The following is a 105,781-nucleotide window of genomic DNA, read 5'->3' as shown; positions in this document are numbered from 1 at the left end:
CAGCTGGGATCAGAGTATTGGTGACCACCGAAGAATCGTCGCTGTTTGCCGGAAACACCTAAAAATCAAGGGTTAGAAACGTGTGAGAAAGGGGTTAGAAACGTGTGAGAAAGAATCCATTTACAATAGCTGATTTTGACTCTAAAAAAGTGTGGTAAGGTGTAAAATTTACCCGAAGTGTTACCGTTAGGGTCTCCTTGAACATCTACTACTTACTAGCCACGAGGGTGTCTTCCAGCCCGACCCAAACACTACAAGCCCTGTTATTGTATCAAACTTCCTGTCAAACCTTACCCTGGTCCCAGAGCCTCGTGCGTCTCTCTATTCAGTGGCCAGCGAGGTTGGGCTGGCCACTAAATAGAGAGACGCACGAGGCTCTGGAACCAGGGTAGTCAAACCTCAAAGATGTCCGGTTTAACCAAGTTATAGGTCTCGTGATTGTACCGAACTTCCTGTCAAACCTCAAAGATGTCCGGTTTAATCAAGTGATAGGTCTTTCGTGATTGTCCTAATTTAGTAATCAGACACGTCAATCAAAATTATCATTCGTTTTGTTTTAGCTTCCATCCCTTAGGGATCAATGACCCTTTTGCTATTTCTTAGAGTTATTAATTTCTTTCGACTACACATATTTGGGGGGAGTCACCCCCCATGCCCTCCCCCACCAGTGAAAAACATTTTGTTTTAGATGGTTCTTTTAAGATTTCATTTCATACTATTATAACCCACGAACATACAACAATGGAACAGACGCACGGACAGTTAGACGACGGGCAAACCTTTGCAACCACGCCGCTTCTATAATCTGACCAGCTTGCTTCATCCATGGTGTAATCGATGGTATAGCTCTTGACAAACCAACTGTTTCTTCCCAATCCTTGAGATGCCACCTTTCGGACAATCATGCACTCTTGGAAATCAACACTAATGATTGTGATGTATTGGTGTATTTCGCAATCCAGGCACCCCAATCTACATTGACTTTACCCACGTAGCCTTCCAGACTTTGCCTTTGCCATCTTGTCAATTTCAGAAGATGACTTTAGCTGTTAGTCAGTGATTCGGCGATCTTGCATGCCGAGGGCGGCACTGCATTCTGGGAAATAATGAAATATACGAGCGGGCCGGTAAGGTAACGATGCGCTATACACTCTTTTTGTGTCATAAAGGCCACAAGTATTTTGGGGATTTATCATCTGTGTAAGTCTGATTTTAAGACTTTATTGTCATCATATTACTATACATTAGCTGGTGCTCTTTTTATGCAAAAAAAAAAACCGGGGAAATATTTGGAAACTAGTCGATCGATGACCATCTAATATGTGTTATTCGGTTGCAAGAACCTTATATCTCTTACGTACCACACGCGTATCCTTTGCCATTCGCCGTCACCACACACGTGGTATTCGTGCTGCAGTCTGCATCACTACATGTGGTCAGCGGCTAGACGACAGCGTAGTAAGAGCCTGAGTAAGGCGTCAAGTCATGTGGATGGGACAAGTGGGAGTCGGAGTTCAGCTCGCAGCTCGATCTATTAAGAACAGTTATGTAAAAATAAGTTCAATAATTGCTCAGTGGAAATTCGCGTGGGGCCTTCTGCTATGTGTAGACCCCAGAAGAAGAAGAAGAAGAAGATAAAGGAGAAGAAGAAGAAGAAGAAGAAGAAGAAGAAGAAGAAGAAGAAGAAGAAGAAGAAGAAGAAGAAGAAGAAGAAGAAGAAGAAGAAGAAGAAGAAGGAGGAGGAGGAGAAGAAGAAGAAGAAGAAGAAGAAGAAGAAGAAGAAGAAGATGAAGAAGAAGAGGAAGAAGATGAAGAAGAAGAAGATGAAGAAGAAAAAGAAGAAGAAGAAAAAGAAGAAGAAGAAGAAGAGGAAGAAGATGAAGAAGAAGAAGATGAAGATGAAGATGAAGAAGAAGAAGAAGAAGAAGAAGAAGAAGAAGAAGAAGAAGAAGAAGAAGAAGAAGAAGAAGAAGAAGAAGAAGAAGAAATAGAAGAAGAAGAAGAAGAAGAAGAAGAAGAAGAAGAAGAAGAAGAAGAAGAAGAAGAAGAGGAAGAAGATGAAGAAGAAGAAGAAGAAGAAGAAGAAGAAGAAGAAGAAGAAGAAGAGGAAGAAGAAGAAGAAGAGGAGGAAGAAGAAGAGGAAGAAGAAGAAGAAGATGAAGCTAAAGAAGAAGAAGAAGAAGAAGAAGAAGAAGAAGAAGAAGAAGAAGAAGAAGAAGAGGAAGAAGATGAAGAAGAAGAAGAGGAAGGAGATGAAGAAGAAGAAGAAGAAGAGGAAGTAGAAGAAGAAGAGGAGGAAGAAGAAGAAGAAGAAGGGGAAGAAGAAAAAGAAGAAGAAAAAGAAAAAGAAGAAGATGAAAAAGAAGAAGAAGGGGAAGAATCCCTATTTTTAAAGACAAAGATTTGCAAACTTACAATTTGAAATTGATGGTCCAACAGGCGCTGTCTTTCGTACAGGCTTCGAAACAAGATAGTATCGCTGCCATGTTAACAGTTTTGATCACGTGACCTTGTAAAATGTAGTTTTTTACATCATACAGAGCAGGCGAATTGCAATCATTCTGAGCATTGAGAAGTTGCCATACCAACATAGTGACAGATAAGATGTATAGAAGAGTCCTCATCATAGCCGCCCTGTGGAACAGAATCATAAGGGATTCTTCACATCTTTTATTTATGAATTTACATCAATCTTAAAGGCGTTAGCAATCCCTACGTTAACTCAAGCTAACTACGTTCAAGGCTCTGAACAGGGTAATGAACGTGCAGGCAGAAATTTCCTGAGAAGTACAAAAAGGCTAGAGTATGGGAAAAAGGAAGATTTGAAAAAAACTTTCTTTCTAATGTGGGCATTAATTTTAAGGAGTGTCTGGGACTGTGTTAATAAATAGTTACAACGTAACTATATTTACTTAATTGAACTTTTTAGTTCATCATTTGCACAACGATATGAAGTCTTTAAATAGGATAAAAAAAAACGAAAAGAAAACACAATTTTACAGCAATACACTTTACAAGCTTGAATACCGTTAGAAGGATATGTAACCGGCTAAGTTCTTGAAACCAATTAAAAGTAGGTTCCACCTACTAAAAAAAAGGAATATATGAAACAAATTTGGTATAGACGTTTAAAAGGTAGACTCACCTCACATCGCATATATATGACCTTTTCACCTCACCTCGCATATATATAACCTTTTCAGCCCACCTCGCATATATATAACCTTTTCACCTCGCCTCGCATATATATAACATTTTCACCTAACCTCGCATATATATAACCCTTTCACCTCACATCGCATATATATATAACCTTTTCACCCCAACTCGCATATATATAACCTTTTCACCTCACCTCGCATATATATAACCTTTTCACCTCACCTCGCATATATATATAACCTTTTCAGCCCACCTCGCATATATATATATAACCTTTTCACCTCACCTCGCATATATATATAACATTTTCACCTAACCTCGTATATATATAACCCTTTCACCTCACCTCGCATATATATATAACCTTTTCACCTCACCTCGCATATATATAACCTTTTCACCTAACCTCACCTATATATAACCTTTTCACCTCACCTCGCATATATATAACCTTTTCACCTCACCTCGCATATATATAACCTTTTCACCTCACCTCGCATATATATATAACCTTTTCAGCCCACCTCGCATATATATATAACCTTTTAACCTCACCTCGCATATATATAACCTTTTCACCTCACCTCGCATATATATATAAAACCTTTCACCTCACCTCGCATATATATATAACCTTTTCACTTTACCTCGCATATATATAACCTTTTCACCTCACCTCGCATATATATAACCTTTTCAGCCCACCTCGCATATATATAACCTTTTCACCTCGCCTCGCATATATATAACATTTTCACCTAACCTCGCATATATATAACCCTTTCACCTCACATCGCATATATATATAACCTTTTCACCCCAACTCGCATATATATAACCTTTTCACCTCACCTCGCATATATATAACCTTTTCACCTCGCCTCGCATATATATAACATTTTCAGCCCACCTCGCATATATATATATAACCTTTTCACCTCACCTCGCATATATATATAACATTTTCACCTAACCTCGTATATATATAACCCTTTCACCTCACCTCGCATATATATATAACCTTTTCACCTCACCTCGCATATATATAACCTTTTCACCTAACCTCACCTATATATAACCTTTTCACCTCACCTCGCATATATATAACCTTTTCACCTCACCTCGCATATATATAACCTTTTCACCTCACCTCGCATATATATATATAACCTTTTCAGCCCACCTCGCATATATATATAACCTTTTAACCTCACCTCGCATATATATAACCTTTTCACCTCACCTCGCATATATATATAAAACCTTTCACCTCACCTCGCATATATATATAACCTTTTCACTTTACCTCGCATATATATAACCTTTTCACCTCACCTCGCATATATATAACCTTTTCAGCCCACCTCGCATATATATAACCTTTTCACCTCGCCTCGCATATATATAACATTTTCACCTAACCTCGCATATATATAACCCTTTCACCTCACATCGCATATATATATAACCTTTTCACCCCAACTCGCATATATATAACCTTTTCACCTCACCTCGCATATATATAACCTTTTCACCTCACCTCGCATATATATATAACCTTTTCAGCCCACCTCGCATATATATATATAACCTTTTCACCTCACCTCGCATATATATATAACATTTTCACCTAACCTCGTATATATATAACCCTTTCACCTCACCTCGCATATATATATAACCTTTTCACCTCACCTCGCATATATATAACCTTTTCACCTAACCTCACCTATATATAACCTTTTCACCTCACCTCGCATATATATAACCTTTTCACCTCACCTCGCATATATATAACCTTTTCACCTCACCTCGCATATATATATATAACCTTTTCAGCCCACCTCGCATATATATATAACCTTTTAACCTCACCTCGCATATATATAACCTTTTCACCTCACCTCGCATATATATATAAAACCTTTCACCTCACCTCGCATATATATATAACCTTTTCACTTTACCTCGCATATATATAACCTTTTCACCTCACCTCGCATATATATATATATAACCTTTTCAGCCCACCTCGCATATATATATATATATATATAACCTTTTCACCTCACCTCGCATATATGTATATATAACCTTTTCAGCCTTGCCGCACAGGGGCCGTGGTGGGACAGAAAACCACAAAAGTAGGCCGAAAGGAATCTTGGATTATCCGGATCCCATTATCGTGGATTATCCGGATCCTACACTGTTAGTTTCAGAGAGTAGTTTTAACTCCAAAAAGGGAGTAAAAAACCTAGGTACAAAATGACTCCCTTTTTGGAGTAATTTTTTCTCCCTTTTTTCTACTCTCTCAAGGGAGTAAATTTTACCCCTGTAGGGGAGTAACTAAAGGGAGTGATTTGCTAGGTTGCTTGCTATTACTCCATTAAAGGAGTACAATTTACCCTCAAAATGGAGTAATTTTTTACTCCTTTTTTTCCTACTCTCTCAGGGGAGTAGATTTTACCCACTTTAGGGAATAGCTAAGTGGAGTAATTTACTAGGTTGCTTGTAGTTACTCCATTAAAAGAGTACAATTCACCCTCAAAATGGGAGTCAATTTTTACTCCCTATTTTGTTATTTCCCCCTACTAATTGGGTAACTAAAGGGATGATTTCAACCCCCTCCCCCCTGTTTTTATAAAATGGCCGTTTAAACTCCACCTACTTCAGGGGTTTAAGACTGGAGAAATTAGAGTAATTTAGAAACACCAAGACGTTATTGTGAATTTGACAAATCATTTAATTAAACAATTCAGTTTAAAAAATAACAAAAATATAAGTTGAAAAAATGTTTGAAAAATAATAGTCATTTGACATAAGGTATCCAGGACAAAATTACTAACAAGTGTCCGAACATAACAAAGCTGAAACAAACATACACAATATTATTTTTCTATAACAACTTTAACAGCTTTTGAACATTACCCTTTTTGGCGTCATTATGGTTTTCCAAAAGAACTGCTTCCTCCTCCATCTTTGTATATTCAGATAAGAAGCTAGAAGCTTAATGCCTCTATATGCACCATTTAAATTTGAACCTGGTAGGCTAACCAACTACAGTAACATTAGATATTCAAAATAAATATCTGGACAAATTTTAGGTGCAAGACTGATTACTAGGTTTTTACTAAGCTAAGTTATTCAATTTTGTGCTTCAAGTAACAGTTTATAAAGCATAGGCGCTTTAGATGTAAGTACAGTGATTAGTGAATAACTTAAGTTTACAAAGTTTTTATTCGTTTCTTGCGATTTACGCATTGATACATTCCTTATACCTCAAACTTCTTTCTTTTCTGGCTTGCAACTCGAGCACATTTTACTATCTCTATCATAATGTCCTGCGAAGATAATAAGAGAAACACATAAGAAGGGAGTATTGCTTTGGAAGATAACAAAGAATCACAAAACATATCAGTCTAGTTCGAGAAATCCGCTCACGAACGTTGATTTGATGCTAAAGTTGGTCGCAAAAATCACATTTACTATTGAACCTATCACATTATAAAGCCCATTACACACTAACCTTTAAGCAGATAACTGCATTCATTGTTAGTTTACAAGGGAAATCCAAGGATTAAATTTCCCCACAAATCAAGGGATGGCTTGTTAAAAGTCCCTATGCCGCAGGTGGAGGGACTAACTCTTGATCCCAAGGTTTGTAGGAAATTTAATAATTAATTTCCTAAGATGCCATGGTATAAGTAAAACAATAACAGTCTGTGGTGGTCGTGGTATAGCCATTAGCATTTTCTATCTAATCAAACTTTGCATTTTGTACACAGTTCTATATATATATACCTTTTCTCTATATACACCTATTTCCATAATCATTGTCAGCACACAAGGCAAATGGTAATTGGCAAATGACAGTTCTACCACCAAAAGGAACCATGGATCTCACTAAAGTCTGTAGATCTGACTTGCGTGACACTATTGTTTTGTTTTTGTTTTGAATTTATAAAACTGCCATCAAAAATACAACTTACGGTACCCTGCATTATTTGATACATTAGAAATATAATTGAGTTATTTTAATTTTAGGATGGATTGAATTTCACTGTGGTTCAAACAGATTCAGTTTGCTACTGAAAATGAACATTATAGGGTGGTTTATAGCCTATGCAACCGCACATCAGATTGGCGGGCTTTAAAATTTCTACCAAATGGTGAGGAATAAATCAAACTATTATTATTATAATCCCCGGGAACCCAGGGCGTCATGGTCAGTGTACCGAGGTGCGGAGGGGGTGGGAAAGGAAGAGAAGACGCCCAAAAGCCAGTTCCAAGAGGGGTTAGAAATAACAGGCCCTGGTTGGGCTAACCATTTCCCTTTTTCTTCTTTCCCCAAAACTCACCTCCTCCCTCCTCCATTTTGCACCTCGCTATGCTGAGCATGATGCCCTGGCTTCCCGAGGATGTAATATTAATAGTACACGCAAGCACCTTCAGTCTTAAGATTAGTCATTTACCATTTACACTAACAACATTAAAAGAATATATACCAAATCTCCCATTTTCTATCTTAACCAACTTCACCCAAAATATACTCCTATTTCAATTTAAACAATAATTATATCTTACTTTCTGTGAAAGAAAAGCAGAACAAGCCACTTTTGTTAAAGAAATTTATAAAAAAAAAAAGCAGAGCAGCATATATCCAATTTTATACTGGATATGGAGGTCATTGACTTGTTAATTAATGAACTTGAATTAATCCAAACCTAGCTCCCTCATCCATTGCTGTGTTTAGTGCCTCCTCTAATGCCTCATAATCTTGGTAGTGGACCGGCAACAATATGCTTGGATCACAGGTTGATGCCTCATAATCTTGGTAGTGGACCGGCAACAATATGCTTGGATCACAGGTTGATGCCTCATAATCTTGGTAGTGGACCGGCAACAATATGCTTGGATCACAGGTTGATCCCGTTGGCCTGCACCTGAACCCTGTCCACACCCATACTTGAACTTGACAGCGATTGTCTTCTCCAAGCCAAGGGGTGTGAAGCGGTCACTTCCAGTGATAAACTTATACAGTTTTTGTACGCCTCCTGTGTGGAATAAATCAAGGAATACCAATACGAATGCCAGATTAAAACCAAAACTTTTGGCTTTGAGCCAAAGAACTTTGCCCTCTATTTGTTCTTTTCTTGTGAAAAGGCACTATAAAACTTTACAGACTTAACCTCTTTCTCTTTGCTTGATTTGTTGCCACATTGAGGACAAAACAGAAAAGTATCTTGGAGCTTTAGGCCGCACGAGTGGCCTAAGTTTGAGGTTTTGCGAATGTGTTTTGAGGTTTTGCGAATGTGTTTTGAGGTTTTGCGAATGTGTTTTGAGGTTTTTGCGAATGTGTTTTGAGGTTCTTCGAATGTGTTTTGAGTTTTTTGCGAATGTGTTTTGAGTTTTTTCGAATGTGTTTTGAGGTTTTGCGAATGTGTTTTGAAGTATTGTGAATGTGTTTTGAGGTTTTGCAAATGCGTCTTGAGGTTTTGCGAATGTGTTTTAGGTTTTGTGAATGTGTTTTTGCCATTAGCGAATGTGTTTTGCTATTTGCGATTGTGTTTTTAGTTTTGTGAATACGTTGTGTTCTAATTTTCGCATGACATATACGGGCCACCGTACTCCTGGCCTGTCATTTGCTGATAGATTTTTTAGTTCATAAAATTTACGTGTTCTTTTTTTTCTTTGACAAGGACCTTTCATTTTTTTTTTTATTATAGACTTCGATGTGAGGCGTTTAAACCACAATATTGTATTTATCCTAATGATTAAAGGTCATTTGATAAACCTAGTTATTCAAATTATTGCGAATGATTTTGACTGTTTTTCAGAGTGTTGAAATAACAAGTAAGTAAAAACTTTAATTCTGCCGACACTAAGAAACTGTTTCCGGTTCCTCAAATTGTGCGTTCTGATTGGCTGAGAGGTGACATTGAGTCCTAGTAAAAGTGAGACGTCACGTCGAGAGCACGCCTCCTTCACTGCTCATTTCAAGCTTCTGTGGTCAAGAAATGTCTTCCTGTTCGAAGCTGCACGGAAGTCCTTTTCTTTATTTTGTTTATGGCTTCTTATAGCTATTTTCGCATACCCAGATTACTTACTACGGCACTTTGGTCTTAAAATTACCGATCGATTGAGATTTTATCGGATTACATGTTAATACCCGTAGGTTGGATTGAAAAATTGTGTTCTCTATAAAATTCCCAAAGCCCCGAGGGACCTCGCGTTTCTTCGAGTGTGATTAGCGAATCTGTCGCCCGAGATTATACAAGACCCGTTGTATAAGGTACACAATTACAATGTTTTTTATGTACTAGAGATCGAGTGTGGACCGAGGACTGAATATTTTGCGATCAGGGACTTCTAATGCTTCAATCAAGAGTTTCACCATTAATGGCGGACATGAATTCAGACGAGAATTATTCTGACGCTAGTATTGGCAACGGGTCCACGTCGAATGGTACGGATTGGGAGAAGCAAATGCTTCAGGCTTTACAGGACACAGCACCACCAGAACCTATAAGACTTGCTTGCATGAAACCCGTGCCGAACAGACCTGGTCATTTCGGAGAAGAATTCCATGGCAAGATTTCACGTGAGCAAGTTGTCGAGCTGCTCACAGGCGCGGGAGGTACAGTCAATGGACGATTCTTAGTTCGAGAAAGCTTATCAGCTCCCGGAGATTATAGTTTGTCTTTAACATTTGGTGGTGAAGTTGAACATTACCGGCTATTTTACATAGATGGGATGTATTCAACAAGTAAGACAGATGAAAAGAGGTTTCCAAACATTGTTGACTTAGTTGTTGACATATTAGAATTGCAAAGGCGTTTAGTTCATGCAGAGAAACCGCCTTCCATTGATAATAAAGACATCCGAAAGAAATCTAATCCTAAAGTATCAGTGCATGATTTCAAAACGCATGACTACAAACAGCCAAAATGGTGCGATATCTGTGGCAAGTTTATGTGGGGATTGAAAGGTCAGGGATTAAAATGTGCTACCTGTGGTATGAATATACATCAGAAATGTCATAAGGACGACTCTAGACCATGTGTCCCTCCTCCACCCAAGGATAAAAACAAACCAAGAAAAAAGAGCAGTGTTGGATCACCAAGAGACTCCACAATTTCAGTTGAAACATTTAGAACTCAGTGTTACTATCAGGAGAGCTGCGTGCACTTCCTTCAGCATCTAGAACTGCCTGTTAGTTTATTTGATGTTACAGCACTAAGTCCATGCTATTGTGATCACTGCTGTCAAGAGGTAGAAACGCCGCTTTACAAAAGTGGTGATCCTGCTCGCGAGTACTCTATACCAATGGGTTGGTGCAGGTTCCAGCTTGCGGCATCTGACAAACCCCCTGTTAACACATGCTCCTGGAATATGGCATTTATGTCGCTAAAACCAAGTGATGTTATAGATGTTCTTCAGACAAAGTTTCAATCAGAGCCTGAAAATTCCGGCCCTGAGATGGGTAATTCACTCACTAAATTAACACCTTCAATTATCTGTGCTGATCTGGACTCTGAGAAGCTGAGATACACGGATCCAGAGAATGACAGCAAGAGGGCAGGTCAGATTGTGCTACAGGTTTACATCCAACCATTCTCATATAGACTTATGGGCAGAGTTGGTTCTGTGGAAGAAATAGACCCTTTCTTCAAGAAGGATTCTATTTACTGGGTCACCAGTCAAATGTGTTATGTTGTACCATTTGCTTTGCTTGTGAAAATTATGGATGCTACCTATCTGCAAATATAAAGGTATGACATGTCTTCCAGAACACCGTTAACCAGTATAACCCACACAAGTAGAGCAAGTTGACACTTAGCAACATGCTTTTCATGTATAAAATCCCTTTATATGTGAGGTAGGTTATGAAAAATTATAAGAATAGAATTGCAAAATAGTGACATACATACAAGTTTTCCTTAAATGTGATTCCCATTTACAGGCACAAAGCTGCTGTTGATTGGGAAAGCAGTCAATGATTGGTTTAAAAAGGATTGACATAGCTTAATGTTAAAGCTATGTCACACTAATGTCTTAAGCAAACATTTTGCTTTCACAGTCTTAACAACTCTGTCCCTGTTTATGTAAATTCTTTCCTGTATAATATCCACCACCAAGATGTAGTCACTGGCGAAGATGCTTAAAGTGTTGGCTATTACCAGGTTGAAGCTGTTTTATTATTTTAAATTTTTGTAAAAGAGATTAGTGTTGCACTACTTAATCAGAAATTACATGGGACTTGTTGATTCCAAGATCCCATTAATGAATTCGTCTTTACAAAGTAATAAATCTTTGAAAGCCTAATTAAACATATTTTACTGTATTTTAGTAAAGCATTTTCTTTAGTGCTTGTGTTGGTTTTTATCTCCATCCACATTACACTAGAAAAGTAGAACGGGGCTGTATTAACTTTGAAGGAAGATAATCAGAGTAAAGTTGGCCAAATAATACTGCATAATACTGTATGTTATTTATCTGTAGCTTCAATTCTGTATATTTTTTCAGACTGTCAGTAGAAATGTAAGGATCCTATCAATATAAGAGACCACAATATTGAGATTGGCTTTAAAAAAAAACATTTTTTATTTTTATTTTTTCAAATGACTTGTGACTTATACAGTTACAAAATGCAAATGGCAAACCCATATATAGAGTAAAATCCAGGAAGTTCAGGGCTGGTATATTAATAATGCAAGGTGATGAAATATTCTGTTTTATGATACACTATAAAGCATCCATTTTACAATAATTTTTACTTCTTCTTATTTTTGCTAAAGTGGTATTTAAAACTATTGGGTTTCCATTTCATGTTGTTTTTTTGTTATTATGTCTTTTTCTTTGCAAATCTCTTTGGATACACTAAATTCACATGGAAAATGACCCACATGAGTCAAAATCCAAAATGAAAATACTTTTCTTACTATATGGTTATAATCATGTATAAAGGATTTACAGTTTGGACTCTCATGAATCTCCTCTAAGTTGTGATAAAAACATGTTTCATTGCCAGTTGATATTTTTTTTTATCATGAGATTGAGCATATATTGCTCAGCATGTGTGTCACATTGCAAATTAAAATAATGCTTAAGCTTAAACTATTGTTTATGTTGCAGCTGGAAAAGGGATAACGCTTGATTTGAATAATATGGATAGGTGCTTTTTTCTTCTATAATTTGAATTTAAATCACCTCGACAACGTTTTATTTCATATAGTATTTCACCCTCTTTTTTCCATTCATTACTAGCCAGGGTGCAGCAGTCTTGAAATTCTGCTTGTTGACTTGTAGTCTCTACAGTAACTTAATTCTTTTTACTAATATGTTTTCTTACTTTTAGCTTTATTTTAAAAAAACAAGCCTCCAGGACCTAAAGATGGAGTGGATATGGTGTAGCAAGAAAATGTTAACTACATAGTTAGTTTAAAAGGAAGTTGCATAGTGTTTCATGTTAAGGAAATTTGCTTATAGTAAGCTTGTCAGGTTTCCTGTTTATGTGTAATTTTAAAACCGTGGCAGTGATTTCAGTTTTTATTTCAGCTCTTTCAGTCTGTCATTGAAATTTTGATCAGGTATGACAGGAAATATTGTTTTGTAAGCTTAAGGTTTTGTCCTTTGAAAGTGTATATTTCTATCCATCTACATTTCAATTGGTGCCACTCTTCTTATCATACCAGATTTTAATACTCTTGTCATGTATGGCATCACCCATTCAAAATATGGAGGAAATAGAGGCTCAGACGTTTTATGGAATTGATGTGAAAAAGATCAATAACACTTCCGGAAAACAATGGTAGTTTGATGGTCCGGTGCAGCGATGGGTAGATGCTAAGAATATATAAATATTTAGACTCAGTGATAGGAAATATATATTTATTAATTCTGGAAAAAAACAAGGTGTGAAACTACTGTGAATGGTTGTTGAAAGAAAAAAAAAAAAGGACAATATTTTCTTCTTTGTCCAGCATAAAGGAGAGTGAAATGCCAATTACTAATAATGGTAATGTTTTAGATGGTCAAATTACTACTCTAAAAGTTTTCTAGAAAAGGTAGTGCTTGAAAAAATTGAGTGATGAACTTATAAAAATTTAAAATGCTTGAAGGCAAGACAGGAAGGGCCTGAAGAATTCAATTAACAGTCTGATAACAACTGGATTTTATTCTAAATTATTTCCTAATTATTTCTCTATAAAAATTATAAAACATTTTTTATATAAAAAAGTCTTATTCTATTATTGTCAATACTATAGGAGCTCTCTGAATAAGAAAATCATTACTAGATTTTATATTATCACAAAACCATTGATATTTATAGGAATTAAGATGAAACAATCGACTTGATGTACCCTGGGTACCATAGGCTCCAAGCTTTGCGGTGAAAACATTTTGAGCTCGGGGAACGAGCTCGTTCGCTTTGCTCAAATCGTTTTCGCCGCGAAGCTTGGGGCCTCTGGTACCCAGGGTAGGATATAGTCCGCTTGACCGTAGCCTTGGTGTAATAAGTGAAGATATTTTAATACACCCACATTTAAAACCTCAAAATGGATCGAGCCCATTCAGCTTTCTTTCTTGCTCTTAGTGGCTGTTTCATCTGATCTCTGCTCTCCACCTTTACAACGCCTCTTGTCTATTACCGGGGATTCTTCGTAGACAAATTCCCTGTATTGGAACCTATCGGGCAGCAGGTAGAGGGCGGCTGTGTCCACTATGGTGGCGGTGAGGGTGAGCAGGCCCACTCCAGACACCAGCTTCAAGAGTAATGCAGGCAAAGAAAAACGACCTGTAAAAGATAGAAATATATATTCCAAGTCAGAATATTGCAGCCCTTACCCAGGTTTTTTTTGGGTGGAGGGTGGGGGGTACAATATTCGAAAAAGTGGACCTAAATTTTCAAGGAAGTGGAGGGGGGACGTTTTCTGATCTGGCAATCTCCGCAAGAACTAAAAAGTGTTTTTTATGTCGTTGCAGTATCTCAGACACAGGATGTGAATTATCGGATTTGGCAACAAAAACGTTTGACTTTTTTTCTTTTTTCTAGAATGACTTTTTTTTTTTTCTTATACGCTATAATTCGCTTTTTAGTCTTCAAACTGGACGTCTATTGAGAACAGAAAGTGGACTTTCGGCCGTTGTGGGTGGGTGGGTGGGGGGGGGTTGGGAACGCACCCCTGCACCTCCCTTAGGTACGGGCCTGTCGATAAATTTGTTCACTTCACTGGTTGCAAATTAAAATTTACTCGGATGTACAGCTGTTGAAATTGAGAGCCTGTGAACCCTGTTAACCTATCTATCTATCTACCTATCTACCTATCTACCTAGCTACCTACCTACCTACCTACCTACCTACCTACCTACCTACCTACCTACCTACCTACCTACCTAGCTACCTAGCTACCTAGCTACCTACCTACCTACCTACCTACCTACCTACCTACCTACCTACCTACCTACCTACCTACCTACCTACCTACCTACCTACCTACCTACCTACCTACCTACCTAGCTACCTAGCTACCTAGCTACCTACCTACCTACCTACCTACCTACCTACCTACCTACCTACCTACCTACCTACCTACCTACCTACCTACCTACCTACCTACCTACCTACCTACCTACCTACCTACCTACCTACCTACCTACCTACCTACCTACCTACCTACCTACCTACCTACCTACCTACCTACCTACCTATCTATCTATCTACCTACCTATTTTTAAGTCACGTTGTTTATCTATCTATCTATCTATCTACATTGTTAATCCACAAAGGGGTTACTACCACTGTGGATATAAATTAATTGTATAAGTAAATAAATAAATAAATACATTAATTAATTAATTAACTAAAAAAAATAATAATAATAGAAATAATAATAATAATAATAAAAATAATAATAATAAAAATAATAAGGCAGAATAAAAAAAGGTGAAATAAAGTAAAAAGATAAAAATCGTTTAAACAGCATTATTGGTATTAATATAATTTTATTAATTTAATTTTATTTTATTCGTTCTCTAAAAATATCTGCACTAGTGGAATCCAGGGTAAGGCGGGGCAGCTTGTTCCATTCTTTTATTGTCCTACAGAAAAACGAGTTCTTATAAGCTTCTGTTCTTGGACATAACTCGATAAATTTATCTGGATGAGAGCTGCATAATTGGCGGGTGCGTCTATCAATATTGTCTGGTATCTCAAGTGCTGATTTTTTGTTAACAGCCTTGTAAAATAATGTAAGCCTGGCATCCTGGCGCCTTTTAGAGAGAGGGGGCCACTCCAAATCGTTTAGGATGTTTGTGACTGTGCCAGGAGTCCTATCCCAGCAATTTTTAACAAAACGACCCGCCCTCCTTTGAACCTTCTCAATCTGTTTGACGTGTTTCTTTAACCATGGATCCCAGGCAGAGCTGGCATACTCTAAGTGTGGAAGAACGAGCGATTTATAAGCAGCTTCCCTGAAATGTTACCTTCCTGATTCAGTGTTTACTCCCTAAATATGGATATTTATTTTTGCAACATTTATTTCATTAATTAGCTAGGGGCTGGGGTCTAGATCCCGCTTAAAGCTTTATGAAAATATGAAGCGAGGTTATCGTAAATACATGTATCAAATGAATACACACTCAGAAATTTCTCTCAGACTCACCTAGTTTGCCACTTTGATGAAATTCTATCTTGATTCCGTAGCGCTTTCTAAACAACCTTTTTTCTGGCCTTGTCAATGTTTTATCGTCAGTGAAAGAAAAATCATCCGCGCCGATGATAGGAATCACTTGGTTGATGCGGTAATCTGCGTATGGTATGCGACGCACGTGATATGAGTACTCGATATTCCTGCGGAGATAAATCAAACCATGACAACGATAAGCTAGGATCCAGACCTGGTCACCAGGGGAACTCACACAAGTCGTGTGTGTCTTTAGTCTGAAATGGCTTTAATCTTGCAAGGTTTTTCGGTTTTTCGTATTTAATTCCGAGGCATTGAGGTTTCTCTAGACTTCTCTAGAGAAACTAGGTATGCAGTGACATGAAAGCCATTTCGCAGTTGAATAAGCATTCGGTCGCTAGCCAATAAGAGAGCGCCCACAACGCAAGGGTATGAAAAACAGAGTTCTGATAACCACGAAATGTCCAGTAGTGTGTCTTGTTTTGAAACACGCTAGCCTCCGTTCCAGTCTGTCCTTTTGCATCCATAGTCCCTAATAAAAACACACGCGTAGCCGCGAAACCTTTGTGGAGTCAGGTTAGCTCTAGATCGGATGAGCACTTCTCCAGGTGCACTAAAATTTTGGGACTTTCCGCCAAAGAAACGACAGCTAGGAGTCTAGTGACGCACTCTTTGTGTTTACTCACAAAACACGGCCAAGTTACTCTGCATAATCGCTAGTCTCCGGCGCGCTAGCCCTGTACAGGACCCGAAATGATCCCAGAACCCGAAACGATCCCCAAAGTTCAAGTTCCCCAACTGATCCCGGGACCCGAAACGATCCCAAGAGTCCGCGAAATGAACCCCAAGGAATTGCAGTAATGGACAACAAAAGGAATGTGTAAGGATTGGCTTTCAGTTTTAAAAACATATGAAACATTTAGCTTTATTTGTTTTATTAAAAGGAAATTTACATTAACTAAAACTATAGTATTAAGATATTAATATACGACTGCGGGGGAAATACAGTGGTTGAGTCAGAAATTTGGGTCAACTAACAATTCCTGTGATAGTAATTTGAAGAACACGGTGTGGATAAATCATTTTTACATAACAAGCCAAAAAGAAAGGATAGGACATGCTGCTTTTCATAGGAAGCGAAATGTGTTGGGTTGGGGTGGAAGGGTTGTTCGAGTGTATTACTCAGTGTGCTTTTGTCATTCCATCTTCTCGGCCAAACCGGCTGCCTAAATATAATGCGTCGGTAAATATTCGCTCGTGTAAACAAGAATTTCGTGGTGAAATACATGTTTGGTTGTCAAATGAATATTAATTTTTAGGAGTGATGTTTACCGGAAATGAGAGTCATGTGTCGGAACCACAAAATGTTTGGAGTGTGATGGAAGGTCGCGAGTTTGGTTGGTCTGAGCAAAGCTGTGCTATGTTTATGCTGTATTCCTTTCAGTAGCAATTGAGAGTTGTGTATTTGTTTTGGACTCTGTTTATGTGTTTAACGCCGGGCAATGTAATAAATAGAAGTATTGTATTGGAATTTAATATTTTTAAGTCACGTTGTTTAGAAATTGAGTCGCTGTTAACCCTTAATTATGCTTCAAGAATTGCAAGTATTTCTTCTGCTTTCCCTTTGTCCATTACCGCAATTCCTTGGGGTTGATTTCGGGTCCCAGGATCATTTGTGGTACTTTTGGGGATCATTTCGGGTCCTGGGATCGTTTCGGGTCCTGGTATCATTTCGGGTCCTGTACAGCCCTCTTAATATAATACTCACCCAGTTCCTATCAACGTTGTCTCTGTGTTATGATAACAAATCCCAACATGCAGTACCATCCCGTGGCGCCTGAATGACTTTCCCTTAGCATTCAAGGCATCTGAAGGCTGCTCTAGACTGTCAATCCCTGCCGCATTGAGAAGTTCTTGTACCGTAAGCTTGTCTGCCTGGCCAAGACCAGGCTTTTTGAAATTGGTAGCCGGTATGCTGCCAAAAAAAAAAAAATGAATTTCAAGTGCTCAAAACGTTCTAGATTCTTGGAGATATATGAGCATTTCAGTGTGTGTGTTTTTTAATCTTTATTGATGAATCCTTGATTTATTAAATGAAATATGTTAACTTTCCCTGTTGGAAGCCAGAACAGACACTTAAGGTAAGTTCCAATGAACAAGTTACATAAAAACAACATTAATACCTTATTATTAATATTTATTAATAATAATAATAATAATGCCTTATTATTAATACCTTTGGATTATTTTGCCCTGTGCATCATAAAGATACCCCTTCATGCTCCGTTGACTTGCTGCCACTTGTTCTTTTCCACTTTTCCTTGTGAACCTTGTGGCCACAATGGAGTGCTCAACTTTTATCATTACCTCCTCAGGGTTAACCGTGAAGTACTTCTTTTCTCTATTTAAATGAAACTCGAAAAAAATGAAATCCCATGCAGCAAGCATGCCAGATTGTAAATGAGATAACTAACCTACCTATAATATATAATATATAACCTCGATCCCAGGTGGGGGGACTCCCATTAAAACAGCAGTTGGTAGAATTTTAAACCATAAAAAATAGGACGATAATCCCTGTCTAGTTTTATGGAGTCCCCCCCCCCCCCCCAATGCTTCATCCTCCAGGTTTGATTGACTATTCCCAAATGTGTAAAAAAAACTTTGAATTCTGGGTGATTGCAAAACTTAGAATTTAGCTTTGATTCAGGGGCTCTTTTTTAGAGGGTGAATTTTCTGAGTTTAAAACATTCTTGTCCCCAGCCTTGACATTCCCACTGACTAGTATGCAAAGATTCTGGAATAATCCAACCCCCTAGAGCCCTTAGAAAAAAATGCCAAGAACGAGTTCTCTACCTTATATTAACAAACTCCTGTTTAAGAAATGAGTCATTTCTTTGCTTGACTTGCCATCTGTCCTTGCCAAATGTCATCAAGTTGATAGTGTGAGATTCTATTGGCCATGAGAGCTCTTGGGCATCAATGTACTCACACAAACTGCAAGTTCTATTGGCATTACCTACAAAAGCAAAGACTCATTTGTGATATCATTTTGGTAAAAAAGATTCAGCAGGGGCGTAGCCAGGGGGTGGCTTAGGGGGTCTGCCCCCCCCCCCCCTCTAGCAGCCAAAAATACAGTAAATGTATGAGACATTATTTAAAATAAAGGAGAAAATGCCTTGAAAGTCCCTTTTGGGCCTCCTTCTATTAAAAATCCTGGCTACACCGCTGTTTAGGAGGATGTAACTCCTCAGATTTGGGGAGGGGGGAAGGGTATTTTAAGGGTCAAAATTGGGCCTCAGAAATTTCTAGGGAGTATATGGGGAGAAATGGTATTTTTAGGGTAGCAAATTTTGGAATTTCGAATATCCAAACAAGCTTCCCTATCACTTAAACCATAAAGCCCTCCCCCCCCACGATGTAACTACAAATTTCAATGTTTTGAGAATACTCCCTGTTTTTTTGTATGAAAGTTTTAAGAGGCTCTGGAACACTGAAACCTTTTTTTAAGTTATATCCCCCTTCTAATGCCTTTAGCCAATGAGGCCCATTATCTCCAGAATTTCTTCTAAAATTAAAAGAAAATGACCAGTGGCTGTGCCCCCCCCAGTTTTCTCTCCATTACAAAGAGAATTTCTGTCCATTACGGCCCAGTCACCATCACTGACATGTATAACCTGTATAAAAAAATATGTTGGCTTTTGGCCAATATGTTACTACTTCTAGGAACAGTAGTTACTGTAGAGTGTATTTGTAAAATATAGATAGCCCATTTGTGCTATTACTTGGCATGCGCAGACTTAAGGAATGAAAGCAAAGTTCAAAATGGTGGGAAGGAATATAGTTGCTTTGGCTTGTTCTGTAGAGTACAAAGCTGAGTATGAAAAATCTAACAAACAATCTGAAGGAACCATATTCCAGCCTTGTAGAGCCTTATTTCGGCACCAATCTGTGTTTGCCTAGCAATAGCGGAAATGGGCTATTCCATACCTGTCAACCTCCGAAAATCTCAAGGCTTGAGAATTTTTTGGGGGGAGGGGTGGGGTATATTCATTTTTTGTTAGGGAGGGGTGGGTTTAACCTTGCAGGCGTTTGCCATATAGAAAGCTCTCACGAACAAATCCACTTATAGATCTCACGAGGGTGTTAAATCAATTGCGCTACACAAGGGAATTGATGTTTCAAATATTTTAATAGAAAATAGGCAAAATGACGATTTTCTAAAGAATAATTTTTCAGAAGCGAAAAAATTGCTAAAAAGCAGGAGATTTGGTGCTCAACACAGGAGAGCGGGAAAAGGGGTGCAAAATCTTGAGACTCCCACCTAATGCGGGAGAGTTGACAGGTATGCTATTCTGAAAGTAAAAAATATATATATATATATATAGACTTTTGTTTTTCATTTTAAGCATTTCCTGTGTGCTTACCTTTGCAGCAATATGACGGTACATGAGTTTTAATTACTGGATGGTTGTCATTATCATCCTTGGGGTCAGAGACAAGAATGCGCATAGTCCCTTCTGGCGAGGTGTCATACTACAAAGAAAGATGATTGACATCAGCTGACCAGCAATAAACCAGGAGTTGTATGTCCCTCTTTGCATGAATGGTCACCTTTTGTTTTTACCATACCTCTAAATATCCCTTGAATACGAATATTTCAACAAGTGTGAAGAGGATAATAGCCGCTACAAAGGTGTAATAAATCGTTCCCAGCCGTTTATCTCTTATAACTACAAGTTTGTAGGTTATATAGTGTAGCAATGACATTGTTTTCACAAGAAGGAAGCGACCCTGAGTTCAGCGGACAAGCGCAAGGCCCGATTTCCGGTTAATCAGTGCAATAAGAAGAAATAAGAACGGGGAAACTCTTTAAAAAATCAGGGGAACTGCTGTTACTTCATTCGCTGTAAGGATTTATTCTACTCCTCCGCAAAGCCGCAGGCATCGTCGCTTTTGCACAGGAAACACCAGAAAAGAAACAAGGTAGCTCGGGGGTCCTGTGGAGATGCGCCGAGCGCCCAGTCCGAGGAGCTGAGAACGACTTGGTATTTACCACAGGAAGCCCGCGAAGCCATTCCGATCAAATTTTACAGACCTCAGGTCCTTGTCTTTTCTTTTGTAAAAACATTATTCGCCGACATCAAAACAAAGACGAAGTTTTTTTGTATAACAATCGGAGTTGTTAAGCAGATCGAAAACCGAAAACAAGCGAAAAATAACAATTTTTCTTATTTCCATCTTCCTTACTTTAGTCCTCCTCCGTTTCCGTAATGTCATTTTTGTATATCAAAAATATCGAAAGCGAACTAGTTCTTCGCTTCAAATGTTCAAATCGATTTTCTCCGCTCTCTCGCTCCCACATTCGCACTATTAGGTTTTCGTCCACCGTGACCACAAGTCCGCGCCACGGAAGCTTTAATTTATCGCATGAAAGAGACCGGTTTTCCAAGACTCTGGAGCTCCGCGGGGTGGGGAGAAAGGGTTGTACTACTAGTGAGTTTGCTAAAACTTTGAGAGCTTGGTTGTGCTAGGTTCAAACCTCTTATCATCATTAGCCAGACAATGATAAAGAGACAATGAATCGAAACACATTTAGAAATATATTTTTCGCTTTCCGAATATAAGGAGATCGCAAAAAGATTCTGTACTGTCGCGAAAAACCTAGGCTCCATTTATAGCTTGTTTCTTTAAGCCCGCAATACATGCCCCCGGCATTAGTGACCTTAATTGGACGGGTTTTTAGGCAGGCGTCGCTCAGGCCTCCGGCCTAAAAACGCACGGCCAGAACGAGATCGAAAAAGATGTGTTGGCGCTTGGCGATCAATTATAATTTAATTGCAATGGAATAGGCAAAACATTTTAGTAAGAGACGGATAAAAATAAACTAAGGACATTATTTCTTTAGAGCGAACCTGGTTGGAGGAGTTTACAGTGCAAACGTCCGAATCCTCAATTGACCGTATGAAAGTTAGAGTTTTCACGTCGTGGTTTGATGGCAAACGGCTGAAATGTATTAGACAGAACGCATTTTTATGTGCTGCTTTTGAATTCTGAATCAAATTCCATTGTTTTCTGCCGTCATCGTCTACAATCGTCCACGTTGCCGTCGTGGCTGCTTAAGGTCCCTAATGAGGCCCAGCGACGGCTGAGAATAGAGCTATTGTTGAAATTGAATTGAAAGGCAATATCTGGTGAACTATTCGTCTTACGTCGTCCTTGTAAGCCCATTTGCTGTAATTGTTATGTTCTATACATAATAACTTTTCCCATGGGTATGACTAGCAGAGTTATTTCAAACACCGTATTGGCAATACTAATAACATTCCTAATTCTTATATACAATAGCTGTTGTGTATTTTTTATACTGATGTTAAAAAATATGCGCAAGAACCTTTTAAAGCCTTAAAATAAGTAAAAAAATAAAAACGACTCAGTCAACAGAAAATTAGCCGTTCTTATAAAGAAAGAGTGTAGTAGTTCGTACACAAACAAATAAAAAAGGTTCGTTTTCATGTCTGCTTATGTCTATACCACCGATGTCAGTGGCATTGCTTGATTATGACATGCGCGTTCCATGCACACACTATATTCTGTATCCATCTCTGTCACAGAATTATTACTTACTTGGACGGGTCACCTGCTCCGTTGCATTCTCATTGAACTCTCGATCTTAGCAAGAGGCTTCGATTCGATATTACAAGATTGAACTAAGACTTCAAAGTGAGAGAATATTATTCTGTTCTGATGTGCGAGAAATTTGTTCGGATATAAGCTCATGGGGCAGGGGTGTTATCTACTAATGTAATCATTAACAAAATATATAATATAATAGTGCAATTCTACTTCTTCATTTTTATTTCAAACAATTGTTTTTTGAAGGGATAGTGCCTCTTTAGAGCGTGTCTAGAATGGAACGTCTTCGAAGAAAAATGCTGTTAACGCTATACGTAACCCCGGAGACCAACACAGTCTCTTATGCAATGCAATGAAATAAAAAATATTAATGCGAACAATAAATTAATTTTAATAACCTTCTCTTGGTTTATAATTGAATATTTCGTTCTGTTTAGCTCTTAAATGCACTTTGCTTTATTTCATTTCATGAGATATCAAAATTCGTTTCAGCTCCTTTGCGGCGCATCAGCCAGGGAATCACTAAATACGACAATTTGGAGTACAGCCAACTGTACAATATTTACATATATCTATAGCCCTGCCTCTTCTTTCTACATAACTAGAATAATAGTTTAAGTTAATATAACAGTATGCTTTCACGAGAAATCATTTAAAATAAAACACCGAGCCAAGACCGTATAAGACAAACCAAGACCGTCGAGTGTGCCATAGAGCACGTACTAGCTGTTTCACATAATCCTGCTACCGCCTTTTCCGTTATCGTTTGTACACTAGCCTAAACATTACACATTAAAAAAGCAATAATGCTTGCAATGTGAGCAAACACAATTACTTAAGACCATTTATGTACACAAATTCACATTATTTACATAGCTTTTCCTCTGATTTCTATTTCAATTCGGCTTTTTAAATCAAACGACAGTTTCCTGTTTTGTAATAAAATCGTCTTGAATAAATAACGTTTCATTGGAAGTGTTTGGGAGGATGTCCAGATACTCCTGAAATAGAAAAAAAAACACAACATCAGTATACCATGCTTGCTACCTCAATTAAATAATTAAACCTTTAAATCTGATTGTTGTGAACTAAATTCTGACTAAACACGACAACTTTAATCGTTTTCCAATGTTTCTATGGCCCCACCCGGAACGACCGACTGTGCTTTTCTCTTCACACTAGTAGCGGATGTGGGGAGGGGGGATGCTAAGGAGGAGCAAAAATCCGCAAATTGATCTCACGCCATATGTTTCATAATATTGTCCCCCCCCCCCCCCCCCTACAGTCAATACTGGATTTACTCTTGCAAGCACCAGAAATGTTCTTTGGAATTTTCAGATATTTAAAGGTGATTGTTGTGTAACCTATGGCCAATCTTAATAAAAAGTCTTTGTTGTTTTATTAAACTTATTTTTTTAAACATTTTCTTCATGTTTTGGTGCTTTAAACGCTGAATTAAGGATGGTCAGGGTACGAGACGTTGTAGTTAAAGTTATGGTAAAAATCTCTGTAAAAGAGTATGGTTTTATTGACGTTCTGATTGTTTAAGAACTTCGCTGGAGCAAATGTTTCAAAACACATAGATTTGTATAAATTATAACTTACCAAACTGGACGAGGTAGCGAGCATCCGGTCCAACTCCTTGGCGACCAGCTCCATAGTCGGCCTGTCCGCAGGATTCTCGCTCCAGCATTGCAACATCAACGTATAACTGCATTGCAACCACATCGTCATGTACGAAAGCCATTGTTTGGCTATCCAATACAGTTTAGACAGTAATAATAGGGGTTTGTACTATCTGATGGTTGACATGAACTTCACTAGCCTATTAGCGTGGCAAATAAAGAATTAAGCGCTTATCAGAACATTAAAAAAAAAACGACGAATCAGAACATTAAAAAAAGCGACGAATCTCGCATCCTGATTTGTTGACTGTTTTGTGGCCACGCGTTGCGCACGTCAAACAGTCGAACTGGGCTGCACCAACGAGTTCCCAGTTTCGCATATTGCACACATCGCGAAACTGGTTTATTGTAGTGGCATTTGGAGATTTGGATAGGGGCTGGGTGGGTTTGGCAGTAGCATACTGTGAACATTTAATAATGTGGTTGCTAGGCTTACATCTCTGGGGGGCACTCAGTTGGTGCCGACATTCTGTAGCCAGTCTTTAAAAGTTCAAAAAGCCTCTCCACAGGAATACCAGGGTATGGCATGCAACCTGCAAAGACCAACGCATTAATACTAATCCTCGGTCGAAGGGTTTCTTTATTTTGTCTTTATTACCAAAACCTAGTTAAAGTATCCACCCAAAGGAGCATTCGCAACATAGTGGACATTTTAGGTTCTGTCCCCGACGAAAGGCTTATTTGCCCGAAACGTGAGCGATCAAAGACCGCATTCAGAGAGGCGTTCCCATATATCCGGTACATAATCAGAAATAGCTGCTGTCAGACACTGAAGACTGAAGACTTACCTAATGTGTAGATCTCCCAGAGTAAAACCCCAAAAGACCACCTATATAACAATAGACAAGTTAGACGTGGCCACCTGTGGGGGGCGTGAATGGTAGCTTGGTTTGGTGGACGTCTTTCACTGCCTACTCTGAATGGGGATTTTACAGATAGTGATGGTTAGCTTGGTCGCCGAGAAAAGCGAATTTCCTTCATACCAAGTGTATTAACTCCAGGCCTTGAGAACTCCCCTTACAGAAGAGTGAGTTTTCACAACATTTGAAAAGTTGCACAAGTTTTTTAAAACTGTAATCTGCGAGTGTTTGTGGTACTTACACATCGCTCATCAGAGTGTACTTTTGGTCAAACAAGGCCTCAATAGATAGCCACATCACAGGCAGTCGACCCTAAAAAACGAGGATATAATTCTTGGATTGAACTGTGCAATATGCCGTGTGCTGATGTTGTATCCTGCTATATACACGGACAGGAAGGTTTACTGGGAAAGACAAGGGGGATGCGCAGACGGGCCCTAAGCCTAGGCTGAAAGAAGTGCCTTCTCCCCCTTGGCCTACCCGAAGCTTCTTGACAAAACTCTATCCTTTTTTAACATTCATATTCTTCAGCCTGGCCTCCTGTTCTCTTGCAATGGCGGATTTTGAGTAAACAGAAGCCCACTAGAAACCCATTTAATTAAATCGTCTGACAAGTAACTCACATGCGTTGTTTTTCTGTAGTAATCCGTTTCCCTGAGGTTCCTCGACAAGCCGAAATCAGCGATTTTCAGAACGTAATCATCTGCCAGTAAGACGTTACGTGCAGCCAGGTCTCTGTGAATACACTGAATAAAATATACAGGTAATAGAAAATTTGCAGAGATTTCATATCCACTCATGATCTGTCACCAGTCAATTGAGTGTTGTGTTTGTCGTTGGTGATTTATAATTCTCTATTGAACTATTATTTATAATAGTTCAATAAAGGCGATGGTATCATAGGACTTCAAGGTGCGTTACCTTCACCGCATTCCAGGGCGCCGGTCGAGGTCAGCGTAACGGTGCGCGGAAATGAGGTTGCAAGGCCGGTGGAGGGGGAGGGAGCGGCGGAGACGTCTCCTCCCTCCTTTCTCTTCTCTGCTGCCCTCTCCACCGCCTTGTTCTCTTGCCTCGTCACGCCGACCTCGACGCCCTGAGTTCCCGAGGTTGCCATAACCGTTGATTCTAGAAGCACAATTGTCATTGTAACGAACTTCAAACCTTGGTGCCCTGCTAGCAGTATAGCAGAGCTTTCCTCCAGGGTGTTTGTTTCTAACTGTTTTATCCCTGTCGCGTCTATGTTCGTTTACGTTATCGCTTGTGTCCTAATAACACTAGACGCGACAGGATAAGAGAACCGAAACAAACAAATAGGAAGAAAGCTTTGCTAGCAGGGTAAACCTGCCGTATCTTATCGGCTGACCTCCTTCAACTGTCAAAGTAGCCTTGGCAAGGTCACGCGGTCCCACTACTTTCCATGCTTCTACTGTCCATCTAAAATGAGACCCTTCTTCCCTTTCCCAGAATTACCTTCTTTGATGCAAGGTACTGCATGCCTTTGGCAGCCTGGTACGCCATCGGCAATAAGTTTTTGATGATCAGAGAGTTTCCGGGGGTCATGTAAAGGTTGTTGTTTTGCGAAGCGTCTTTGTGCGTTCCACGGTGTTTGCGAAGGAAATCTCGCAGATTCCCGTGCATTGCATGCTCAACAATTAAAAGAAGAGGGCCTGGATAAGAAAATGTGTCCACCTTTTAGATAAGAGAACCAAATGGAAGAATTAAAAATGGAAATATGACCAAAGTTTAGATAAGAGAACCAATCAGAAGAATGAAAAAATGGAAATATGTCCAACGTTTTGATAAGAGAACCAAACGGAAGAATGGGCCATGGAGAAGTAAGTGTGTCCACAGCCGAGCTTAGAGAATGTCGCTTAGCCATAGAAATCCAATCAGCTTCTTTGTCTGCCAAGCTAAGGGTTTACTTGAAGATTCTGTCCAAAAATTATATCAACTTGCTGGCCAAGGAAGGTTTCCTATAGTAGATTTTTATAATGGTATTTTGTCTAGTTTAGACAGGTTTCTCATTATTTCCCTCCCTTTTAAAAGTCCTTAAACAGCCCTTGAGTGACCACTTACCATCCACTGAGCACACTCCCACCATGTTGATAATATTGGTGTGGTTACCGATGGATTTCATGGTTTCGATCTCTGACACGAAGTCATTGAACTCCTCAATCGAGGCGTCTTCTGAAATTGTTAAACAAAGCGAAGTGGGTGTTTCAATATCTTTGTTTATTGTAATTGGGTGATGGTGAATGGTGGAGGTAGTTGTGACGATGGTCATGTTGTCGTTGTGGTGATGGTGAAAGGTGAAGGTAGTTGTGGCGGTGGTGATGTTGTCGTTGTTGTGATGGTGGATGATGAAAATAGTTGTGGCAGTAACTATTTTGTTGGTGGTGGCCATGATGATAGTGAATGTAGTTGTGGTGGTGGTGATGTTGTTGTTGTGGTGCATGGTGGATAATGAAGATAGTTGTGGCAGTAATGAGTTTGTTTATGGGGCCATGGTGATAGTAAATGTAGTTGTGGCGGTGGTTAGGTTGATGTTGTGGTGATGTCGGATGATGAAGATAGTTTTGGCAGTAATGATTTTGTTTATGGGGCCATGGTGATGGTGGGTGGTAGTCGTGACGGTAGTTGATGTTGATGGAGGTGGCGGTAATTTTTGGTTGCTATATTCGCTTGTACCTTTGATAGTCTTGACGGCGACTGTACAACTTGATGGCTTGTCAGGAAGCCCATAAACGATCCCTTTTACGACGAGTCCAAATGCACCTTCGCCTATTTTCTCCCTTAGTACGATGTTCTCCCTGGCAATTTCCCATTCCTCGTCAAATGGCGGCTCAAACACTTCTGCTGGCGCAAAGGAAATTATCAATATTACTGGCAAAATCGCGTTCGCGTTTGCTGCTGGGTAAATTTAGCCGATATGTACGGCTACGACAAGAAAAAGAATAGAGTATAGGTGTCTTCTAGAAGGATTTATTCTTCAAAGAGGCTCCACCGTATTTTCAGTTTCGTTTATTTGTACTTAGTCAATGTGTTGTTTACAACAACACTAGAAAAACGGCTGTGCACTGAATGGTTATTGCAGGGCAGATGTATTGACGTTGTGTGAAACAGCAATGTTGTATAAAACCAAGAATGTAGTTATTTTGTTTGCGTCTTCAAAAAGAAGCAAAAATTGTTGAAAAATCATTTAAGAAAAATCACCCCAATAGCATGGATGCTGCAGCCTTTTATTACAGAATAAAATGAATCTTATAGTGTTTCAAGAGGATTAAATGTGCTGCTTAATATCTTCAGTGAGTTCACCTTCGGGGCCGTCTGAAATCTCCGATATATACGTCATCCCGGAATTGGCAGGCGAGCGGCTGCTGTTACGGCGCAACTTGAAGGGAGTTGTGGCCGAACTGGTCGAGCTGCGTAGACTTGACGTGAACGTGGAAGAACTACATTGTCTCTGCGAACGTCTTTCGCTAGAATCATGTTTAGTCAGGACTGGAGAGTATACTGGAGACTCTTGGAAAAGAGGCTGAGGGCTGGTGGGTTCCTCTGGTGGTGTCCCCTTGAAAAACTTGTACTTTATGAGAAGTGCCACTGCCATGATGATGGCAAGGACGAGGAGGGATCCCACCACGAAGAACACGATTGCAGACACTCGGTTGGTGCGAGGGTCTGGACTCAAAGCCCGTCTGCTGGTCACGTGATTTGGGTGGGACGGTGGTTGATTGGTCGGTCTCATGTTGGGGACCACTGGTTTAGTAGTAGCTGTTAGGATATTTGATACACAAGGTTAATAATCCAGTATGTCTGCCTTGTCTGCCTGTAGGTCTATATTTGCCCCAGAAATGGCATTAAGTACCGTGTCTACATACCATATACTGGTGGTTCTAGACGTATACTGTGATGACTCCTCCCATAATGTGTACAGATAACACAAGTGTAGAGCTGATAGTCCGACTCGTTCAGGTCGTTGATAGTCAATATCTGCGCATGTATGTCCTGCTTGTGTACAATGGACTCGATTGAGTACTTCTTCCCGTCATTGTCAACGTGACGGAAGCTACCGTTGTCCAGATCGAGACGCTCTAGTTCCAGATCTCCTGGACGTGACCATCTGATCCAGCTGAAGAGGGGTGTGATGATCACGTTGTGGTAGTTGTAATCCACACATCGTATTTTTGCCTTGTTTTGAGTTACAGACAATATTGTCACGTTTGCTTCAGGCGTTAATACCGTTTTCTTGCCTGAAAGGTAATAATAAAAGCTAAAAAAAGAAGCTAAAAGGCCAGCATATTGTAACCTTTGCCTGTAAGGAGAACTCAAGTAGGATAGTTGTGATCGAATCAAATAACCCTTATTATTTCAAAGGAGCGGTCATTACGTATTACGGTGGGTTGTGTGCAGGTGATTTTCCCAGATTCGAGGATACGCAGGGTAACCACGCCTTAGCCCGTCAACTGTACAAAACCCCTGACCTTCTCAGAAATAGTCTATTACAGTGTATAAATCAATCGTCTCGTTCGGTTAATTATCATCAACAATGTCCTCGGGCTCCCGTAATTGGCTTACGCAAACTCAAGATCTATTTCTCTAAAGAGCTGTCTATTAGACACCAAATATTTAGATACCGCCTTCCGTATTTTTTATCAAAAAGAGGAAACACAGATCCAGATACGGATAAATTTAAGATTAGTGTGTGTTTTTGCGATGCGACTCAGCTGCCGGCCCAAATCTGATAGTAAGCAAGAGGTGTGTTGTCGACGTTTGCACGCGATGGAGGTAATATGTGCTCCGCTTCCCATGTTCATTATTTCTCATCATTAGAACATTCAGTGTTACTTTCAGTATTTAACGGCGGGGGAAGACGGTCTTTAGTTTGCTAGTGAATTATAAAAAGGGAAACACATTTGAAAAGTTATGTTTTGAACGTAAATGGCTAGAGGTAGAAATAAAAATGAATATCGGGTATCGATTAGTCGAACTACCAAGGGAAGAAATGAGGGAAAGATGGAAGGACAAAACAAATAAAAGACTGTAACCTAAGGCTGTGTACACGGGGTTGCTAGATGGACCGGTCTCTCCTTTTAGAAACACTTACAAACTACTTTAGCCTGAAAAGTTCAGAGGAAATAGATTCAAATTAATTTGAAGAGACTGAAAGGGTTGATCGTTTAATTTGCCGCAAATTGTCGGAGGTTGATACTTACAAAGTAGAGATTACCCTGCGAGCCTTTTACAGAAAAAATGTTTTAATCGAGCACTAATTGATTTTCCTTGAAGCCATGATGTTCGTTATCTAATGGCTACGAGAAAACAAAGGTTCCTCTTCTTTCAGAAATGTTTGTAGTCACGTGATCATAGACAGTTTGCTACATAGCCCGCAGCTAAGCTAATGATTGTTATGCGAAACTTTTTATAAAGGACATGATTCAAGAAATATCCAAGTTGTTAGTGGCTAAACCTGTATATAACTGACATGTCCCGCAGCTAGTCAAGTGTTTGTTATATGATAAAACCTGTGCATAACGGACATATCCCACAGTTACCAAGTGTTTGTTATATGATTAAACCTGTATATAACGGACATATCCCACAGCTAGCCAAGTGTTTGTTATATGATAAAACCTGTATATAACGGACATATCCCACAGCTAGCCAAGGGTTTGTTATACGATAAAACCTGTATATAATAGACATATCCCACAGCTAGCCAAGTTTTTGTTATATGATAAGACCTGTATTTAACGGACATATCCCACAGCTAGCTAAGTGTTTGTTATATGATAAAACCTGTATATAACGGACATATCCCACAGCTAGCTAAGTGTTTGTTAAATGATAAAACCTGCATATAATAGACATATCCCACAGCTAGCCAAGTTTTTCTTAAATGATACAACCTGTATATAACGGATATATCCCACAGCTAGCCAAGTATAAGTTGTGGAAGTTAGTACATACGTAAAGTTGAGCAAGAGTTCTATTACAAATGTAACCTGGGTACCAGAGGCTCCGAGCTTCGCTAGAGCCGCGAAGCGGCGTCCTCTAGCGAAGCTCGGAGCCTCTGGTACCCAGGATATTACAAATGGTACAACAAGCAACTTTATTTCACAACTGAGTGTTAAAAGATAGCGCACACTGATTGGTCAAGAATTGGCTTTACTCGTTAAAGCCCTTTGCAAACATCGACAGCCTCAGCCAGCAAAGCTGGCACTGAGTCGAGGGCGACCATAAGACACAAGAACTGTTGGCTAAGTTCTTCTGTACCTCACAATATGGTGTGTTTATAACATTAAAAATACCTCACTATATTTTGATGTTGATGATTCCAATTTTTTTTCTTCATAAAAGCGCTACATCCACACTATTTGGGTTCGCATTTAAAATGGTCTTTAATAACTTTCCAACAAAAATGAATAATTATCTTCTTACGTCATCTTTTTGTTATTCAAAGCACGTTTTTATAGTTATCAACTAAAATGCCTCAATAACAGTAAAGTACACTTTTTTTCTGTTTTACAGAACTAAAAGTTTTCGGTCAAGTGACATATGATGTACTTTTATCGGCATTCTTTCTTTAGTTTCGTCAATTCTTTTCTACACTCATAAATATTCAAGCTACCAAGTTGACTAAAAACTATACATCTTCTTTGGAATATTTAATTTCGACATTTCCCTGATATTGCAATTATATGTATCGGACTTGACTCTACTTTGGTTGGTTAAGGTCTGTCATGGTTTCAAGGCAGTTTAATATATATTATGTGTGTCTTATTGTGCTACGTGTGTTAGTACACAGCGCACAATTCTATTTCTAGTCAAATGCAGTATACTTCACACAAAACTGTAAAATAGTAAAATGGGTATAATATCATAGCATATATTTTAATGTGTTTTTGGTACAACAGCGTTGCTCTCACCGTTAAGAAAAGTATAACAACTTGTGTACTTACATAACTGGAATTGGCTTTGTCGTACACAGTCCGTGTACTTATCCAAACATTGCTTTGGAACTCCTTTTGATCCTGTCAAGAATAGTGGGTTTCCGTGAGTATGACATAGATGGTTAACGATATGAAAGAACTTCCCTCTAACATCTTCAGTGTTAGAACAGGTAGGGAGAAGATGGATTAATATCCACCCGGAAAGGCTCTGTTCTTGGATTACGGATGCAAGCTAGATTTCCATTTCTTACATCTAACATCGGCTATTCTTTTTTCATTCGCAGACTGCACAAAGTATACATGGTTAGAAGGATAATATCTATCCAAAAAGCGTTCCTTCTACAAAATTATTAATGAAAAACGATCTACATATGCTCCACTGACATGACCTCTTAACATATGTCATAAGCCCAATTGAATTCAATACTTCAAACAAAGAAGCCAGTACTTTTGACTCTTTCTTCTCGACAGCACTCTAGGTTTGTCATACGAACATCGAATTTATCAAGCGCGATGTTTTCTATCTCAACACCACATTCGTGTTAATTGCTGACTCTCAGAGACGATACCTTCACAGAGATACCATATTTCTTACTGGAAATGCTAATACGATAAGAACCATTCAACCAGTGCATCGCCAAGTCAAGGCGCTCACCTTGTATGGCGATAGGTTGAGAGAAGATCACTAAAACCACCAACAAACGAGGTGTCCACGGCCATGCCACCATCATTTTCAAGGGCTACGTTTTCTTCTCCAAATCACGGCGACAGTGTAGATAGTTTAACCGGTCCATTGGGCTCATATAAACAGCTGGGTTTTGCGCGTAGTTCCGCTAAGAAAGGGCGAAACAATACATGTCGTGTCCTACCAGTCAATCGCCAGGCCGCTTACACCTTCAGCACACGCAAATAAAATATCGTAAAATAGGCACCCAAATAATTTTGAGAATGGTACATCTACTAAATCTTCTTGATCGCAATGAACTATCGACGATTCTGTGATCTGTTCGAGTGGATTCGTCTGTGATGTTTCGCTTGTCTCTGAGACCCCCAGCAAAGTGAATAATTCTCTCTGTCAGTTCAGATCTGTGGTAAATTTTACCGCGCGCCCGAGTGCGGATGTCATTAATACTCACTCACGACAACGCGCCCCTAACAGCAGCGCGTATTGCTTCTTCAATGGATGTCGAAAATTATTAATTGCTGATTTGAATTATACGCAACGCCAAGTTAACGGGTCTAATGGGTTGCTGGTAGGCACAACCGCGTTGGCATGGCGACGACTAAAAAAGCCCTGGTGTCGACAGTGCAAATGTTGACGCAGTATAAGAGACTTGATCAGCAACGAAATCAGCAATATCTGCACACGCGCCTTTGAGTGGGTTACTCGTGGAAATACGTCCATTCGGCTCGGTATGTTATCTTAGCATCGAAGGCTTCAGTCGATCAGTTGCACTGGATAAACATAAGGAATCAAGTGTGAGATACAGCTGCTCGAGAGCTCTCACGAGACACCCCTGCGCTGTTTTCGGAAGAACACTCTCTACTATTTTGTATGTATTCCTGTTTTGACATAACCGTCGCAGGGAGAATTAATAAAGCCTACTGTTCGTTTTGTATTTATATAGCTTATTTGTGCATGCTGAATAAAATGTAATTTATTTGTGAGGAAGTTTGCAATATCAAAGCGAGACAAGGCTTTATTAAATTCATGTTTCAATTTCAAGACTAGAGTGCATTTTAGGCAGATTTGCCACAAGGCGGGGGATTTAAAAACCTTTGTTTCCATAATTGTTCAACGAAATACGAGATTGCAAATGTTTTGGGGGCGTATTCTGCCTAATGACAAAAAAGACTTCATGTTTTTAAGATCCAGATAGCCTATCTACAAATACTATTTAGCAAACTATCCACAGGGATATACTTCTTGTTTATTCAGTAATCTATAATCGGCGCGAGTCACGCTCTCGAGGTAAAACTATTTTCCTACTGGAAAACAAAACAAACAGTAAAACATGTGAAAGCCCCTTGAGCCCGGAGCGCGGCTGTTAATAACACGACTTACCCTTCAAAATACTGTGTCTTGTTTGCAGAGAGATGTGGTAGATCTTTGCTTTTTTAATACAGAGAGGAGGACTGTTTTTTTTTCGGTAATCATTTTGGAGATCCTTTAACGATAGCATTGAATATCCCTGTAAATAAAATTGAAATGATTTTTCCACATTTGGCTGATGATTCGTCGCGGCATACCTTAAACCTGTCACTCAGATCTTATCTTATGAATTATGAAATTATGACAAGAGGCTTGTAAATTCGTTGTGAACGATATGTCGCACTTTGACAACAACACCCCGTTTATCTTTGAATAGAAGGGGGGGAGGGGGTGGTGTTCGTGCCCTCAGGGGATATAATATACATTACCTTTGAAACTGCTTATAGCGGCAATTCAACGTTTGTAGCTTAAGCGCATAGATGTTATCATGCTTAGTTTATCTTCTTTTAACCACTCTTATAAAGCGACCAGTTCTAGATACGGTCATGTAGTTGATCTCCTTTCGACTCTCGCGACCAGTTCTTAGTTGCGGCAAGACCTTGAGCGTTGCGAGCTGGCTTTCCTTTTAATCGACCTAGTACAATGTATACACCTATTTCAATTAGAAGTACATAAACAAGAATGCTAATGCTGTCTAAATTTGTGTTTGTTTTAATTTACGCTTATTTTACTATTTCTTTGATACCCAGGGAGCACTGAGGGTTATGACGCATTAGCCTGCGTAGCAAGCGTTTCTGTGGGTTTCAAGCGCAAAATGCCACAAAACCAGCCTAGTCCCAGGCCTTCTTACCGGGTTTCCTGTGCTCAGAGATAAACCGTGAGGTAGCCTGGGGGCTGGGACGAGCTGGGAGATGGTTTCCTCTCACCATCCACAGGAAACCCGATAAGAACGCCTGGGACTAGGCTGCCACAAAAGTTCTTTCGCTAGCTACGCAGGCTAATGACGCATAGATTCTCCAAGTGCAACCTTATTTAAAATAGTCTAGCGTGCGCTCGCTTTTTCTTCTCTTGCCCCTTCTCTCCCCGTCCCTCTCCCTTGAGTCGCTACGCAGTCTACAAATAGTCGTATGCAGGATGTAGTTCCTCTACCTGCGATAAGGCTTGGAGCGTAGCTAGGGTAATGTTCGGGGGTGGGGGGGGGGGGGGGGGGGTGGGGAGGTGAGCTATCCTTTTGGTCTCCTCTTAGGGTAATCATCACCTACTATTTTATCATATGTATTGGTGAATCCATGTATCAAGCGCGAGCGAAGTCATACGATTTTATTTTTCAAAATATTTTATTTTGTTTTCTGTAATAAACACTATATTTACAAACTCTCTTATTCAACGTAAGGGCCATTCCATGTACTCTTGTTTCAGATCCCTAACCACTTGTCTTAATCTAGAGTTTACCGCCACTGCGGTGCCAAAAGTAAGAGTTGAAGGGTCTGAAACAAAAGTTAGCTTTTTGGGAGCTTTCTTGCTCCTCGCTTAAGGCACTGGCATTGAATATTTATCTATTTTAAAAATCTACATAACCACTGCAATTCTGTATATTTTTGGTAATACTTTATACAAGAAAAATGTTACTTTTTGCTGCTGTCGTTTAATTTTTGCCATTTTTTTCGATCAACGTTTGGGTTCAACCGTTTGCATATAAGTTGGGGCATTTTTATCGGGTCGACGTTTTTAATATCGATAATCACGTTTTGTTAAATGCCAAAAAAGAATATTTTCTAGGGTCCTTTGGGCCCATGCGAATGGGACCTGTATATAGTGACCAGATGCGAGAGAAAACCGTCAGTTTCCGTGTAACTGTTTGTGTTACCGACCACACTATATCGACCGTCCGTGCAAATGGGAGAGCCGTGTAAGAACCAGCCTAAAGAACTAGCTAATTATATTTCAATTAATTATACAAGATTTTTACATATTATTGACTGTGTTTTCTCATCTCAATTATCTGTCGATCTCCTCTATGAATGGAAGTTTCAACTTTTGATATATGTTTGCTTGCTAATTCAAATCTTATTTATTCTTTGCAAAGAAAAAAAATAAGAATCGTTCATAATTTTGTAGGCGGTGAGAGACCTTTCCCCTCGGTTTGTACATGATTTGGTTGAGATTACTGTTTTAGTTTCTGATTTTAAATACTTTTTTTTTTCAAAGGCGGAGCCACGCGGCACGGAGTGCTCCGCTCAGTGCTCAGGATTCATACTCCGATAGTTCTACACACTGGCTTTCACTTTGTCGTATGTCATCGTCTGGTGTCTATCCGTTGATCTAAGTCGCTTAGTAACGATCTATTATTGACCCGTCTGGCGGTTAGGAGGCTTAGAGATCATATTTGCACATCTTTCTGATGATTCGTATTCCATTTTCCGCGTTTCTGGTAACTCTCTGCTAGCAAGTTAAACATGACAACAATGCGCATATTTGTACGTGTTCCGGGAGCTTGAATTGTCACATCCGTGTACTTTCATTGTGGATAAAGCGGGTTCATTTCAACTTGTGCTTGCAAAAGTGTCCACATTGCAACATCGTCCAAATGTTCCGTTTGCTTCCACTCGTCGTCCCATAATTGTGGATATCCAGGCACTAATATCGCTTGATGTTGATACCCCTTATGTCTTTATGTCTTTTGTCGTTAGTGCAATTTCACCAAGGACTGCAGATTCATGTCTCCAACCAGGGTTTTCGTATGTTTTTGTTGGGATCACTTAGCTTGATAGGAAGTGCTGACCAGGAAAGGTGTCCAGGAAGATATCTGGTTGTAAAAAGACCATCGACTAGCACGACGACTCTGTGAATGTGTCTGTGTTTGTGTCCGACTCGTCTGTTATCGGGGCCTCCATTTCGCCAGCTACGTGGTCCACCGACTTAGCCAGAATTTCCAAGTACTCCTGAAAATTGCAACCATGTTGTTTTAATAGTAATTAAAATAAGTAAATGTTATTCACTTGCACAGAAAATAGACCTTAAATTACTGAATGACACCTTTTAAGGTTTTCTTGTATTTCTATAATTTGGTGGTGCATGTTTTTTTGACTTTGAAGTGGAAAATATTAATGAAATCTGAACACGTCTATATAGTAGAAGAGTTACGCCTCTTCGTTTACCTTATCTGTCATGGAGGTGAGCATCTTATCGAACTCCGCTCGCAACTCAGTAAACGAGGGGCGGGCGTTTGGGTTCTCATTCCAGCAGCTCAACATGATATCATACCTGTAAAAGACAATGGTATTACCATTAATATGATGATCGTTACCAATACCGGCATCATCATTATTATTCAAAGGAATGTCGTTAGCCTGAAGGGAAATTTACCACATAAATACATACACACACCAAAAATAACAAGTACAAAGTTCACTCAATGCAAATACTAATTGTCTTTGCCATTCATGTTAGGACGGGCCTTCTTCGGGGTCTAAGGGAAATATCTAGTTTACTAACGACCCTTTACATTGAGGAGATAATGATGGTAATAATGATGGTGAAGGTCACCTCTCGCACAGCAAAACAACAACACACACCAGGCGACCATTAGTAATACAAGGACTTACATTTTGTCTGGACACTTTTGAGGCATCTGCATTCTGTAACCTGACTTCAGCAGCTCAAACAGCTTCTCAACAGGAATCCCAGGATACGGTGATCCGCCTGTGAGATATGAAGACTTATATCAACCGACATACAAGGGCAAAGGGGGACAAGGATGATAATTAGGATTTATAGATGGTGATAATATTGATGATGATAATACTAAAAGTGGTGAATTCGGAACTCAAAGATTACATACCCAGAGTAAATATCTCCCACAGCAGGATTCCAAATGTCCACACATCGCTTTGTGTCGTGTAAACGCGGTCAAACAAGGCCTCAATAGCTAACCACTTAATAGGAAGTCGACCCTAACACAATAAAGAAATGATAATAAGACTTTGCCTTTTTTAACAGGGCATCAACATGGTACACAATGATCCCTTTTGTCATCAGAGAGATAACGGAACATTTTGATGTACTTTACGAGCACCATCCATAAATATGCAGTATGGTGAATCAAATGGGAAGGCAATAAGGAAATAAGAGGGAAGTAGTAAAATAAAAGAAAAGGAAAAGAACTTAGGGAAAGTAATTTTGCAAAGTGTATGTGACTCACATCAGTGGCTTTCCTGTAGTAATCCATGTCTCTGACATTTCTTGCCAGACCAAAATCAGCTATTTTCATGACATAGTCTTCTCCTACTAAAATGTTCCTGGCAGCAAGATCACGATGAATGCACTAAAGGAAAAAATCAATGGTAAGATTAGATTTATTAAGGAGCGAATGCATTGTCAAGTTAAGTAGAACTTCCCTGGTAAAACACAGTTGAAAACTTAGATTAGATTTGCGTAGATTTTATACCATCATATCAAAACTAATGACCCTAGAAAAATAAAGCTAAAGTTGCAGCTAAGTATATATAATTTATGTAAGGAAGGTCCAGCTAGCATTCTATTCATATGAACAACGTGCACCAAATAAGTTTTTTGTAGTCACCTTTTTGAACGATAAGTATTCCATGCCTCGAGCGATCTGGAAAGCGAACGAGATAAAATCCCTGACGATGAGGGACGGTTGCGAGTGCGTTGATGAGTCAGAGCGAGAGCGGTGGTAGTCAGAGGGCCGCCTTTCCCTTAGAAACTGACGCAAGTTGCCATGAGGAGCGAACTCCACCACAACATACAAAGGACCTGCCACAAGACGAACAATAGGTCAGTAACATGGAAATAGTTTTGTTGCTTTCAAGAAATCACTTGATCAAGGTTCACTCGATTTGAGACTTTCAAAATTGCAGCATAGTTCTAGATTCTTTGTATGAATATCTGGGCTAAGAAGGTCCGTACCGTTTTGAGTGCAGGCTCCAATAAGGTTGATAATGTTCTTGTGAGAGCCTATATTCTTCATGGTGTCCATCTCAGACAGTAAGTCAGCTAGCTCGTTCTCAGTGGCATCAGCTGTGACATAAGATGCATTACAAGATGAGACGGTTGCAAGACACTAACGGATATAGTAGAACCATAACAATAACCCAACACAAAACTTGAAGCCTTGACGTTATTCTTCTCCCCGGTCTATTATTTACACGGTTCATCTTTGTGTATTGCTCCCGGCCTCGAAAGTCGTTTAGTCTAAACTATAGTAACTAGACCTCGGAAAATCACTTAAAAAGTCACAAACAAGATCGCCCTCGATGATAACTTGCCCCCTCCCTCACCAATTTCACAAGATGTCCGATACAGCTCACAGTTACAAAGACATTCAAGGAATTAGACAAAGCGACAGCCCTTCAAGTTCATCACCTAACACACCAACCTGCTTCCTTCTCAGTCTAACTGGTTTATACTCAACAGTCCCCAGTTACTGTAAAAATCACAGACGTTCGGCAGGAGATCCCTCTTACCCTTTAACATCTTGACAGCAACAGTGTGCCTATAAGGCATGTCTGTGAGCCCCAGGGCCTCTGCCTTCATGACCAATCCGAACGCGCCCTCGCCCAGCTGTTCCTTGATGGTAATCTGACTTCTGTCAATCTCCCAGTCCTCGTCTATTGGGAGCTCATAGAAATCTAGGAAAGATTCTTCAATTGAAGAGGTTGTAACTTATGATTAGCGTATGGGTTTACGAAGGTTTATATGAATGACAAAGCAAATGAATGAGCTAATGTTGTTTGATAGTACGTATCGAACGCTGTGGCATGTATATGATTAGCGTATGGATTTACGGAGAATTTAAATGCATGACAAATGAATGGGCTAATGAAACAAATGGATATTACCTTCTGTGATGACGCTTGATGAGTCCAGGCGAGACGAGACCCCTGACGAAAATCTCGACCTGTAACTACCATTTCTATATCTTATCAAAGGTGTGCTTGAATTGGCAGAACCTGTAGAGCCTATTCTAGTTCTGGAATTCGCGTATGGGAACGTTCTAATCGGGGCGTCAATAGAAGTTGGTGTATCCGGCTCATTGATAAGAGTCTCGGGTAATAAACCTTCAGGAAGCTTCAGCTCAATTGTTTTTTCTCCCTTTGATCGGTGTCCTCGTAATTTTCGTCGATAAAAGTAATAAACAGCGAGCCCACCGATGATTGCGATAACCAGAACTACACCCATCATTGCGAGAACCACTCTGCTGCTCGGGTTAAAGCTCGAGGAACTGAGTTCTGCCACTGTCGGGGATACCTCTGAAGAGCTCGTGTTCACATTGAGCTTGGATTTTTTAGTTGGCACTGAAGAGGGTGAAAAAAATCACAAAATCAAACATTAGGACGAGACAAAAAGAAACATATACCAAATTAAACTCAACAATTGTGAAACAAGGGAGTTTCATTTAAGGCTGGTTTTCATATGATCGCACACGATGACAGGTCAAGTTTCCTATAATCGCACACGATCACCTGCGATCGACTGCGATCATATGGAATCAGGCCTTTAAAGTGTTATGAGACTTGAAGATAAATATAAAGGAATTGAAGATAAATTGAACCACCCTTCAAATAATCCTGAACCTGCCAAGTGGATAAGTGGGTATTGTTTGGGTTAGCGAGAAGGTGGTTTACCCCATATTTTGGTTTTACTCTGAACATAATTATCTTCATACCTAGTATAACAGGCCGAGTGGTTGTTGGTATAATCTTTTCGCTCAGGAATGCGCTGACGTAGTCCTTGCCTATGTGGTTACTGACGTAACATGTGTACAACCCTAAATCCTTCTTCGTCACATTAACAACCGTTAGCTGGACTCCGTATGTCTCCCCTGCTTCAATTGTTCTGTAGTACACAGGGTCTATCAATGTATATGAACCGTTGTTGAGATCCAGTTCGGGGTAAGTGCTGGGTACTTTGTCCCATTTCAGCCATCTAAAGTCAGGTAATGTCCCACTGACGACAACGATGCAATCAAGCGTTGCGTTGCCACCGAGTTCAATTGATGTATTCCGGGGAAGGTTTCTTTGCAAGATTGGTCTTGATCGAGGTTTGGCTGTGAATAAAGATTCGCAATTTTTTGTTGATGAATTCTTGACAACTAACAGCCATAGTATTATAACAGGTGCTAAGCATAGGACATTTCTGATATCATATCTCCTCGAGCGAGCGTGTATCGCGGGCTCGTACCTAACTCTTACTTACCTATAACTCTTAGTGTGTACGTGTGATTAATCGATCCGTACGCGTTAGACACAATACATGTGTACTTTCCCGTGTCTGTTGGAACCAGATCCTTCAATCTAAAAAACCACAACGTCGTGTTCATGTACGGATCCAGGCGGCGTCCTTTGATCTCTTTTCCATCTTTCAACCAGTGGTACCGTAAGGGAGGTGTTCCTGTTGCTTGGCAACGTAGTCTCATGGAATGTGAGGCGGGCCAGGCGATAAATGCCCGTTTCATCTTGTTCCAGTCTAGAAATCGTGGTGGTTCTAGGAAAAAGGGTGAATCCCTTTAGTTACCCAGCATAAAACGTAAAATTATTGCATTTTTAAGCCGTTTTGCCATTTTCTCTCTCGTTGTTGTTCTTTGGCGATTAAACATAGCAAGAGGAAGCAGCAACTGATATATAGCATGCCAACATTGCTTGTCTTTGAGTGCAAGAAACAGGTTCATGGCAGGACAGTACTAAAAGCAACTTGACCACTAAGAAATCCTCGACCTTAATATTTTTAAAGACACGAATTCTATTATGAACTGTGCCACACAAACACCGAAAAAAACCCCGATGCAATGAGATGTACATTTCAGTAGCGTCCACTTCAAAATCATCATTCTATTACTAAAACATAAAAAAACTCTATGGATCAAAATACTTTCCAAAATGATAAGATATTACAAAATTTAATAGAAAATATTTTCACAAAAGGTGTATCCTGAGCAGGGTCGCCACGGTGTCTGGGTATTCGCAGCATGCTACTCCCTTATGCAAAGCCTGGGGCAAAACATTAACGCACTTCTGCGGGGTGCAGAACTGATTGCGTTTTTGGCAGACAAAGTTACAATCAAATAAATAGAAAATTGAAGCAATTCATCTTTAATGGGCAAACATAGTGGATTCCAATCATCATATCCTTGTTGTATAATATTTCAAAATTTGGTTTACTCGTGGAGTCAGTTGTTACAGCGGTCAGTGTTTTATGTAGATGGTCAGGATTAGCACATGTTAGGCATAACCCTGGAACCTAAAAACGTAAATTTATGGCGAAGAGTTGAAAGACATGCTGGCGGATATATCATTGATGTGGCCGATCATATGGCAAACGATCTACTGAAACGAGGCGAACATAAACAATCACACAATCAAACGCCGTATATCCGCGCGTCCAGAGCTAAGACAACACATGAGGGTCAAATAAATATTACAAAGGGGAGCATATTTGACTACTCATTCGAGGCATTAAACCGGTCCTGCATTTCGATAACGGGTCGGACGCATTTAAAGACTCAATAATAATGTCACATGGACGTGCTCCAGACATCGCTTCCCTCCGAGCTTATCACGGGCAACGTTTGTTATTATTATCGCATGTCACGTCTGTCAAAGCCCTACTTTTCGGGCGATTTGTTTCACAAAATAAATAGACAAAATCAAAACAGTTGCTATCAGGTCATGTTCGAGCGCTGAAGGAGAATTCCATCATGAAGAAAACAAAGCTTCCTCGCTGTGTTTAAACGAGAGGAAGCGACCCGAAATACCAAACATTTCACCACGCTGAATTTGTAAACTATGCTTAAAGGATATTTTCGTTTTCGTGCTTAAAAAAAGATATATAACCTCATATATACATGGTTAGCACAAACATCTATGAGAGACATAAATCTGACATACAAAGCTAACAAGATTAAGGATTAGTCAACTTTCGTACCTCCATTTTTAGTCGGCGAGCCTGAAATGACTGTACTCCGATTACCGGCTCCTGATACAGTAAAACATACGTCATTAGCACAGCTAAGAACTTGGATCTTCAAAACAAACACAATACTAATAAGTTCCCAAGCTTAAAGCGCGTCTGATCAGCCTTGAAAGAGTTTAGTTTATCCATCCGCGAGGTCCTTTAGTCGTGTTTTGTCCGCTTACCGAAGGTAATGTGGGCCACGAAGCAAACAAGTAGAGTTTGTCTACAAAAACTCCGCATTGTACTCCACAGCATTGCTGCTTTTACTCTGATCGTTCACCCAGGTGCCTTCATATTTGCGTCCCACGGACAGACAACAAGAATTGCTCGCTTGCACACTACTTGCTTGTCTTTTTCGTAATTAAGTGGTGTGCAGATGACAAATGACGAGAATACGCAGAAAATACTCTTCGTGCCGAAGGTGAATGATTTGGCAGAAAAATCGACGTTCTCACGGGGGGTGCCGGGTAATTGATACACAGCTATTTTGTTGAAATGTAGAAAGCATGAGTTTTATTATTTATTAATTTTTGACGACGTCTAGTGATGAGAAACGTATTGCAACATGTTGATTCAAGAATCCTACTGTCGTCCACGCACGCGTATCGCCAAAATGATACGGAATGATAAAATAGGTCACATCTCACCAGTGTGAAAGTATTCCCGAATGGTTTTCATAAACGGAAGTCTTGATGCATATTTAGGGCCCTGAGATTGATCCGTGCGAAACGCCTTTAGGACAGTTCGAGAACATTTAGTTATATCGATTTCCAAAGCGAGTAAGGGTTAATAACTCTTTATATATTTCTTTTTATATAAATTTTTCTCTTATTATCTATCTCGATTGTTTTAAACATTAATGAATTATCAATAAAACCTGATTTTTGTGTTCAAATGGAAAAGTTATTCAAGTTTGCGAGCCTAATTTTAATTTCAGCATTCCTGTACAACCCGATGCCGACCCCAAACGGGCTTGGTAAACATCAGGCGAGGATAAGAGAGGGCTAACCGCAGAATTACCACGGTCTCGTACCATGTTATAAGGGGGCTTTCTCACCTCTTAATATGCTGGAGGAAACTGTAGGTCTCGGAGGAAAGTGCCCGTTAGATGTGGAAATCTCTTCTGGGGTTGCTGTGGGAGAATATATGATTTCTTATTTTAATAAATAAAAGTTTCTTGGTTATGGAAAGGGTAAAATACGATCAACTAACAACTTGCAAAACACTAGTGCTTTTAAAACTGGCAACAAACACATTTAATTCTAAGTCAGGTACACTCTTTTTTGATAAGAACGTCCAGCCTGAGATTTCACCAAATTTTAAGAACATGCAAAAAATATTGTTTTCAAGATGCTTTCTAAAATGCAGAATCAAATTGTGTTGACAATAACAACCTTAAATATATTGCTATTTATCATTTGTGTAATTCTCTTCCTAATAATTCATTTTGTACTATATTTTTATACCCTCAAATTTAAGAAAATCGTTAAAAACATTTCCAGCCTTAAAACTTAAAATGCTCCAAAATAAGAACGCTCCAGCCTCAACTAAAAATAAGACGTTCTTAAAAAAAAGAGTGTAGTTCAGCTCATTGCTGCAAAGCTGGAACGTCTGCCCTCACCGTTACCGGGTTAGGCGATAACAAGTGATCTTTATATAGAAAGACTACTAAAATTATACGCTAGCACGTACTCGATTCAGTGTTGAAATGTTCAAGCGCATGGGCAATTGTGTATGACCTCTGAGCAATCTCATCTTCTATTCTGGCACTAATCACTAAGGTGGTCTGTTACACTGGTCCATATTCGCCTATCAAGAAACATCGAGATGACGTCTAACGTGGGAATACGCCAAAACGCGTTGCAAACTGAACGTGTATGACCTTTCAAAAGAGCACTCGTTATCTTTGTGCACCGTAATTAGTGAATTAACCTAGTAGCACAACGATAAAGATTGTTTGCAGTCTTAAAATTTACTAACGGTTTAGCACAGGAGGTTTTCCTCACGTACAATTTCCTCGATATAATCCAAAGGTCCATCCAGATAATCCCACTCGATGAAAATGTCTTATTTGACACAATCCCGCGTCCGAATTAATGAAAGTTTTCAAGTGGCTTCCATCGTTAAACTGTCAGATACATATTTATCTCTGATTGATCGAGAGAATTATACTTCGAAATGCAGTGTTGCACATTTTGCAAATATCTACTCCCATTTTGACCATCCACAGATTAAAATAATATCTTTTGTTTAATAACCAAATGATATTCACCCGTAAAAGCCAGCTTCGTTTTATCAAATGATTAGGAAATCGCATTTTTTCGTGATGGAATATAAGACTTCCGGCTGATTATAACTCTTACAAAACTCTTCTGCAAGGAGCAATATTCCAATGAATAAAACATGTGTTCATCGGTCAATATTGTTTTCACTGGATAGGCGAATTAGGGGTAATATTATTGTAAGCGGCGATGTTGGGTGGTCATCATATAATACATCAATCAGGTCACGTGCCACTGTGCCCTAATAAGGACATTTTTGCGGTGAGACCAGGAAATAGACAGAATAGTTTATGCCAGTCGTGGTACTCGATAACAAAATCTTTAATCAGCGCCCTTTTAAGTAACGGAAGCATCTAACATTTCATAAATACGGGGTTATATAATATAAGCACTTGTCATTTGGGTCCGAGAATTTTGAATTGTCCTATGGTCTATTGAACAGGAGGTGCTACCCCCCGACCACACCCTTCGCCTTACTTAAAAAAAATAGGAAAGGGGCTATTCCAAGAATATAAACCTCAGGTGACAGTGGCCATTCCACTCAACTGCGATGTGTGTTTAAAACCCAAGTTCAGATTTTTCTGGCCTCTGGTATCACGAAAGTACTATCAGGTCTAAAATATTTGACCCAGAATCCCCCTAAGCACGCTTAATGGCATGAACTATGACAGATTTCGCTATGACTACTACGAAAACGTACCTTTTACGTCAAGATGAATGGAGGCATTGATCTCCCCATAGGTGTTGTTGAATACGCAAATATACTCTCCAGCGTCTCCTAGCACCGTGGATTTGATCTTTAAATAACGATTCTTCACTATCCTTATCCGATGAGACGGCACCACAGGCAACCCGTTTTTAAGCCAGTATGAGTAGGGTGGTGGTACACCGCTGGCCCGGCATTTAAGGCGCGCGGATTCGCCAAGCTTGACTTGGTAGCTGGATTTGACGGCTTTGGTAAACTTTGGCTGCGAAAGACCTGCAGATAATACAACTCTATGTCAGTAAAGTCTAATACTGCCATTAAATCCGACCAGCTAGTAACTGGGACCTCCCGTACAATGAGACCCTAACCGCTATATACTCATGGGTCGCCGAGATATGAATACTAAAAGTTTGTTCTCACTTGGACGCAAGCGCAAAAGGAAGCACACACAAGTGAGAATCGGGTCAAACACAAGCGCAAGAAAATCAAGCAGTTTTGTTCTCTTGCGCTCGGGAAATCGAAAAATTGTGTGTGCTGCGCTTGTGCTTACGTCCAAGTGAGAACCAACCTTAAGAGAGAGAGGGAGCGAGAGAGACTTCCACGTGTGAGAAAGTGAAACAAGTGACGACCGCGAAGGATAGTTCGATATTGCTGGCACTGTTTTGACGAGGTTTTAGTGCGATAATTATTTTTTTTGGTTCATTTACGCACATCCATTAAAAGGCTCTTGTTATGTTTCGCCCATGTCTCACAAAGCTTTTAGTCATCAAAGACAACGAGTCTTACATAACATTAATCAGCATTAGCCATAAGCGTTTTCGTTTTTTAAGTTGTCACCATGGGGCGCAGTTTAAAGGGCAGAATTGGTGTTATTTTGGCGAAGAAGCTAAACAATATCTATACAAGACTTGTGGTGGTATAAAAGGAGAAAAAATGTGTTTACAGTCACTTGTAAAGGGCAAACAGTGTAGAAGATGATCAAACAATGTAGAAGACGCTCAAACAGTGTAGAAGACGCTTCGGTTAATTGACCTCGGGTAACTCGAGCTCCCCGATAATTCGAAATCGCCATAACTCGAAGTCTTCGGTGGCTCGAACTCCCCGATAACTCGAAATCGCCATAACTCGAAATCCCCGATAACCCGAAATCGTCATAACTTGAAGTCTTCGACGACTCGAATTTCCCGATAACTCGAACTCGCCATAACTTGAAGTCTTCGACGACTCGAACTCTCCGATAACCAGACATCGCCATTACTTGAAGTCTTCGACGACTCGAACTCCCCGATAATCGACATCGCCATAACTCGAAGTCTCCGATGACTCGAACTCCCCGATAACTCGACATCGCCATTACTCGAAGTCTTCGACGACTCGAACTCCCCGATAACTCGACATCGCCATAACTCGAAGTCTTCGATAACTCGAACTCTCCGATAACTCGACATCGCCATAACTCGAGCTCTTAAGGTCATGCTACTCGAGAAAATTTTCTTAAAAACACAACGCAATTAAAACTGCGTTGCACGTTACAAGGAGAATTGTCTTATATGGTCTTTAGTCCTGAGTTTTTCTTTGTTAGACATTTCGAAGAAGGATTTGCGTTGACCAGAAAGTGTTGTTTAAAACTAAAGATTTTAGCTACTTTTCATAAAACAGTATTCATAATAGAATTGAATGTTGCGCTCTGACAACCCCATATAATGAGCTGCGAATCAATTACGTTGAACAGAGAAAATCCGTTATCAACTGAACACCGTGCTCCACCTCCCGGATAAAACAATAATCAATTGTAAAGTTGTTTGGTTATCAAAATTCCGGATTGCCTCACGTCTTCTCTTTATATTTACAATCAAGTGACAGATGGACAAAGGACAAAGCACGAAGCTATTGTTTATGCGGAGAGGGAATCGTTTTCACTTCACAGGGAACATTTAAGACAAATTATGAACGTGTAGAGTTCGGTTTGTTATTATCAATGCAAATTGGTCATTAGCTTTTCAGCTTTTTAGTTTAAAGTGAATACCAAAACAGGTAGATAAAATCTACCTAACGTCCATCTTATGTCTACCAGCAAAGCTTTAGATACGATTCCAAATACTCTTGTTATCTAGAGAGGATATCATACTCAGTCAGGCACTTGTTATCAAGCCGTATTGGAAATCATTGTCAAACCCAAAGAAAATACCATTTAACTAGAAGTCTTTACTTGTGTTTAGGACACAAGTATCTAAAACAACAATTAGTGTTCTTATGTGTGTTACATGCAGATAAAAACACGATATTAATTTATACGCAATTTGATTCCCAAGAGACCGGGGGAACGCAAACAATATTTCAAACAAAAGACTTCGCACACAATAAATCACTGCCACTAATTAGGTGCAAATTTACAAAACAAATAACTAATTCGTTTACTTTGGCAAACTACAAGGAGAACTATATTTTCCATTAAAGCATGCGAGTAGCATTGCGTTTTTAGAGGTATCATTAAAATTCATCTACGTTTCAAATTAAAGTGTAGATCGCTTGTGAAGAGAATGCTAAATGGAGCGAGAATTATGACATATTGTTCTAATGTAAATACACTCACGTTCCCTAAGTTGTAACTAAGTTAAAAACATTTTATATTTCCTATAAAACATGTAAAGGATTTGTATTCTTCTTGCTTAATGGTATAAGCAACAATTTTTGAATTTCTTTTGGTCAGGTTTTAAATAACAAAATTAAAGGCACGTGGACTCCGTTTTTCTTGTATGTAAAGCTTATAGTACCACGGTAATCTTGCCTATAGCTGATCAAGTTTAGTATTAAAAAAATTAACTGTGTCACGCCATACCTAACAGAAATACATTTCAGAAATTTTACAAAAACAGCGAAAGAAAGCGTAGAAACAGTCCAAATCATCCAATTGTAGGTATACAAAGTCAGAATCAAGCAAAAAACACACAAAAAACCCAGTAAAGAAGACTAATGACATGTGCACCGGAAAAATATATATAAGTATGTAATTTATATCATAGTTCTTTCCTGCTAAGTTAAAAGGGTCGTTTTTTTTTACTAGACCTAGAACTTTCGAAGTCTTTTTTCCAGAAGAGTGCGGTAAAATTTTGACGCTCGTGTGAAGTGCTTTAAGTGTCGCAACGTGCCAACCTACGCAACACGAGCACACAAACTACTGAGAACATCCACGACGATAACACCATTTAGTATTCTAAGGTTCTGGTTCGTGCGATTAGATCTAAACAAGCAAAAGTGGCTAATAAGTGAACGCAATGCTAGGGGAAGAATGACCGCTTCGATTTATGGCTTTGATTATCTATGCCGGTAATATTTAGAGTGATCATATCGCTCCCTCTCTAGCGTCGTTCAAAGGATTGCTTACTTCTTTATTGATGAGGAAACGTCTGTGACTTTATATCTAAGTAGGAACAACCCAGGGTTTCGTTTATTCCTAATGACCTTGATTGGGATATTAATGCTATTTCGAAGCAGACACCATTAGAACTCTCAGCGTGCATACGACAGTCAGCCCACGACAGTACTAAACATCTTCGAACCCCTTATCTTATAAAAACACGGGACAAGCCTGTGACGTGAACTGTTTGATCTTTTCGTTCACGAAGCTGAATAAAATTTTGCCCGCATGATTTAGAGTTGGATGTTGACCGGTCTTAGGGTATTTGTCTGTTGTATGCCAGCCTCATCTTTTATCACTGTCTCGATTCATCATGTATCCCATGCCTAGGACTCGTCTGTTACGGTTTCGTTTGTCGGGACTAGCGTTCCGTGTACAAATGCCATCACGACGCTCGCAAAATCACACAAGGTCACAGACATAGTCACCGAACAAAGGGATAGTTGGTCGTGTTGACAGAAACTCATAAAAACCCCACATCGACCCATACAATTTACGACTGCTGCTCGATCCCCTCACTGCAAAATACAATCTTACTTCATTTTGAGTTGTGTTCTATTTATTTGGATAGGCCAACCATTTTGAATTGATATTTCACATGTGAACTTCCTAAACAATATTTGCCCTTGACATAAATTACTGCAGTTTCGCTGACCCGAAACTTTTGGTAATCTTTGATACAAATTAAGAAAGTTTAATGTGTAAACTGAAAATAAGGGACATTTCGACGCAATAGTTATTAAAACTTATAGACATTAACGTATTCTGAAGTTGACTAAATGCTAAATACGGTATGTATTGTTTACAGCACAATGCATTCGCATAAACATACGCTGTGCAAAGGAATTAGCGACGTCGTGTTTGCGAGTAGATAGAAATCGAGGTTAAGCAATAAGCAAACATTATAAAGCCATAATTCGACACTCGTCCACGGATTATTTGTTTTACTGCACGCTTAGCAAACACTCCAATTTCGAATAAACCTTCCCGCATATCAATTAGGGTATTATGAACCGGCTAGAAACAAGCGTGTCGCGAAGAGCGGAAGCTCTCGCGGTTCAGAGCGGTTGGCAGCGAACGTCCGATTTAATGGTTTATCCGATCTTAGGACATACTCTAAACATCCTTATCCAGTGAGACGGGGAGTAAACCGTAAATTCTTATTGATCACTCACCTGGTTGAACGGAAGGCGCACAGATCGCTAAATAAGTCCCCAGAATCCACCAAGCTCGAAGAGCCGTCATTGCGATAAGTCCATGTGTCGCTTAACAACTTGCATGACAGTCATCCATACACATTGAATCCCAACTGCCTGAAACAAGCGGAGAGGAGAACAATCCTTTAACGTTATCTTCGCCCAGGGGCCCCGAGTTACTCGCTTCTCAGTCAATAGCAGACTCGTAGTCTGCCCCGTGGGCCATAATTATTCTGCGTTGAACACAAGCCAATTCGATAATTTACGGAATCCAAGGTTCACTTAAATCACTATGCGTTACTAGCCGGTCCGTAATGATGCGTTATAGCCCTGTGGTTTAGCAAGAGAACCGTCCGCCTCCCTCTGTAGTGTCAGTATGGGAGATTACACTTCTAGTATAACAAACATGTCCCGTAATTGGCCCTGCGCACTAGTACGCATTGGTATGCTCTGGTGTGTTAGTTCTGGACGAGTTGATGCTTCAATGACACGCCTCAATCAATCATTTGAAATACAAAAGATTCTAAGTACATTCTGGTTTCCGGCCAGCCAGTGTTGGGTACTCTGGGGGTTTGCGCGATCACTTCATCCAATGGCTAATTACACCTATTCATTGGGAGAACACTGCGATTACATTTAGAGGGGTTCTCGCTGCTCAAAACACATTCCTGTGGTCCAAGAGAGCGGAACGTAGGTGTGATTTAGAGCAATATCTTTCACACCAATTCCATGAATTTCATGTTGAGTATCTAAGCGAACGTGCGACCTCGTCTGATTATTCACCTGACAATCACTAACCACAAGAGGGTAGGAAATATTTAAGGGTTTATTTGATTTGGCCAAATTGTGATCTCGACTATTTTAATTGCACCCCTGACATGACGCACCGTCTAAACTCGGGACTGTGAGTCAAGTATTTCACGTCATGGTGATCAAGGCCGGATTGTGATCGTATCAACCCGATAAATCCCTAAAACTCGTTTTTCTTCTACGTGCATGTGGTCAGTATCAAGAAGATAGCGGCTAAACGACTCAGATGTGCTTATATCTCGGATCACAATTGGTCGGTTCGAGAGGACATATGCTGTTTACATCCAGCGCTCAAGCCTCGATCAGGAAGTGAGCGTTTTGCATCAGTAGCGAGTGAATGATTTTGGACTCGGCAGAGCCACTAGCGCCCCCCTACCGCAATGCACCGCATCTCTCCTTACCTGTTGTGCTTAGTTCTTCTCGTGCGTCGCAGTACAGGCCGCGCAGAGCTGTCGCCGCTCAGAGCTGTTCTCCCTGGAGCCAGCGATATCGACCTAGCCAAGTCAAGACAGACAGTTTAGTATTGACGGGTATCCTTGTCACCTCATAATTACGCTGGCATTTTGGGATGCATGTTTCGAATTATGAATGTCGAAAGTGGAATTTGAGGATCTTATCTTCCATGTATCGATAACTATTGCAACCAAAAGCAGTTCTGCCCTCACCGACGAACAACTATCCCAAGATTGATCTATTTGTGGGAGTATTTCAGAGTTAATGATTTTAGGTTATGCGTTCGCTCAACAGGGGGTTCTATCTACTGACAATTTACGCAAGAAATCTGGTAAACTATCTGTTCATTGATCTCTCATATTCCCACACAAATAATTTGAGGCATGTATTATATTCCATCCAACTAATGGCGATCGTCTATCAACGTCAAGCTTCCCATGCCACCTCGTGCTGTAATAGATCACTTGTTTTCGTAGTCGGGTTCCCTTTGCGCAAAGAGAGACGACGAGAACGTGTTGATTTATTAGAAGCTCAGGTATCGCTCGCTACATCTTCGAGGGTCTGGTAAAATAGAGAAGCAAGTGTAATCGGACCTTTAAATTAGCGGGGCGTCTTTGTTTAAAGAAATGATTTTGTCCGCATTTTAGCCGTCTTCTTGGTATCCTGCTTGCAGGCGGTGCATGGTCTTGCCAAAAACTTGATCCATCGGCCTGGCGCCAGCTTGAAACTGCCCGCGGACCCTCGGGATAGGGACCCTCCCCTTATTCTTGCTATCCCGCGCGCCCGCGGTCCCTCGAGGTAGGGACCCTCACCTTATTCTTGCTATCCCGCGCGCCCGCGGTCCCCCGGGGTAGGGACCCTTCGCTTATTCTTGCTATCCCGCGCGCCCGCGGTCCCTCGGGGTAGGGACCCTCCCCTTATTCTTGCTATCCCGCGCGCCCGCGGTCCCTCGGGGTAGGGACCCTCCGCTTATTCTTGCTATCTCGCGCGCCCGCGGTCTCTCGGGGTAGGGACCCTCCGCTTATTCTTGCTATCTCGCGCGCCCGCGGTCTCTCGGGGTAGGGACCCTCCCCTTACTCTTGCTATCCCGCGCGCCCGCGGGTCCGCGCTTAGCCTAACAATCCAGAATAACGAGTTCTCATTATCCGAGTTCTGGTTATCCGAGATCCACTGATAAGTGTTTGAAACTCGTTATCGTTTGACACCTCCCCCTTGTTGTATAACTTGAAAGAGTGTAGACAAGCTGTATTAAGACTAGAGGTTTGTGTGTGTAGGCGCTGGTAGAAACAGTTAACTCAGTCAACACAGGGCTCAAGCTTTATGTCGAGTATACAAGTCGAACGCAGAATTGCGCTGAGTTATCTCCTTGACGTTTTGGATTTCAACACAAAACTTGACAAACTGCGTTGATTTATTTCCTTACACCCCCCCTCTAAGCCACCCTTTTGTCTTCTCTTTACTGCCCTGCTGCTATGTAAATCTCGGTATTCTATCCTGGCCTCGCAAATCGATATCATGGTTTCGTAAATGCTCACCCAAGTAACAGCGATCAAATAAATAGCATAAGTATTTGAAACACTTGACTTATTCTCCGCCCCCTTCACTCCTTCGCAAAGCAATGTGTTGGCGCATAAGCATGTGTGTCAACAAAAGGCGAATAAAATCTAGTGTGAAAAAAATATTGGTTTTGAATGTATAGTACTACAGTTTTCCAAAGTGTAACAACAAAAGCATAACTATCATAATGTATTTTTGCGTGTATTTTGGATCTAAATAGATGAAAAAAATGGGAAAATATTTACGGTTGACCGCCATTGGCTCGCTAGCTCTTTGAAAAGCTATGATTTAAAGATTTGGCAGAAAAAGATGGCGATAATTGGGAGAATAACTTTACCTTAAAGTCGCGTCGGCTGGTTAAACTGTGCTAGTCATAGATAAACCCACAGGTTATCATCAGGCAAAAATACCTGCCTCGTCCCAAAACCTCTCAGAATGCGACTTGAGGTCATCAAGCCCCGAGGCTAGTGTTGTATCCGAAATGCTCTCCTAATCCCCTCCCTCCAGCAATTATACGGATACGACGGGAAATAAAAGAGGTGAGCTTATGAACGTTCCATATCGCTCTCTTTCCCAAGGTTATAGATCTTGGAATTTATGTTAAAGATAAATTTGATCGGGCGAGGCATGTGAGTGAATGTGAAGAGACTTTTCGTTTTGTGATGGGCCTCGGGGTATGTTAGTTCTTCTGGCGAGACTTCTTACCAACCACGCTATATCTACACAGACAGATGGAATTTTACGTGAAAAAAAAATTCCAGCGCGTACCATTTTTAGTCATTGAGGGCTCATGTTTCTCAAAAGATAAATGTCCCGGTGTAGTGCATGTGAATGAATGTCGCGACACATCTCGTACTTTTGCGTGGAGCCTGGGGGTATGATTGTAATATTGGCGAGACAAGATAATAAAATAAGATAAATGAGTAAAAGGCTGTATATGCATTAACTCTGCGCGCAAGCGTCCCGATTAGAAATATCTGCGTTCTAACGGGGTGTAGAAGGCTAGCCGTCTTTCATTTTATTATTTTTATTTTATTACAAATAAGCCGAAATGAGAGCATGTTAATATGGGTGTATTTAGTGCGCGCGGTATATCTGATACTGAGCCGGCAGCGCAGCATTACAGAGCGCATATCTGAACTTCATTAATTCTGCATTGTGAGTGCGGTAGGGGAGCCTGATGATCTTAATGTATGGGAATCAATGCATTCTGTCGATAGCTGGTCAGATGCTTACCTCAGGCTATTGCTCCTTGGAAAGGAGAGCTTGAGACTACAATTATTGTTTTGTTTACATACAGTACGCGCTTAGCGTACAATGGACGAGAAAGTTTTAATACTGCACGAGGCGAATCTACCATATACTAAACTTTAGTAAACCTCCAACCATCCAATGACGGACCTCTAACCATGGCCCGTACCCAGGGGGGGGGGGGGGGGGGGTGCAGGGGGTGCAGGGGGCACCCCCCCTCCCCCCCACAACGGCAGAAAGTCCACTTCCAGTTCTCAATAGACGTACTATTTGTAGACAAAACTATAAAACATAAGCTAGGTCACTCCGGTATTTCATCCATAAGTCAGACTCTCTTGTATCCAAATCCGACAACAACGTCCCGTAGAGATACTACAAAGGCATTAAAATCCTTTTTTCTTCTCGGCGGTGGTCAGATTTTTATCAGAGAATTCACTCCCTCCCCTCCCCCCCCCCCGGAAAAATTAGGTCCACTTTATCCGATTTCGCGCCCCCCAAGAAACATCCTGTGTACGGGCCTGTTAACCCTATTTAACGGACACTGTTCAAAGTTTCTATTTTCCTGCCTGTTAAACACCCTAACCTTTACTTCCATCACGGACACTTTTTTAAGGGCCCGCCTTTCACAAGCACTGTAATTTTTACCTGTTTCTTCATCTTTACCAAACACCTGGCTTGAAATTTCTCGTCATAAATAAAAAACTTTTCAAATGTTGGCAACTTGAAATTAATGCATAAACATAATCTTCCTGGAAACACAATGCTTTAAACCTCGAGATGTACCGTGAATTCTAACTAAACAACGATTACAAATTGGTGTACCCCAAAATTCATAAATAAGAAATAATATTCCATGGGTGGCCCGTACATGTTGTGTTACGAGTTCGTTGGCAGTCGAGAAGACTGTTAATCTTGTTTTTTGGATAGAAAACGTTTCTAGATGGATCTATAAACCTGTTACAAAGCAAAGGGTGTCGATTTGAACCATTTTCTGATCACTCATCAGTGAATTATTACTACTCTGGACCCCACCCTACTTTCCAAAAGTTCCAAAGTGTCCGTTATCTTAAAAGGGGTCTCACCATACAGGCCTGTACCCAGGTTTTTTCTTGGGGTGGGGGGGGGGGGGGGGGGGGGGGTGGGGGATCCGACCACCCCCGAAAGAACAAAGAGGGATTTTAATCCCTTTGCAGTATCTCCACGGGACGATTATTGTCAGATCTGGCTACATACCAGAGTGATTTAGCTTATGTTTTATAGTTTTGTCTGCAAATAGCACGTTGAGAACCGCAAGTGGACCTTCGGCCGTTGTGTGTGTGTGTGTGGGGGGGGGGGGGGAAGGTGCTTTCGCACCCCCTGCCCCCCCTGGGTACGGGCCTGCCATACTTTAATAATTATGCAGTTTAGATTAGTAATTTTTGCGATTTTGCGTTGACGCCTACAAGCCAGGACTAAATAATTAATAATAAGCAGTGTTAGCGATCAGAGATTCAACATTCCACTAAAATGGATCACTTCTTCTAGAAACTGGACCAGAAAGCTCTTGCCATCATTTTTATATCGCTGACCGAAAAGCGATTATCAAGTATACCCTATGCTGGTACATGTCAAAAAATGTTAGCCGATGGTGATGTAGTTGATTCATTACTCAGGAGAGCTAAGGCATGGCCCTTAGGATTATACGACAAAATAAAGTAAAATAGTGTATCTTAGGGTTTGGACATAAATGTATGAAACTTTTCAAGTGAGTGTGTCTGTCAAAAGGAAAAGGAATATATTTTTTTAACCATGAAAACCATGGTCACCGCTCCCACCTTATGGATTAACCAAATGCTACGAAAATTCTACCAATTAATAATAATTAATAGGTATTTTCTGCCTGTACATGGTGAAATTTACAAATCAGGATAAGCTTAAAATTAGTTTGAACAAAGTATTCGACTCTAAACTCTTCCCTTTAGAGATCTTTAAAAGGCGAAAAGTTGGCTGTGTTGTCTACCGTCGTCATTGCAACAGAAAAATTAGTGAATTCTTTTACTTTACCTTTCGTAACCATACTTTTATTCCATTATTCCTGAGATAAATATCCCAGAAAAAAAGGTCTTGATTTTTTTTTAATGCTGGAAGCGTTTATTGTGCTGTGTATTGAGCATTATTTTTAGAGATGATCAAAAGGAAAGGCCTTTTAAGACACCTCAATCACGTTATTCATTTTCAATTTAAGAGGAAATCTTACAAGAAGAACTTCAAGACAACTCAAGACAACTTGTCCTAAGTTTGGTCGTGCCACAACTCCCGTAGCTCAATATATTGATATTCGTATTTGTGATGACATCATTGATGATGCAACGCTAAATAACCCCCCTTTTAACCCCCATAAGACGACTTTTCCCTAAGTTGGGTTATCTTGCGAATTGTTCTATATCCAAATTCATGGTTATTACATTAAGCGTCGAGTCTTCTTACATTAAGCGTTAAGTCCGTTATTACATTAAGCGTTGAAAATTTGTTACATTAAGCGTTAACTGTTTTATTACATTAAACGTTGATTTGTTGTTACATTAAGCGTTAGTGTTACATTAAGCGGCGGTTTTTGTTACATTAAGCGTTAGTGTTACATTAAGCGGCGATTTTTGTTACATTAAGCGGCAGTTGTTACATTAAGCGGTGATACAAACCCCTCCCTTGTTATTGTTTATAATTGAAAACACTACAACAATTTTGAAAAGACTTCAAAATAACAATCAACGATTAAAGTCTGATAATTTACTAAAGTTCTTATGATTAAACGTTTCTCAGTTTCTTGTTTGAATAAGCCGATGGAAATGAATTCTTTAAATGACTCGGTATTGGGCGGGAGCGTAAAATGGCGGCCTGATTGGCCTTCTTCCAGTTGATGCGCATCTAGTTTGCGCATGGTATTTGTTTTCATGTCAAGAGGATTACCAAAAAAAACATAAAGATATTAGGCTTATTTTTTTAGGCTTTCTTCCGTCTCTTTAATGCTGTATCTTTGAATAAACCAGGGCATTTGAAAGATTGTGTCGGAGTCCCTTTAATAATGTTTAAGTGTTCAGTTGTAAAATTGTTTTAAAGCATACACCAAGGCTTTAATTAATACCCTCTTAGGTGTATTCTGAGTCGTCAGACATTGATCAATCAGGTCGCGCTTCTGTCTTAGTTACCAATTTAGTCCTCGAAATGCATGAATCCCACGCGATTTTGAATCACAAGAATTACTGATAATAAAAAAATGACTTGAAATTCATTTAAACGAATTTTGTTCTCATCAAGTTGATCAATATGAAAGTGATCAAAAAAGGTTTGGTTAACATTGTTGTTTCATTGACGCCCAGCGTGATCTAAAAAAATAATCGTTGGTCGCTTTTGCCATGAAGGTTTGCTCCACACGTCCTTACAACATATGACTTTGGTTTCTAAATTTGATAGTTAGAAAAGATTTATCTTTTGTTGTGTGTGTAGATGTTGATGATGTACGTACCGTTTATAAGGGCCGACAAGCTCTCTCCAACTGACTAGAGAGACTTCATCTTCGGTATTCATTGAATTTGCTTCTCCATTAAAATCAAAGTCACGCTAAAGGCGCTTTTCTGGGTAGTTCAATTCTGCTTCGTGCCTTTCTGCGCGTGCGTAAAAGTGACTAGTCATCCAAATAAATCCTTGTAGACATGATTCGCGGTTTAAAGTGGCTTTTAGGTGATAACCATAATTTATATTTTTTAAAGTAGTATGAAGCAATCTTTTTTGGTTCGTTTTATCGAGTCTGGTGCAAATAGAATAGATAGAGGCGAATAGGGGTCAAATTTGCAGTCAAAATAATAGCCCTTCGATACCTCTTTGTGACAAAGAGGAATAGATACATACAGTGCCATAAGAGGTTGGAATTGAACCTTTTGGTATACATTTCGCAGATTGCGAATACACGTTCATCTATTGCTTCCATAAAATTCCTTTCACGGGCTTTAAAGACACTTAATCTTACCTTGTTACTAAAAAATTAGAAAAAGATTTACATCTCTTAATATATGTCCGCAGGTGGTTGATTTGTAAGCAAGGGACACTCTAAACAAAAAGACAAAGCCATGTGAGACAAGCTAAGTGTGTAGTAAATTCGTTAAAACTCATATGCTTTGTGTTATGAGAAGAAAGGGCATTTCCGCATAAAAATCTTTCTTTCTCTCATTTTATGAATTACTGTCCATTAGATCTCTAAGCGCGTTGCCAAAATTATGTGTCTAACTCCTCTTTTGTGAGCCAAAGGCAATTTTTATTGAAAGAAAAGCCTTTGATCGCTTCCCGTAGTAAATTATGAAACTGCTACTCACCTTTTACAGACTACTTGTCCGTGTAACTGAACTGTGTTTGTTGACAAACTGATGTTTCCACGTTGTTTTTTGAGTGCAGGGTCACTTCCATAAAAAGTCACAACCAACCAACGCAACCAACTTCCTAAGACACAAAGCTTTTAAAGGGAAATACGTGTCCGTGATAAAATTAAGTATCGATTTGCCATTCACGCGCTAACCCCATTATAACGTGATAAACAAGTAATATTGCTTGGCTATATTGGTCTATAAAAATAGAACTGGCCTTTTTTTATAACAAAGTAAAAGTGTATCACTTTCCATCGTCAGGTAAAAAAAATCGTCTTCTCCCTCCTGTTGCAAATTTTTAAATGTTTGCACGTGTGCAAATATGAATAGTGTAAAGTAAACCATCACAGTGATTTGCTGACAGTCTTGCTCCTAGTACCGCTCGTACTTCCCGCGTCCACGACTCTCTTTTCGTAAAACGTGTCTTGTACGATTGTACCTAGACTCCTGTCACAAGAAAGCACTTTGCATTGAAGATACATCGCCACTCAAATCTATGTTTTTCATGTTTTTCACTCTTGGAATAGGGGATCACGTGACCTTTTAGGCTGCAAACTCAAACCAAAATAAACACAGAATTGACCGTGCCCGTTTCGCCAAAGAACGACGAGAGTGCGCGACTTTGTCACCCAAACATTCCCGTGATCTCCTAGCGCAAGTCCCCTACTGGAAAGAACAAGTGCATCACACAGCCCTCTAGGAAGCTGTAGTACGAGGTACTGTTTTTACAAGATATTTACAAATTGTCATTGTGAAATAATATAATTATATATGTTGGTATGTTGTTATATATGATAAAACCGATGGTTTATTTGTCCTCATTAACATTTTAAGTATGACTGTTTTATGTTAATAGCAAGGTCGACTGTTTTTTTTAAACGTGAGATCATTATAATTCTCACTAAAGCTCTCGCCATAAGTGATATCTTGGAAATAAAATGATTATCTAGTTCTGTCTAGTTTTCTTGGAATGATTGTCTCACTTATGCCAGATTTTATTCTACACTTATGACTGTCCCTCATTATTTTGTACATTCTCCAATCTTTCGCCATGAACTACACTCGCTTTTTATAAAAAAAACCCCTATAATTTTCAGCTGTGGCTTGGCGGTTCCTATTTTTGAAGCATTTCAAGACTGGAAATGTTCTAAAAGTAAGTTTTCATGTTTACACTTATTTTAAATAAGGCGTCGGGTCGAAAATGGCAGTCAGCCAATCGACTTTCAGACCATCTTTTTTAGGTTCCAGGCGCGCGTACACGGAGGGGGGGGGGGGGGGGGGGGGATGGTGCGCAACATGCGCGTGCGACCCGTGGCCGCCCCACAGAGGATCAGTTTTAATTCATAGATCCGACATGTCAATCACGCGCGCACGAATAGCAAATCAGGATAGAGATAATGCAATAACAGCCATGTGGTCCCACAAATGTCCAACAAAAAGTCGGCAATCGACGGCAAAAAGATTGGTTTGAGATATTTTCTACGAATCTGGACAAGTAAAATAAGCATCTTCCGGTAAGCGTAGAAAGTGATAGTCCTGTTTTCTTTGACCGGCCACTTTTAGTGTAGAGTTGGGACTCAAATTGCATAAAAACACGTAAAATTTCTGCGAAGAAACGAAAAATAAAAAGCGAACAAACCACATACAAGAACAGTGTAAGTCCTACCATTAAACTTGTGTTTGATATTATCCTAGGTTACTTCAATTACATATAAGAATAAGACTGTCGTAAGGCGTAAACGGCGAATTCGGAATTCTCTTCTACTTTTCCCCGTACTTAAATCACTGCAAGTTGACAAAAAGAAGCACGTAAACACACAGTATTTACCGCATTTATCAATTTCTATCATGTTAGGTGACCGACTTTTATTTCCCAAGTCGCAGGAAAACCCCTATAAACGTCTATATTTTAGATAAACCCGAGCGGATTCACAGACCTCATCCGACATGTTGTACAATTTGTGGGACTTTTTTGGGACATTTGGGTTGCACTTCGATGGCTTCTATTTGCTGCTTTTTGATTAGTTATTCGTGCGCTCGTCGGATCTATGAATTTGATGATCTTCGCAAACACTATCCTTTTTAATTTAACCCATAATACTGCGTGCACTCTCAAATTCTGGCTACTTGTCTGGGTCCTTCCGTCAACGCGCGCGGAGCTCCGTTAGAGAAATGGTACATAACTATGTTTATGGTCCGATGTTTATGTTTTGGGTCCGATCCGGACGGGGACCCTGTGGTTCTGCCTCACCTGCCCGCCAGCACACTTTGCGATAAAAATACGTCTCCTCAGTAGAATAAATATAATATAGATTTAGGCATAAAGCGCTGCCAGCATTTCATCCTCCAGATTAACAATCACAAAAAGGTTAGTAAAAAAAAACTCAACTTACAAGATATCACTAAAATCTGCGAAACTTCTTTGTTTTCACGTACAGGCGTGTAACAAACCGCATGATAATACCATGTGGGCAATAAACGCAAGGAATGAAATTTCTGAAAATTGAATAAAACTATCCATGGTTTTGATAGAAACAAAATAATTTCTCCTTCCCGTATACGGCCTCTCCTTCGTCATAAGACATTGTCTAGTCAACATTTCTGTACCTTTTTAAGAGTTTGTGATACCAATTTCCCCCCCAAAGCGAAGGATTCAATAATGTGTATGTAATTTTTTTTCTCTACAAATAAAGTATGCTTGTTTCAGCTATATAGGTAGCTATATTAGATCACAAGAAACTATAGAAAGCATATGGTGCATCTGTGGTACTGATGATCCAGCCATTGAGTACTTCCTGCTTCCTCTCTATTGTTTAAGCAAAAGGGAATACCAAAACTTTTCTATTCTATGCTTGCTAATTGGAGGATAAAATGCTGGCTTCGCTTTAGACTGTGCCTAAATACATATCTTATTTGAGTTTGAGTTTTGAATTATTTGAGATTTTGACTTAAAACTATGAGCAACCATTTTCAAAACGTGTATAACTGATTCTGTCTAGTGTGTTAAAGAGTGGCTTCGTCTTACCCGTCTGAAGACGATACCCGCTTGACACGGACTTCCTCTCTTAGGACAAAGGCTGTACTTTGCCCACAATTAGATTCTCTTAGACCGAGAAAGGGGATCTTTCAAATACCCAACAGAATGCGCTAGAATAAGACATCGAGCTCTATGGGATGAGCTATTATAAGCGTGCTCTGCCCACTATCGCTTTCGTGTTCCCCTCCCCCGTACCCTGTCCCACGCATTTTTGCAGTTTACTGATCTTTGGTTTCGTACATGTAGCCAGCCCCCAAGATAAAAATAGCTTTTGCGAGCTAATCACAATATGCTTGGTACGAGGGCGAAGATACATACCTGGTCATACAAACACACTATGATGACATGACGGAAAACATGACTTGACGTTTCCAATTAAGCTCGTTTCACATAAAAAAAGGCGATAAATTCCCCTAAGTACTTAGTGAGTAATATCAAACGAAATATCAAATGCGACTTTTTATTGATGCGACTTTTTGTCAAGTGTCATTGAAATTTGAGCTTTTCGTCCCTGAGCCCGTACATAGCGCAAAGATGATCAAGGAAAAAATTATTTTAAAAAGCCAAAATCTAAGTATGTGCATTTCGGGCTCATGTTATTTGTGTCATGAAAAGGAAAAATCAGTCCGTCATTTCACTATGATGCTATAAAACGATCACTTTTTTTTCGGGGTCCGGTATCCATCAAAATCGCGCACTCTGATTGGCTCTCAAGATGTCGGGTATCCTTTGGTCAGGACCGCTCACCTACAAAGCTTGAAATAATCAGTTTATTTGTAAAACGACCATCGAAAACTGGCTTTTATCACCGAGTTTATTGATATTCACATTAAAACGTAATTTTATTTTGTCATCTTCTCTAGAATATCGACTTTACGGAAAGTCGTCTTCAAACTTCCTGTGTTGAGAATTTCCCGCCGATTTTGGAACGCGCGCGAAAATTTCAAGTTTGCTGAAATTTTATTCGCCTTTGGCCTTGGTCAGCTATTGTGTTATGTTTTTATTGAAATTGGTTGATGAGTATCGAGCTTGTTAGATGATCATTTTTATATTTCTTCACATAATGAGTCTTCAAACAATAAAAACAATAACTGTGTTTTTTTAAAGGCGTAGTTTCGGTAACAGCGATTAGCCTATAATTAATATTTCTGCTCTTATTCCTTTAACTTGCTCACCCCTCTGCTTGACTTCTGTCACTTAAAAAAGAGTATCTATGTGACGGCTTATACATCTCCTTGTATTATACCAGTTTCGGGTAAAATAACATTTCGTGGGCGACCCCCCCCCTCCCCCTAGGTATACCTATTGTAACCGGATCAAACGTGTCAGTGCAGCTTATTCCACGCAAACCTCGCTCCGCCCTCGGCGCCAACTCTCAGGCAGCTGGAGACTTCCATACAAATACCACTTCCTTATGCACTTTACTTTATGTTTATAATTCGGGGAACTTTCGGTTTTTGATTCTAAAGCAAATGTTATGCCCATTATTTGGGCTTCCACTAGCGTTTGTATGTATAATCATGCTTTCTCTTTTATATAATAAAGTGATATACACTTGTGAATATGACATTTAGGCGTTTAATGTTCCCGATCTTCCTTTTTGCAGTCTTTAATATTCAAATCCACACTCCAAAATAACACCTTTGCGTACGTTTTTTAAATAAAATTGTTGAATCAAGTCATTTTTTATAGTTAGATAGAGATAAACAAGAACAAATATACCACCAGTAATGAGCTTTTAACTGCTGAAAACACAATATACAATATATGTATGCAATCATTGTTTTTCACCCTATTATATTGAATCGCATACACATTCCCTCCTAAATTCTTCACTTACCTTGCGAGCAAAGATCTTTAGACGGACGATCTTGTCGTTCTTGTTAATGTTTGGTTGAGAAGTCGAATCTATCGCGATCTAATGGTTTTGTCACTTTATCATATGTAATCATGCTGCCAGTTTAAATATGATATCCACAACGTACATAACTCGGCTATTGTCGACCATCAAGCATGGATTAGACATTGATTAGGATATACGAGTCAGCGTCCACACACCACTGGCAAGAATGGTTTGCCATTATGTTTAGGAAGAAGAAAGCCGGTAATTACATTCAAGCGTCCGTGCTATATTGTGTTATGATGGCGATTGATAATGTTTTGGGGTTTCTTGGGTAGTTCGTTAATTGACCAGTCTTGCGTTTTGCATATTCACGTAAGTACGTGAGACGTGGGAAGATGATATTCTTATCCTCGCTACTTGAGACACCTTCGCTTTAAGAATCGCAAGTGTATTGATGAATATCGCAAGCAAAGATAAGGGCTTTTATTTTCAAGGTTATAACCGGGTACTCAAAAGCATATGGTGGTCTACCCAACACGGGCATTCAACATTATGGCGGTCTACCCAACCCTATCATTCAATAGCATGGCGGTCTACCCAACCCAGGCATTCAATAGCAAAGCGGTCTACCCAACCCTATAATTCAATAGCATAGCGGTCTACCCAACCCAGGCATTCGATGACATGGCGGTCTACCCAACCCGGGCATTCAATAGCATGACGGTCTACCCAACCCTATCATTCAATAGCATGGCGGTCTGCCCAACTCTATCATTCAATAGCATGTTGGTCTATCCAACCCTATCATTCAATAGCATGGCGGTCTACCCAACCCGGGCATTCAATAGCATGGCGGTCTCCCAACCCTATCATTCAATAGCATGGCGGTCTACCCAACCCTATCATTCAATAGCATGGCGGTCTATCCAATCCGGGCATTCAAAAGCATGGCGGTCTACTCAACCCTATCATTCAATAGCATGTTGGTCTATCCAACCCTATCATTCAATAGCATTGCGGTCTACCCAACCCGGGCATTCAATAGCATTGCGGTCTACCCAACCCTATCATTCAATAGCATGGCGGTCTACCCAACCCTATCATTCAATAGCATGGCGGTCTACCCAACCCTATCATTCAATAGCATGGCGGTCTACCCAACCCTATCATTCAATAGCATCGCGGTCTATCCAATCCGGGCATTCAAAAGCATTGCGGTCTATCCAACCCGGGCATTCAATATCATGGCGGTCTACCTAACCCGGGCATTCAATAGCATGGCAGTCTACCCAACACGGACATTCAATAGCATGGCGGTCTACCCTACCCTATCATTCAATAGCATGGCGGTCTATCCAACCCGGGCATTCGATAGCATGGCGGTCTACCCAACCCGGGCATTCACTAGCATGGCGGTCTACCTAACCCGGGCATTCAATAGCATGGCAGTCTACCCAACACGGACATTCAATAGCATGGCGGTCTACCCAACCCTATCATTCAATAGGATGGCGGTCTATCCAACCCGGGCATTCGATAGCATGGCGGTCTACCCAACCCGTGCATTCAATAGCATGGCGGTCTACCCAACCCTATCATTCAATAGCATGGCGGTCTATCCAACCCTATCATTCAATAGCATGGCGGTCTGCCCAACTCTATCATTCAATAGCATGGCGGTCTACCCAACCCTATCATTCAATAGCATGGCGGTCTACCCAACCCTATCATTCAATAGCATGGCGGTCTACCCAACCCTATCATTCAATAGCATGGCGGTCTACCCAACCCTATCATTCAATAGCATGGCGGTCTATCCAATCCGGGCATTCAAAAGCATTGCGGTCTATCCAACCCGGGCATTCAATAGCATGGCGGTCTACCTAACCCGGGCATTCAATAGCATGGCAGTCTACCCAACACGGACATTCAATAGCATGGCGGTCTACCCAACACGGACATTCAATAGCATGGCGGTCTATCCAACCCGGGCATTCGATAGCATGGCTGTCTACCCAACCCGGGCATTCAATAGCATGGCGGTCTACCCAACCCTATCATTCAATAGCATGGCGGTCTATCCAACCCTATCATTCAATAGCATGGCGGTCTGCCCAACTCTATCATTCAATAGCATGGCGGTCTACCCAACCCGGGCATTCAATAGCATGGCGGTCTACCCAACCCGGGCATTCAATATTGTGGCGGTCTACCCAACCCTATCATTCAATAGCATGGCGGTCTACCCAACCCTATCATTCAATACCATGGCGGTCTACCCAACCCTACCAATCAATAGCATGGCGGTCTACCCAGCCCTACCATTCAATAGCATGGCGGTCTATTCAACCCTACCATTCAATAGCATGGCGGTCTACCCAACCCTATCATTCAATAGCATGGCGGTCTACCCAAACCAGGCATTCAATAGCATGGCGGTCTACCCAACCCTATCATTCAATAGCATGGCGGTCTACCAAACCCTATCATTTAAAAGCATGGCGGTCTCTCCAACCCGGGCATTCAATAGCAAGCGGGCTACCCAACCCAGGCATTCAGCAGACACATTTAAAGGAATAAATTGAATGGATTATATATATGCTATGTAATGGCTTAGTTGCCATAGCAACCACTGAATTGACATTGAAATAAGTACATATCTTCGATAAACAAATCAAGTTGAATTACATACTTGATCTATCTGGATACCGTTTCGATATATATTATAAATATTAAATAAAGCATGCCATAAATATAAATGGACAAGGCCTCCTCGCAAATGACTCCACTTCATAACGTGATATATCCATAATAGCTACTTAATTTACTTCACACTTAATTTACGCGAAGTCAAGATTTCGCGATTTTAATGGCGATATTTCGCCACACTTTATTTTCGCGATTTTCCTATTTTCGTAAAAACCAGAACACTTTATTTTCGCTTTTTTTGGGGATAATAAAATCAACCAAAAAAGTGGAATTAAAATGTGCTGTAATCATCATTCGCGAAATAAAAGTGACGCAAAAATAAAGTGTACTTGTACGTGTTTTTGACACGCTATCATGGATAATTATGAAGTTGGGTATATGAGGTTTTCTAAAATATTTGATAGCTTTAGTCCCTCAAGATGGTAGTAAAATCGATAATTCTGTGTATTGGCCCATGGACTACATAAATTGGTACTTGGTAAGCAGTTTATTACTGTTTAGTACTCGCTTGAAAGTTTGGTAAACAATTTAGTACTGTTTAGTACTTGCTTGACTGTTTGGTACTTGGTTCAAAATTTGGTACGTTATTTTTGTAATTTTGTGCAAAACGTTTGAAACCTTAAAGAATTGTTGGGGCATGTTGAGAAAGCGGAAATTAAGTGTCACGGAATATGAACACCTCTCAAACCTGAGATTTGCAGAGTTTCTATATTCATGGCAAACTTTCTGAATTCCCTTAAAAGCTCTAGATATTCGGGAACAAATCGTATGACCGTACTAAGAAAACACATAGGTGACGCTTGGGTTTAGTGTTCAGTGACTCTTTTTGCGGTATAGGGATAAACGCCATAAAAATGTTAAGATAGACCAATGCATGTAATCACCAGAAATAACCAAAATACCTAGCATTGTTCTCACTGAAATTGTATATTTGAAAGCCTCCCTTGTCACCATTGCTTTAGAAGAGAAAAACTCCTGTGGCGGCGTACACAAATATGTATTGAATGAGCTGATTTGTACCTCCTTTTTCAATAGGCAAACTTGACATGTCCTCCCGCTGTTGACAGGCTCCTGATAAAGTAAAACAATCGTCATTAGCACCAAGAAATTAACACAAAGGTATACACTTAGCACTAATGCACTCGTCAATTGAAACCCCCACCCCCATGGTCCCGGGGAATGGGGGATTAGACTTTGACGCTGTACTAAGAAGAGAAAATCCCCCACCCTCTTGGGACAAAACTGAAGTCAAACGCCCCTACCCCTCGGGATTGAAACTAAAGGTAACAAATCATCTGAAATAAGCCTTCATCTTAGTACACTTCTGCGAGTACATTTTTACTAATAACTATGAAGGAACAGTTACCAAACAAATGAAAAAAATAATTATTTTTATCTGTCCATAGTTATAATTCATATTCATTTTTGCACATGCACCTGGCCACACGCTGATACATGGAAGCGCTTGCTACAGAAGAAAAAGTCTTAAACCAAAAGCTGACACGACTTTTGCAAAGAACATTTTGTGAAGTTATTCATTTGTCCCCAAGCCCCCACGGTGGGGACAAGTCTTAGAGTCAAAACTATCAATTCTCCCACCCCCTCGGGACAGATTCTTGTTCAAAAGTGCTCTAGCTAAACCTTTATGTTAACCCCACACTTCACGGGACCATGGGGTTGGGGGTTTTAAATGACTAGTCCATAAGATTGGCAAGTTAGCACTAAGATTATGGAATACAGGTTTCCACGAATGCAACAATAGCTCAGCTCATCCATTCCCGTGGTCTTTAGTCGTGTTTTGTCCGCTTACCGAAGGCGATGTGGGCCACTAAGCAAACAAGTAGAGTTTGAGTCTACAAAAACTCCACATTGTACTCCACAGCATTGCTGCTTCAACACTTCTTTTCAACCTACCCCAAGAGCGCAAGACGTGCCGGCCTCTCTATGGCGTGCAAGGCATGACTGTTTGTCTTTCGTAGGCGTGCTAAGCGTGTCAGCCTGCCCAAGCCACCGCGCAAGGCAAAGTGGCCTCCTCTTAGACGTGCAAAGTGCAAAGTATGTAGGCCTATCCAAATTAGCCCGCAAGACATGCTAGTCAAACCTGATTAGGGCTACCACAGGTATCCCAGTAATTAGCCCGCAAGGCATGCTAGTTAAACCGCACAAGTTGTTTGCAAAGTATGGTGGCCTATAATGGAGAGACAAATGGAGCCTATCCAAACCTGTACGTTGCGTTAGACATGGTGGCCCACAGCACGTGCTGGCTCACACAAAACAAGAGCGCCAGGAATAACGGCCTTTCCTCTTACGCAATCTTCTGAGCTAATGCACACTTACACGGATGCTGAAACGACCATGTCAAACAATCCTTCCTTATATTCAGACGAGAATTCTGAGCTTTATAAACTGTCACACAAGTCACTCTCGTTATGCAAGCGCAAAAGCAGACTTATTCCATTGCAAACGTACCCTTGGTACCAGGAGACTCCGAGCTTCGCAGCGACAACGATTTGAGTGAAGCGAACGAGCTTCGCGGAAATTGTTGTCGCCAGGAAGCTCGGAGCCAGTGGTAGCACCCAGGGTAGTGCAAGCGATATACTGTAGTATCTTATGACCACTATCCTTACGTGACTTACTCTCTTCGTCACACAATCAAGCGTTACAATGTCACGCAAAATGTCGCTTTCAAAACTGAAACAACAAGTAACTTTGATAAGGAGTAGTATAACTTATTCTCTTCCCTCGAGAAGAAGAATGCTTTCCATTCACACGCGCACTCCGCCGCGGCAACTAACCTAAAGGCATGTATACACAAGCTCTAATGGTCGCAGGTTCCAGTTCGCGGGTAGCGGGCTTCAAGCCGTTTACACTGGCGAATTTTGTTCGTGCGGCAAGAAGTGTGACATTCATTGCAAGACCGCAATAAGCTTGTCACCCAAAGTACCATTAGGTTTCAGTTCTTGCAATTTTCTTTGTCTATTCCGCTCGAGAAAAATATGGATGATTTTAGCGTCTTAAGGCTAAGCTCAAACCTCGTATTATCCATGAGCCGTATTCAATGCAAATGCGTGCAAATGAAGATGGAACAATCGACGTGATTTATTTGCATGCATTTGCATTGAATACGGCGCATGGATAATACGACGTTTGAACTTAGCCTAATACGCTTGAATTAAAGTTGCAAAACTTGCGGGCTCAAAGTACTTGCAAGCTGTCAAAGTAGTGGAATCGTCACTAATTCAAATTTGCAGGCTACACTCTTTTTTTATAAGAATGTTTGATTTCCAGTTGAGGATGGGCCTGGCTTTTTAAGGCTGAAACAGTTCTATTCTGAGCGACGTTCTTAAATTTTAGTGTAAATAAAAATATAATACCCAGAGAATAATATAAATGATCAATAGCAATAATATATATGGTTACTACGATGAACACAATTATATTCTGCATGCAATTTAGAACGCATCAGACCAACAAAGCAATGGTTTTCCTGCTATCTGTGCTCATGTTCTAAATATTTTCTTAAACTCGAGGTTCCGCTATAAAAGGGAACTCCCGGGCTCAATCAGTTATCAATCAGAGTCAACATATCAGGACAATTGCTCTGAGCGCTAGATTCAAATTTAATATTCTAAACCTTATTAAATATCATTCCTAGACTTGTCCACCTAAAATGGTAAAATAATGCTATACCAAACTGTGTGCGCTCTAAAATACGAGCATTTTTATCACAGCGCGATAATAATTTATGCAGATGCGTTAGATTATGGATAGCGCGAAACTTAAAATTTTGCACCGAAAAAGTGAGTGGAAAGCAAATCACTAATTTATCGATCCCTTAACACAACTGTCTTTTTACCTGTGCAAAAAAATGTTTTATTCCAGCTGACTGAGGCTCAGAGATAAGCAATTTAACAAGAGACATAACTTGTGACTGCCAGTTTGGCAGTGTTCTAATTATAATTGCAAATTCGAGCCCAGGGGTGGGAGGAGCTGTCCCTTATAGAGGAACCTCGTGTTTAAAATTTGTCGAAATCTCAGGCTGGACGTTCTTATAAAAAAATGAGTGTATTTCCACGCGTGTCTTGGGGTGCGATAAAATCGCCTCCAAAAATCGCGACAAAGTTTGCCAGTCCATCGACTCAATAACGCCTTTGAGAGTTTATAAGCATTCCCTCGCATGTATAACACCTCAATTGTTACTTTTGTTTCCATTTTCTATATAACACCGCTATTGAATAAGATAACAAACGTTCGAAGATTAAATATTATTCTAGATCTAAAATGTCATGTACGCAGTCGTGAGGTCCAATTTCATTCAGCCTAGGCCATGGCTTTCTTTTCGGTTTTCCTGTGGTGCTACGGGCTCCCTGTTGGCAATATGACATCACCACAGGAAGACCAGACATAACACCAGGCTGGTGCGGCTCTAGAGCCAAGATTCATGCTTGTCGCTGGTGCTTTTCTTGACTCGGAGGTGACACCATATGAGGGCGGCGACCGTCAGTGTGGCCCAGGCGGAAAGAACGCCTATGAACACGCTTAATGGGATACGCGGCTCGGCCGCGGTGCTCGTTGCTGCGTCTGACATCTCATTTGTGATTACGAGCGGCGTCGAGGTTCTTGACGCTATAGAGCAGACACATGGGTTAATCAGGTTGGCTTTTGGTTAACAGACGGGGAAAAAGTCTGTAGATACGACTGACGTGGAAATATTCAAACCTTTCATCCTTTAAAAAAAATTCACTTTTCTCCGTATTATTTGATTTGAAATTTGATATAATTGAGCTGTTTTATTTGTAGGCTGGATTGTTATTTACTGTGTTACAAGCGGATTTACTTCACTTAGGGCGGTAGAAGCCCTCTAATTATTGGGGACGATGAAGAAACATTAAAAGAAAACAATGGGGGACACAGCCACGCCCCTACTGGTCATTTCCTTATAATTTTAGAAAATATTTGGGGGAGGGGGGGGGGGCACGTGCCCCCAGTGCCCCATCCCCTGCTAAGGCCCTGTCACTATTGAGATGAGCATCTCATTTGCAAATCAACTAGGAAACGAACTAACGGTAGAAATCCCAAAAAGGCAAAGAGAATCGCACTTCTGTTGCATATCACGCGAGATCTAGATTCTCGCCAGGTTTTTTGTGAAACTTTGCCGAATTTGATGATTTATCCCACCGTTTACGTTCAACACAGAAATTTTACCGATCCAGAGATACTTAAAAAACAACTTACTTTGTAAATTTGCAGTTGGCGTCTCGCTTTTGTCAACAGAATTTCGTGTGATTGCTGTAAAAAAGTTAACAAATCACTTAAGTTAACAAATCACTTTTCTTTTACCATTCCCTGATCCCCTTTACAACGCGCAGCCTAACATCATTCATCTGGAATATTCCATCCTGCCTAAAAAAACTCAGCGAGCGATAACCTCCCCCTCCCAACCTCGTTCCCAGGGCCCTCTCCCTTTCCTGTCATTTGGGTGGATTACTTGGTGTAATAAATAAGCATAAATTATCCAATGTTAATCTTCAAAACAAGATGGTGGCAGAGTCGGAAGTCACGCCCGTTTTCACTCGGTTTGGGTTAGCTAAGAATTCCTGCGATTTTTAATATTTGAATTTGTTAATTTCAATTCATAAACAAGGACGCGCCTGTAAAGACTTTGAGGCAAAGTATTTTTCAGGTTTCGTTATTTTTACGCACGAGCAAGAAAATAACGTCACATATCAATCAATGGCTGTCGTTTTTCTAAATGGTCTAAAAGAGTCTGGGCGAGCGCGCGGGAGACCTTTGGTATTCTAAAACGTTAGGGACTAGGCTCCATTTCTAAGATGGCTGCCAGAAAAATCGTAGTAAACACGAATTCCTGCAAGTATACGTGGAAATTATCAACTTACAAAGCTCTAAAGCGATAAAAAAAACGGAAAAATTTATTGAAGCGGACTCCCAAATATGGTATGTAATGCCTAATAAGGAAATAACCGAGCGAGCTAGAAAAACGACAGTTCTCAAAACAAGATTGACTGATATGTATCAAACGAGCGCGCGCTGTTTTTGAATTTTATTTTCAATCACATATTTTTGCCTTTTTGTTGTAGAAAACAAATCCCAAGCAATTCTCTGTTATTCCCTTGTGTACAAAACACTGCTTCCAACAGTCGATCTGCGGCTCTGCTTTTTCGATGTTTAATTTTAAATGCACTGCAAAATTTGAATAAATTAGCCGCAGACCAATCAACATGTAGAACGCAGTGGCCGATCCCAGAGCCATTTCCTGCCGACCAAATGACGGGAAAGGGAGAGGGCCCTGGGAATGAGGTTGCTCCCCCTCCCACCCACCCACAAACTCACTCCTGTCCCATCCCCTTGTTTTCTTTCCTTGTACAATTATCTTGAAATCAACTTAAAAAGACTTACCTTGAGAAGGTCTTTTTGGTTTTCGTCTCCATAGAAACGCACTTCTGTAATCACGGCCCAGGTGATTACTGACTACGCATGTGTAGAGCCCAAACTCCCGCTCCGTCAGATTCTCCAGACGAAGCTCCACCCCAGACTCTTGGGAGTCACCGCCGACTGGTATTGTCTTATAGTGTATGGGGTCTATGACGGTAAACTTCCCTCTCTCGAGGTCGATGGGCCCATTAGGCACACTATTCCATCGTATCCACCGGAAGTCGGGTAGTGTACCGCTGACCGCTACAATGCAGGCTAGGGTAGCATTTTTACCTATGTCGGAAGTGGTGTTTTTGGGATAGTCGCATTTTAGTATTGGCTTCGTACGTAATTTCACTGCAAATAGAAAAAAAACTATTTTAACAACTCTGTGTTCCAAGGCAAATTAAACATTTAGTGAAAGTTTCAGAGCCCCCCCCCCCCACCCCCCTTACTACTTCCCCCAGAACACAGCATGGTGTACGCGCGAATGTTCGTCGTAGAGATTTAGAAACTACTCGTATATATACCCATACCAGCGCGAGACTTATTTTAAAAAAGCTTTACAAGTTTGCTTCTAAAGCCTTATCATCATTTGAATACATGTGAAGAATGTGTCTTGATTTCACACTCATAACACCGTAGTCAAACCAAGCGAGTACCCCTACGGGATCAATGCTCACTTACTCACGACTTGCAGCGTGTATGTGTGATTAATCTGGCCATACGGATTTGACACCACGCATGTGTAATCACCAGTGTCCGCTGGAACCAAGTCTCGCAGGCGCAGGTACCATTGATTAGTTTTGAGGCCGGGCTGGAGCCTGCGATGGGTTATGGGTTTTCCGTTCTTTAACCAGGTGAATGTCAATGGTGGTGTTCCCTCAGCTTTACACTTGAGTTTGATAGTATGCCACGCCGGCCATGCAATAAACGTGCCCTTCATCTTCTGCTGTTGAGCAAAGTATGGGGGACCTATGGGAGGGTAACATGCTGTTATTCTGATTGTTTTCTGATTGCAGACAGAGTTTCGATGGTGTAAAACGTACATAATGCTCAACGATGAATCCAAAAGGTGATGGCATGTGCTTCCGCACGTTCATAGCAGTAGCAGCGGATCAAGGGGGAGGGTTTAGGGGGTTTAAACCCCCTTTTGGGCTGCCAGAAAGCCAAAAACAAAAAATTAACCCCTCCCCCCTTTGTAACTTCGCCCCTTTAGCGAAAAGCTAGATCTGCCCCTGCATACCTCGCATCTCTTAGTTTAGAATACAAGACAAACAGCAAAGTCTACAGCTTATAAGATCTGTTTTTGTGGTCAATTCTCCTCAGTATTATAGGCTTAGTGCTGACATTGCTCAAAATTGTAAGTATCTCCATAATCATTTGTTGGGCATAACACTGTTTATCAACACTATGATCTAAAAACATCGTTAAGAACATTTTGAGCCTTAAAATGCTCCGCCCAGCCTCAACTGAAAATTAGACGTTCTTATAAAAAGGGTGTATTTTAAGGCAATTTCCTTAGTTGTTTGAAGTGTGGTTTGCAGAGGTTCTCGCTTGCTCGCAAATGGTCATCACGGACGGATGGTTGAGGTTGATCTAGTTATATAGCTACACTCGCGCAAAGTAGGCTTGTCAGATCCGTATGACATTTGTATGTAATTTTTTTCTTGAGATTTATTGTCAGGGAGTATTACCCAATACACTGGCGAGTCGTGGAGGATGTACGCAAGGCTCGCGGATCTACTATACCGTGATTGACAGGTAAAGAGGCGGGGTCAAGAAGGCCACGACAGTCTCGAGACATTGATCTCTCAGGTGTCAGATTAAATTGACAGGCTGTCACTCAAAATGAGAAGCTTGATGACGGCTGAGACAGCGTCAAGAGGCAGCTAACACCAGTCACAAGTGATACTGAAGAGACTCGACACGGAATTCCTAGTGACTGTAGTTTGTACTTCGCTACAAGGTTTCGATTCTTTCGTTTCGTTTCGATTCTCGAGAATTGCTATAAGTGTACCCATAGCGATGATTTGCATTTTAGTAAATGGAACGTAAAAAGATTGTAGTGCTATTGTTCCTGCACCTTGCTTAATCATCATCCGGTTCAAAGCTCAGATAACCATAGGTATTTTCGAATATTTCTCTTCCGTTTATCCACCTTTTAAGTATTGAACCTTACTTCTGCTAAACGCATGTTAAGCTATCTCTAATGTTGGCCCAGTCTCTTTGCAAGGTTAAGCTTTCCGGTTTTTGTTATTGTCATTGCCGTTGTAGTGCACTTATCAAACCACAATGTGGTTGGTGTATGCTTTTGCCAGTGAGGTAATGGGACAATTCCTAAATTCCTACAAGATAAAAATCTACATAAAAAAAGAAAATCGAAATTTTGTCTAATGACGATTTTCTTGGTGCGTTTTGAAAGTGAAACGTAGAGAAAAGTAGAGGCAGGCCGGTAGCCAGGGGTTTCGGGGAGTTCGGAAGAACCCCCTCACTCGAATATCGAGCTTCGAGATAGGACAAGCTACCTAAGAAAAAAATTTTCCGATTTGAAAAATGGGGAAACGAACCCCCCCCCCCCCCTCCCCCTTCCCGCAATCCTGGCTAAGGGCCTTTTGGGCCCCCGGGCCCGAAAATGTGCTGGAACAATCAGGGTTATCTTGCAAAACTTTCAAGACTTCTCAACATTGTCTTTACGCGCAAATTAATTTCGCGTAACATAGTCACTTAAAGCATGGTGACTATTTCATCTCGCGTTTGATAGTCTACCCAGCCAGGTGCTAGTGCGGTATGGTCACTTGCCACTTCCTTTCTGGACGACCATGAGCTAATTGCACCAAGGAACCACACCCTTACAACTTCCATCTTTGTACGACCATAAGGAAATGGGGACACATCGATGTCTCCTTGATATCAAGTGCCATTTGAAATGTTCCAAGGTCACTCCTTTTATTGAGATAAACATGCTTGCTTGTTGCGCTAAGTCAATTGATAAGAGGATTCCGTAACTTAAAATTCTTAAATACATGTTTTTTTTTATCAAATTGAACAGTTTTATCTTCGATGGCAAATTTATCTTCGTTACCGATCCTAATTCGTTTATGATAGCGATTCCATATTTTCACAGGTATAGAGGTTGCATAGCTGCACGAAACTCAGTGTTGTCCTAAGGGTCCGTATTGACATTTGCTGGTTTTAACACGTCATTCTACTTCCTCGCTCAACCCCTAACACCTCATTATACTCAATCGACAAATACTTATTTTATTATAATTTATATTCCATTGATATGACACACGGAAAGCGATGAAAGCATTCTTCAATTTATTTTTTGGAAAGACAATCATCTAGGGACGACCAGTTAATCTGAAGAAATTCGTATAACATTGCAAAATTTTATCCGTTTAAACCTTACTCGCGCTAAGACTGGTCATTATCTCACTAAGACGTGCATGCCGAACGAGGAGAATAATGAAACATATGTCGTCCTGATGGTCCTATAAAAAGGCTTAAATCTCTCTAAGGATATCGTAATGTCACGCTCTACGACTTTTCAAACTGGACGTTTTAAGATTACCTAAGCCCCATAGGGGTTTAGAGCGAGAAAGCCCCGTGGCTTGGCCAGTTCCCAAATCAGCCCTTGTGACAATCTGTGTGTAAATAAGTTCGAGTATCTTCCGCTGTATTTAGTATTTCCGGTAAAAGGACTTTGTCCCGGGGCACAGGAAATGCTTGGCTGACTACTAGAATGGCAACAGAACCAACAGTTACGGGAAGCCAGCCGTCGAGATAACATTGATCACAATTAGCACAAGTCAAGTGAGGGAACTCATTGTGCTAGACAGATGAAGTTACGTTTGCTTTGAGGACAAACACGCAGTGCTAAAGAAATCTCGAATAATAGTAATAGTTGACCTTTTGAGATTATAAAAGTGCAAAGATAAAAATGGAGTAATCAAAATAACATCTTGTTCTATAGATAGTTTTGTTTTCTGTTTCCGATACTTGTTGAAGAAGGTTCTAAATAACATCTTACATTTTTATGCGCTTGTGTTGCATTTCTAAAATGTTATGATTAGAACGCATTGTGTTGTAAGAATACTTCTTTCGGCCTTGACAAAATAATGATGCTTACAGTTTCATTTTTTCCCTACATCTCTACTTATCCTTTTTTTTTTAAAAATGAGAGAGCATGTATTTTATTGGCATGCCGTTCGTGAAAGTTTGCTAATGGTTTTATGCCTCATTACGTTATGGATTATTAGCGCATTGAAAAGCGTGTAGCTATCAATCGGACGTGCAATTGGATCCGCAATGCCTGTGGATTTTCGCATATAATAGCACTTGTGCCGATGCTGAGATCTGTGGTGATCTTCTCTATAAGCCTCTCTTAAGACATTTAAAGTCTCATCTCTCCAATCGCTGCAGCTTACCATATCTCCAGGCATTTTCAAAATGCCCTTACGAGTGAGCCCTAAATTCGACTGGTTTTAAGAAAATCGCGCACTGTCGCTGCGGTGTATGTAATCTCCACCCTCGCACTAACGGCGTTCTTTTACTGACGCCTTTACGAAAGGTTCCGACTCCGTGTCACCGTTATACTCGCACTCGTGCAATGGCACGCTTGTATTTTAGCCAAGATAAAAATCTCATAAAGCGGTGACAAACAGATCGATCGCCCTGAGATCTGCCATCGCAGTGCTTCGATGACATGCCGATAGAGTACATGAAAATACCCCAGCCATTCTAGCATTCTCCCGCGGCGCTACCCTGTATACACAAACCAACGCACACTCATGGCTAAACCTTTATGTTTGCGTGGGTTTTTAAATTGGCACTTATGTTTGTCATTCTGTGATCTGCAATTTAATTTTTTTTGTTCCTCCACGACGCATATCAAAATTTACTTAGTAAAAAAAAAAGGAAAGAAAAGAAAACTAATTTAATTTAATAAGTGCGTAATGACAAATAACCCACGCTGTTGTATCAGTGTAGTAACAGATTGAACAGTTGGGTGCCTCAAACATTACAAATCCGCTACGACCTCAGCACCGCTCACAGACCCTTTCTAAGCCCTACAGGCACTCTAGGGAAGGAATAATTCTCTTACCTCTAGATGATGTAGCCAGAGCCGCTATACCGCGAAGAAGTAACAACACAAGCGATACGTCAGTGGCATGCATGGCGTTTTCGTTTAAAGTCTCTCTGTGTTTCCGTGTGTTGTTCTTGTAAGGGGTGGATATCGCGCGTGCTATGTCGGTCCTTCTCTGTTTCTTAACGTGCCTCTGATTGAATCAGCAGCGCGGAGGGTTTTCTCCGCAAAGGGCGTCTTTTGGGCTGGCGACAAAGCTTTTATCGTGCTGAACCGGGCTATGTCACTGCTGATTGGATGGTCACAATCGGTCCATTTCCTCAAGCTCGCACACAGATTGGACTCATAAACATTCCATAAGAACTCTTGCTCGCTGCAGCACATGCGACACCAATCTGCGAGCCTTCAATCATGAAATCCTCAGCGCCCTTGTCAAAATAAGCTTGTCCAACTAAACTCGGTTCATAAGACTTAAATGACAGCACGCCAAGGCTCGCGCGCACTTACGATCCCACTAATTTACGCGTGCATACGTCACGCTTGAAACTAGCCAATCATATCCGATCCTTTACCTTGCTTTCGTTTGTTTATTTACAATCGGCACTCGTCTTCACCTCCGAGGGGTGTCCCAGCAGTCGTCACAAGGAAATTGCAAAATCCCTCAAGCAGGGGAACTAAGAAACTCGTATTTGCCCACTATCCGGTTCCATGTGGTCTTGTTCACCCTGTTGTTTGATTGTGGTTAGCTGAGACTATTGACAGAGCTGCAAACAAGGACGTGTTTTCCCAGCAAGCTTGTACTTATTCTTTATTTTCTATCACGTCGCTCGTGTTATGTGGTTCTTGTGGGTACACTTTGAATGGCAGTGTTGAAAAACTTTAGTGTTTTGCTGAAAACAATTGTAAACACTATGTTTGGACAATTTGACGTGATTTCCTAACGAGGAGCGTTGAGCTGATACAAAAGCGCTAGTTATCATGTGTGACAATAATATCGATACAAGGAAACCGCTTTTTTCAGGAAAATAAAAAAATATCCACATTGCTGTCGAAGTGCACAAAACCTTCCCAAAATTAAAAATAATAAATTAGAAATAGCTTAAGTTAAGATTTTTTGAACGGATGGCGGTTAACGGTAAAACACTAGAAATTAGCTCTCTCTCTCTCTCTCTCTCTCCGTATATTTATATATTTTATATTAGCTAAACCACATACAAACACACCAAACACAACAGAACTTGACGAAAGCCTGCTTGTTTATTTATTTTTTTATCTTATCGAGATCGTGATGAGAACCCCGAGCTAGCGTTTGGTTTTCATTATATTGCTTAGTTGCCTTGGGGTCTGCAGAGAGAATGTATCACCCGTGAAACTCACGAAAACTTACTCACTGGATGCCCTCTATTTTAATAAGAACGTCTAGTTTTCAGATAAGGCTGGGCCGTTTTTTATTTTTTGTATCATTTTAAGGCTGTAAATACTCTTAACGACCTTCTTAAATTTCAGTAGATATGAGTAGATATTTTATACAAAATAAATCGATAACAATGATTTTAAGATTGCTTTTATGAAATTATTTAAATGTACATTTTAGTCAAACCAAAAGAGTATGTAGAATTAGTGTTTTCCTGCATAATCGCACTCATTATGTTTCTAGTGATTAAACTCAAATTAAACTTTAAATTATCCGTTCGAAAGACATGATATATCATTATGCTCCCTTGGAGGTTTTGGAGTTTGTAAATTGTGGTAGATATGAACTTATCGCTTCGTTAGTAATCCTTTGAATTATTTGTTAATCAGGAAATTATTTATTTTTGTATGTGCTGATTCGGTCGAACACACATTTGTTAGGATGATATTTTATTGTTTCAGGTGGTTACCCTTTAACTTGATCATCCTTTCTAAGTTATCTCTCAAAACAACTTTACATGACCTAATCGCTTGCTATTGTGTACAAATGAATTGTGTATTTCGTATCTCAAGTTTCTATAGAGCATTTTTGCTAAAGATCCAAGGTCTACATACCCCTCCCCCCATCAATTAGAGAACTTCTATTTGCGAGTGTGGCTTTTAGCCGACAGAAAAAATCTCAAATAAGCCTATTTACCCCCCCCCCCCCCCCTTCTTGGCGACCAAAAAGTAAGTCATTTCCTTTTAAGGAATATTCATATACTATGCTTTTTCCATATGATTCCTATGACTGCGCACCCCCCCCCCCCCCCCGTCAGCCAATCCTGAGTATGCGCCCTACCCATTTTACTTCGACACGTTAGAAAAAACAACAACCACAACTGTCGGTAAACCAAAAGTGTGTGATACAAAAATTTTTTAAAAAACACATGTCTAAAAAGAGAGAATGATGCTAAGAAAGTTTTGGGGCTGCTTTGAGGAATTAAAAAAGGTGTGAACTTCTCGATCAAAAAGGCTATGGTATGGCTGCCTAAGAGACTAATTGTTTTTTTAGGAAAAATCATAGAGAGTTAAACTGCGATAATGATATTGAAGGTGATATTTAGTTGTTTCTTGTCCTTTTTACAAAGAAAGCCGAAAATGCAATCATTATTCCCGCTGACGACTGGTTCATTCATGATACGCCCACATCAAGCCATCGAGGTGGTCATTTTTTTTATTAGCAACACGCTTCTTCATTTATATTAATCTTTTCCTCTCTTCTTTCCGTTTCTATACATTGCTTATATTTTTATCATTCTCACTTATTTTTGTTTTTCAAAATGTTTTCGATAGCGCGGTAACCGCTCGGGAATTCGTCGGTTTCAAGAAATATCTGTATTACCACAAAACATGATTCCCCTAGTCATTCTTACCAATATATAAGATGGCTCTAGTGTAAAAAGGAATGGAAAGAGAAATAGGAAAACGACAACTTCCACTAAATTTTTAAAGAAATTTTTACAGGATGCTTGCTATTGCTATTTAAATACCGAATTTATCACAATCTCTGTGGTTATGTTACTGTTTTTTCGCTAGAGTAATAAACTTATGCTTGACATAAAATGACGTACAAGAGCTCTCAGTTCAATTATAATTAAGAAAGAGAGAACATGGTGACTCAATAAAAAATAAATAAAAGATTATAACCTAGGGGATGTTTACAATTAAGTTGATAAGTTGATGCTAATACCAGTTTTGTGAGTTTGAGGTGCGTGGCGCCCACATTTCCCACCTGCTGGTGTCGTATTAATTCCAGCTCGCTCACATCCGTCGTGTTTTGCAGTTAGAAAATAATGATAAAAAATGGTCAATGCATTATTTTAAGATCGTAAGGGTAAGCGCTTGCTTTAAATGTAAATTTAGTTCAAGCTACCTTCCAGTCCAGGCGTTTCCCATTTCCTGATGAAGAGGTCATATTGTTTTACTAATAATGGCTAATTTTTGGCTACGAAATGTTCTGTTCTGTGCTTATATTCGGTTTTTACTTTGTCAACCAACCCGTTGTGGTTATCTTATTGTTTTATATCTGTGTGTTATTTGCTATCACACTCGGGGTGACCTCTTTCAATGTATCTCATTGCAAAAAGAAAGTTTTACAATACTATCATCTTATATCTAGATGAAACTGCATAGAATGTTATCTGGCGTGGGTGCCAATTCATACGACCGAACTGTCAGGTATTTTTAGTTCAATATCTACCAATCTGCCTATGTACTCCAAAGACTTCTCGACGCACTAATGAAAGTTATTCTCAACAGAACTCCGTTAACTAAAACTCTGAAGAAGGCGCGTACCCAGGACCCAGGATGGGTACGGGGGGGGGGGGGGGGGGGGGGGGGGGGGGGGTGGGGGGTGGGGTGCGTAGTCATAAGTATGATGTACGCAACACCCTGTGTATGCGCCTGTGAAGGGATGCAAACATCGCTAGTTAGACTTAGCGAGATTCATCGGTCGAAAGCATTTAACTGCTCTTATTTCCATATGTGCTCGTTAGAACTCATTGAAGGATAATAACCGAATTAGGCATTGGAGTCGATCAAAAGGATAATCCAAGGGAAACGGAAAATGATCCGAATTAGAGAGATCGAGTTATCCGGGTTTTCAGCCCTGACAAAAAAAGCTATAAACCAAAGCGGTGCCCTTGTAGCGCTATCATTAACATGACCATTATTAACATGACCTATCGCGTCTCACCAAACTGGGCCGCATTCGTTCATGTTCTAGAGATTCCTCTCCGCATGAGGCCCAAGGTGTTTCCAGTTCGTATTATCCTGCTATTTCCTCTGCACCTTTCGTTTATTCCCTCCGCATGTCGAGTGAAATTTTCCCACAGGAATACATGTTACGGGGTTTTCATTTCCTGAGGTGAGAACGTCGAATCGGACACGCCGGAAGACAGATAATTGCAGAGCTCGTGTTTCCGAGGCTTGGACGTTTATATAGTAATTAACCTGGTCGCAGCATTTTCTGACTTGGTATTCCTGTGTCATTAGTCCTGTGCATGCAAAAGATAAAGAGACTATCAGCATGTCCTTTTGTCTTGTCATCTGTCGAGAAAAACTCCGCCAACAATACGGGCTGATGTTCGCGTTGTTTGCTGCTGATATTGTATCTTTTAAATTCGAGTCTTTTACTTGTCCTTTGCTAAGAAAATTATTCACATGATTCACATATAATGCACGATATTCGACCATAAACTGCTGCTATTACACAACTTTACACAAACTCGCACATCATAGTTAAGCCTCCGCCAAGTTTTTTTTTATTTTTTTGGCAGCGACGGAGGATGTATTTAATGCCCGGTTACCCAGAGGATGCATTCATGAGCTCAAAGAAAAGAGACAAACCATAGACGTCGTTTTTTAAAAGAATATCACTGATGCCACTGAAACTAGCCTATAACGATCATCCGCTGACCCGCACGCACCCACTTGTGTAGGACACAAACGCTGTGTCAAATTATACATACTGTTTTGTGTGCTTTGCTCAGAATGAGTTAAGAAAGGATTGAGTTTTGAGATGCAATCAAAACAATAGCACAAAAAAACACGTTTTATTAATCACAGATATTATGCATTAAACAATAGAGAGCATGCGCACGTGCATTAGTTACGATATCACTACCATTGTGACTCAACGAGTCCTCAAGCGACCCACGGAGCTCAGGAGCTCGGATATTTTTCACCTCACGTCATAGCGAGCTGTATGTGCCGTAACCGACCAAGGTATGGCTAGGTAATTTTCTCCCTATTAAGGTGCGGTCGCGACCAGCACACAGGTACCTGAGGGGAGGATGTCTCCGCCTCTCTTCTGTCCCAACCTTTTTGGCTTGCTACCCAGGCTAGGACTTATTCCCCCCGATTGTCGGTTTCACTTTGAGTCGGTGTAGACATGGGGCAGTTCTCGGTGTTTCCATGGAATCGATCTCATTTTGGACAGATGTAAGTGATGTTGACACGAACGGGGCCAAAGTAGGACCATTGCGTGTGAACGCGCGACAGACCTACGGAAGCCCAGCGGGGCCACTGCCCTATTCGGTTTCGCATTTCAATGTTTTGTTATAAACATCACGAGTTTGTATTTTGCTTTTGCGGGTTTGTATTTTGCTTTTGTGGGTTTGTATTTTGCTTTTGCGGGTTTGTATTTTGCTTTTGCTAGTTTGTATTTTGATTTTGCTAGTTTGTATTTTGCTTTTGCGGGTTTGTATTTTGCTTTTGCTAGTTTGTATTTTGCTTTTGCGAGTTTTTATTTTGCTTTTGCGAGTTTGTATTTTGCTTTTGCGGGTTTGTATTTTGCTTTTGCGAGTTTGTATTTTGCTTTTGCTTGTTTGTACTTTGAAAAGGCTTGATAGTTGTCTGGGGGAGGGGTGGGTTTTATTTATTTCGAGGGGAGGGGTGGGAATACCCTCCACAGCTGGCTCGCAAGCTAAAGTAGCTATTTAATGACCATCCTCGGCGTCTGGCGTTACGGTTGTTTACTCAGTACGCCCTGGGTCCCCGAGGATGCTAAATGACTTCCCTGCTATCATTGAGCCAATCAGCAGACGTTTGCTGTTCAGAAAGTTCTTTCGCACAATATAGATCTCGCATGCGTGTTCGATAAATGGCGCTTCACACGGGATTATTATTATTTTATATTACTGACAGAAAATATGCAGATGTCGATTTTCTAGAGAAGGATTTTTCTGAATAAATTTTTCTGGATAAAAGTCGCTAAAATACAGGAGATTTGGTGCTCCACGCGGGAGAAGAGGTCAAAATCTTGAGACTCTCCCCTAATGCGGGAGAGTTGACAGGTAATATGTACTTTGCATTTGCGAGACGAGAGCAGAAGAGAAGGGGCGGCGTTCGTTGGTCGGTGCAAGGAATATGCGACTGAGCTCGGGTAAAGTTTGGACCTGTCTCATTCCACACCGACGATGGTAAACAGCCAAGCCAACGAAGAGGTGCCAGCTAAGAAGATCGGAGCGGAATTGAAGAATGCAGTAATATAGGATTGTGCTAGGGTGAGATCAGCAAGTTGGCAGGGGAAACTTGTCACGCAAAGGTGGGTTGATGAAGAAACAGGGAAGAATGCTTCTCATGTATGTCAGTATGGAAGACTGCACCTACCAGCACCATACATACACGAGCTATATAAACAGATGCAACCAACAAAGGTTTATCATAAGAACAAGACTGCACCTACCAGCACCATAGCGGGCCTACATGAGCTATATAAACAGATGCAACCAACAAAGGTTTATCATAAGAGCAAGACTGCACCTACCAGCACCATAGCGGGCCTACATGAGCTATATAAACAGATGCAACCAACAAAGGTTTATCATAAGAGCAAGACTGGGCTTTACACTGGTGACACTGTATCGAATGAACGGCAAGGAAGGAAGATAATCAAGCTCATGTTCTTGCTGAATGCAGGTATGGCGTGACACGGAAGCCATTTCGCAGTCGAGACGGTCGTTAGACCGCTAACCAATGAGAGAGCGCCAGAAAGCAACGGGCTCCTGAATGGTCTTTTTCGAGCACCCCGTTTTTTATGCGAGACCGAGCATTATTAGGCGGAAAAAATTGCGCGAGCATGCATTAGCCGAGCACATCGAAATTTTTGGGGGACCATTCGGGGGCTCTAAAATCTGCTGTTCAAGCATCAAGCTGGTTTTAGGGATAACAACAACATACCGTTTGTACAGTAAGAGCTCCGGCGCTTATTAGATTTTTTTCGACTTTCAGACGGGGCGCTTATTCGGGGAAGGTGCTCATTAATAGTTTTGGTTCAAGGCAGTGCTTATTCGGGGAGCGCTTATTCAAAAGGATAATACTAAAACACCAATAATCATGAAAAGAGCTGAAAAGAGCACCTCAAATTTGTAACAGTGCTTTTCATCACTATGGGATGAGAATTTGAAGTCATGGCAATGTAGGATTGCAAAAATATCCACGGATTCAAAATATGTTTCCAGAAATCTCTTTTCAAGTTTACCATTGCGATTTTAGCTCGCACTAAACTACCCAAGCAAACTGTTATTATATTATCCCTTTCAACATACCTTTCATTTGACTTGATCTCTATCACATCTAAAATAAGAGAAACGTATTAGATTCGATTCAATGGGCGCATTAATGATTCATAATTCTTAGAAACAGAGTCAGAGATTTCACTTACCATCCATTTTAACGAGAGAAGAGCCAAAGAGACGCACGTGAGGTTGCTACAACGCTGTGCCCTACCGCTGATCACTCGTTCCCACATCGCTGTTCCCCGCTCCCTGTTCCCCGTTCCCCGTTTTAGTAACATCCTTATTTAAAAATACAAACTCGCAAATGCAAAGTACAACCTCGCAATTGCAAAGTACAAACTCGCAAAAGCAAAATACAAACTCGTGATGTTGATTGCAAAACATGGAAATGCGGAACCGAATAGGGCGGTGGCCCCGCTGGGCTTCCGTATAGACCCGACCTGAGATTTGAGCAGTTTCTAATTGAACCGAGTCCGTCTAAATGTGACGGTTTTAGTAGACTTAGATTAAAGTCCGAAACATTGGAATCTTTCGACTTCGGTTTTGTCTGCTTTCGCTATACTATCATACAGCGTTACCTGATAAAACTGTTTGCGCGCGAGGATGCCAAACTTTTTCTCTCGCGCGCAGCTTTTTCCAGCCATGGTAACGCGTCTGGCCGTTGTTTCGTCACAGGCAAAAGTGGCGTGTACAAACAGATTTTCACACTTCTTGCTGAAACTTCGGTGAGGCAAGACGTACATACTTTGCAACTGCGAAAAGAAACGAAAAATAAGCTAGAACAATGCCCGAAAGTCATAAAAATTCGTGAGTATCAGGCAGACTCTTCTATAGATTAGTTTTTTTCTTTTTTAAGTGAAACAAAGTGATAAAACACGATTAAACGATGGACGGAAAACTCCATTCTTGAAGATGGTATATTCATATGGTATGATCTTACCTTTAGTCGCAAGCGGACTCGAAGAGAAAGTGGCGAATCTCTTCGTCCGCCAGATAAGAAGGCCAAACAGCCACCCGGCACGTCCGCAAACTGCCCGCTAAACGAGACGAGGGTAAAGACATGTTCATTAATTGGTTAAACTTACGCCTTCCTTGAAAATAAAGAGATGACTATATATAGATAATGGACCTTTATTTGATTATAAGAACAGTATTTATTCAAAAGATCACAAAAAATTGTTCCTCCCCGATTTTTATTTCTTGTATGCTAACACTAGGTTCCATCCCCTGCGCTCGAAGTGACCGTCTCCACGGCGGCTTCGACTCCACGGCAAAGAAAGCGTAGGGCGTGCCGTGAGTAAATCAATCATTTCTACCATTTTTGAATTATCGAATATATGATAATAACAGCAATAAAAACAACAACAATAATAGTAATGATGATGATGATGATGATGATGATGATGATGATGATGATGATGATGATGATGATGATGATGATGATGATGATGATGATGATGATGATGATGATGATGATGATGATGATGATGATGATGATGATGATGATGATGATGATGATGATGATGATGATAACATAAAGAGAAAGAGAAAACAACAACTCCCTGGAGAAACTGAAGCTGTTAGAAAAAAGGCACGACATAAATACATTTCTAAGCTAACAAAGATAAATACGTGTTGCATGATGAAAAAATCTTTATAAAAAAGTTAGAAATTAATAATAACATTGTTTAAATAGTTGGGTTTTTATGAGTTTTGTTAAAATTGCAAAATGAATTGTTTTTAAAAAATTATTGCCCTTTAGCAATCGATGTTGCCATCACGGATGAAGAGCTTCGCCGGGAGTATTGTCTCGGTGCTGAGCTAGGACAGGGTGGTTACGGGAAGGTGGTCAGGGCCGACAAGATTGTACGATGGAGACGGTTCAAGCGACCAAAGACAGCTCCCGTAAGCTTGGGGAATAATTACTATGCTTTGCTGTGAATGGAATTTATTGTTAAATCTATTTTGTACTGTAAAACTGAATTCAAGTGCTTTTTGTCATAGGTCGCCATCAAATATATGCCAGACGACGCTTACGTCGCCATGTCCAGAGTATGTATTGACATCATATACCTTACCTTACTTATAAAGCATCAATTGTTTTTGTGGCCATGTCACTTATCCCGTTTTTTGTCGTAACAGTTCAAGGATCGCATCATTCCAACTGAGGTCCGCTATCTGCACAAATGCCATCACGTGAACATCATAGAGCTCCTTGCACACTACACCATGCTTGACAACGAACAGACCTCACGTCACGTGATAGTGATGGAACGGCCTGCGCAATGCCTCGATCTTTTTAGCTTCCTCGAGATTCAGCCACAAGGACGCGTGAAGGAGAAGGTCGCCAGGAAGATCTTCCGTGACGTGATGAGAGGGGTTGACTACCTGGACAAGAGGGGAATCCTGCACAATGACATCAAGCCAGAGAACATCCTGCTGGAGGTTGAGCCCGCGGACAAATCCTCTAAAAGGCCACGGTGTAGCGAGAGGAAGTCAGCAGCTTTTTCCTCCATTGCTGGCCCATCAGGCGAACACACGTCCGCCAGTGGAGCATCCAGTATCGAGCGTGCTGTTGCAAATATCCCTAAAGTCATTCGCGCCAAACTCATTGACTTTGGGTTCGCTACTGGTCGCAACGCAGACCCGAAAGTGTCCAAGTTTAGAGGTTAGCTCACATTTGGTATATTTCTAGAGTAGTGACGTGTGCTACAACTTATATAAATTATTGTATTGTTTATATATACCGGTGAACTTCAGAGGGATTCAAACAGCCCCTATCGCTCTAAAAGTGGACCGAGAATCACCTGTTTATTATTAGCACAGCTGTTGTTCAAAGTTGTTCTAACGAGGTACCAAAAGTTTATAAAGCGACCCAAAGTGACCATGTCAGCAACCGAGCGAGCGAATGTGCTTTGGTTTATTGTAGCACATTTATAAAAACCGATAGTGCCTCGGTAATCAAAGGCAATCTGTCTTGACAGGTACAATGCAATACTGTCCGCCCGAGTACGACTCACTCCGCACGTACTACCGCCGCGAGGCGAATGTGTGGGCTCTGGGCTGCACTCTATACGAAATGCTAACGGGCCGCGTGGCGTACAAAGGGCCCAGCCAAGCAGCTAACCAACCCCTTCAAATCCCCAAGTTCCTTTCGATGGGTAATTCCTATACTTGAGAAACTTGGGACATGGGGTAACCAGTGATTTAAAAAAAAAAAAGCGTTAGATAAACGTATGCCTCTGCGAAGACGTCGTTTGTCCATTATCAGATTACGTTTTTTTTTTATTTTGGGTAAATCTCCTTTTCCTTCTCACTTGTATCCCCGAGATTCGCTGATAAAATACTGATACATAATTTTGTTTTATTTTTCAAGACGCGTCTGAGCTTCTCCAAAAGCTGCTCGAAAAAGAGGCGTTCTGGCGGACGAGCCTGGAGAGCATCTCGCAGGATCCGTGGCTCACAAGGGGCTAGACAGGGGGGCTTGTATCTAGTGCCGTAGAATTCACTAAACAGATCTAGCTGAAGCAAGGCTGAAGTTTAGGAAATGTGAGACTCTTCTATAAACAGATCTAGCTGAAGCAAGGCTGAAGTTTAGGAAATGTGAGACTCTTCTAAAGGGTCTAGATATTCTAATGTAATAACATCCTAGAAAAGCTAGAGTTGGTAGAGGAAGAGTCTTCCTCTATCAACTCTGACAAAAGAGAAAGTTTTCCTAAATCTGTAAAATCCAATGTACTTTGTCTTGTGTTATTTCTGAATTGTTTCTCTTTTTTTGAATATCGTTAATGTTTTCTTCATCACATACTACAAATTTATGAAAACTCCTCTTATGATATTCTAGGAAATGAAATTTTGCAAATAAAATTAAGTGAAATGGCAAAAAAATTTCTCTTTGTTTTCGCATACGCGGATATTCGAACTTCGGGCATAATATTTGATTACCAAAGTACCTTTGTCAAGCTTTCCAAAGTACATTTTGTCCAAGCTGAAACGGGGACGCAGAAATTATTTATTGCTTTCTTTTCAAGTTCACTACTCGGCTGCGGGATGAATGTATGGCTAGTGATGATTTCAATCAGACCAATCAGAACGCCGCGTTGTAAAACAATACGAAGGAGAGCACGTGACTCGCTTGTGCCATCAGATCATAGGAAGAGTCAAATATCTTCTCTCTGCATTTTGGTACAGAACTGTTGTCGCCTGGGAATTTTAAGAGAAAGCGTTCTAAGTTTCACAGTTCATTCGCGCAGTTACGATTTTCAATTGCAAGCAAATAAATTTGTTATCTATCTCTTAGTTTTCTAAAGTATTCTAAGAATTTTTTAATACTCCAAAAACTGGAAATCGACTCTGGCAGAGTCGATTTCCAGTTTTGGGAGTATTAATTCATTGTTTTGGTACGAGATCGCGACAGTTTGGGCTTTTTGATTCTAAGAATTTTTTAAGATATTTATAGAACAGAGCGGTCCTTAGTGAGACAGCAAAAGGGTCCTCGTAGTTTGTGTCGCTTCTGCGTTTTAAGGGAAATGTGACATTTCAAGCCATTTGCGCGAACTTTTGATAAATGTGGAAACAAAACAAACATTTTTAATCAATTTAAGTAAGGCTCTCGCTTATGCGAAAAAGTTAAGTAGTGTTTTTAGTCCTGTGCAGTGATTGTCTTGTGCGTATTTATATACAACAATTTCTTGAATCACTGGGTTCTAAAAAGTTGAGGCGATAAAGTTAAGGTTGACCCCCCTATCTTAGCAACATTTAAGTGTCCCCTCTGGTTCTGCAACCCCTTCCCCCCCTCCTGATAAATATTGCACCAGTCCATAAGACGTTTTTAACACTCTTCATTGCTTTGATTTTTCCTAGTTCAAATTATTTATGGCTTAAAAGATTTTGCTTTCATCTTTCTTAAGTTTTTGTTACCTTTTTTTATCTTTGAATTGGCTTACTCACTCATACATATCGTCTATTCATTGGTGGAACCATTGGGCATCTAGGTATATATAATTATGTATGCAAAATCTTTCTGAAGCGAGTCAACTGGAGCGGTGAAAAGCCAGTAGTAGATTTTACTGCGGTAACGTAGCTTTCTAAGGTAATTCTGTAATTTGTAAATTGGTTAAGTATTTAATAGGTTAATATAACAGTAATAGCAGACGGGGTGTATATTTCTGTCCTCTCTGAATTTCTTGTTCTACACCTGACTGCCTTTTATGCATCGTTATTATGCTACAGTCATCGAAATAATAATATTGTAAAAGGCCCTCTATCTAGTCCAACGAAATAACTAGCCTCTTTTATTATTCTTTAAATTGTTTATAACACATTTCTTCTCGGTGACTCTTACTTGCCTTTTTTAGATTGTCAAAAAGGATCGAAAGTAGGTAATCCACCGAGTATTTTTAGTATTAATGGACACACGGGGACAGGAGCAAAAAATGGCAAAGTTCAAATTGTAAGGTCGTGTTAGCTTATACTCGCTTGATTTTTTGCATAGATGTTCCTTGTGTAATATGAAACAAAATAAGCTTTAGTATTTTTGGTAGATAATCCGTTTTTGAGATATTGCAAATTGTAAGACTCTTGATTTGTCTGTAATTGCCCAATTTGGGCGAAATTGATACTTTTTTTTATGATTTATGGCAACTTTGCTCAATCATATCTCAAGAATGAATCATCTACCAAAAAATACTAAAGCTCATTTTGTTTTATTGATGCAAGGAACCTCTAGGCAAAATATAAAAAAATGTCTTACAATTTTAATTTTGCCATTTTTTTCTCCTGTCACACACGGGTGGTATACTCACTATCTTCAAGCCTCGTGTGAACAGCTCGTATATCTGCTAGCACTGTTGGTACAGCCACACTCGGTCATGTCAGTCGGCAATAAAATTAAAAGGAAATGTTGGGGATTTTTGCTAGTAAAGCTGGTGTTGTTTGCACGGGTCATCAATTGATAAAATGTTCCCGTAACCTGCCCACAATATACTCAATGATGCAGAATGGGTGTTAATGAGTACAAGATGAGTGAGCATTGCGCTAAAGACGCGAACGAAAAGCTGGTTATCGATGACGAGCCAGGGGTTCCCAGACGCGAGAGCTGGAACAGTAAGCTCGACTTCTTTCTTGCAACACTTGGTTACATCGTGGGATTTGGAAACTTTTGGCGGTTCCCTTATCTGTGCTATCGCAGTGGAGGAGGTAATGTCAACAAGCATACACCCATTTCAAACAGGGCCGTAGGGGGTGGGGGTGGGGCACTGGGGGCACCTACCCCCCCAATATTTTGAAAAATTATAAGAAAATGACCAGTAGGGGCGTGGCTGTGCCCCCCTAATATTTTATGTATTGTGCCCCCCCAATATTTTCTAATGTTTCTGTATTGTGCCCCCAATATTTTCTTAATATTTCTGTATTATGCCCCCCCCCGCACCCACAAATATTTCGAGGCCTGATGCTACGGCCCTGTCAAATAAGGTTGCATCCGAGAATCCATGTGTCGTAACCCGCGGTGGTTCATGGGTAAACGGCTGAATCCTCGTATCTGAAAGTCACGTGAATGTTCATAAGAACATGAACAAAAATTAACTAATATATAACTTTTGAAACCTGGATTAGTATATTATTTACGCTTAGGGAAAGTTCATTTATTATCCCGAGGGGGGAGGGGGGTGGGCGTGAGGATTTTGATAAAAGTAAGGGATAAAATTAGTTGCCCCACCCCCCCCTTCAGAAGGAACAAAATTTTTCATGCCCCCATATGCTTCACCCTTTTTTTCTGATTTGACACGTCAAATTTTATAGTAGAGACAACACCCAAAGGAATAACTGACTCCCCTTTTAAAATCCAAACACTTTCGACGCCCCCCTTCTAGACCTCGGAAATTTCTCGACCCCCTTCCCCCCCCACAGTATCCTCACGCCCCCCCCTTTCGGAATAATAAATGAACTTTCCCTTATCTGCTTATGACTTTATACCCATGAGCCTCTTGTGGGTTACGATACACAGATTCTCCGAGTGCAACCTTATTTGAAATAGGTGTAGACCTCATTAGAAGACAATTCGTATATCATTTCCATATTAATAACCGTTGCTAAATCCAGAACCTTATTATTTTTTAGTTTTTATATCATTCATGGTGTCTAGTTTTCTTAGGGTTTTATTTCATATAGCCGTTCCGTTTTTTTCTTCAGCGTCGTTCCTGTTTCCCTATTTTCTCATGCTGTTTGTGATCGGGATCCCTATGTTCTTCATGGAGCTGTCTGTCGGTCAGTGGTACGAGGCAGGGATGGTCAGCGTGTGGAAGGCAGTGTGCCCTCTCGCAAGCGGTAAGTCGGCGTACGTGAGGTTCACCGTGATTACATCGTTAACCATGATAGCATCCTAACGTGACAGTGCCGTGACCATGATAGCATCCTAACGTGACAGTGCCGTGACCGTGATAGCATCCTAACGTGACAGTGCCGTGACCATGATGGTATCCTAACGTGACAGTGCCGTGACCATGATAGCATCCTAACGTGACAGTGCCGTGACCATGTCAGTATCCTAACGTGACAGTGCCGTGACCATAATAGTATCCTAACGTGACAGTGCCGTGACCATGATAGTATCCTAACGTGACAGTGCCGTGACTATGCTTGTACCCTAACGTGACTGTGCCGTGACCATGATAGTACCCTAACGTGACTGTGCCGTGACCATGATAGTATCCTAACGTGACTGTGCCGTGACCATGATAGTATCCTAACGTGACAGTGCCGTGACTATGCTTGTACCCTAACGTGACAGTGCCGTGACCATGATAGTACCCTAACGTGACTGTGCCGTGACCATGATAGTATCCTAACGTGACTGTGCCGTGACCATGATAGTATCCTAGCGTGACTGTGCCGTGACCATGATAGCATCCTAACGTGACAGTGCCGTGACCATGTTAGTATCCTAACGTGACAGTGCCGTGACCATGATAGTACCCTAACGTGACTGTGCCGTGACCATGATAGTATCCTAACGTGACAGTGCCGTGACCATGATAGTATCCTAACGTGACAGTGCCGTGACCATGATAGTATCCTAACGTGACAGTGCCGTGACCATGATAGTATCCTAACGTGACAGTGCCGTGACCATGATAGTATCCTAACGTGACTGTGCCCTGACCGTGATAGTACCCTAACGTGACAGTGCCGTGACCATGATAGTATCCTAACGTGACAGTGCCGTGACCATGATAGTATCCTAACTTGACTGTGCCGTGACCATGATAGCATCCTAACTTGACTGTGCCGTGACCGTGATAGCATCCTAACGTGACTGTGCCGTGACCGTGATAGTACCCTAACGTGACTGTGCCGTGACCATGATAGTATCCTAACGTGACTGTGCCGTGACCGTGATAGTATCCTAACTTGACTGTGCCGTGACCATGATAGCATCTTAACGTGACAGTGCCGTGATCATGTTAGTATCCTAACGTGACAGTGCCGTGACCATGATAGTATCCTAACGTGACAGTGCCATGACCATGATAGTACCCTAACGTGACTGTGCCGTGACCATGATAGTATCCTAACATGACTGTGCCGTGACCATGATAGCATCCTAACGTGACAGTGCCGTGACCATGATAGTATCCTAACGGTGACAGTGCCTTGACCATGTTAGTATCCTAACGTGACTGTGCCGTGACTATGTTAGTATCCTAGCGTGACTGTGCCGTGACCATGATAGTATCCTAACGTGACAGTGCCGTGACCATGATAGTATCCTAACTTGACTGTGCCGTGACCATGATAGTATCCTAATGTGACAGTGCCGTGACCATGCTGGTACCCTAACGTGACTGTGCCGTGACCATGATAGTATCCTAACGTGACAGTGCCGTGACCATGTTAGTATCCTAACGTGACAGTGCCGTGACCATGTTAGTATCCTAACGTGACAGTGCCGTGACCATGATAGTATCCTAACGTGACTGTGCCGTGACCATGATAGTATCCTAACGTGAAAGTGCCGTGACCATGATAGTATCCTAACGTGATTGTGCCGTGACCATGATAGTATCCTAACGTGACAGTGCCGTGACCATGATAGTATCCTAACGTGACTGTGCCGTGACCATGATAGTATCCTAACATGACTGTGCCGTGACCATGATAGCATCCTAACGGTGACAGTGCCGTGACCATGATAGTATCCTAACGTGACTGTGCCGTGACCATGATAGCATCCTAACGGTGACAGTGCCGTGACCATGATAGTATCCTAACGTGACTGTGCCGTGACCATGATAGCATCCTAACGGTGACTGTGCCGTGACCATGATAGTATCCTAACGTGACTGTGCCGTGACCATGATAGTATCCTAACGTGACAGTGCCGTGACCATGATAGTATCCTAACATGACTGTGCCGTGACCATGATAGCATCTTAACGTGACTGTGCCGTGACTATGTTAGTATCCTAACGTGACAGTGCCGTGACCATGTTAGTATCCTAGCGTGACTGTACTCATACCCTACTCATCTGCGGAGATGATTTCAGTGCTTATTGTTTTTGGCAGGACTGGGTTATGGCACGCTACTCATGCAGCTTCTCTCGAACATCTATTACATCGTTATCCTAGCCTGGGTCTTGTTTTACCTGTTTGACTCGTTTCGTTCGCATGTTCCCTGGGAATCGTGTGGTAATTGGTGGAATACACCATTTTGCAGGTAAGTAATGAAGCATGCAAATATGGGTATTATAATACAAAACGCTCTCTCGTTATGATACAATACAATATCTTCATTGATTTCCACAACCTCAGTTTTGGTGGGGATGATTGGGCCAAGAGGGAGCTCAAACTTTCTTTTGCCAAAATGAGCAGGCTAAAATGTATCACTAAGACAAGCACCCGACCTCGTAACTAAGTTTGTCGTGGGTTGATCACTAAGACAAACACCCGACCTCGTAACTAAGTTTGTCGTGGGTTGATCACTAAGACAAACACCCGACCTCGTAACTACGCGTTTGTCGTGGGTTGATCACTAAGACAAGCACCCGACCTCGTAACTACGCGTTTGTCGTGGGTTGATCACTAAGACAAGCACTCGACCTCGTAACTCGCGTTTGTTGTGGGTTGAATTGAAATGTGTCCCCCATACACCATCCTTCTATTTTATGTTTCCAGACGTTTTTTAAATATATACTTAAACCTACACCAAAAATATTTTACACACTCCGTTTTGTATGTTTGTGCGCATCCCATTGTGATAAAAGCTGTTTCATAAAACACCCGAACTTCCTGGCAATTATGGTATGATAACGATTTAAAAACCATTGCTTTTGTGTTCTTTTCAGGACTCAAAGGACGGCAAGTCAGACGGTGAACTGTAGCGCGTTTGCACTACCTGTCAACTGCAGCCAGACATTTACCTCTCCCAGTGAAGAGTACTGGACGTACGTACGAACGCGACTTTTTTTTTCGGAAATAGGGATTTCGGGTTATTGGGATTCCTGTGGCGTGCGGGAAAAGAAAAGGAGGCTGGGTTGGGCGAGTGATACAACAGCTGGGCGGATCCGGGCCAAATTGGGACCCATACCTAACAAAATAGGATTCGTTGGATTCGCTTTGCTCGCTTGCTAATTTTACTCGGGTCGCGGCATTTCGCAAGCGTTCACTTGTGTTTGTACGTCTGGTATGATGACTAGGAAAGCCACAGGTGGCCTGTGTAGGCGTGGTGAAGATAGGGAAATAAATCATCGGAAGATTGAAATGGCATGTTTACATCTCTGTGTAAACAGAGTTCATATATTCGAGTGTTGCCCATCGTTGGCTTATTTGTCTGTCCGGCTATCTTTCTGCTTCGAAGTATTGGGGGACCTTATATTGAGATACCAAGAAAACTAGTATGGGCATGAGGGGTGAGGGGTATCCCTACTCGTCATCTTCTTTTAAAGGTAAAGGGGGGGGGGGAGGCACGAGCTCCCCCATTGCCCCTCTTGCTACGGCCCTGATGTCATATCTATTTTTATGCCGTTTTACAGAAACCGCGTCCTGCAGATCACCGACTCTCTCGAGGACATGGGTGAGATACGCTGGGAGCTGGTCGGCACTCTGATCCTCTCCTGGGTTCTTGTCTACTTCTGTATATTCAAAAGCGTGCGCCTAACTGGAAAGGTAAGAATCCGAAAGAGTTTCAGCTTAAAACTACTACATACCTTCTCCTAGGCAGCCTTATTGAGATCCGTGAGGCAGCGTTCGCTAGTTTCCAGTTAAATTTTGTTTGCGTGTTTTTGTTGAAACTAGCTTGGAATGTATCGTCAAGCGCTTAACCCATTGACTCCTGGCTATTTTTGAGCTGAATTTACAAAAAAACAGACTGAAAACAGATACCTCCCCCCTATTCTGGGTTTTATACAGCCCGTCAAAGTCAAACACAGCTGGAACATTTCGATAACATGATGAGAAAAATAAACGATTTCCTGTCATTATTAGCTGGTACATTATCATACTTGGGTGATGCTCTTAAGGTTTGGAGACGCGCGTTTGTGTTTTTATGTCACTAATATCTATTTTAGATCGTCTGGTTCACCGCAACCTTCCCGTACGTTGTGTTACTAATCCTTCTTATTCGGGGCGTCACGCTGGACGGCGCGAAAAATGGACTTATCTTCTATCTCAAACCCGACTTCAAGAAGCTCGCAGACCCACAGGTTAAATAGCGGATTAGCGCAGCACGCACACTCATCCTTCCACCCCTTTGGACTGAAATGTTAAAAGATCTCTGTCGACGAATCACGGATTATAAGCTTCCCTTCATATGAGATTATAGACACGCCCTTTGACCGCTCCCATGCGATTAAACTTTGAATAAAAAAGGAAACATCCCTAGATCCCCATCCACCCTCTTCTTAAAGCTAGTCGTACTTGACCCCCATCCACCCTCTTCTTAAAGCTAGTCGTACTTCATAACTATACCAAGCAAGTAAAAAAACTCCTTTCCATTTAAAAATTGCCAACTCGGACTTGATATGCCGAGTGTGTTGTGCCTTGTTGTTGGCGTGGTTATACCCATATGCGGTTTGTGCGCTTATTGCATCAGGAGTGGTTATACCCATAATATGTTTTGTGCCTTGTTGTTGGCGTGGTTATACCCATATGTGGTTTGTGCCTTGTTGCTGACGTGGTTATACCCATATGTGTTTTGTGCCTTGTTGCTGACGTGGTTATACCCATAATATGTTTTGTGCCTTGTTGCTGACGTGGTTATACCCATAATGTGTTTTGTGCCTTGTTGCTGGCGTGGTTATACGCATAATATGTTTGTGCCTTGCTACAGGTGTGGTTATACCCATAATATGTTTGTGCCTTGCTGCAGGTGTGGGTGTACGCGGCGACTCAGATCTACTGGTCTCTAGGAATCGGATTTGGAGGAATTATCACATTCGGGAGCTTCAACAGCTTCAAAAACAATGTGAACAGGTATTAGAAACAATGTGAACAGGTATTAGAAACAATGTGAACAGCTATTGTAAAAATCTAACAGGCCTTTATTTGCCCAGGGACGCAGTGACGATTGCCTGCGCTAATTGTGCGACTAGTTTTGTCGCTGGATTTGCCGTATTCAGCATCCTTGGATTCATGGCTTTCGTGTTGAAAACTACTGTCGATAAAGTGGCAGCTTCAGGTAGGAGTTCATGGAAGCGAGAGGCCTGTGGTCGCGTGGACCTGGACTCAAGCCACGTTTCGTTGTTTCGATACAATGCTTCATGATGCTGCGTGGCGCTCCGCTGACCTTCGCATTCAGCAGGCTATGAGAAATTCAATTATATTGCAAGAAAGGAGCTTTGAATGATTTTAAAAAGGAAAGGTAATACTTAATGACTTGTATCAATTTGTTTAGGCCCCGGCTTGGTGTTCATAGCTTACCCAGAAGCCATTTCGCAACTACCAGGGTCCGTTTTCTGGGCTATCCTCTTCTTCACTATGCTTGTCACTCTCGGCCTCGACACCATGGTGAGGCTCATACCTTCTGTGACCGGCACGATTGTATTGTTTTTATAGCAGATGAAGTATGCATGTTGACGATCTATAATCGTAAGAATGTTGATTATACACCTTTTTCAAACAATGTTACATTTTAGAATTCATGTGTCGTAGTCCGCAGTGGTTCATGGGTAGCGTTTCTGAAAGCCTCGTGGTCTCTGAAAGCCACGTGATTGTTGACAGCCACACAAACAAGGACTTATTACAGCTTATGAAACCTTTGTTTTAAGATCATTTATTTGATACCCATGAAGCACTGCGGGTTACACCACACATTACTTAGATGTTAGATGGAGAGAAGTTTATGAGTGTTACTTTGATTATGGTGGAAAGATGCAAACTTTTTAGATAACATGGTGGTGACATGATAATAGACGGTTTTCACAATGTTGCGCGCGCATCTAAAATGCCATGGACTGGCGGGCCACAGCTGATTCTAAAATGGCGTTCGGATTGGAGTTTACAGACGAAGCTAAAGAGATGCTATCTAGTGCTTTTTCGTGAATTTTGGAGTCGAATTTCCCTTCTTCCGCATTTTAGATCAATTGTGGTCCGCCAGTCTGTGGCAATTTGGATGCGCGCAACATCGTGAAAGCGGTCTATTGTGTTGTTGTTGTTGTTGGTAATTATGTTGTTGTTGTTGTTGTTGTTGTTGGTGATTATGATGTTGTTGTTGGTGATTGTTGTGTTGTTGTTGGTAATTATTTTGTTGTTGGTGATTATGTGTTCTTGTTGGTGATTATGTGTTTTTGTTGGTAAGAGTGGATGTTTTTCTATTATTTTGTTGTTGGTGATTGTTGTGTTGTTGTCAGGCGCGTTCCAAGGATTAGCCGAGGGGGGTGGGGTGGGGTGAGGGGGGGGGGGTGCGCAGTCATAGGTATCATATGGAAAAAGCGTACCCTGCGCTACCGATGTTGATAATAATTATGATGTTGATGATGATGGTAGTATTTATGATTATATCATATAATGATAAAAACGATGACATTGATGATGGTGATGTTGATGAAAATGTTAGATATGTTAATGACGATGGTGGTAAAAAAAGGAGAATGACATGATGATGCAATAACGCATTTCGACAATGATGACGATGGTTATGGTGATGATGCGATTAATAATGAGGTAAACCCTATCGAATATAAATTCTTATTATTAATCCCTGTACAGTTCGGCGCCATTGAAGCCCTGGCAACTGGCATCATTGATGAGTACCCCGCTAAACTCCGGGCCAAGAAATGGCTCGTGCTGCTTGGCTTGTGCGTAGCCTTGGGCCTTCTTGGTCTCTCATGCATCACTCAGGTATATTTTACAATATTTTATAATTAGACTACGGGTTCGAGTTTTCTACAAGTCAATAGATAGTCAAAAAAGACAACTACAACCCCAACGTCCTGGGGCGGATCTTATTATCAGATATTTGGCTAAAAATAACAAGAAATGAAAAAAGGAAAGAAAAAGAAAAGGAAAGGCATGGAAGAACAATAAATCCGGGAGCCCTTTTTGGAGCTCCTGGAGCCGCCCCTGACGTCAACCAATTTCATAAAATCAAAGGGACAGACACTGTACTACTATAACAATATAACGAGAATGGCAAGTAGAAGAAGTAAAAAGGGAGGGTAAAAGATGAAGGTCTTAGCTCTTGTTTTTCTGCAGGGCGGAATGTACGTGTTTAACCTGTTTGACTACCAGGCCGCGGGATTATCACTACTCTTCATGGTTCTCCTGGAAAACGTGTACATAGCATGGATCTATGGTAAGTGTCTGGTACCGAGCCTGGTGGCTTGTCCTCTGTGTTGCTTGTGGTCGCTGTTCCACAATGTGAATACAAAGTATGTAGGGAGAGGGGTGCGCTACTTCCTTTTGCCGTAGTCTTTCCTTGTTGAGAATCCTACGATTTTAAGTATAATATTTTGATATATTTCCCTGCACTTCCCTCCCCCTTCCAAAATCCTGGCTACCGAGATATTTTCTGTGTTGTGCTTGTTTATGTAGTTACGTAATATATTTTCTGTATTTGATTGTAGGCATGGATCGATTTAGCAATGACATCGAGGTGATGACCGGACAAAAGCCGTACATTTGGGTCACGCTATGTCTCAAATACATCACACCCGCCTGCAGTTCGGTGAGTGCTGTTGTCACGCGTCACGCAGATTTAGTCAGGTAACGTGGAGATTCCACTGCACAGCGTAATGCACCTAGACAAGGGGTAGGGGATTGACATTGATTTAACAAATAGATCTTCTTTTTGTGTTTTCTTACGACACGATCTAGTTTATTGGAGCACGCGCTTATGCCGACGCCAAGTCTGCGTGTGTCCTCTAATAACACATGAACCCTTGACCAATCAAAGCACGCGATTTACGAGTGTCGTTGTATAAAAGGTGCATAACAGCATAAAGCTTTGGCTCCCTATAATGGATGGCGTGACATGGAACCCTCATCAGCTTACTAAGCCATTGTCTCACAGGCCCATTACTTGTTTCGCACGCACGCCTTCCCCACGAGCTGCTGGTAAGCAGACAATCATTTATTGTATGGGTCACGTGACATCTTGCTTTCATAGGCCATTATCCTGGCGAACATGATAAACTGGACCGGGATTAAATATGACGGCAGACCCTATCCCGGATGGGCGGAGGCGGTGGGATGGGTTATGTGTATCTCTCCTATGGTCATCCCTGTTGCAGTAGCTGTCTACGTGGTGTGGCGGACTCCAGGCACTCTTAGAGAGGTACCCTTTCCTTTCTTTCCAATGTGTTCAATGAAACCGGCATAATCCGTCCTAGGGCAACCCTCGCTAATTACTGACTGCTTCAAATCCACTGGTATTTGTTCTGTTAAGCAAGGGTAACGATTTAAAGGCCTGACATCGTTTTTATAAAAGGCTAATTTGAAATCCTGTAAGGCTGTTTTCGTTATGATTATGTTCTAAAATCAAAAAGTGGGCACGAAAAAGTGGTGGTGGTGGTGGTTGGGGAGGGGGAGGAAGGATGGAACGGATCAATGCAATGCTATTTGGCTTTTTTAGGTGAGCCATAATCCATTGACTTCTATTTGTGGTTGCCTATAAGCGGATGATAATGCTGTTGTAAATTGTGGTTGCTTTTTAGCGCTGGAGGATTGTGACCACCCCGGATCAAACAACCTTGGTTAGAATCGAGAAAAAACACGGAATTCATCGTAGACGAGGAAACATGGTTGTAAATTTATAAACAACATGGCCTGACCTTTTCCACCTTGTACGCAGATGTATCAAGATTCAAAACATTACTTTAAATCGCGAGAAGTGCAGGAGGAAAAGAGTTTGTTAGGCTTAATTATAAACATCAAAATTTCCTTAATTTGCGTTAAAATGGGCCTTGCTATTTATATTAGTATAGTACAGGTTTTAGATAGCGCGCCACGGTGTAGTAGCTCAGGCTATGCAGTAGCTTGACCAGGTTTTCTTAGTAAACAAGGATAGCGTGTCGCAAAGGCGCATTTCAACGACATGTCGTTGCTTAGAATTCATTATTCGGCAAAAGCTCTTTTTACCCTGTGCAGTTAGCTTAGGTCTTTTTGTATTGTAAGTACAGCTAAATTGCCCTCTGGCTTTCGTCATTAAACACCTTGAAAAGTTTTGATTTCCCCTCACCGCAATACCGTACCACTTGAGTGGTTATATTTTCTATGCAATTTGTAGTAGTATTATGAGGACTGACAGTTTCCTGGTAACTACCTATGGCCTGCAATTATTTTCAAGCATGCTCTCGCGCTAGGGCTTCGTGTAAATCGATCAATTTTAACACTCAAAGACCAGAAAGGACTACACAAAGTGTATTCTTCTTGATGTCGTGGAAATCAATGTTGCTGATATCCTTGTTAAAGCCGATCATGCCTACGATCTGATCTTCACTATTACGGTAGGTTAGCAGCTATAATTTAATACAGAATGTCAATAGAGAAGAAAATGTTCATTTTGTGCCATTAAATTTCTGTGTATACACATTCACATTCGCCTCCAAAAAAGAAAAAGAAGCAAAAACCGTCGAAATGGGAAAAAAATTCCTTGAAAAAATCATAGTCCAGTGAGAGACAGAAAACACTAAGTTTGCTTTAGTTCACTGTTGAACTAGAGCATCATAGCACTAACTCATAAGGCGAGTTCCCAGGTTGGGCCGAGGGGGTGCGCTGTCATATGTATCATATGGAAAAAGCCTAGTATTTGAAGATTCCTTAATAAGAAACACAGTGGCTTTATGCCCGACAATCGGGAAAGATCCTCAATAGACAAAATGCCTGACAGTTTTCAAATTTATTCAAACAACCCAGTAAATTATCGACCTACTAAGTTCAAATTATTCTATACTTGTTGAGAAAGGGCAAGCCAATCTAAGTTGAGCTTTGTTGTCGGTATTGAATGTTTTTGTTGTCTCACTATAAAATCGTAATTTTAGTGACACTTAGAAATTGTCTTGACATGCTGCTAAATGTCTGTAGTTTTCAATTTTACAAAAATATCACGGTAAGTTGTCGACCTAAGGGGTTCAAAGTATTGTATATTTGTTGGGAAAGCCCAAGCGAATCTAAATTGAGCTTTGTTGTCGGAATTGAACGTTTTTACTTGATTGTATACGCTAATCGTTATCAAAGTGACACTTCAGTTTTATCTGTAACAACTATCAGGAAAGGTCTTCAATGGACTAAATGCCCGACAGATTCCAATTTATTCAAATAAACCAGTACCAAATAAACCAGCCTAGTGAGTCCAAATTATCCTATATTTGTTTAGAAAGGGCAAGCATGTGTCGGAATTTATGCTTTTCCTTTTCCTTGTACACCATAGAATCGCTAGTTTTGTTGAAACTTGAATTTTATCTGCTACAATAATAACAAACAGTCGGGGATGGTGTTAATAGTGTATACAAAAGAGCAAGTTAAAACATTCAATGCCGACAAATAAAAAGCTCAATTTAGATAAGCTTGACCTTTCTTAACTATTGTATAATACTTTGAACTCACAAGGTTGACAATTTACAGTGATATTTTAGCAAGTTGAGAACTACCGACATTTAGCAGCATACTGTTAACTGTAGAAAAACCGCGGTGATCATAGTTCCTAGGTCTTAATTCCTCAGTTCCTAGTCAGTTCCTAATCGGGGTCAAGGAAGTACTTTAAAAAAATGCTAAAATGGTAAAAATACCTCATTTACTGAGTGAAATCAGCTAGCATCGATATAAAGGCATTATAAATATGGTTTATAAAGCTATTTACAGCAACTTTTTGTAATTTTTGTGGATTCTAGACTAATGAGTAAAGTCTAGACATTGACTAGACCTGTCTGGTTTTTAGTTTAGACGATTGCAATTTTCTATGTAATACACAAGGAAATAGCTCTAATGTGATTTAGTGCTTATTTATTGCTAACTTCGCAAACAGTAAACGTTTACTTTTGTACTTTTAGGCGGCGACATAATGGATGTTGTCAACGGTGAAGAAGTGACGTTGAGAAGTGACCGATCCCGGTCGCTTCTAGTTCAGTTTCTATCTAACTGCCCGTAATTTTTAGGATGTCGCGCAGTTTTTGGTGTGGCTAGCTTGACTAGCAAGCGCGTAATCTAGGCGTGACTTCAACTTGGGTGGTCTACACCGTCGACAACATTCGCATATAATTTTAGAATTCATTCTGCAGTCAATCTAGCAACTCATAGCATGAATCTTTGCAAATAACACTGAATAATTTTGAGGTATCTGAATTGAAGTAGAGACTATATTGGAATGAATCCTTTCTGCTATTAGGATCGCCTTTTGAATGTTTTGCACTTGTAAAGACTCAAATAGAAATTTAACATTAATCCGAAAAATAGCGCAAAAATCGATATAAAAAATAATGTTGGCGTATTTTCAGCAGTACCTTCCAATTCTATGCAGAAAATAGGTAATTTCGATTTTTTTTGTTATTAAACAGTACCCCCCTTACCATTAGGAACTGATTAGGAACTGAGAAGGAACTGACTAGGAACCAAGTAGTTTTAGGAACCAAGCGCATGGTCCAAGAGTGACTTTCACTTGGGTGGTCTTCAACGTCGACAACATTCATTATGTCGGGGCCAAAAAGTACAAAATTAAACGTTTGCTGTTTAAAAATTTAGTAATAACTTAACTCTAAATCGGTATAGAAACGTTTCAGAAATGTATATTATAGCTTATTCCTTGTGTATTGCAGTGAAACCAGACAAAATATTTTAATGAGACATTTAGTCTAGGATCCACACAAATTACAGAAGTTGCTGTAAATAATTTAAGAAATCATAATTATAATGCTTTCCATCGATTCTAGCTGATTTCACTCGGTAAATAGCTATTTTTATTTTTTTAATTTTTCTATGAAATACCCCCCCTGACCGTTTTTAGTATCTGTTTCGTATCTGATTAGTATCTGAGGGATTAGTATCTAGGATCACCACGGTCCCAGCTGCTATTTATACGAACGAATCCAAATTCGCTCCCCCGTATTAAAGCCAGTCGATCTGACTTGCGTGACGCGTGGTTTTGTAGGCTATGAAAACCTCATGCATGAAAATTAAATCCGTTTAAATCGTACTGAAATTCAATCCATCCTACAATAAATTCGACTCGATTATATTTCTACGATATCAAACTATGATATTTAGTCACCTCTCTTCAAACATTATCAGCCCATATTCCGCCTACAAAACTACTGTTTGAAACTATTATCATTTCCAGGATTCTTGATTTTTTTTTCATCACAGTAAACCGATGTTTTTTTTTTTTACAGAAGGCAGGCAGGCAGGCAGGCAGGCAGGCAGGCAGGCAGGCAGGCAGGCAGGCAGGCAGGCAGGCAGGCAGGCAGGCAGGCAGGCAGGCAGGCAGGCAGGCAGGCAGGCAGGCAGGCAGGCAGGCAGGCAGGCAGGCAGGCAGGCAGGCAGGCAGGCAGGCAGGCAGGCAGGCAGGCAGGCAGGCAGGCAGGCAGGCAGGCAGGCAGGCAGGCAGGCAGGCAGGCAGGCAGGCAGGCAGGCAGGCAGGCAGGCAGGCAGGCAGGCAGGCAGGCAGGCAGGCAGGCAGGCAGGCAGGCAGGCAGGCAGGCAGGCAGGCAGGCAGGCAGGCAGGCAGGCAGGCAGGCAGGCAGGCAGGCAGGCAGG

At 40.7% G+C, this 105,781-nt stretch overlaps 7 protein-coding genes and 1 long non-coding RNA gene across 16 annotated transcripts; 4 read left to right on the top strand and 4 right to left on the bottom strand.

Annotated features, from left to right (window-relative positions):
• Nucleotides 1–9,141: 9,141 nt before the first annotated feature.
• On the top strand, nucleotides 9,142–13,107 carry LOC116619735. Its single transcript, XM_032384816.2, has 2 exons — nucleotides 9,142–10,934; nucleotides 12,521–13,107. The coding sequence occupies exon 1, from the start codon at nucleotides 9,535–9,537 to the stop codon at nucleotides 10,930–10,932; it is 1,398 nt and encodes a 465-aa protein (XP_032240707.2). The 5' UTR covers nucleotides 9,142–9,534; the 3' UTR covers nucleotides 10,933–10,934; nucleotides 12,521–13,107.
• LOC5515102 (P2X receptor E) lies at nucleotides 11,748–21,227 on the bottom strand. 2 transcript variants are annotated; one of them, XM_001635246.3, is made up of 7 exons: nucleotides 20,481–21,227; nucleotides 20,276–20,384; nucleotides 18,705–18,867; nucleotides 18,085–18,249; nucleotides 17,617–17,823; nucleotides 15,828–16,015; nucleotides 11,748–13,960 (listed from the first exon to the last, which is right to left on the bottom strand). In XM_001635246.3, exons 1-7 carry the CDS (start codon nucleotides 20,616–20,618, stop codon nucleotides 13,737–13,739), a joined length of 1,194 nt encoding a protein of 397 aa, XP_001635296.1. In that variant the 5' UTR covers nucleotides 20,619–21,227; the 3' UTR covers nucleotides 11,748–13,736. The 2 variants fall into 2 exon arrangements, with proteins under 2 accessions (XP_001635296.1, XP_032240708.1); XM_032384817.2 differs by having other exon boundaries at nucleotides 20,748–20,873.
• A 1,458-nt stretch (nucleotides 21,228–22,685) lies between these two features.
• On the bottom strand, nucleotides 22,686–34,205 carry LOC5515100 (fibroblast growth factor receptor 1). The gene is made up of 14 exons (XM_001635247.3): nucleotides 34,045–34,205; nucleotides 32,635–33,434; nucleotides 31,989–32,060; nucleotides 28,908–29,279; nucleotides 28,345–28,800; nucleotides 27,718–27,882; nucleotides 27,106–27,216; nucleotides 26,500–26,696; nucleotides 25,653–25,775; nucleotides 25,271–25,341; nucleotides 24,958–24,998; nucleotides 24,606–24,702; nucleotides 24,090–24,195; nucleotides 22,686–23,485 (listed from the first exon to the last, which is right to left on the bottom strand). The coding sequence occupies exons 2-14, from the start codon at nucleotides 32,708–32,710 to the stop codon at nucleotides 23,399–23,401; spliced, it is 1,974 nt and encodes a 657-aa protein (XP_001635297.2). The 5' UTR covers nucleotides 32,711–33,434; nucleotides 34,045–34,205; the 3' UTR covers nucleotides 22,686–23,398.
• Nucleotides 34,206–35,290: 1,085 nt separating this feature from the next.
• Nucleotides 35,291–63,905, bottom strand: LOC5515109 (fibroblast growth factor receptor 2). 7 transcript variants are annotated; one of them, XM_048728476.1, is made up of 17 exons: nucleotides 63,890–63,905; nucleotides 51,759–51,851; nucleotides 50,527–50,664; nucleotides 45,928–46,206; nucleotides 44,003–44,077; nucleotides 42,916–42,966; nucleotides 41,191–41,478; nucleotides 40,661–41,041; nucleotides 39,834–40,289; nucleotides 39,459–39,635; nucleotides 38,902–39,012; nucleotides 38,555–38,748; nucleotides 38,174–38,296; nucleotides 37,814–37,925; nucleotides 37,578–37,674; nucleotides 37,131–37,236; nucleotides 35,291–36,914 (listed from the first exon to the last, which is right to left on the bottom strand). In XM_048728476.1, exons 3-17 carry the CDS (start codon nucleotides 50,594–50,596, stop codon nucleotides 36,801–36,803), a joined length of 2,634 nt encoding a protein of 877 aa, XP_048584433.1. In that variant the 5' UTR covers nucleotides 50,597–50,664; nucleotides 51,759–51,851; nucleotides 63,890–63,905; the 3' UTR covers nucleotides 35,291–36,800. The 7 variants fall into 7 exon arrangements, with proteins under 7 accessions (XP_048584433.1, XP_032240701.1, XP_032240702.1 ...); XM_032384810.2 differs by lacking the exon at nucleotides 63,890–63,905 and adding an exon at nucleotides 58,965–59,095; XM_032384811.2 differs by lacking the exon at nucleotides 63,890–63,905 and adding an exon at nucleotides 58,121–58,138.
• LOC125567847 lies at nucleotides 59,265–69,943 on the top strand. Its single transcript, XR_007311831.1, has 4 exons — nucleotides 59,265–59,728; nucleotides 60,110–60,165; nucleotides 67,637–67,720; nucleotides 68,484–69,943. It is a non-coding gene; the product is annotated as an uncharacterized LOC125567847 (long non-coding RNA).
• Nucleotides 69,944–70,746: 803 nt separating this feature from the next.
• On the bottom strand, nucleotides 70,747–78,720 carry LOC116619736 (fibroblast growth factor receptor-like 1). Its single transcript, XM_032384818.2, has 5 exons — nucleotides 78,144–78,720; nucleotides 73,721–74,008; nucleotides 73,019–73,390; nucleotides 71,837–71,890; nucleotides 70,747–71,227 (listed from the first exon to the last, which is right to left on the bottom strand). Exons 1-5 carry the CDS (start codon nucleotides 78,214–78,216, stop codon nucleotides 71,028–71,030), a joined length of 987 nt encoding a protein of 328 aa, XP_032240709.1. The 5' UTR covers nucleotides 78,217–78,720; the 3' UTR covers nucleotides 70,747–71,027.
• A 7,541-nt stretch (nucleotides 78,721–86,261) lies between these two features.
• On the top strand, nucleotides 86,262–89,488 carry LOC116604067 (testis-specific serine/threonine-protein kinase 3). Its single transcript, XM_048729525.1, has 7 exons — nucleotides 86,262–86,407; nucleotides 86,547–86,652; nucleotides 86,818–86,893; nucleotides 87,363–87,505; nucleotides 87,605–87,652; nucleotides 87,743–88,268; nucleotides 88,977–89,488. Exons 1-7 carry the CDS (start codon nucleotides 86,385–86,387, stop codon nucleotides 89,072–89,074), a joined length of 1,020 nt encoding a protein of 339 aa, XP_048585482.1. The 5' UTR covers nucleotides 86,262–86,384; the 3' UTR covers nucleotides 89,075–89,488.
• A 1,126-nt stretch (nucleotides 89,489–90,614) lies between these two features.
• LOC5515114 (sodium- and chloride-dependent GABA transporter 1) lies at nucleotides 90,615–103,952 on the top strand. 2 transcript variants are annotated; one of them, XM_048729079.1, is made up of 15 exons: nucleotides 90,615–90,692; nucleotides 91,599–91,798; nucleotides 92,792–92,926; nucleotides 95,165–95,315; nucleotides 95,944–96,042; nucleotides 96,631–96,763; nucleotides 97,165–97,299; nucleotides 97,965–98,068; nucleotides 98,149–98,273; nucleotides 98,490–98,602; nucleotides 99,803–99,934; nucleotides 100,289–100,388; nucleotides 100,660–100,760; nucleotides 101,202–101,369; nucleotides 101,749–103,952. In XM_048729079.1, the coding sequence occupies exons 2-15, from the start codon at nucleotides 91,600–91,602 to the stop codon at nucleotides 101,848–101,850; spliced, it is 1,797 nt and encodes a 598-aa protein (XP_048585036.1). In that variant the 5' UTR covers nucleotides 90,615–90,692; nucleotide 91,599; the 3' UTR covers nucleotides 101,851–103,952. The 2 variants fall into 2 exon arrangements, with proteins under 2 accessions (XP_048585036.1, XP_048585037.1); XM_048729080.1 differs by lacking the exon at nucleotides 97,165–97,299.
• The last annotated feature ends 1,829 nt before the right edge of the window (nucleotides 103,953–105,781 follow it).

The sequence above is a fragment of the Nematostella vectensis genome, chromosome 6, assembly GCF_932526225.1.
Source record: "Nematostella vectensis chromosome 6, jaNemVect1.1, whole genome shotgun sequence".
Taxonomy (NCBI): domain Eukaryota; kingdom Metazoa; phylum Cnidaria; class Anthozoa; order Actiniaria; family Edwardsiidae; genus Nematostella; species Nematostella vectensis.
The sequence above is the reverse complement of the archived record's forward strand: the minus strand, read 5'-3'. Positions and strand labels throughout refer to the sequence as shown.

Coding starts and splice junctions, on each gene's coding strand:
- LOC116619735 (XM_032384816.2), top strand. CDS start 9,535: ATGCTTCAATCAAGAGTTTCACCATTAATGGCGGACATGAATTCAGAC.
- LOC5515102 (XM_001635246.3), bottom strand. CDS start 20,618: ATGTCATTGCTACACTATATAACCTACAAACTTGTAGTTATAAGAGAT. Junction 18,250..18,704: donor CAGGAGTTTGTTAATATAAG/GTAGAGAACTCG, acceptor TCATTTAAATAG/AGAAAAGAAGTACTTCACGG. Junction 13,961..15,827: donor TCATCAAAGTGGCAAACTAG/GTGAGTCTGAGA, acceptor TATCTTTTACAG/GTCGTTTTTCTTTGCCTGCA.
- LOC5515100 (XM_001635247.3), bottom strand. CDS start 32,710: ATGATGGTGGCATGGCCGTGGACACCTCGTTTGTTGGTGGTTTTAGTG. Junction 26,697..27,105: donor GGGAGTGTGCTCAGTGGATG/GTAAGTGGTCAC, acceptor TTTCTTATCCAG/GCCCTCTTCTTTTAATTGTT. Junction 24,703..24,957: donor CTGGGAGATCTACACATTAG/GTAAGTCTTCAG, acceptor TGGTCTTTGCAG/GTTGCATGCCATACCCTGGT.
- LOC5515109 (XM_048728476.1), bottom strand. CDS start 50,596: ATGACGGCTCTTCGAGCTTGGTGGATTCTGGGGACTTATTTAGCGATC. Junction 44,078..45,927: donor CATTCATCTTGACGTAAAAG/GTACGTTTTCGT, acceptor ATTCTCCCACAG/CAACCCCAGAAGAGATTTCC. Junction 41,479..42,915: donor CTCGCCGACTAAAAATGGAG/GTACGAAAGTTG, acceptor CCTTTTTCCTAG/AACCACCACGATTTCTAGAC.
- LOC116619736 (XM_032384818.2), bottom strand. CDS start 78,216: ATGCATGCCACTGACGTATCGCTTGTGTTGTTACTTCTTCGCGGTATA. Junction 74,009..78,143: donor TCTGGCTACATCATCTAGAG/GTAAGAGAATTA, acceptor ACCCTCCCATAG/GTCCCCCATACTTTGCTCAA. Junction 71,891..73,018: donor ACCAAAAAGACCTTCTCAAG/GTAAGTCTTTTT, acceptor ACTTTTTTACAG/CAATCACACGAAATTCTGTT.
- LOC116604067 (XM_048729525.1), top strand. CDS start 86,385: ATGCCCGAAAGTCATAAAAATTC. Junction 86,408..86,546: donor CCCGAAAGTCATAAAAATTC/GTGAGTATCAGG, acceptor TCTTACCTTTAG/TCGCAAGCGGACTCGAAGAG. Junction 88,269..88,976: donor GAAAGTGTCCAAGTTTAGAG/GTTAGCTCACAT, acceptor TTATTTTTCAAG/ACGCGTCTGAGCTTCTCCAA.
- LOC5515114 (XM_048729079.1), top strand. CDS start 91,600: ATGGGTGTTAATGAGTACAAGATGAGTGAGCATTGCGCTAAAGACGCG. Junction 97,300..97,964: donor AGAAGCTCGCAGACCCACAG/GTTAAATAGCGG, acceptor GCCTTGCTGCAG/GTGTGGGTGTACGCGGCGAC. Junction 98,603..99,802: donor CTCTCGGCCTCGACACCATG/GTGAGGCTCATA, acceptor ATCCCTGTACAG/TTCGGCGCCATTGAAGCCCT.